The following is a 118,778-nucleotide window of genomic DNA, read 5'->3' as shown; positions in this document are numbered from 1 at the left end:
GTTTTTTTTTTTTTTAATGGCAGCTATGGGACAAACAGGGTGGGGTAAATTGAGCCAGCATTGAAGTTGAGTTAAATCTCTGAAGTATAACCTGTATAATTATTATTTAGTTTTTTTTTTTTCAAGTCTATTTGATGGGAACAATGTACAAGTAGCCAACAGAAAATCGTTCTCTTATACGAACCAGAAGATGCTTCATATATTTTTCCACCTGTAGGACTAGTCTCTAATGGCCAAACATGTTAGACATTTCAGAAAATCTACTAGGTCTAGAACCTTTTGACTAAAATGTTTATTAGTTTCAGTGACATTTATTCATTCATTCATTCTAATTCAGTTTTTATTTAATTTTATCCAACAAGCCAAGCTCTCCGTTTAGTCTGCTTTTGGAAAGGTTACAACTTTGGTGTTCAACATTGTTTCAGAAATGCAAACAATTAAAGATATTGAAATCTCTACTTAATATGGTTGGTTTTATGTTTTTAAGTTAAACAACATATGATTATTTGTAAAGGAAATTTGATTGTTAAATTCGTTTTTTGAAAGAGGTAAATCATCTTTACAATTTCACATGGGTTTGATTTGGATTCAGTTAGATGGTCAGTTTACACCCCAGATGGTGCAACTTACCCACTGACTCGGATCAATTTACCAGGGGTATTTTTTTTTAATAAGAAGCCATGTTTTTAGAATATGTTTTTTTTTGTGTCATAGATGTATTTTGATCATTATATTTATTATTTATTTATATAATATAGGAAAATGGGATGCTCATCAAGTCTGATTAAATCTTGTGCAAGGTAGACATCTAGTGGTCTTCCGTCAGCGTAGGTAAAATGAGGTAGCCTAAGGATTAAAACCACTCTCTGCTCATTTTATATGTAGCCTACTTTAAAATATCTAAATGTTCTTTTTTTTTTTTAAGTATCGTAGATACCATACAAACAGAAGAAAAAAACTGCTTCGCGCAAAACACAACTAGATTCCAGAAATGAAACTGAATTACATAGCCTGGGCTATATTGCCATAATATAAACGCATTCTGGATCAAATGTAGTCTCCTTATAAAGAAAACTGCAGCAGCAGCAGCGTGCTTCACTGCAGTCACAATACTTTTACGTGGAAGTGACATGCCTTCACTTACAGGGTTTTAGGAAAACTGCCCTTCAACTCCCGCAGAACAAACGGCACATTCATAAACAGCAGTCAGTCAGTCAGTCAGCAGTATAATATCTCTGGAGATTTGACTCCTCTTCCTCTCTGAATGTTACATTTGTTCAAACGCGCCTCATACGATGAGGATTATAATCTGGAGCATCGCGAGCGCTTTCCTGTTCAGCATTATTTTTACGCAACGACATCGAAGGTATGTGGAATATATAACCAAATCCATATCTAGATGCCTGTATATGGTCAAAAAAGCATTTAGCTCGAATTGATGAAAAATACACTGAATTCTGTTTGCTGTTTGGTTGGTGACATTAGCTATTAGTTCCCGTGTTATTGCCTTCAAATTTGAATAATTTGTACTAATTAGCTACTAATTAATGAACAAATCATTGCATATTAAGTATGCTGCTGTTAATTAATTTACTTAGTAGCTACTATTAAAGCACATGGTTTTTAAGTCCTTATGAGTTTCAAACTTAACTATGTGCTTTCCCATTTGTCCTCATTGTAGACCAGTTTTTACATGTGGCGGGAACTTCACTGGAGACACAGGACTGATTGGGAGTCAGGGGTATCCTGGTGTCTACCCACCCAACAACAAATGTGTGTGGAGAATTACAGTAAGGACAGATGCGTGGGAGATATCAGTCTTTAAACGTCTTTTCTGTCAAAGAAAATATTTCCCATGCACCATAAATCTCTCACAAAGTGTGGTCTGGTCTGGGTGGTTGCTTACTGTCCCGAGACAAGACAATGATATTTTGGTCCATATTCTGATACTTCATTGTAATTCTGTAGAATTCCTCCCAGTTCCCTGTTTTATAGTTTACCAGGCAAAAATGTAATTATTTTTGCTTAGAAAAGTAACGACACACACTTCACTGGCAGCACACTTCAACAAGCCACACTTGAAGTATGACTCATGTCTATAGCACAAATGTGTTACGAGCACCTCTACTGAATTATGAATGTCTTTTTGAAAATCAGCTGCTACCTAATAGAATTTTTAGAGAGTAATCTAAGGAGTTAAATGTTTTGATTGTGGAAAGATATTCATGCTAAAAAAATTATTTTATTTTATTTCCCAAAAGCACCGATAACCAACTACTTTTCGCCAAGTTTCATCGTTAATAGTGTTTTCCGAAACCACAGTTCCAATGAACATTTGCAAACAGCATTGCAAATTTGTGTGGCTGCCATCTTTTCCCCAGATTAAATGGCACACGAGTACATTTTGGGCGTCCAATACCATGTCGCTGGTTTGTGGTTATGCCCTTCTTGGACCACTGTTGGTAAATTCTCACCACTGCTGACCGGGAGAAACCCACTCTGACCCAGTCGCTTTGCCATAACAATGGCTCTTATCAAAGTCGCCCAGATCTTTGAGTTTTCCGCGTACAGATGCCACCGTTTTTAAAACGATCCTCATTAACTTGTAACCGTGAAAAGGACTTAAAACGCTGTATACTTATACACTGTATAAACGCTGTATAAAACACGAAAAGAGTTTTTGGTTTTTGGTTGAAAACGCTGTTGTGTAAACAGCCCCTAAATATACATTTCATTCTGGATCAAAAATAGCATAATAGTCCTCAGATGCCATCTTCGTTACAGCAGCATTTTGGAGAAATGTAACCGCATATATAGCCTATGGAAGTACAGCAAATACATACTGCATGTAAACATGATAAAAAACTTGGCTTTCTGATGTTTCGTCTAAATCAACTATAATAATCTGACATTAATTGCGATTCTGAATTGATTAATTAGCAGACGCTATTACACCACCACCTGTGTGACATCATTAATGACAGGCCTATATTGTTAAACCAATGTTGTTGAAATGACAGAGGTGCGACCATGTTACTTCGATTACGAGAAACAGCCGCAACTAGCTAGTTAATTTCTCATTGCATTGTACTATGGTAGTTAGGCAATGAGTTACACTTATTGTATGGGGAATTTACTTCTAATCTTGTAAGAAAATGTAACAATTTTACATTTTGTGGAAATGGTGGCAAATTAGATATTGAAAACATGCTTCTTCTTCTTTTTTTAAAAGTAAGCACCCTTAACCCAAACCGGAAACGTAACATTAAGCAAAATGAATGAATGACATTCTCCACCAATTTGCCAAAATGTAAATAGTTACAAATTGCCATGGGACTATGTTGACTCTTCTCAATTAACCGTCTACAGGTCCCTCAGGGGAGGGTCGTCTCCCTCTTATTCCGGGTTCTGGATCTTGAGAGTGATAGTCTTTGCAGATATGACTTTGTTGATGTTTACAATGGCCACATCCAAGGGCAGCGTCTAGGCCGCTTCTGTGGTACTGCCAAACCCGGAGCGCTGGTCACCAATGGAAACAAGATGCAAGTGGTCATGGTGTCAGACGCCAACACAGCTGGGAGTGGTTTCCTTGCTGTATACTCAGCGATTCGCCCAAATGAAAGAGGTAACGAGACTACCAACTTATTACCATCCAAATATAGTAAGTGGCCCTTCCCTGTTATTTCAATTCAGCTCTGTGTTTTGTTTTGCTCATCAGGTTTTTTCTGCAAATGCACTCAAATTTCCAGAAATTATTTCAAAATGCAGCACTACAGACCTCAGTATTTTCAAATAAATCTGCATTGATTCCATGTCATCAGACTAATATCAAATGATTGTCCATGGCAGGTGACCGGTATTGCGGGGGTCTTTTAGACAAGCCTTCTGGGACGATAAAGACTCCTAACTGGCCAGATAAAGACTACCCAGCAGGAGTAACATGTGCCTGGCATATTGTTGCTCCTCAAGACCAGGTTTTAATTTATTATTTCTATCAATAGCAGATCATGTCACAAGTCATGTATCATTGACAGCACATTGACAGGATGAGTATGAATAAATATCTTTTTTTAAATTGCAAAGTAACTTCCCCCCCTCAGATCATTGAGCTGAAGTTTGAGAAGTTTGATGTGGAGAGGGACAGTTCCTGCCGCTATGACCATGTGGCTGCGTTTAATGGTGGAGAAATGAATGAGTCACGGAAGATCGGCAAGTTCTGCGGAGACAGCCCACCCATGTGAGACCCCAAGTCCGTCACACATGCGCCAATACACCATTTACCACTCGTTCACTAAGCAGAGAAACCACCACAGACACTGACCTCAAATTTTAGACTGATATGGATTTTTTCAGTGGTTGATGCTACATTATTGCATGTTTTCCCAGTTCCCACATTTTCATGGAGAAGTTCTTTTTTATTAATATTTTTTTATACAAAATATTTTTTTGTAATAACAAAATATACAAAATAAACACACAACAAAAATGACAGCGGAGAGAAAGCAGCAGTTCAGAAAGCATCTTGTCATAGCGATGTAGATTGTTTGCGATATGTTTGCACCAGCTCTGCAAATCGGCACTTCATTCAAGTCACGTTTATTTATACTGCACTTTATACAATATATTGCTTTAACGCAAACAGCTTCACAGTATTAAACATGAAAAACAGTGTCACTTTCAATTAGAATTACACCAATGGTAGTTTGATGGTGTTTAACAGCCGGAGCAAACTTTTCTGGAAACAAACTCCAAATGAACTTCATTTCAGAACGGATTGTGTTCGAAATGACGGCATAACAGTTTATCCTTTGATTTAAGTATATACTTGAAGTATATTGGGGCCTTAATTCTAAAAGTCTTTGTTTATGCATAGACTCTAATAGGGCAGTATCAAGGTATATAAGTGATGTAAAATTATGTCTTGAGCGAACTTAAACCGTTGGTCGACAAATGTCTTACTACATGTTAAATTAACCTACTTCACCTGAAAAACTATATCGCATCAACTATATTGTGATATATCGTTATGGTGAAATAAAATTTCTCTCACAGTTAGGAGTTTATATCACGCGATTCTGACTTTATAACTTGCAATTGCGATTTTATATCTTGCAATTCTGACTTTATAACTCACAATTACAAGTTTATATCTCGCAATTCTTTGAAAAAAGTTAGAATTGTGAGATAAAAAGTCGCAATTATCTTTTAAATTGTTTTATCACGTGGTGGAAACAACCTTCCAAAAGGCAAACTTTATTGATCAGAAATTGTATTGAAAAGACACAATTGCATGATATAAAGTCACAATTGCATGTTATATAGTCAGAATTGCGAGATATAAACTATAATATAAAATATATAATTCAATTCTGACTTTATAACTCGCAATTCTGAGTTTATATCACACAATTCTGAGAAAAACAGACATAAAAACTTGCAATTGCATTTTTTATTTTTTATTCTGTGGCGGAAACAAGCTTCCATTGTGCCCACATGGTCAATAAATCTTTATTTTAGAAAGGTATTTCAAAGGAATATTTTTTATTTCAAACATTATTTATTAATTTTGTCTCGTAGGCCAATTTATTCGGATGGCAATCATCTCCTCATCATGTTTCTTTCTGACCTGAGTCTAACTGCGGATGGATTCATCGGCCATTACCGCTTTAAATGGAGGAGTCTCAGCACAGCCAGCGCCCCTCTCACCCCCATGAGCACCATACCACCCACCACACGGCCCGCAGGTCAGTCCACAGCCCACTTTCCAGAAGGTTTCATTTCAAATGAAAAATGCAAGTAGCGGCACGGTGTAAAACTGCTGTTTATTATAGGAATAAACGTGTGTAGGTAATGACATTGGAATGTATTGAAGAGTTATTATGTTTGGTTCATATGGAACGCATTAGTTCGGTCACATGGGAAGTCTAATGTGCTTCTATTTTGTTACTAAAGTGCTTTAAGAGAAATACATGTATGTGACTTTTGCTGTGTTTTACACTGTATTTTAGTGTATAAGGACATGGTGTAGTTGGTTATTATTAGAACAAATCTTTTTTTACCCTCTTTTTCAAAAAGCCCTTACATATTCAGAAGGTCTTTGCAAGCAAAAATGCAAAAGGACTGGAACAATTGAAAGCCATTACTGCTCTAGTAACTTTGGTAAGTGGCCGTTGTTTGTTTGATTGAAATGTTTTTGCTTTCTGCAAACCAAAATAATAGGAGGAATTCTGGGAATTTATTTGAAATTCTGACTCCAGGCATTCTGACTCCACATTTTCAGGACATTTACAAAGGCATTAAACAAATTATTCTGATAAAAAATAAAAATAATTGGTAACACTTTACAACAATGTTCATTAGTTAACATGAACTAACAATGAGCTATACATGTGTTACAGTATTTATTAATATTTGTTAATGTTAGTTAAAAAAAACAGCTGTTCATTGTTTGTTCATGTTAGTTCAGAGTGCATTAACCAATGTTAACAAATAAAACCTTTGATTTTAATAATTTATTAGTAAATGTTGAAATTAATATTAACTAAGATTAATAAATGCTGAAGAAGTATTGTTCATTATTAGTTCTTGTCAACTAAGGTAGCTAAATAATAGGGCTGGGTATTGACACAAATTTCACAATTCGATTCGATTTCGATTCACAAGCTTGCAATTCGATTAGATTTCGATTACGATTTGATTCGATTCAATATTGATTATTTTGGATATCAGGTACAATACATGGCAAATTTTCTCAAGGAAAACAAATCTCTTAACCAATGCTGTAAACTATGGGAGTCAGTTGTATCATTAAAATTGTTTCATTAGCCTACTATAGCCTAATATTAAAGGTAAAGATTTACTGATTTGTATACAAACAATTACACTTTTATTTATTTTTCTAATAATTAAGTTATATGAAATATAAATATTTAAATGGTGGCTGTCATAAAAAACTTGCCAGATTTATTCAAACATGCATTAAATATTGAAAAACATAAAATAATTATAAAATAACATAAAATGCATATGTAATATGGTGCATATATTTAGCAAAATGCTCCTCTCTAGAGTTAATTTTTCTAGCTGACTAACGAGTTCATGGTCACTGGATATGGTTTTTCTGAGGTAAATGTGACGTTACATGACATTGTTTACAAGCTGTTTCACTGACGTCTTTCCTCGGTTGAAACACTGATTGAGCGATTCCATGTGACAATAAGGATTTCGATAAGTTATACTCTATCTTTTAACACACTTTCAGATGCTCATTCCTGTTTATTTCACGCTGTAACTGGTAATATTAAGGCGGAAGAGAAGATTATGTGTGCTCGGCGCTGCTGCTTCTCTTGAGCTGCGCCAGAGCGATCTCACGCCACAGCGCCAAAACGGTATTTATGTTTTTGAATTTCGTAAGAAAATGGACGTAATTTGAAATCTGAGACTTTGTTTCATATCAATAGTAACAAAGCACAAAGATTATTGCGTTTATTGGATGGGATGCGCGCTACAATGTTCCATTCATTCATCAACTGAAAACAGGATGACTAATCGATTCTTGGGATTTAAGAATCGATTAAAATCGAGAAATCTATATTTTTTACCCAGCCCTACTAAATAATGTTCCCTATCAGTCGGTCACACTTACTTACGTAGTGACCGACGAATGGGTATCTTGCTAGAGAGGCCAATCTACTCCGAGTGAAACTAAACAAGCCAATGCACATTGGCGTGCAATCATTTGCATCAGCTGTTCAGCCTCGCAGCGCGGGTATATAATGAGCAGCAGGTGTGACTGCACTTCAGTTTTTTGCTGAGGAGCCAAGCCTGATAAGCTGGCCGCCTCCTTCAGGCAAGGAGGGTCACCATATGTAACCGAGGCGTTCCCTATCAGTTGGTCACTCTCACGTACGACGTGACCGACAAATAGGAATCCCTACCAAAGCGCCACAGCTGCTGCACCCCATCCAGCGCCCTGTGTAAGCCTCTACTCCTTCTTTCCTGGAAGGACGATAGGAGGAGGCTTACACAGAGTGTATGAGATTATTGGATAACACTGGGAAAACGTGCCCTTTCTGTTAGGAAGGAGAACGCTGCAGAAGCCACTTTCTTCGAAGGAGTTATGCGGGAAATACATATGGACTAGTCCGAAGGTTGTACTCCAGTACATATGAAATACTGGGTGACTTAGCCCAAGGGAAAGACACAGGCTTCCGTTAGGAGCACCCGTGGAGAAAATATACACATATTGAATCCCCGTAGAGTCACACATATGGGACCCAGCCTAGACCCTGTTAACTAGTTAACGTTCATTAGTTAACGTTGACTAATGAACCATTGTAAAGTGTTACCAAATAATTGTACGTATCTGTACATCGAAATGATATTTGAAGAAAAATATTTGCATCACTTTATAATAACTAAATTAATAATATATAAAAAAGAATTTGTAATTAAACAAATTGCTTAAAAATCATTAGTTAACCCTTATATATATATATAAAAGGAGTATACTTCAATATACAGTCGGTATCTAAATATACGCTTCGTAGTAAGCGAACTGTATACAAAAATTTACTAGTTGTATACTTGAATGTGTCCTATAAACATTCAAATATGAATATATGTATGAAAATAAAATATTTTAGTCAACATTTCAAGAGATGTAACTCCTAAAAGGGATGTAAACCTATTTTAATTAACAGAAATAATTCACTGTTGTTGTTTTTTTAAAAGTTAACTAAAGCTCTCATTCACCGTCTCTGTTTTAATAATGCTTATAAATGGAAAATGTGTTCAGGCCGATACTGAGACTCAGCTCTTTTTTTTAAATATAATTGCAGTGGCAGTAAAGCTGCTGAGCACAGTAAAAATGACAGCACACATAACAGAACTATACATACTTTATACATTACCATGCACATGCAATTGTATGCATTTGTTCAAAGAAGAAACCTATGAATTTAGTCTTTTTTTTCCCTCCCAACAGTGATTACTGCAACCCTTATCTCAGCAGCCATGAGGGACCACAGCGTCCTCGCCACCTTTTCCCTCATACACCTTTATAAGGAAGGAAGTTTAGCCATTCAACAGGCTGGGAAGACCATGAGCACAAAAGTCACGGTCCTCTGTAAAAAATGCCCTCTGGTCAGAAGAGGCGAGTATCTTTACACCGACCATGATCTACAAGAACCCTAACCTTAATCATCTTAATTTAAACCAGCACAGCTAGCACTAGCACCCAGCGAGTCCAGCAGATGTTTATAGTTGATTGAGGTGGATTTGAAAGGTGATAGTTTGCAAATTTCGAGCCCCCCAATCCCCCGAAAGTCCTTTGGCTCCATTTGTGGTGTTGAGATATTTCAGGCAGGATATGCCATTTCGGCGTCACGGTGTGTAACTTAAGCTCGCTCAAGAGAGGGTCTCAGTTGGTTTCCTTGAATCGTGGACAGCTAGAATAATAATTCTCTTCAACCCCATGGATGGTATGTGACTTTATTGGTGCCATGCTTTACCTCAGCTCACTTAGTGTCGAAATAGTAAGCCACTGCTCGGAAACTCTGAAAAGCAACGGTTTTGTTTTGAGGGAAAATTCTAGAAAATGTGCCATGGAAGAATTTGCGTTAAAATATGCAGGAATTGTTTTTGGCAGTTCAGAGGAACAGTTTAACATTAATCATTTGGAGTGGAATTTTTATTGTTGAAATGAAAAGGGAATAAACAGAATATTATTATGTTATTGGCTCACTTTATATTAAAGCAAAGACGTTCTTCAACAGTTAAATGAGTAAGGAGAAGGAGTGTTTTAAACACCCTCTTGAACTTTTTTTACGCCACAGGTTTGGGATGTGCATTTCCTAGTTCAAAAGATGTGGCCAATCCCCTGGTACTAATTAAAAAACATCACATTAGAACTAGCAAAAATAAATTGCCCTTGTGAAAAGGAAGTTAGCCTAGCATAATTGTATTGAATGCACTTCATATCTTAAAAGTATAATATTTTAAGAACTGTACTTGCACATAATGTAATGTTAATGTACTAAAAGGTCAGTCAAGGGTACTAAAAGAGAGTGAACGTTCATGATTGTTTCTTAACACACTTTAAAAAAAGTGCATTTTGTTACGTGGAATTTTTATCAAATTAGTTATTTATTTGACTTTAAAGTACATTTTAAATCATTAAGTTTATAATCATTTGTCAAAAGCAGTACACTTATTTTCATGTGTTGACTAAAATACTAAAGCACATGTTAAGCACTTGATTAAAATTTTAATGGTAGTGTGTTATTTGAGGTAATATTTAGAGTTAATATATTTTAAATGCACTAAATTGCAACAAATTCGTAATTACAAATATATTTAAATACATAACATACAAGTTTAAATAAAATGACATTAAAGTAGGTATATACTTCAGTTTACCATAAATGCTAGTCGGTACATTTGACATCACTTAGAATTAATTATGAAATTATGTTAAGTCCTACTTGGGTCAAAAAACACTTGTAACTGACATGCTATTTACTGCCTGAAAACATTACATTCATTTTGCACTTAAAGGTGCAGTATGTAATATTGAGAGCTAGCGGTTGAAATTCAAAATATTGGAGAGAATTGTTTCCCCGCCCCCTCCTGCCCAAACTCGACGCTCATGTGGGTTTCCTGATTGAGGACAAGCAATAGGAATGAGCACAATTAACAATGGAAGTAAACGAGCCTTACACTGTAAGTTGTTGAGCTGATTTATTCGTGTTTTAATATGCCATAGCGATTTTTAGATGATGCCGAGGCTTTTTAGGTCGCATAGAATCTGCGATCTCTGACCTAGTTTGTTTGCTGGTTTCCATGGCTGCAATACTCTGTGTTTTCCACCATCTGGGAACCTGGTGTGTCGAAAATTCTAATGGGTAAATTGGCTATTTTTGTGCTTTAGTACAGTAAAAAAAAGTACATACAGCACCTTTAATAAGTATATTATTTTAGAGTATGTTATTTCATATTAAGTAAAAAAAAAAAGATTATATTATGTATTTGTTTTGTTTTTTAGGGCTTAACTACATTGTCATGGGACAGACAGATGAACAGGGACAGGGTATTGTTTCCCCTTATAACTTTGTGATGGCCTTCAAAACCAAGAAGCAACGGGATCTGGGAGTGCTGAAGAATATTCGCTGTTAATGTACTGGAGTCTGGATTTCTATAACCTATATTATTCATTTGATGTAAGTGCATTTAATAACATTCATACTTGAAGGACTCTTTCACTATTTAAGACTGTTCCTGACTTTTTCACATTTTTATAGCTCATTTACCCCAATAGAACATTTGCAAAAACTTTCAAAATTGTTTGTTTCAATCTGTCTTTTTTTTTAAGGAACATACTTGACTTTGAAAGACTTAAATATCTTTGACAACATAAATCAACGACGCCCTCAAAATAATTTTAAAAATAACCTCTAAAATAATTATAGTAAAAAGCATTTTCCTTGAAGAGTTGGACTGAAGATCTGAACTGTTGCAGAGCACGGTGGAAAAATGAAGGCACTCACTACAACAAACTGTCATTTGCAGTAGCTGGGGGGTGCTGACATTTGCGAGAGCTGCGGACATGTTGGCCTTTGAATCTGACATTTATCTAATCTATCTAGTGTTGTGATGAGTGGACAAAGATTGAAGATGACAAAATGAAATGTTGTCAAAATGAAGTACACTGTAAATTGCTTTTATGTCAGATGAGTTTACTACTGAAAGTTCCTATGTCCCTCCCCGCGATGCAGTATTTTATTTGAAATACTGTATGCTCTTGTGAAGCTTAGAAACGTATTATAACTTGATTTTTCAAACAATGGGAAAATAAAATGAAAATAGAGTGGAAATGAAAAGCTTAGTGAAGTTTGCTTAGTGTATATGGGGGAGTCAGTTTAATTTTTATTATTTTTAATCAGATTTAGCATAGCATAACTTCTGGCTCCAGTTCACCCCATGTTTACCTAATTGTGATATTAACTACAATTTAGGAAAACTACTATATTTTGTAAATGTAATATACTGTACAGTATACTATTTTATTATTATTCCATGGGGACATGAAAATGTGCTGCTTAGAATAAATTATGTTTATCAGAATACCGAGCTTTGAGATTTTGAGACTTTTTTGACTTCCCTTGAATAAGAAGTGCACTTTAGCAGAATTCTAGATAAAGTTTTTATTATGGAAATAAAAAACTTTAAAAGAATATACTTAAAGTGCGAACTGAATATAATGTTTTCGGACACTTAATTGCATGTTACTTACAGTTAAATGAAAATGTATTATAGTTTAAATTTGAACTTAAGAGTGTTTTTGACCCACTTAAGTAGGTCTTAAGTACATCTTGATATATAATTACATCTTATTGTCTTTGAAATATGGTTAAAGTGTACTGTGTACTACTGACAACATATTTATGGTAAACTAAAATATACTTTAATGCCATTTTTTTTAAACATATACACAGAGGTGGAAAGAGTAATTAAATATTCTACTCAAGTAGAAGTACTACTACTTCAATGAAATTTTACTTAAGTACAATTAAATTACCGGTCTAAAAATCTACTCAAGTAAAAGTAAAAAGTAGCTCATTTAAAATTGACTCAAGTAAAAGTTACTGAGTTACTTTTTTAACAGCGGGGGTGGGTGAACAGTGTGTGGGGTGGGGTGGGGGGACTCTCCCGTGTAGGGTTGTAATGGTATGAGATTTTTACAGTTTGATAACGTCTTCGAAAATATCACTGTTTACAGTATTAATCAATTATTAAATAAACAGTATTATTAAATTATGGTTATTATTATTATCATCAGTTAAAATGACAGTTATATGAAAGAAAACATTTTTTTTGGGGTTGAACGAATGCTTTTATTATAACAAACTTGAAACCATTTGTTTGTTTTGTTTATTAAAATTTCAATAGAACATGTCTAATCAATTAAATTCAATACTTGATAATGAATTAGATTAACAACTAATTTTTAACATTAATAATTTATTATTTTTTTTAAGAATAATATAGTCCTATGAAATGTATTTTATTCAGAAAATTATTATTTCTTTTTATGATTTAATCCAAATATATTATCAAAAACGTGGCAATCAAATGAAAATTTAAACTTGTGTCCTTTTATTTTTTGGGGAAGAGCTGCAAAAAACAGATTTACTAAATTAAACCATGGACAAAAAATATATGCCTTAATTAATGTTTAAATCAATTGTATTATTATTATTGTTGTTATTATTATTATTTTGAGAAGTACGTTCTATTGTATGCCTACAATAGTAATATATTTCTGTCATCATTTCTCCTAGTTAAACCAAACTTTTATTTTGACAGGTTGTAGTGGAGACCTGTATCAAACTGTAACCCTATTTGACAATGGTTTTTCTCAAATAAAATGATGAAAATGCTCATTTGGCGTTCTCTCAGAGCAGCTCTGGAAATGTTCATGTATTCATCATGTACTCAAATTGTTTGTGAGACGCTGAAAACACCACGCGTACTTGAGTATGTAGTAGACAAAATGGAGCAGCTCATTCACACCGATTCACAGAAATGCAGAACAAGCAGGTTATATATTTACATAGCAGTATTTTTGGGCTTAAATATTCACAGACCATGTCATGATTGGATTTATTGCAAATTTCTACTTCCCATGTATTCATCCATCATTTTGCGTGTTTTACGTGACATCTTCTGCGTTATGTAAATTCCATTTTCATGACTGGATTCTGGGATTCCCTCTGCATCAAGTAAAAGTAAAATTACAGATTTTAAAAACTACTTAAAAAAGTAGAAGTACACAAAAAAACGACTCAATTACGTAACGCGAGTAAATGTAATTCGTTACTTTCCACCTCTGCATATACAGTATGTCATATATTTTATTATGTATGTAATTACATAGTACCCAGATTGGGATCACGCTTAGGGAGCCTGCCATCTTCGAGTATTGTAAAAACGAGCCAATGCACATTGTCGTGCGAGAATTGCATCACACACTCCGTCCCACAGCGCGGGTATAAACACGGAAGTGGATGCACGCACCAGTTGTCTTTCGCTTCGGAGCCGATCGGTGTCGATGTCTCTGAGGAGTGTTGTACTATACTGTACAACGAGTGAGTGTGTCGGTGTTCTTCTGGAAGACTTCTTCCAGTGCTGGTGTTTCTACAGCGTGAGTGCAGCGGTAATCGCGAGCTTCTGAGCTCTCAACTGCAGTTTTAACAGCATCAAATTTATGTTTGTGTTTGTTGACGGTTTTTAGAGGGCGAAGAAGTGAGTGTTTCACTGTTTCAGTTCCCTGTTACTGTGTTGCTGCGGTCATTCCCCTGTGTGCTCCGGCACTGGTGATGGGTCCCAATTCCTAAGAGTGCAACACGGGTGCATTTGCGTCTTTTTCAAGATGCCATTACATCCGTGTGTTTCTGGGTCCGGTAGGGCTCTGTCCCCCTCTGACGGTCACAATTGCTGCATCACGTGTTTGGGCTTACAGCACAGTGAAGCAGTTCTTGTGGATGACTCATGTTCTCACTGCTGGAATATGACCATCTCGGTATTGAGATCGAGACTTGCATTTGTTCGCAAAGGTGGAGTTCCCCCTCCCATGCCCCGCTCTAGTGCTTTTTCTGTGCCAACTTCCCAGAAGAACGCTAAAGTGCCATGTGGGGTGGGTGACCTGAGGATCACAGTGAGGGGTAATCCGCCCGGCAAAGCCCTGTGGATCCCTCACTCCTCTTGCAGCTGCTGGAGCTCCTCGACGAGCACGCTGGGTCCCCTGTAGTGGACCGACCAGCCGTTTTGTACGGGGCCCCTCCAGATAACAAGATGTCCATCGCAGGGTGCATCGGAGGGTGAGCTGGGCTCTGGAGATGACGACTCGGCTGCCCTACCTTCCTCTGGGAAAGTAGCGTTGCCCGAGCCTGATCCAGAGATGACAGCTATGCTGAAAAGGGCCGCCGAGGCGGTTGGGCTCGAGTAAAACCCTCCCTGTACCTTTCTTCCCTGAAGTGCATGAGGAGCTTACGAGGGCATTGGCGGCACCTTTCTCTGCCAGAAACCACCTAAGTAGCTCCTCCCCCCTCACTGCACTTGACGGGGGAGCAGCGAAGTGTTATGAGACTATCCCTCCAGTGGAGCGCTCTGTTGCGATGCAATGTGTCCGGCGACCACTACCTTGCAGCTCGCACAAACGGTCTGGTAATGACAGCCTCAGTGTCCCAAGAGCGCCATCTCTGGCTCAACCTGGCATCCACTTCCGTGTTTATACCCGCGCTGTGGGGCGGAGCATGTGATGCAATTCTCAATTCTCGTTTTTACAATACTCGAAGATGACAGGCTCCCTAAGCGTGATCCCAATCAGTCGACACATCGACTACGTCTCCGTTCCCTCCTTCAGGGAACGAGGGTTGCATATGTAACCGAGACGTTTGTTGTGAAGTTGCAATTTAGTACATTTAAACTATATAATAACTTTCAATAAAATATGAAATATAAAACACACTACAGTTAAATTATAATTAAGTATGTACCATGCTTTTTGTATGTTAGTCAACACATCAAAATAAGTCTACAATGCACTTTAAAGCAAAACCTTTAATTCCAGATTATTACAACATGCACTTTTTAAGAGTGTACTTAAAGGGATAGTTCACCCAAATATGAAAAAAATTGTCATCATTTACTCACCCTCAAGTTTTTCCAAACATGTATGAGTTTCTTTCTTCTGTTGAACACAAAATAAGATTTTTTGAAGAATGTTGGTAACCAGCCATTGATTTCCATAGTGTTCTTTTCCTACTATGGAAGTCAATGGGGCCTATCAACTGTCTAGTTACCATCATTCTTTAAAATATCTTCTTTTGTGTTCAGAAGAAAGAATCTCATACAGGGTTTGGACAACATGAGGGTGAGTAAATGATGATAGAATTTTCGTGTTTGTGTGAACTATCCCTTTAAGTCTGTTAAGAAACAGTCATGAAAGCGTACTCTCGTTATAGTCTTTTATTAGTATTATATTATCTGCAAGTACAGTTTTTTAAAAATAATATACTTAATACTATTAATTTTTTTAAAATTATATACCAATAAGATTCAAAGTACACTACAAGTGCACATTCAGTACAGTTAAGCACACTTAGTTTTCACAAGGGTTTAGCATTTGAATTGGCATATTAATGCTGGAACTGGGCAGCAAACTTGTTAATATACTGAGATCTGCTAGTGTTTCTGTACACTAACATAATGCAGTACAGTGAATGAGACACATTGTTAAGTGAATCCACTGAGCCCAGAGGGGGTTGAATGTGAAACCGAGCGCAGCACTACGTGATGGTACAATTGTCAATGGGTAACACTCAGCTCAGCTGAAATTATCCCAGAAACTCAAACACATCTGGAATTTCACAATGACATTGAGAGAAAGTCCCTCTAGAACAGAGCTGGACACGTTAGATGATTATAAATAGGAGGCAGAGCCCAGGAAAGTGTTTGCAATTCTGGCCACTGTTAAATGATGTGGATGCTTGTTCAATAATTTCTTCTGCCAATTGTAGCATTTTTCTGCTTTCGACTCAAATTCACTGTAAAAAAATCCTCCTCTGAATTACAATGCGCTTTCCTGGATGAGCAAATATTTAGACTGACACCCAAAATGTATGATATAGCTGGCCAGCTGCATCTAAGCCTGATTAAAGGGTAACTAAACCCCTGGTCAGAGCCTGACTCCACCCACTGACAATATTTGAAAAATGCTGGAAAAGTGGGAGGAGCCCAGCGGAGGGGGGGCATGCACCTGAGACGCATCTCTCTGTACCACAACTTCCAATAGGAAAATTCAACTGCAGTAGCCACCGTTCAACCTGAAGAGGGCAGCACTCAGACATTTTTACACCATATATTGTAGAATTAAAACACTTTAAAACCAAATGTCAAAAAAAGTAATCAATGAACAGCATTTATGAAGCTCCATTCTTACAGATCATTAACTAAAAGAAGTTGTTTTAGTGTTTAGTTACCCTTTAAATAATAAAACGAATGAATGTGCAGATCTACATGGCTCAAATATTTCTTGCGAGCACCTTTATTTACGTAATGTAAAAATATCCAGCTATTTACAATCTGAAAGAATCAAGAGTTGATAAAGAAATAAAGCATTCACAATTATTAAGAAAATAACATTCGCTTCGAATAATATTGCATCTAGTATCTTAGCTAGTAGAAATTAAACGGTTAGTGACATATTTCGGTGCAATTAACAGGAGGTAAATTCATGAGGAAATATTCATAAAAAATAACAATTGCATTTAAGTGTTGGTGCGTAAGGCAGAAGGGATGTTTGGGGGGCTGGAGTGCAATGTATGGGTTGTGCTTTCTGACAAGGTCAGCCATCGACTTTCTTCAAGCCCCTTCCCATAAGGCATGCAAACACCGTCATCACCATCTTGGGTTTCACCTCCACAAGGTCATCGGGCAGGGCGTACACCTTGACTCCAATTTTTCGCGCCACTGAGATTGCGTATCTGTGAGTGGGAAACAAAGATACGGAGACGGTTGTTGGTGGCGAGACAACAGGCAGTTTGGCGTCAGATGCGTATCAGGGTAATTTATGAGGAACCGCAGGGGGAACTTACTTTGCATTGTTTAGCTTGTCCTCTGGCGTCATTTCCCCGCTCTTCACCATCTCGTATTTAATGACTTTGGGCACGATGGTGTCGATCAGATCAATCACTGGCAGGCTAGTGCTGATTGATTTGTCCTAAAACAATACATCAGATACAATTCAATTTCATTTAAACTTAGACATGTTTGATATTATTTGAATCCCAATATGAAATCATTCACTTTGTGGTACTGTAGGAAAACTGTACTGGTAAAACATTGTGTCGAATGGGATTCACCTTGAAGCTGTTGATATACGAGTCTTTATGGCCTTGTTTCAAGGTGTTGTTCACCCAGGTGATAATAATTTGATCATTGACTATTTCCCCTTCACCGAGGTCAGACAGAACCTTCAAAGTGTATCTGCAAGAGTTATTTGTAAGAAACGAGATGATAAATGTTTCACATTTTTAACAAAAATAGACGTCAAAGCCATAACCATCCTCATATGAGAAGTATTTTTTTGTTTTGGTACAAATGTGCAAAATTTTGAGGTCATTTTTTTAAAAAGAAATATACTTTTATTTCCCCCCCCAAAAGTCACAGTAAAGACTATCAAATAAATGCAGTTCTTTTAAACTTTCTATTCATCAAATAATCCCGAAAAGCAACATGTATCACTGTTTCCATAAAAATATTACGCAGCACAGCTGTTTTCAACATTGATAATAATAAGAAATGTTTCTTGAGCAGCAAATCAGGATATCAGAATAATTTCTGAAGGATCAGGTGACACTGAAGAAGAGTAATGAGGCTGAACATTCAGCTTTGAAAATATATTCAAAAAGAAAAAAGTTATTTAAATTGTAATAATATTCCACAATATTGCTGTATTTTAGATTAAATAATTGCAGCTTTGGTGAGCATAAGAGACTTATTTTTAAAAAAAAAACATTTAAATGGTATCTATTTTTATGATTGGAAATGTGTTTTCCTTCCTCTTGAAGTACCTGTTGTAATATATGTTTACAACACACATTTTGCATATATTTAAAATATGTTTTGGCCAATTTTTTGCCATATGAGTCAAGTCAAATTCTTTCAACCCAATCTCATGAGAACTATTTTACAAGTTTTAAATTTTCATATGAATACATACGATTTGTTTTGTATGAAAATAGGATTTTTTAGAAAAAAAAAAATCTAGCATGAAGGTCCACCTCTAAACGTATCCTTCAGTGGGGTGTAAGCAGATGATACGAAAACATGTGCATTAGATCGCACAAATTTTCGCACAAATCAACAACATGTAAAATAGTTAGAATTGCCATGACAGCATGTTGAAACTTTTATTGTATAGATAAAGTACCTTGTCATTAGTTGCCAGACCAGTGCCAGGGTGTGCATGGGACTTCCCTCATTGATATTCTCACCACCGATTCCTACTAAGGAAAACTTTGCTTCCTTTTTGCCCAGTGCGACTGCATAATTACAATTCTCAAGCTACAAAACAAACACATGTCAGCCAAGTTAAAATGACATGTATAATTTAACCCCGACAACAGCAGTACGCATACATAAATAGAATTTTTGATGAATAAAGTGCATTTTGAATTCTAAACTGAGCTAGCCAGTACCCCGAGGCAGCTGTGGAAAACATTTCAGCAGGGACAAAAATCCAACATCAAACAGTACAGACATATTTAATTTGCTCTCAGAAACAAACGTAGCCTACTGATGTGATATAACTCAAAGCTGATCCGGTTCTTTTATTTCATTTATCAGCTGATTGTACTCTTAACCTATTGAAACTCAAAGCTGAACTTCTGAAAGTACAAACCTTCTTCATGTTGGAGCCCAGTATTGGATAGGGAGGTTTATTGACTCTAGTCCAGTCAACAGGGACCTGGATTCTTTCGTATAACTGAAGAATGGCTTGACCATCATGCAGATCACTGGAGAAGATGTACATGATTAACTTCAGTCTTTTGGTTATAATGTTTTATGTAGTACAGTGAAGCAATGTAAATTGTGTTTAAATGTACAGACCACCTCTGATTTGTCATCAAATTTCTCCAAAGCACAACAACAAAAAAGCAAAAAGCAACATGTCAGAGCTGTGGCCTTGTGGTTGGACATCTATCTATCTATCTATCTATCTATCTATCTATCTATCTATCTATCTATCTATCTATCTATCTATCTATCTATCTATCTATCTATCTTTCTCTATATATAATAATAACTACAATTTTATCTATTACTACCAAATAACACCTCTTTTTAAGCTGGTGTACTAATTTTGTTTATGGTTTTAAATAGTTGCTCATGATTTTCATAAATTGTAAGTCATTTTGAGTAGAAGCATCTGCTAAATTGATTAATTTAAATCTATGCACAAGTTACAGTAAATGCCTAAATGTAATACTTTGGGAAGGAAGTTTAGAACAAACCTAAGTGTTCACATAGTATCATATTATAGTTTTATTTCTATATGTTTTAGTTATTTTCCCATTTTATACATTTACAGTTTTTCTCAGTCGCTTTGGTGCATTTCTCACATCACTATTTGCATTTGCACAACAGTTAGTTCAACCTCCACAACATTTAGTCATTTGTGCACATCATAAAGTATCAGTTTCTCATTCCTTCCAACAAATTGCAAATGCTTTTGGACATGCATCAATTGCTTTCATACAACTCTCTGCTGTTCCCTTTCGAGGGAACTCGGACTGCGTCGAATGACACTTTGGGGGGAACGCCCCTCAGCGTAGCGTCTCTGAAGCATGAATGAAACTAAGCCAATCGCTGATTGGTGTTGCGTCATGACGTAATGAGTGACGGCATACAAGCGGAAGCTATAAAGGACGCCGGCAAACATGAGATGTCAGCTTTCTGTTCTTCAGCAGGCGCTCTCTGTCTGTCACAAGCATTTACAATATATATATATATATATATATATATATATATATATATATATATATATATATTATATCTCATGGCGAGCCAAGCGAGTTTCACGCGGTGTGTGCATCCCTGCCCTCGTTATATTACGGGTGGGGACACACATCGTTTGTGCACTCATTGTTTGGGAGTGCAGCACGCGCGGGCAGCTCTCGAGGGGGCTGCTTGCGAGGATTGTGATAAGCTTCCAATCCGCGTGCTGCGCTCCCGCCTGGCCATTTTCAATGAGGATGGTCAGGCTCGCGAGCCTCGTGGTGTGGGACCCGCGTTTGCTGAGGCAGCGCGGCAACGCTCTTCATGGGGCTCGCAAATGGATCTGACAAGGGATCTCGAGACTGCCGAGGCACATTCTCGGGATTCCTCTGTCAGTTCTGATGTTCTCCCACCTCGCACGGAAGCCCGCCCCGCGGCTTCTTCCGCACGAGTGGAGGACCCGATGTTTGAGCTGTCTGCTTCCGAGGAAGTAGACGTGCTCAGCATCGAGGGCGGAGATTTTGGGGATGACTCGCCACCCCATGTCCCCGCATATGAGGAGCTGGTAGAGGTTGTCTCTCGTGCTGTGGCCCGTCTTAATATCACTTGGCCACATAAAGAGGCAGGAAGTGCTCGTGAAAAGCAAATTAGACGAGCGCTTCCTGCAGCACAGAGAGCAACCTCAACACCGGGGCTTGCCTTTCTTTCCCGATTTACACAACGAGTTGTGTAAATCGTGGAATAAACCACATTCCTCGCGCGTGTCCAACCCCCCTGTCCTTAATTATAGTAATATTTTGGGGGCGCGAGAGAAAGGTTATGGGACGATGCCAAAGGTGGAACAACCATTAGCCACCTATTTATCACCTGAATCGGCATCGTCCATAAAAGCCCCGGTGCTGCCCACTAAGCCGTGTAGGGATACATCTTCCTTGGTGGGCAGGGCTTATATGGCTGCGGGTCGGGCTGGTGCTTGTTTACACACTATGGCAGTGTTACAAGCTTACCAGGCCGACCTTCTTAAAAATATTGATGAGGGCGAGGGACCAACTCCACAAGATGTAGCAGAGTTGAGGAAGGCTGCAGATTTATCTCTCCGAGTCACCAAGGAGACGGCCCGTGTCATCGGCCGCTCCATGGCAGCTATGGTGGTCTCGGAGAGACATTTATGGTTAAATCTGTCGGGGATCAAGGAAAAGGACAGGCCTTTTCTCCTTGATGCCCCGATTTCACCTTCTGGCCTGTTCGGCAACGCCGTAAATACAGTCGTCGACAGGTTTCAGGAGGTGAAAAAGCAATCTGCAGCCTCCAAGCAGTACCTCCCTCGCCGCTCCAAATCTAAGAAGCCTGCCCCCAGTGGGCAGCCGCAGCCAGCTACCAGCTCCTCCGCCTATAGACAGGCGCAGAAAGATAGCGTTGCGTCTAGAGCCCCTCCTCAAGGAGCCTGGGGGCATAGACGACGCTCTCAGGCGAAGCCTCAGCAGCAGCAGGGCGACCTGAGGGCCGTCCTGCAGGCTAAAAAGGCTTCGTCCAAGAGGTCCTAGCCAGCCTAGGCCCTCTGTGGGCAGCCCCACCCGTGGCGGAGCGATCGAGGTCGCCTCCTCCGCGGAGCCCGCAGGAAATCGATGTCGACTTCCCGCCGCCAAGTGCGCTTCAGGACGCATCGGTTTCCAGCGAACGCGCGCTGCACTGTCCGCCCCACAGGCTTGCGGCCAGGCAGCAATCGCGTCCGCCCATCGAGAATCGTTTTCGGTCGAACCCTGCCGGGCATCCACTTCAGGGGGTCGAGAACGAATTTCGATTGGTACCCGAAGCCAGGCTCGAGAGCCTGGTTCGTTTGGTAAAATATTTCGATGCATGGAAAAATCTCACGAATATTTCGCCTTGGGCCATGCGCACCATTCAAAAGGGGTACAGGCTGCAGTTCGGTTTACGCCCACCAAAGTTCAACGGGGTGGTCTGGACTGCAGTCGACCCAGTGCAGGGTCGGGTATTGGAACAGGAAGTAAACTCCCTGCTGGTAAAGGAGGCTATAGAACGTATTCCTCCACCGGACAGGGAGTCCGGGTTTTACAGCCGCTACTTTATAGTTCCCAAAAAGGATGGGGGGCTGCGTCCAATAATAGATCTCAGACACTTGAATCGTTCTCTGAGGAGATTCAGGTTCAAGATGCTCACTATTCCCATCATCGTGAGTCAAGTTCAATCCGAGGATTGGTTTGTCACGATAGATCTAAAGGACGCATACTTCCACATATCCATCCTTCCATCTCACAGGAAGTTCCTGAGGTTCGCTTTCGGGGGCGAAGCGTACCAATATCGGGTTCTACCGTTCGGCCTAGCTCTCTCCCCACGCACATTTACCAAATGTATGGATGCAGCTCTAGCACCGCTGAGGCTCCAGGGCATCATGGTGCTCAATTATATCGACGACTGGCTGATTCTGGCCCAGTCACAAGAGCTGGCGATTCGGCATCGAGATGTCGTCCTCGCCCACATTCAAAGCCTGGGGTTGAGACTCAACACGAAAAAGAGCGTGTTGACACCAGCCCAGAGAACCACATTCCTGGGAGTGGTGTGGGACTCGGTCACGATGCGGGCACGATTGTCTCCTGCACGAATCGAGTCCATTCTGGCCACAGTGTCCAGAATAAAGCTATGCCAAGCCATTACTGTGAAACATTTTGAAAGAGTGTTGGGGCTCATGGCAGCAGCGTCCAACATTATTCCATTTTGGCCTGCTGCACATGAGGGCCCTCCAGTGGTGGTTGAAAACCAAGGGGTTCTCCCCGAGGGGGAACCCGTTCCGCATGATCAGGGTTATGCGCAGATGCCTTCGTTCCCTATCTATGTGGAAAAAAGCTTGGTTTCTGTCCCAAGGTCCAGTGTTGGGAGCGTCATGTCGCCGGAAAACCGTTTCGACAGACGCCTCCCTCACGGGCTGGGGCGCGGTCATTGGCGGCCCCTTTACATCAGGCCTATGGCAGGACCATCATTCCTCCTGGCACATGAACTGCCTGGAGATGTTGGCGGTGCTCCGAGCTCTGAGGAGCTTCCTGCCGGACCTCAAAGGTCGTCATGTCCTTGTGAGGTCAGACAATATGTCGGTTGTGGCCTATATAAACCATCAGGGGGGTCTGAGGTCTCGCCCTCTATGCAGACTGGCGCATCAGATCCTCCTGTGGTCCCAGGGGAAGCTGTTATCTCTAAGAGCAACATACATCCCAGGGAGTCAAAATCAGGGAGCAGACATCCTGTCGAGACAGGGGCTGAGGCCCGGGGAATGGAGACTCCACCCCGAGGTGGTGGAGTCAATATCTCAGAGGTTCGGCCCAGTGGAGGTGGACCTATTCGCGTCTCGAGAGACGACCCACTGTCCACTGTGGTTTTCCCTCACTCATCCAGCCCCATTGGGGTTGGATGCCATGGTGCAGACGTGGCCGAGGCTGCGTCTGTATGCATTTCCCCCGATCGCTCTGCACCCGGGAGTTCTAGAGAGGGTCCGTCGCGACGGGATCAGTCTACTGCTGGTAGCCCCGTTGTGGCCGGCCCGAGTATGGTTCTCAGACATTGTATCACTCCTAGACGGCCCTCCGTGGGAGATTCCCCTCAGGAGGGACCTGCTGACACAGGCAGAGGGCTCAATATTTCACCCTCGGCCCGAGCTATGGAAGCTGTGGGTCTGGCCCCTGAGGGGGCACAGTACCTAGAGGCCGGCCTATCAGCTGGAGTAGTGGAGACCATACTCAGCTCTAGAGCTCCCTCCACGAGGAAATTGTACGGCTTAAAGTGGAATGTCTTCACCAATTGGTGTAGAGGGCGTGAGGTGGATCCAGTTAACTGCCCAGTGGCTTCAGTTCTGGAGTTCCTCCAAGATCGCTTTTCAGCTGGTCTTACCCCGTCCACACACAAGGTGTACGAGGCTGCCATTGCGGTTTTCCACGCTCCTCTGGGTGATGGGCCTCTGGGGAGACAGCAGTTGGTCGTACGTTTCCTCCGTGGGGCTTGGAGGATGAGACCTGCGGCTCGTTCCAGGGTTCCCACATGGGACCTGGCAGTGGTTCTCGAAGGGCTGGCCGAGGCCCCCTTCGAACCATTGGAGTCGGCTGAGGCCAAGAACCTTTCCCTGAAGGTGGTTTTTCTGTTGGCCATTACTTCTCTGAGGAGGGTAGGAGATCTCCAGGCGCTCTCTATATCTAACGGGTGCCTGGAGTTTGCTCCAGGCGACATTAAAGCCATCCTACATCCTAGGCCGGGCTATTTGCCTAAGGTGCCATCTAATGCGGCACGGCCTACGGTTCTGCAGGCTTTTCATCCTCCACCTCACGTGACGGCGGATGAGGAGAGACTTCATCTGCTCTGCCCTGTCAGAGCTCTAAAAATTTACATTCAGAGGTCCTCTTCATGGCGGAAGTCAGACCAGTTGCTGGTGTGTTTTGGGTCACCCAAGAAGGGTCTTCCCGCCTCCAAACAGACCATCAGCAACTGGATTGTCCATGCTATTTCCTTGGCCTACCAGGTGCGCAATCTGCCTTCACCTTTGGCCGTGAGGGCTCATTCAACCAGAGGCATGGCGTCCTCTAGAGCCCTCCTCTCGGGGGCCCCGATCCAGGAGGTCTGCGATGCAGCAGGATGTGCCACCCCCCACACCTTTATTAGGTTTTACAGTCTGGACATCCCATCTACGCCTGGCACTCTCGTGCTCTCGTCCTAAGTGTGCCTGTGAGCAGCTTCACACTAGGACAGGCAGGGCGCGTTGTGGCATAGTGGGTACTCGTTCCCCCAAAGTGTCATTCGACGCAGTCCGAGTTCCCTCGAAAGGGAACGTCCTCGGGTTACGACTGTAACCCTTGTTCCCTGAGAAAGGGAACGAGGACTGCGTCCTTTCGCCACGCCTTCCCCTGCCTGGGAGCGACTTGCTTCATCACAGAACCTGACATCTCATGTGTGCCGGCGTCCTTTATAGCTTCCGCTTGTATGCCGTCACTCATTACGTCATGACGCAACACCAATCAGAGATTGGCTTAGTTTCATTCATGCTTCAGAGACGCTATGCTGAGGGGCGTTCCCCCCAAAGTGTCATTCGACGCAGTCCTCGTTCCCTTTCTCAGGGAACAAGGGTTACAGTCGTATCCCGAGGACGTTTTATAACATTATCAATTGTCATGTTAGTCAAAATTAGCTATACATTTGAATGCTGAATAGTCATCCCATATAAAACTAATAGTCCTCATTTCATTGCTTGAGTCATCACATACAAAAATGTTGAACTAGTTGTCAAAATTTGTCAAGCAAATTTTACAATTTTTTTTTATCTTTTTTTTTCTTCCTGAAAATGTCTCCTAAATTGAACAATTTCTCTCAGGTGAACCTATGTGGCCAGACAGAGAGGAACGTCTGGATGTGTATGAATGATTTACAGTACTATGTATGTTGTATGTTCAGTTCCAATATGAACTGCAATATTGTATACAGTTGTGCACAGCTCTACCCAAAGGGAGTTTTTGTTTGTTGTAAATAAGGGTGTATTTTTTCTTTTGCACAATGCTGTGAACAAATTAGAATTGCAAAGAGCATATGCAGTAAAAATGTGAAACATACATATTCAGTGTATACTCAGTTACCTCACTAAATACAGTAATGTGTAACTTTACTGTAGTTTTCAAATGGCTGTGCAAATAGTATATAGTGCTGTCTTGAGCATTTTCAGGTAGTGTCACCAAGATCTGACTTTGTTTGCATTGGAAAACATTTACAGAGTAAACTGTCATAATGAAAACATGACAAAGCCATTTGACTATTTTTTTCATAAACAATGGTGTCATGACTTTTCATCTTGATGACACTGACACTTTCATTGACATGAATACTTGCTTTTGAGGAATGAGCTATCCATTTTGAGCAAGTGACACACTTTTGCAGGTTATCAACTAGGTTTTGCAGTTTGTACTAATTGTTTTGAGAACTGCATAACACTGTAGTGATGTGAGAAATGCACCAAAGCGACTGAGAAAAACTGTACAAAATAATGGTGTTATACATTCAAAAGTAAACATGTATACATTGTGTTTGTTTGTTTAATTTATTAATCACAACCTCCCTACCGTTCCACCATGAACCCATAGATTCATAGCTTTTGATTTCAGGACCAACATTAGTCCTGATATTTCAACCATCACCGTAGAAAACTATGGCATTACTGTAAGCTAAATAAATGGCTGTGTTACCTGTACAAGTGATTAACATGTGGAGAAACCCCCAGCGAATTCATCCAGTTTCTGAATGTCCTGTCCTCTCTTGTTTCCCCTGTCGAAAGAGAGAGCGATCATTTATTAGTCAAAGTCACACCATGTCTTATGCCTTATTTTGAGTTTCATTATGTACTTTAGATGCAGTCAATTTTAGATTTTTTTTAAAATACTATTTTAATTGGAATTTAATGTTTATATTGACTTCACATTATAAGCCCACCAAAAAACTGTCCACCCTCTGAGAATTAAACTGGTTATTTTTACTGCTGTCCCTTTAGGACTTCTAAATATACACTATATGTAGGCTATTGTCTGTTTACCCATGTAATTTACACTGTTGTTTATCAGGATGGATCAATTTGCTTTGGTCACAACTATGTTCTGTTAGTTTCACTTTCATGGACTTAGGTTGTTTATCGTCAGTTTCCTTTGTTCTAGTTTCCCGCCACTCGTTAGTTTCCATGGACACTCATTCAGTCATCACAGCTGTTCAATATTTTGTCTTATTACACGTCTCTGTGGAATACTTGATTCTGATTGGTCAATTGCGTCATCCAGAGGTATTTTACTCCCCGATAACAACCGCTGAAAACAGATAACACAGGCTCATCTGGGTTGCTGAAGTCAGCAGCGATACACGCTTGCTAGGAACAGTTTTTTCTTTTGGAATTTTTTAGCGTTTGGTGATCTAATAAAATATTAAAACTCAATATTTAATATTTCAAATCAATATTTTGTGTAGGGTTACTTAATTATGTCATCCAGTATTGTGGACTCGCTCTCTCGTTCCATACAAAAGTACCTGCTGCCATTTTGCGACTGTTGTTTTGTACACTGTAATGGATTATAGGATAACAAAAAGGTATGATTTTAAAACCGTTTCATCTCAATTCAATATCTATTATCCCCATAATTATTTATGTGATGAAATGCTCTGTAATAAGTGATGTGACTGTACCGTATCTTTACATGTCTGTATTTTGAACTTACCGCACTAGCAACTGCTCTCTCGGCGGAAGCTTTGCGTTTAAAGACCTAATAAAATATTTAGACTCAGATCAATATTTCGTGTCTAATAATTTACTTATGTGGCAAGTAGTCATGTAATACATCATCACTGTGTATTTAAGTTCTTCCTTGTGCACTCTTCATTTGTACGGTATTGTTTGTGACTTTACACTCTGTACGTGTCACCGGGTGATTGAGTAAATGAGCGGCAGGTGTGGAGGGAGTGGTGATTGGGGCACATGCTCCCAAAGTGGAGTATAAAAAAAGGGCCATTTTGAAGAGAGACATAGAGAGACACATCGAGAAAAGAGTGAACACACAGGGAGAGAGGCACACAGGCACCGGAGGAAAGCCGCGAAAGAAGAGAACTTGTGGTATGTTTATTCCTCACAAAGTCTGGAGAACCCCAAGCCAGCGGCACGAAGGATGCCGGCGGAGATATGAGTGGAGGCTTAATTCACTGGGAGGAGTTGTGGATTGCAGTGTCTAGTGTGGAAACAAGCACGTTTGAAATCTCGAGTGTTTTACTGATTGCAAGAGTGCGGAAAATTCTAAATTCTACTTCCACTCGTAGTCTCAGCTGTTACTGATCCTCTGATGTTCAGAGCTGGAGGAACCATTGAGCCGGCGAGCGAATTAGAAGCTAAAGGCTGTTGCTGATCCTCTGCTGTTCAGTCTCTGTCACCAGGAATGAAGAATCACTGAGCCGGTGAGCGAATGAGAAGCTATGAGCTGCTACTGACCCTCTGATGTTCAGAGCTGGAGGAACCATTGAGCCTGTGAGTGAATGAGAAGCTATGAGCTGTTACTGATCCTCTGTTGTTCAGTCTCTATCACCAGGTGATGAAGAATCACTGAGCCGGTGAGCGAATGAGAAGCTATGAGCTGTTGCTGATCCTCTGTTGTTCAGTCTCTATCATCAGAAATGAAGAATCACTGAGCCGGTGAGCGAATGAGAAGCTATGAGCTGTTACTGACCCTCTGATGTTCAGAGCTGGAGGAACCATTTAGCCGGTGAGCGAATGAGAAGCTAAGAGCTGTTGCTGATCCTCTGTTGTTCAGTCTCTATCACCAGGAATGAAGAATCACTGAGCCGGTGAGCGAATGAGAAGCTATGAGCTGCTACTGACCCTCTGATGTTTAGAGCTGTAGGAACCATTGAGCCTGTGAGCGAATGAGAAGCTATAAGCTGTTACTGACTCTCTGATGTTCAGAGCTGGAGGAACCATTTAGCCGGTGAGCGAATGAGAAGCTATGAGCTGCTACTGACCCTCTGATGTTCAGAGCTGGAGGAACCACTGAGCCGGTGAGCGAATGAGAAGCTATGAGCTGTTACTGACCCTCTGATGTTCAGAGCTGGAGGAACCATTTAGCCGGTGAGCGAATGAGAAGCTAAGAGCTGTTGCTGATCCTCTGTTGTTCAGTCTCTGTCGCCAGGAATGAAGAATCACTGAGCCGGTGAGCGAATGAGAAGCTATGAGCTGTTACTGACCCTCTGATGTTCAGAGCTGGAGGAACCATTTAGCCGGTGAGCGAATGAGAAGCTAAGAGCTGTTGCTGATCCTCTGTTGTTCAGTCTCTGTCGCCAGGAATGAAGAATCACTGAGCCGGTGAGCGAATGAGAAGCTATGAGCTGTTGCTGATCCTCTGTTGTTCAGTCTCTATCACCAGGAATGAAGAATCACTGAGCCGGTGAGCGAATGAGAAGCTATGAGCTGCTACTGACCCTCTGATGTTTAGAGCTGTAGGAACCATTGAGCCTGTGAGCGAATGAGAAGCTATAAGCTGTTACTGACTCTCTGATGTTCAGAGCTGGAGGAACCATTTAGCCGGTGAGCGAATGAGAAGCTATGAGCTGCTACTGACCCTCTGATGTTCAGAGCTGGAGGGACCACTGAGCCGGTGAGCGAATGAGAAGCTATGAGCTGTTACTGACCCTCTGATGTTCAGAGCTGGAGGAACCATTTAGCCGGTGAGCGAATGAGAAGCTAAGAGCTGTTGCTGATCCTCTGTTGTTCAGTCTCTGTCGCCAGGAATGCAAGAACCATTGAGCTGTCTCTGTCGCCAGGAAAGAAGAACTACGGAGTCAACTTTTTAAGACTTTTTATAATCCAATAAAGATACATTGTTATTTATTTTAACTTCTTGTCTGCCTCATGTGTGTCCACGGTCTGCTCCTCGGGCGGTGTTTCAGTTTAGGGGTGGGCGGCCCGCTGGCGCTCACCCCGACCTGTGACATACGTTGCCTACCTCTCGCTATTGGATTACTCAAGTATGTTTTTTTTAATAAATACTTTGTTTTGTAACCTTTTTGAATCATCTTCATCTGGACTAAAACGTGACAGAATACCAGCCCCCAAAATGAGAAGAAGCATTGAAAAAGCTTCCATCAATGTTGCCCCTTTGAGGAAGGAGGGTCAATTTTTTTCCTGGGTGGCAGATGCCTGGAGGAACATGTGGAGGAATTCGTCGGCATCAGCCACTTCGCCCATTGCGAAGACATCCCGCACATGGAGGGGTTTTGGATCAGACTCAACGACAAGATATGGCAGTGGTACCGCGAGGAATCCGTCACCACCCCAGAGCCAGACCCTGCGCCCACTGCGGATTAGGAGCCAGAGCCCACCACAGACCAAGAGACCCAGCTGATTCTTGTCACAGAGAGCAAGCCTGACCCAATGCCTGCCAAGGAGCCAGAGCTGGCAGCCACATCCGTCCCAGAAGAGAAGCCAGAGGTCCCAGCTGACCAGGTGTATGAGCCAGCTATTACATCTGTGCCAGTGGAGGTGTTAGTGGAACTGGAAACAGAGGGATGGCTGATAGACTGGGATGCAGTGCTTCCCACCCTGCCCACCCACAAACCTTCTCTATCACTGGTCCCCTCCTGTATTAATCAGTGTTTATCATCGTATCTGGTCCTGCCCAGCCATGAGTCTTCTGTGTCGTCATTGCCAATGGTCCTGTCCAGCCCTAGTTTGTCGTCACCACCAGTCCACCACTGTATGATCTTCATCACCACCAGCCCTGTCCATCACTGAGCCTGCTTCCTCACCCAGTCTACCTCTTCTGGTGTGAGGTCCCTCCGCCTCGTCCCTCAGAGCCCTCAGTTCCACCTCAGTCCACCGACCAATCGGCTCCGTCATGGCTCCTCGCCCCCTCAGCTGCACCTGGGACCATTGTCCTTTTGGCTCCACCAGGCTACCTCGTCCCACCAGCTTCGCCCTGGTCAGTCGTTGCCCCACCATCTCCACGGACTTCCGGTCTGTCTGCTGCGCTCCATCTCTCCGCCCCTACGGCTCTGTCATGCTCCTCCACCCCTCAGGCTCCACTGGGGTCCTCACTCACACCAACATAACCTTGGTCCTTCGTCCCCTTGGTTCCTCCTCGGCCACTTGTAGCCAGGACTCCGCCTTAGTCTCCCTGTCATTCAGTGTCACCGGGTCTCTAGGTGCCACAGACTTCACTTGGCCTCTTCATCTCCAGGCATTAGTGCTGTTGGTTGGGCTCAAAGAACCCCCTTGGCTCCTCCCTCCATCATTGCCGTCATGGCTCGCCTCCATAATGGTCTTCTCCTGGGTCGCTCTGGAATCTCGTCGGCCGTCCGGTTCTCCCTGGATCGTAATTCTCCTTGGGCCCCTCCACCATCCTGTCCTCCATGGCTACTACCTCCATCGCCACCCTTGTCTCTCCTGCCAGCATGTCTGCCTTCGTCCAGCCTTCATGTACTTCTTGTCTGCTCCACCCCCCCCCCCCACCACTTCATCTATTACGGTGTGAGCTTGCGCTTTCCCACAGGGGGTGTTATGTCACAATTATATTCTGTTAGTTTCACTTTCATGGACTTTTAGTGTGTTCATTGTCAGTTTCCTGTTTCCTTTGTTCTAGATTCCCGCCACATTGTTATTTTGACATCAAAAACATCACAGCTGTTTGTTATTTTGTCATCATCACTGTGTATTTAATACCTCTTTGAGTAGATATTCAGCTGAACTATATTAGTGATCAAAAGTTTGAGGTTGGTGAGATTTCTTTTTTTAATAATTGAAAGAAGTCTCTTATTTTAAATCTCTTCATTTGTCCGGTATTGTTTGTGTCTTTACACACTGTGCGTTGCCTACCTCTCGCTATTGGATTACTTGTGTTAGTTTTATTAATACGTAAATACTTTTTGTCACCTTTTTGAATCATCTTTATCTGGACTAAAACGTGACAGCTGTATACTGAATAGTTTGATAGATTGACAGTGATGTATAAATGTGGGTGTCATATGTTAATTGTGGTATCATAGTCATTACAATTTCCTTAGCAGTTTCGCTGTTAAGTTTTCATAAATTACCTAAGTGGACTAAGGAGGAAGCTTTGTGTTGTGAATGTTACTGTATGCCTATTTGTACAGCGAAAATCAAATCATGTTTTCCATGATATGCTCCTGGTAAATATGTTTTTAATAAAGTCCCTTAAATACGAATGATTAAAGTGCACAAGAATGATTACATGATGATAGTCTGTTTCACAATCCTGAGCTACATATTCTCTTAGTTTGCAATAGACCTTTATCCTTATTAACAATAAAATCAGGCTGCTAGTGTTGTGAATGCAGAAAAGAGCATGATGGTAAAATAATCATCTATCTCCCTCTGCAACGTAAATGGGAAAAAGGCAGTTAAGAGGGTTCTGGCAAATGTAGGTATATTTGGCTGATGACACGCTGTATTTAAGGAGACAGAATGGAGAAGAAAATAGAACAATCAGATAAAGAGGACAAAAGACAGATAAACAGACAGTGAGATAAAACCTAATCACCCCCAATTACACATGTGACCCTCTCTCTCACACACACACACACACACACACACACACACATGCATTATGTATGAAGTAAGCCACAGAGCGCCACCTGCTGCTCGCTGAAAACACTGCAGATGTATGAACTGACACAAAAGCACCAATTTGCCAGTGGTGTTGGTAAAAACCATACTGTATGTCTTTCATGTACATTTCATGCACCCTATTGTCTTGAAACGTTACCTATTACCTAAAGTGACTTCTTTACATAGATGCTGTTTCCTATTTGATATCAGGCGCTATAAAACAACCTTGGGCTAACTAACTAACTAACTAACAATTAATATTATTATTATCATTATTATTCAAACTTTGTGTTTGAAATAATAACAACAACAATAACTAGAAAAAGTTCGTCGAGACAAACTTTAAGTTGGCTTGTGAAAGTTTGGACCAATAAGTTTGAAGAAGTTTAAAGTAGATTGAAGTTTAAAGTAGTTTGAAGTTTAAATTAGTTTGAATTTTAAAGTAATTTGAAGTTTAAAATAGTTTAAAGTTTAAATTAGTTTAAAGTTTAAATTAGTTTGAAGTTTAAATTAGTTTAAAGTTTAAATTAGTTGAAAGTTTAAATTAGTTTGAAGTTTAAATTAGTTTAAAGTTGGAATTAGTTTAAAGTTTTTAATTAGTTTAAAGTTGTTTAAGGTATAGTTTGAAGTAATTTAAAGTTGATAGGGTGTTTCTAGTGGGTTGCTAGGGTGTTCTGGGTGGTTGCTAAGGTATTTTAGGTGGTTGCTAGGGTGTTCTGGGTGGTTGCTAGGTGGTTGCTAGGGTGTTCGGGGTGGTTGCTATGGTGTTGCTAGGGGTTTCTAGGCTATTTTGGGTGGTTGTTATGGAGTTGCTAGGGTCTTTTAAGGTATTTTTGGTGTTTGCTATGGTGTTCTGTGCTGTTGCTAGGGTGTTCTAGGCTATTTTGCGTGGTTGCTATGGTGTTGCTAGGGTGTTTTAAGGTATTTTGGGTGGTTGCTAGGGTGTTCTGGGTGGTTGCTAGGCAGTTGCTAGGGTGTTCTGGGTGGTTGCTATGATGTTGCTAGGGTGTTCTAGGCTTTTTTGGGTGGTTGCTGTTGTGTTGCTAGGATGTTTTAAGGTATTTTGGGTGGTTGCTAGGGTGTTCTAGGTGGTTGCTATGGTGTTGCTAGGGTGTTCTAGTGTATTTTTGGTGGTTGCTATGGTGTTGCTAGGGTGATTTAAGGTGTTTTGGGTGGTTGCTAGGGTGTTCTGGGTGGTTACTAGGCAGTTGCTAGGGTGTTCTAGCGTATTTTGGGTGGTTGCTATGGTGTTTTAATGTATTTTAGGTGGTTACTATGGTGTTGCTAGGGTGTTTTAAGGTATTTTGGGTGGTTGCTAGGGTGTTCTGGGTGGTTGCTATGGTGTTGCTAGGGTGTTCTACGCTATTTAGAATGGCTGCTAGGGTGTTGCTAGGGTGTTTTAAGGTATTTTGGGTGGTTGCTAGGTAGTTGCTAGGGTGTGCTGGGTGGTTGCTATGGTGTTGCTAGGGTGTTATGGGTGGTTGCTAGGCAGTTGCTAGGGTGTGCTGGGTGGTTGCTATGGTGTTGCTATGGTGTTCTAGGCTATTTTGGTTGGTTGCTATGGTGTTGCTAGGGTCTTTTAAGGTATTTTGGGTGGTTGCTAGGCAGTTGCTAGGGTGTTCTGGGTGGTTGCTATGGTGAACTATTTATGATTAAAAGTTCAAAAGTGTTTGAATTCATGAGTTTATAAGTTTATGAGTTTGTGTACGAGTTTATGAGTTTAGAGTTTATAAGTTTAAATGAGTAAGTTCAGAGTTTATTAATTTATTAGTTCATAATTGTGTGAATTCATGAGTTTATAAGTGTACGAGTTTATGAGTTCATAAGTTTAAATGAGTAAGAGTTCAGAGTTTATTCATTCATGAGTTTGAGTTCATAAGTGTATGAATTCATGAGTTAATAAGTGTATGAGTTTGTACGTTTATGAACTCAGGAGTTCATGAGTGTATGAATTCATGAGTTTATAAGTGTACAAGTTTATGAGTTTAGAGTTTATAAGTTTAAATGTGTAAGAGTTCAGAGTTTATTAATATAAGAGTTTGAATTTATGAGTTTATAAGTGTATGAGTTTATAAGTGTACAAGTTTATGAGTTAAGAGTTTATAAGTTTAAATTAGTCTAAGAGTTCAAGTTTATTAATTTATTATGAGTTTAAGAGTTTAAGTGTAGATAGAAAAGTGTCCTGATAGATGAGTTTATTAGTTTAAATGAGTCTCAATGGCTCATTTAGTATATAGAATGGCAGTTTGATTCAGTCTAGGGCTTCAAGGAGTTTAGATTTGAATTTTTGACAGTTGGGGAGTTTGAAAATCTGAACATTCCGCCATGTAAAGTCAATGGGATTTTTTCCGAGTTTGATCTTCATTTTTAGGAAAACCGTAAGTCCGATCAGTTAGAAAAGATATAGCATACCGAGTCAGAACAGTTTGAGTGTCTGAGCCGAGTTTGGAGTATGTGGAGTTAAAGCTCTAGGAGGAGATAGAGTTTTACATTTTTGACAGAATAATAATAATAAGTTTAAATAGGATTTCAGTAAGTTGGCTCTCACAAGCCAACTTAATTATTATTATTGAATTTATTATTTTTATAAAAAGTGTTATTATTATTAGCCTCTATATTATTAGCATTATTATTATCATCAGTAGCAGCATTTTCTTACACACAGAGAAATATCCTAAGAAACAACCCACTACTAAATAAACATATATAATACATACATTCATACATACATACTTATTATTTAATCTTTAATTATATCTGTTAATAAAAATAGAATTGTTCGAAAAATATGGAAAAATATCCATATTTAGAAGTTTATAAACTATAATCACTGGCTTCTGGTAACGGCCGTACACAAGTCTAGTTCCGGCGGAAACAAAATAAAAATAATACAAATTATAATATTTTAAAAATACCATTGTCTTCTATCAAACAATCATAGGTTGTGAGTAAGTCATTAAGAATGTATTGTAAATACTTTCATGGATCTTCCTGTTTGAGTATGTTTCTTGTTTTAATGATGGGAAATGTCTGGTTGGTAATTCAAACAGGATGTGAGCTCAGATGTGAAGCAAAGACAATGCAGGATCATTTATCACAGGCAGTCAAAAACCTCTCCGGAACTGTAAATGGTCCCAGACTGCATAAATAAGACCTTCTTTTCAGCACGCGTTTGGCACATTCACATAAAATAATGCGACTCACCCTCAATTGCATAATCAATGCCATTGCTGGTGGGTCTGTTCAAGGCCGGGTACATGTTGAAAAGATTGGCCACAAAGGCCATGTTGAGCTTATGGTTTCCTGCCACCACATCCCGTGGAGTGACAAACTGTCTGCAATCCAGGCGATCCGCCTGCTTCAGCATCAGCTCTGCTCGCATTTCATCATCGCGCTCCTTAAAGAGAGAGTTATTGAGTCTGAGTAACTATGCTTAAATCTGAAAGCAGATGATCATCTGCCTCAACAAGATTAATGGCTGTTCTGTATAGTGCTAAAAATAGGACAATTTGTAGACGTAACTGTACAAACACAACATTTTACACCCCCAGTTACTTTATTTGGCTTGAAAAATAGACTGCGCTTATATTATTGTACTGCCTTTCTATACAGTATCAAAGGTTTGCACTTCAATTCAGTGTTCTTTTAGTATCATTGACATTTTTTTTATTTATCTATTTTTATGAAAAAACAACAACATTCAAACATAATGATGAGAATAAATGAGAATTAATATAGCACTAATGTGCTTAATTGTCATGAAAATAATTCCATAATGCAAAAAATAGCATTCATACATTTATTTATTTAAGTGAAATGTGACCTTGTTGAAAGTTGTGAAAGTTCTTTTTTGTATTTTGGGATCTCATTCATGTCTATAGCACAAATGATTCATGATGAGTTGCATCAAAGTTTAATTTAGACTTGGGCTTTTGAAAAATAGTATTAATGCTCAAGTAATAGTGAATTTTGCACCACAAATAGTTATAATCTAAAGACATAAGAACCTCCCCAATCCCAATCCACAAAACCAAACTTGCCAAACACTCGTATCCTACCTCCCTTCCTCAGGACTTTGTCTTGTTGTCTTTTGTTCTTATATTTCCCTTCACTTTGTTTTAACAGCAGTCAGTGTTGGGTATCAAAAAGTCTCCCTCTTTCTTATCTGCACTAAATTGTGCCATAAAGTGTGGAGCACAGGAAACTGACCTGACACCGGACACAAATCAGCATGTTGACTTCCTCAGTAAAAAGGTAAAGGCTGTTGACCAAACATTCAGACTGACTTACCTTCAGACCAGACATGTCAATGTCAATCCTCATCTCGTCATCCACATCTCCTTTAGGCGAGATCTGATCAAGCAGGTGGAAGTAAGCCCTGGAGTCCTGAAAGCATTATATAAGTCAATATCAACTGACATGCAAATGACAGCTCAAAGGATTTGATGTCAAACCAGAACAAAGGCTTTAATAGGGTTTTATATAGTTCTTTCATTTCTAGCCCTGTGGTTGATTTACTCAGCACATAAACAATGCAGTATTTCAAAATATACAACAAATGGCCAGATACATATATATGTGCATATATATATATCTATATATATATATATACACACACACTTGCAAAATGTTTTGCGTTCCCCCAAGAAACGGTACATTCACGTTTACATTTTGCAAGTGAACACAAAGTTTCTCAGGGGAATGTGGAAGCTCATATTTTTTCCTCCAGCATCCTGGCTGAATAAAAGTATTAATTCCTTTAAAATAAATAAATACCTAAAATAAATAAATTTAAATAAATAAAATAAAACTTTTGAATGGTAGTGTATTTGAAATATATTTTGGCAAAAAAAAAAAAAAAAAAAAAAAAACCTTGGGTAAACTTGGGTAAAGTATGGTAAACTTGAGTTCAAAGCCCAATTCTAATGGAGTGATGTGAATTATCAGTAACAACTGAATGACTGATGATGACTTCTGTGATGTAGCATAAACTACCTTGATATCTTCACCGAAGTTTCTGATTTGTTGCCAGCCAGCAGCTTTCAGGTGATAGTTAACCCATCGCAGCAAAAGGTCCTCGGGGGACATTGACATCAGGTGGTCCAGCTCTTCTGACTCATCAAGCAATGCAATTAGAGCTACACACAGATAAATACACAGAAACACGTTATTGAAACCTCTAAATAGGCGTAAATCAGTCACTCATGTACATGCATGCTTGTATTCATTTATGGCAGCAATTAGTAACCCTATTGGATGGCACCATGTTACCAAAAATCAATTTAGGCAGAGTAATGACCTTCATTGCGTGAGATCTCAATGTCAGCGAAGAGGCCGATTTTTATGATTTGCCAGAGAAGGCCAAGCACGAGGTGAGGGGTCCCTGCTTTCATGTCCTGAGCATCGATGTTGACCACCGTGCAGCCAATAGCCGAAGCAGAGTTAAGGGCCAACATCAAATTCTCCTGTATTAGTAAAGAGGTAGATAGAACTTTATTTATTGTCAAAATGAATGTCTCTAATCCACACATCTTTTATTTAAAAAAATATTCTGGAATCCCTAAAAACATTGATAGCCAATCATAATCCAAGCTCAAGCTTTTGAAATGACGGGTGACATAACTTCAGCATCTGCTTGTAATAAACAGAATGTTATAATGTGGTGATATATATTGCTAATATTATTGTTTTACTTTGTGTGACCGGGTCTTAAAGATAAGGAAGAAAGATAAAGTGAAATGGACTTGGTCTTGACATAGGGTGACATGTCAAGACCATGTCCGGGTTATATTTGACCCAACATAAAATAATAAAAATAATAAAAATGTGTATTAAATGTATGTATTTATTTTAAATAAATAAAAAATGGAAATACTTTAATGTTCCATTTTTTAGCTTTAGTTTACTACATTAGTTAAAATGAAAATTATTCTACAGCATTTATTAATCTTAGTAAACGTTAATTTCAATGTTTACTAATACATTTTTAAAATCAAAGGTTGTATCTGCTAATATTTGTTATAATGGACCTGAGCCAACACGAACAAACAATGAACAGCTGAATTTGAATAGATGAATAAATTCTGTAACAGATCACTCATTATACAGAAAGAAACAAAAATAAGTGTGTTGTGAATTTTTCCCACAATTAAAGAACATTTTAATAAAGGAATATCTTTATTATAACTGAAATACAGAAAAAAATTATATATATATATATATATATATATATATATATATATATATATATATATTTACATAGTATGTATTGTGATGAAAAAGAGAGTATATCAGGAATTTTTTGTGCTGACTTACATTTTTGTTGATAAATCACCATTGAGAATAATGGTAATGACTACGTTAACACAACAACGATGTACTAAAAACGTCAACATTTTTTCTTTGGGGTTTTTCGCATACAGAAGACAACATTGTCAAAACGATCCCAGTTAACAAGTAATTAAAGTCACATTGTGGCATTAATTGTCAATGCAAAAAGGAAAAAAAAAACAATATTATATTTTGTCAATTTTCTTTTTGATTTTAGGGTCAAATGTAACCTTGACATTTTTTTTTATTAGAATGGGGCTGAGAATCACCCATTATGGGAGAGGTTTTCAAAGATCTTTATTATGATGTCACCTCTTTGTTGGATTTCAAAAGTGAGAGCACTTACAGTCATTGTAAACGGAGTGCATTTCTTTGTGTTGATGACCCGCTCATCAATGGTGTCCGGTTGCGAGAGGTTGATCATTTTGCTGCAAAGAAACGACCAAGAGGTTTTTAAACATGAACTCTTATTTATATTGTATTAAAATGTGCTGAATAATTAAAGGCAATGTATTGAACAGCACAACAAACAAATAACATTACACAGTAAACCAGTTAATCTTATATTACCAAAGCAATATTCCATCTTTTACGGATTTGAATAAACTGTCAGTTTCCGGGTCCATTGGGATCAGATGTTTGCAGTCAGGATCGTTTGCCAAGGCCTTATTGACCCAGTTCACAAAGGCCACTTTTTCTTCATCTGAGAAACGTTTATAAAAACAAAACTTTAGCAAAATGACATTTGGTCCACTTGTGTCAGGGATCATTTGACAAATCAATTGACAAATCTCATTTTCAACCTGTTCAAATATGGTTTGACTCTTCTGAAGCAGTGCTCAAGCACAGCTGGAACTGCTCAGAGGCTTTATGTGTTTCCAAGTGAAACAGGATATTCCATAAGAAAATATGTATAGATTTGGACTGAATTTATTCAACAGCAATTCACTGGATGGTGAAAAGGGTTAGGGACGACATGGCAGAATGGAGGTGGGCAGCTCAAGTCATTTATGATATCAGCCAAAAATGAGGCAAAGCAAGTTGTAACATCTTGATAAATGAAGATTAATGGTCATTGAGAAGATTTTCCTTTTTTTTTACACAACACTTCCCCCCCGCTGATGAGTTCCCTTTCAAGGGAACTCGAGCTGCGTTGAGACGCGGTGGGAACGCTCTGCGTGATTGCGTCGTGAAGCACGTGTATAATCAGTCCAATGGAAGAGCGTGACGTCATAGGCGGGTTACGTCATTGACCAGAAAGCTATAAAACACCCCTGAAAACAGACCGCAACAGCTTCTGTTGCCTTCAGCAAGCGCTCTCTGTATACTATCCTTGTCTATTTACTGTTGTCTGTCACAAGCACATTATATCTATCTATATATATTATGGCGAAATAAGAATTCAAGCGTTGTGTTGTCCCTTGCCCTCGTTTCATCACGGGTGGGGACACACATCAGCTTTGTGTTGCTTGTTTGGGAGTGGAGCATGCCCAGTCAGTTCTCGAGGGAGCTGACTGTGAGCATTGCGAGAAGCTGTCTGTGAGGACGCTCCGCTCTCGCTGGGCGTTCTTTGAGGAGGACGGTTCGGTTCGCGCTCCCCGAGGTGCGGGTCCCGCTGCTGCCGAGGCACAGTGAAGGCTTTCATCTTGGGGTTCGCATATGGATCTAGTAGCCCTTTCTCAACCCTTACCTGCTGGGTCCGGTGCCTCTGCCCAGGAAGGAGCCCGCGCTGCGGCTTCTCCTTCCCAGGTCGGGGCACCATTGCTGAGGCTATCCAGTTCTGAGGATCTGGATGTCGTCAGTATTGATATGGGGGATTTTGAGTCTTCGCCAGCTCATACCACCGGTAATGATGAGGAGCTTATGGAGGTTTTATCTCGTGCTGTAGCTAGATTAATATTGAATGGCCAGCCGATGATTCTCAGAGTGTTACTAAGAAAAGTTTATTAGATGAAAGATTTTTACCATCTAAAACACAGCCTCCACGTCGGGGACTCCCGTTTTTTCCCGATCTCCACAATGAGGTTTCGAGATCGTGGAATAAACCGGCGTCATTCAGAGTGTTTAACCCACAAACTTCCAACTACAGTAATGTTTTGGGTGCATCTGATTATGGTTATTTGACGGTGACTCGGGCTGAAGAGACGCTCGCGAGCTATCTCTCTCCCGAGTCATCGTCATCATTAAAAACCCCGACGTTACCCACCAAGCCATTGAAATCTACATCTTCGCTGGTGGGTAAAGCTTATTCGGCAGCAGGTCAGGCTGCGTCATGTCTGCACACTATGTCTTTACAGCAGGCATACCAGGCTGATCTGCTGAAGGATATCGATGAACGTGAAGAAGTCAGCGCTGATGCAATTCGAGAATTGCGTCGCGCAACAGACCTGTCTCTCCGGGCCACCAAGGAGACGGCCAAATCAGTGGGCCATTCTATGGCAGCCCTGGTGGCCACGGAGTGGCATCTTTGGTTAAATCTGTCTGATATACAAGATAAAGATAGGTCTGCTCTTCTGGACGCACCACTGTCACCTTCAAGTTTGTTCGGCGACGCTATCAATTATGTCGTCGATAGATTTCAAAAATCGAAAAAACAATCTGCTGGTCCCCTTAGTAGAATTTCTGGCAGCATGGAAACTACTGCCAAATATTTCTCAGTGGGTCCTGCATTTAATAGAAAAGGGTTACAGAATTCAGTTTGGTTCTCGTCCGCCCAGATTTCAAGGGGTGCTTCCCACAGTGGTGGACCCAGAGCAGGCTCGGGTCATGGAGCTAGAAGTACTGACGCTTCTGCGAAAGAGGGCTATAGAAAGGGTTTCTCCTCCCAGCAGAGAGTCAGGGTTTTACAGCCATTACTTCATCGTTCCCAAGAAGGATGGGGGGTTGCGTCCTATTCTAGATCTGCGCCAGTTAAACAGCAGAGTTCAGAAACTCAAGTTCAAGATGCTTACACTCAAACAGATTGTATCACAGATTCAGTCCGAGGACTGGTTTGTCACAATAGACTTGAAGGACGCTTACTTTCATGTATCCATTCATCCTCATCACAGGAAGTTCCTGAGGTTTGCTTTCGGGGGCGAAGCATACCAATATCGGGTCCTTCCATTCGGCCTAGGTTTATCACCCCGCACCTTTACGAAATGCGTGGATGCAGCGCTGGCTCCTCTGAGACTCCAGGGCATTCGCATATTAAACTATATCGACGACTGGTTGATCCTGGCTCATTCCGAGCATTTGGCAGTTCGGCATCGAGATGTCATTCTGTCTCACATAAAGAGGTTGGGGTTGCAGCTAAACACAAAGAAGAGTGTGCTCCTCCCAGCCCAGAGGACCACTTTTCTAGGGGTGATGTGGGATTCGACAACTATGCAAGCACGATTGTCTCCAGCACGTATTTCTGCGATTCTCACAGCCGTAAAGAGGATAAAACTAGGCCAGTCACTCACTGTGAAACAGTTCCAGAGACTGGTGGGTCTCATGGCAGCTGCGTCCAACGTAATTACTTTTGAACTTCTGTACATGAGACCCCTGCAGTGGTGGCTCAGGATCAAGGGTTTTACTCCGAGGGGAAATCCGTTTCGCATGATCAAGGTCACGCGGCAATGCCTACGTGCCTTGGTCATGTGGAAAAAACCTTGGTTCCTCGCCCAGGGCCAAGTATTGGGGGCTTATTGTCGACGCGTAATGCTATCGACGGATGCTTTCCTCACAGGCTGGGGGGCGGTCATGAATGGCCGCTCGGCGACAGGTGTCTGGCAGGACCATCAGCTTTCGTGGCATATAAACCGACTAGAGATGATGGCGGTATTTCAGGCTCTCAAATACTTCCTGCCAGACCTGAGAGGCCATCATGTGCTTGTCCGCACAGACAACACATCGGTGGTCTCTTACATCAACAATCAGGGGGGTCTGAGGTCCCGATTATTACGCAAACTGGCTCATCAGATCCTCCTATGGGCCCAGGGGAAATTACTGTCACTCAGGGCAGTTTATATTCCAGGGTGTTTGAATTTGGGAGCAGATATCCTGTCAAGGCAGGGGCTGACGCCCTGGGAGTGGAGACTTCACCCCGAGGTGGTGGAGCTCCTATGGGAGAACTATGGTCAAGCTCAGGTCGATCTTTTCGCATCTTACTATACAACCCACTGTCCGCTTTGGTTGTCCCTCACATATCCAGCTTCTCTCGGACTGGATGCTATGGTGCAGGTGTGGCCGAGGTTGGTACAGTTGCCCGGTTGGTACAGTTCTCGATTTCCTACAAGACCGTTTCTCTGCTGGATTATCTCCCTCCACCTTAAAGGTGTACGTAGCGGCTATATCTGCTTATCGCTCCCCTCTGGATGCTTCTTCTCTTGGGAGAGATCCTCTTATTATTGCCTCCGTGGTACATTGAGGCTGAGGCCTGCACTGCACTCTAGAGCACCGGCTTGGGATTTGGCTATTGTACTTGAGGGTCTGGCCCTGGCTCCCTTCGAGCCTATTGAAGAGGTTTCAGAGAAGTTCCTTACACTAAAAACCCTTTTTCTTCACGCTATTTCTTCTATCAAGAGAATTGGAGATCTGCAAGCCCTGTCAGTGGCTCCTTCATGTTTGGAATTTGCACCTGGTATGGTGAAAGCATTTTTACACCCTAGGCCGGGTTACATTCCTAAGGTTCCGTCTAATGTGGCGGGCCCCATTGTGCTGCAGGCTTTTTGCCCTCCACCTTTCAATACCCAAGATCAGGAAAGTCTCAATCTGTTATGTCCCGTTAGAGCTTTGGATGCCTACGTTCACAGAGCTCTAATGTGGCGTAGATCAGAGCAGTTATTTGTCTGCTTCGGTTCAACCAAGAAAGGTTGCCCTGCATCGAGACAGGTAATGAGCAAGTGGGTAGTTGAGGCTATCTTACTTGCTTATGAAGCGGCCGGACAGCCTTCACCTATGGCTGTCCGCGCCCATTCTACAAGGAGTATGGCTGCCTCCAAGGCTTTAATTTCAGGTGTTTCCTTTCAGGACATTTGTAATGCGGCAGGCTGGTCCTCACCGCATACATTTGTCAGATTTTACGACCTAGACCTCTCCACTCCCGGGGCTAGGCTGCTTGTTTCTTAGTGTGCACAAGGACTCCACACAGAACGGGCATTTCTCATTATGGCGTAGTGGGTATGGGGTTCCCACCGCGTCTCAACGCAGCTCGAGTTCCCTTGAAAGGGAACGTCTCAGGTTACGTATGTAACCCTGGTTCCCTGATAGGGAACGAGACGCTGCATTCTCCTGCCATACTTCCTGCATGCCCTGATCGACTTGCTTCAGGCCTTTTCAGAAGCTGTCGCCGTCTGTTTTCAGGGGTGTTTTATAGCTTCCTGGTCTATGACGTCACCCGCCTATGACGTCTCGCTCTTCCATTGGACTGATTATACACGTGCTTCACGACGCAATCACGCAGAGCGTTCCCACTGCGTCTCAACGCAGCGTCTCGTTCCCTATCAGGGAACCACGGTTACATACGCAACCTGAGACGTTTTTTCCTGCAATCCCTGTTTTTATTGTTATAAGGTGGGCATCCTCTGAAATAATACGGCATCTCCGGATCCAAAAACAAGGGAAGAAGATCTGCATAAACCAGAAGGAGATGATAGAAGCATTGCTTGTGCACAAGTAATCTAACGTGATCATCAAACATTCAACAGAATATAAGTCAAAATGTCTAGGTTACTAATGTAACCCCCGTAACGCCCAGGAGGAGGCAACACTCAGAGTGGAATGAGCCCTCACCCCAATGGGGCACGAGTGGTCTTGGGCCTGATATGCCAAGACTATGGTGTCCATTATCCAGTGGCCAACCTCTGCTGGAGACAGCCTTTCCCTCCTGCTGGCCTCCATAACAGACAAAAGAGCTGTTCTGAGGTCCTGAAGCTCTGCGTTCGGTCCATGTATAGGCGCAAAGCACGAACGGGACAGAGCAGAGCAAGGGCTGGGTCTGCCTCCTCCAGGGACTAAAATAATGATTCCTAAAAGAAGTGGTAGGAACCTTGGGCAAGTATCCAGGCCGGGGTCTCAGGATTACGTGAGAGTCGGCTGGTCCAAATTCCAGGCACGATTCATCAGCCAAAAAATGCCTGTAGGTCCTCCACCCTCTAAACAGAAGCCAGTGCAGTGAGGAGCGTTGTCTAAAGAGACAGGATTTTAAGCCCTACCGACTGCAGTGTTTCAAAGGGTGGCACCTGTAAGGGTACTAAGACCAAGGACAGGTCCCAAGAGGGTACATAGGGTAGGGCGGGGAGGATTTAATCTCCTCACGCCCCTCATGAACCTGATGATCTACCTCAGCTACCTCAGATGCTTCTGACTCAAGAGGAGGAGATCGCGGGTGAGTTGCAACATGAGATGGGAACGTAGACCACCCTGATGGTTGATGTATGCAATGGCCGTCTGGACCAGAACATGCTTGCCCTGTAGCAGCAATTTGAAGCGGCGCAGAGCAAGCCATACTGCTAGCATAGGAGGCAGTTGATGTGCCAGTGCAGTCGAGGCCCTGTTCAGGAGCCAGAGGCTGCACGCCCTTTACACATGGCACCCCAGCTGGTGGTGGAGGCATCTGTTGAGATAACAACATGCCTGGACACGGCATGAATATGATCAAAAATGTGATGGCTTGCAACATTTTTAGCAAATGATGAGGGGGAAAGAGTTAAGAATGAAACTAAGGTACATTTCAATATTGACTGTCTATACTCTAAAAAATAATGTTTTTTTTATTGTCATTGATGGTTCCATTAAGAGCCTTTAACGTCCACGGAACCTTTCTAATGCACAAAGGGTAGTAGTCAAATATAGACAAAACTATACACAAAAATATAGTAGTCTTTCAGGAACTCAAACTGGTTCTATTATGGTATCACTTTATAAATAATTTTGGAACATTTTTTTTAAAGAGTGTAATGGATGTATATGTCACCACCTGAGTAAGAATGCTGCGTTCCTTCACTTGAGATCTTTGATGTTCCTCCAAATGACCGAATCCCATCCCGCCTGGAGATAGACTTGCGGAAAGTTTCTCTCACTTCTTTACCTCTTAGCTCTTGGTATATCTGAAGAATTTAGTGAGATCTAAGCTTTCAAAGTGCAACAGTGACACGAGCAGCTGAGGAATACTTTGACCAATAAAAACGTATAGGATGAAAACTCATAATCAGGCTTACCACAACAAACTCTTCAAAACTGATCTTCTCGTCTTTGTTGGTATCACCGGCAATGAACTTCTCCACAATCTCCCGGACCTTGTATCCGGGAAGGTGAAAGCTGGCCTCTCGAAAGAGCTCTTGAAGTTCAAAATCACTTACATAACCACTGTTATCAATATCTAGAATGAAAGACAGTTTTAATATTATAGTAGTTGAGTTCCTCACAGCAGAAAATCTTTGACACCATATTTCGGTATTCCATAAAAAACTATAAATTATGTGTAGAACCACGTCATACGATGATCAGCCATCAAAACACATTTATGTACAGTTTGACAACTCACAAGCACAAAGTAGATGATTCAAGCTCATTTCACATGTTACAATGCACAATTCACTAAACTATAAAGTGAGATTCAGACAGAGTTTTACTGACCGATTTTGTTGAAAGCCTCTCTCAGCTCCTCCAGATCTTCTCGAGAGATCTGTGTGACGTTATTCTCCATGCTGGTCTCCACACAGCAGTGCTCACCATGCAAAATACCTGCCAAAAAGGTCCACACAGAGAGTTTGTGCGCTATACCCTGTTTGCCCACTGCTGTATCTCTATGATAAGCAAATCCATGATGGACATGACTGGTAGAAATATTTAACAAAATGCAGTTACAGATGGGTCGGCAATGCATACACTACCGTTCAAAAGGCTGATGTTTTTTTTTTTTTTTTTGAATAAAATTCCATTTGCTCACCAAAGCAGCAATTACTTGAACAAGAACACACTGTAAAAAATTATTGTAATTTTAACTGTAAAAAGACACTACAGTTGAAAAAACTTGGTCACACTTTAGATTAGGGTCTAATTTTCATTATTAACTATGACTTTTGCCTCAATAAACTCATAATTACTGCTTATTAATAGTTTGTTTATTGTTAAGTTTAGGAATTGGGTAACATTAAGGGATGTAGAATATGGTTGTGCAGAAGAAGGAATTTGTCATGGATCGCTCATCAATGTCCCGCTCAGGTCATCAAAGATCACCCTCACCTGAATATTGAACTTCATTTCCCATCAGTCCTATTCTCACTCCTAATCACCTGCACAGGTGCAACCACTTCTCATCTCTATATAAACTGCCTTCCCTCAGTGCTCATTGAATAGTCTTGTACCAGCTATGGCCTACATCTCTGAGCTTTTAATAATCTATTGACTTTCCTTGTTTTCTAATCTCTTCATGTTCAGCTGGTCTCTGTGTCATTGTCTGCTGCCTAACTCGACCCCTGCCTGATATCATTGCTGAGTTTGGATCTGCCCTGTTTTTCAGTTTGCCATTATTGAATAATCTCTGCCTGCTTATCATTAATAAAGTTTCTTCAAATGGATTTCGCACGACTCTGTCTCTGCATCACACAATTAATGTGCTTTATAAGTACTGATAAACAGCCAATATCCTAGTAATATTCATGCTAATAAGCAACTAGTTAATATGGAGAACTTTTGTTGCTCATGGGGGAATCGGTTTTGTTGACTTGGGGGGGGGGGGGGTTATAGGTTAATTGTTTTAAACAATTCTGCGCAACTCCAAAAAGGAGGACAAATATTGTGCTGCTTAATATGAATCCAAAAACATTATAAATAGCTTTACAGTCACTTTTGATGATATTAATGCATCCTTGCTTAATAATAGTATTAAGTTCTTCAGCATCAAGCTTTTAGGTTTCACCATCTGTCTTCACTGATTCATTTTAAATGGCACTGAGGTGTGATAAATACATTTTTTAAAAGAACAAATGTTCCATGTAGCCCTTTTAAATAATATGAGACCATAAAAGCTGCAGAAAAAAACAACTAAAAGAATTAGCAAAACGCTAGTTTAGCATCTCACACCGCAGGGCATGTCAACATCCCAGCAGGATGTCATGACATCTACAAGTTACAAGAACAAACTCACTGAATCATCAGTTTTCTATTATCAATCACAGAAATATCACTGAATAATTAGAAAACAAAAGCTACGGGACACATAAAACATCAGTATGTTTTGATGAGATAAGGCAGTAAAATCAAAGCTTGAATGCTGCCATTGTGAAAACGATACCTTTCTCCTAAAAAGTCCCACGACTCAGCTTGAGATTACCCTAGAAAATATGCAGATATTGCAATCGAATCCACTGCAGTCCTCTCCCACTCCGTATGTGGAGCTCATGAAGATAGTGTGAGGTAAGAGACCTTTGGCCTGTAATATCTATTAAAGGCGAGGACTTCGTAGCAGGAGTTAACGTTTAACGCCCAACCCAATCCTGTGTCAGCTGAGGCTGTCATGACATTCGTTTCTTGTACTAACTCTAGCTGTGACATGTGAGCATACTTTTTTACTTTATACCCAAATAACTTTGTGACCTAAAAAGCTCATATAAGCTCATATAACAAGCTTAATTTTCTCACACAAACACAACCATAAACACATAATCTGGAAGGCCTCTTTGATAAAAGATATAAATTATAAAATGAGCCATTTAATTGGTCTCATAACTAGAGTGACTAGATACAAGAGTAGAACGAAAGTACAGCGATGATAAAGGAGACATGCTCTGCCAGAGTAATAAGACCTTATCAGCTGACCTGATGGTTGGAAAGAGGGAATCACCACTCATAAAACAGAGGAATGTGCTGAAAAATAATATTCGATCACATGGGTGTCTCTTTTGTGCTGCTGAACTCTGGAGGCGGAACAAGAAACCTCAGCTGACAGATGTTTGACTGCAGACCTTCATTAAGCATGATTGTCTAGACTCTAGACAATACAGCATTTCCTCAGGTAACTTAATTTCATGATAGAACCACTACAAATAATTAAAGTGTAGATGGAAAAAAATAAGAATAAAAACATAAATATAAAAAACATGAAGTTTACAATTAGATTTACATGTCTGCAATTATGCACAGCAACAGTAATTTTTATGCAATGCAACTTACAGAAGAACAAAGAGCCAACAACTGTTGTAGAACAAAATGCCTGGTTTATCAGACAACTAACCAACTAGAGAAGAGAAGAATTAAGATTGTGTGTGTGTGTGTGTGTGTGTGTATTGCACACACATTGTTTTAAGAGTGTGAGGTCATTAAGGGTAGCGGAGAGCTTAATTGCTTTAAGTTTATTTGCTGTCATAAATTTAAGTGAACTCAAAGTAGTGAAAAAGTCATAATCTGCAATAATAAATTCAATGAACTTTCAAGCCACCTTAAAGTTAAAGAATTAAAATGGAAATGTTGGGTTCTGATTTATAATAAGTATCTTTAAATATAGTGCACTAACATTTAAATTAACCATTGGTAACAGTTTGTTTTACAGTCCTTGTTACATATGTTTATTAAAGTTACTATAAAAATCACTATAAATTATGGATAAGTACACGCAACTAACTCTTAACCAAACCAAACCATAATCCTAACCCTATATAATCCATAATCCTAGCCCTAAGTGCATGTTTATTACTCAGTACTTCAATATATAATTACTCTGTTACAAGGACACATTAAAATAAAGAGGGTTGCACTTTATATTACAGTACATGTACTTACAGTGTACTTACCTAAGAAAATACCAGGTAACATAAGGAAACTACAAGGGTTAATGTTAGGTTCAGGTGTAGGTTAAGGGTAAGTACAGTTATTACCCATTGTAATTACTGTAATAAGTATGTACATGGGGAACAGGACTGTAAAATAAAGTGCTACCATAAAGTGCAACCTAATAATTTGATGCAATGCACTTAATGTGTAAATACATGTTTTTTATAGTTTACTTATATATAAAAAATGGTTTCACTTTATTTTGATGGTCCATTTAACACATTCTGTTGTCTATAAGTAACATTGCACCTTCATGTCTACTTACTCTCATTAGAGTATTAGTAGAGTATTAGTAGACTGGGTTATAACAAGTTGACAAGTGGTTGCAAAGTTACTTATAGTCAGTAGAATGTCTGTTGGAGGGCCATCACAATAAAGAGTTTGCAGATATGAAGCAGACGGACTACTAATACTCTAAAAGAGTTAGTTGACATGTAGTTGCAAAGTTACTTATGGTTAACAGAATGTTCAAAAGGGACCATCAAAATAAAGTGTTACCAAAAAAATACCTGTATGTAATTTGAGCTGTAATTACATCTATAATCACACTGTTGACTTTCCCTTACCCCTTAAATCTAACCATACCACTAAACCTGTCTCTAATCTGACCCGTATTGCACCTCAAAAGCAGCAAAAGTGTTTTACAATATAACATGAAGACCATAAGTACACTGTAAAGCAGTGGTTCTCAATCCTGGTCCTGGGGACCCACAGCTCTGCAAAGTTTGTATCTCTCCCTCATTTAAAACACCAGATTCAGATCATCAGCTCGTTAGGAAAGAGGTCTATGAACTGAACTGGGTGTGTCAGATAAAGGAGACATATAAAATGTGCAGAGCTGTGGGTCCCCAGGACCAGGATTGAGAACCACTGCTGTAAAGAACAATATTTTTATGTAAGTGCATAGTAGTTAAAGACACCTAATATAAAGTGCGACCAAATGTTGTTATACCATTAGAATGAAAACACTCTTTAAAGTGTAATGTAATCAAGCGGTTACTGATTTTGAATGCAAATGACGATGATATAACAGAATGATGGATCATATGCATTAGCATGGAAAAAACTAATGAAAATTTAGAAAAACAACCACAAGAATCATTTCAGGAAATAAAAAGTCTTCATGGTAAAATGCTTACTCAAGCTGATTTAGTGACACAAACTCTTCAAGGATTATCAACTTACCCCTTAAAGCTACTCACTTCCTGTTTTCAAGGGATCCAGGTAACATCTGCCATGCACTAAAAGATCTCTGAGCGGTCCATAATAAAGAAGGATGCTCTCCTTTGTTAAATATGGTCTTTTAAAAAGTATTTTGGATGAACAAACGGGTGGAAAAGCAGCCGTTTCAAGGCCCAAGAATGTTTCACTGACACCTAATACTGAGCTCACTCCTTTAAGAGACTCATCGGCCTCTGTTGCCACCTGCATTATTGATGGCTCTGAAAAGAGGATCAGTTACCACATCTCCAAGGCCCTTGCAGCGGGACATAGGTTAAGTATGCCACCCATATACTTAAACCGCATCCTCTAGTTTAATATAATCTTACTGTAGTGAACAGTGAGGTTATGCATGTAATGGAGGTTCTCTTACGAGAGTATCTCTCGTACTGCGAAATATCTTACGCTATGGGGAAAACCTCTTTTCCACGAGATATTGAAGCCAAAAATTATCCTTAATTTTTAATTAATGTAAAATGCTTTGCGGCAGCATGCAGACATAGGCAAGACGGGTCGCGCGCCTATTGGCCGCTCTGCGGCAACAGCAGCAGCCTATCGAGAGAGGCCCTGCGTGACGTGATACCAAATGGGTCACATTTCGTCACGTCCCGCCAGAATAGGCATGACCTTGGCCTATAAATACGCTCGACAGGCTGATACAAACTGATTTTCATCTCTTCACCGAAGCATTACTGCATCGCTGGATCCGGAGTGAGAAGCCGCGCCGTTGACAGAAAGCCTTCTGCGGGACGAGCCTTCGAGCCTGAAGCCGCTGGCCTTCAACTCGCCGCCTTCAGCCGCCGTACCTGCTACAGTTTCCGGCGTCTATATCCTTTCATTGCTAAGAGTGTGTGTTCGCCGCTGCGACTCACACTCTCACTGTATATCTCTCTCTCTCCTAAAAGAGCTGCGTCTTTTTAAAGATGCAAAGATCCTGCGGCTCGTGCCGAGCCACACTCAGCGACGGGGACCGTCATCCGCGCTTCCTGCCTGGGTGAGGATAACGCGCTCTCGCGCTAGCTGACGGCGAATGCCCTCATTACGAGCTGATGCCCATGGTGACTCTGAGGACTCGCCTGGCATCCTTCTCAGAGCCTGCTCTTCCGCCCGCTGTAGTGCCGCGCCGTAAAAGCGCCGTACTCTGCGGGTCCCCGAGCCTTCTCCAGCCCGTGAAAGCTTCACCAGCTTGACTCGAGTCGCTCGCTGACGGACAACGGCCGCCGCGCGCCGCCGCTTCCGCCGTTAATGACGACGAGATAGCTGCATCTGTAGAGAAGGCCAGCTGCTCTATCCTGGCATCGGACAGTGAGGATTGGGCGTGCTCTGTAGACCCCCCCCCCCTCTGCCCGTGAGTCGTCAGGGAAACGGGCCAGCACCAAAACCGCGGCGCGGCTAGGTTTCTTTACGTTACAAGAAAGTTACCCCGGCCCCCGTGGACATGCGTCAACGGCGAAATGAGGAAAGAGTGTGTTTTGGTCCCGCTGAGCCAGGACCAATCTCCATTTCTCAAACATTTTTCAGCTCCTCGTAGTTTGAGCGGGTGAAAATGTCAATATTGCGGCAATGAGCCTGTTGTATAACACACACGCCTGCAAACAAATGCTGAATCACACAAAACTGTGATGACACTCTCAACCCGTGGGCACGCGTCACCGGGAAATGAGGAAAGAGGGAGTTTTTGTCCCGTCGAGGCCGGACCAATCTCCATTTCTCAAACATTTCTCAGCTTCTCGTAGTCTGAGCGGCTGAAAATGTCAATATTGCAGCAATGAGCCTGTTGTATAACACGCACGCCTGCAAACAAATGCCAACACACACAAAACTGTGATGACGCTCTCTTATCTGCACGAGAGACCCATGTTCGATCCCAGCTCTCGCAGCAGATAAAAAAAAAAAGTCTCGCCGCGGCCAGACTTCCACCGAACTTTCGCTCGTTCAGTTACAGAAAATGCGACTGTTCCAGTGTATTTTGCAGTAAACAAGCCAGTACCATGGCCCGCTTGCCTGCACACAAATGCCGTTTCCACGGCGACCCAGAAAAAATCATATAAGCAGTGTATTTTCTGGTATTCCGGCCACAGCCGATGGTGTTATGAGTGTAATAAAAATGCCAACAGCCCAGTGTTCATTTATACACACAAACACAGCCCGCCACAGTGCAGGGCTCGCACAAATGAGGTTGACTCATGTCAATTGTGCATTTAATGTAGTGAATGTGCCCACATCCCAGTGGCCACAAACACTACACACTGCATGTACCACGGTTTCTGTAAAACGAAACCAACACACATACAGTCAGCTAAGACCGACGGTGTTTAGGTCTCGCCGCCGCCAGACTCCACCGAAACTTCTCGCTCGTTCAGTTCCAAACAATGTGACTGTTCCAGTGTATTTCGCAGTAAACAAGCCGGTACCACAGCCCGCTTGCCTGCACACAAACGCCTTTTTTACGGCGACCCAGATAAATCCCAAAAAAGAGTGCATTTTCCAATATTCCGGCCATGGCCGATGGTGTTATGAGTGTTGTAAGAATGCCCACGTCTCAGTGCCCATTCCCACACACAGACACAGCCCGCCACAGTTCAGGGCTAACACAAATAAAATCGACTCATGTCGATTGTGAAAAAAAAAAATGTAGTGAATGTGCCCACGACACAGTGCCCACAAACACTACACGAAACGTGTCCCTTGGTTTCTGTAAAAACGTAACCGACAGACATTCAGTTGTCAGTGCAGTGAGTGTGCCCGCTGTCCCGCGCCCACATTTCCTCACAGGCACGCTCAACCCAATGGAGTTTGTCCCGCTCGCTCTCTCTCCACAATCTGTCATAGAGAATTCGAGGACGACCAGGCTGCCCGCCGTGATCGGCGCGCCTCCGGCCTCGCACACTGTAAACACAGTGTTTATGTCTCAGCACACCGAAGCTCTGCGGCCGCCGCTAAGTCGCGGCCAGAGCCCGGATTTCATTCTACCTCTAGCTATTCACGCAGAGGCGTGGGCAAATCTTCCTGGGGTATCAGAATGGGTGATGAACACTATAAAAAGAGGCTATTCGCTACAGTTCGCTCGACATCCCCGCCGTTACACGGCGTGAGTCGAAACCATTGTAAACAATGAAGTATTTCATCTACTTCGAACTGAAATAGCGAAACTGCTGAGCAAAGGGGCCATAGAACCTTTATCTCAGGCTCAGAGGGAAGGGTGGCTATACAGCAGATATTTTCTGGTACCAAAAAAAAAACGGGGGTCTCAGACCCATTCTAGATCTGCGACTGCTGAACAGAGTGCTTATGAAGCGCCAGTTCAGAATGCTGACAACCAGGAAAATCCTCGTGCAAGTGCGCCAGGGAGACTGGTATATGTCAAAAGATCTGAAAGACTCCTTTTTCCAAAAACAAATAGCTTCACGTCACAAGCGATTCTTGAAATACGCCTTCGAGGGCCAGGAACATCAATACACAGTCCTACCGTTCGGCCTATCCCTAGCACCCCGTACATTTACGAAGTGCATGGACGCGGCCCTCGCACCCCTGAGACTTCAGGGCATGCGAGTTTTGAACTACTTGGACGATTGGCTGATTCTAGCTCGATCACATTCAGGGCTCATAGAACACAGAACCACATTACTCGAGCATCTCGAGAATCTGGGTCTCACAGTCAATTGGGCGAAGAGTTCGCTGTTTCCCAGCCAGAAAATCTCTTTTCTGGGAACACTGCGGGACTCGCTGTCTATGACAGCACGTCTGTCGCCGGAGCGCGAACTGGACATTCAGCGCGCCGCAAAATCCTTTCGCCGCGGCTCTATAATCCCGCTCAAAAGGTTTCAGAAAATGCTGGGCCTCATGGCCTCGGCATCTTCGGTACTTCAGCTGGGCCTGCTTCGCATACGCCCACTGCAGTTATGGCTGAAAGTGCGAGTTCCACCCCGGGCATGGGCCTCTGGTCTGTTTCGCCTCAGGGTCGACATGAAATGCTTTTCGGCTCTGGAACCTTGGAAAATAGCCGACTGGTGTCAGTCAGGCGTGAGTCTGGGGACTCCCTCGAGTGTGACGGTGGTGTCCACGGACGCCTCCACCTCGGGATGGGGAGCGCTGCTCGAGGGCAGACCGTTCTTTGGCCAGTGGTCAGAACGGGAAAAGCTCCTACACATAAACTGTCTTGAAATGCTGGCAGTCGACAACGCGCTACGGCGTGTTTGTCCCCAGATAAAAGGCCGCCACATCTTTGTCAGGTCGGACAACATGTCAGTGGTGGCATACATAAATCGCCAGGGTGGCGTCAGGTCCCGAAACCTTTACAGGCTGACGGAACGCCTCTTGGTCTGGGCTCAGCACAACCTGCTTCCACTGAAAGCAGCGCATGTGCCTGGTCGCCTGAACCTGGGACCAGACTGTCTGTCCAGAAACAATGTCCCAGCAGGGGAATGGTTTCTGCACCCGCAGACGATCCAACTACTGTGGGAGACATTCGGCATAGCGCAGGTGGACTTGTTCGCGTCCCAAGAAAACGCTCACTGTCCGAACTTTTTCTCCAAGAGCAGGGATGCGCTGGCCCACGTATGGCCCTGCTGCCCCCTCTATGCTTTTCCCCGCTTCTCGCTCCTGCCTCAAGTGCTGGAACGAATCAGGGAAAACGGATGCCCAGTGCTGCTCGTGGCTCCGCTCTTGACTAACCAGAATTGGTTCCCAGTCCTGATGCGGCTGACCAGCACTGCGTGGCCGATACAGATGAGGAGTGACCTCCTCTCTCAGGCAAAGGGCTCGATTTGGCATCTTCGCCCGGATTTATGGTCCCTTCATGCATGGGCCATCAACGGGTACCCGCTATTCTCCCAGAGGGAGTGTTAAACACAATCATGCAGCCTAGAGGCCCGTCTACTAGACGGCTCTATTCCTCAAAGTGGTCGGTGTTCTCTGCCTGGTGTCAAGCTCAGGGCTTTTCACCCGCAGACTGCGGGGTTACGGAAGTGCTCTCCTTCCTTCAGGAGCTGCTGGATAAGGGCAGAACCCCATCCACGCTCAAAGTATACGTGGCGGCCATAGCGGCGTTTGCAAAACCGACGTCTGGCCAGTCACTGGGGAAAAACGACCTGGTCGTGCGATTCCTCAGGGGAGCTCGGAGGCTGAATCCTCCCCAGACCCCCCTCAGTCCCTGTGTGGGACCTTTCTATGGTTTTTGAAGCCATGAAAGGTGCCCCATTCGAGCCAATCCATTTGTCAGACATGAAACATCTGTCTCTCAAAACGGTATTCCTTATGGCTCTCGCTTCAGTGAAGCGTGTAGGGGACTTGCAAGCGCGTCATGCATGGAGTTTGGGTCTAATGACTCAAAAGTAATTCTCAAACCAAGGCATGGGTACGTGCCCAAATCCCTCAACACACCGTTCAGGGCCCAGGTTATTTCCCTGTGCGCCCTCCCGGTTCATGATGAGGAAGAGGATGCGAGTCTCCTCTGTCATGGCACTGAGAGCTTATGTGTCCCGCTCGTCTGTCTTCAGACAGACTGAGCAGCTCTTCGTTTTGTTTGGCGGACGCTCCAAGGGACTGGCCGCATCAAAACAGAGCCTATCCAGATGGATAGTCGATGCCATAGCGCTGGCTTACACTTCTAAGGGCCTGCAGTGTCCTTTCGGTGTCAGAGCGCACTCCACGAGGGGCGTCGTGGTCGTGGGCGTGGTCTAGCGGGATTTCCTTGCAAACTATCTGTATGGCGGCAGGCTAGACCTCGCCGTCTACATTTTATAAGGTTTTGTAACCTAGAGGTTCCCGCCTTACAGGCCAAGCTGCTGTCGGTCTAGAATTCAGTACTATCTACTATCTGGCTGCGCGGGCCATAACAATCAATAGGAGACCATGCCACGAGCAAACAGTGCAAAACATAAATTTATTGTGTATGTAACACAAATATAAACAACGTAAACAACCATGGGATATGAATGTCAGTGTAGGGTAAGTGCTGGGATGTGTGTGTGGGTGCAGTTGTTGGGTGTAAAAATAAAAGACATAAACTCAGATAAACTTAAATGTGCATCTCTGTGAAGTCCTGACGTATCGAGCAAAGTATGGGCCTGGACCAGCCAGCAGAGCAGCGTCGAAGCCTTCAGCCACCCGACCAGGAAAAGAGAGAAACCAATGCAGCAGAGAAGCTCCTATTTAAACACCATCTTCCCAGATGTTAGCAATTAGGCCTGAAAGAGTTTTGCTTGTGCATCGCTCACTGATCGATAGAACAGCTCCATGGGTGTTGAATAACCCGTACTTATACCCAGTTCAGGCTGAACACGTTCACCCTGTCTGCGTGAAACACTGTTAACATAACTAGCTCCTGTGAGATGCTATTTCATGGGGAATGATGCTTGTAGCCTCTCTTCTCCGATTCTCTGTGAGTCTACGGTGATTATGCACTATATGAGCCCCGGGCTACTGCCCTTGGGACTTTGGTGTCGGATCCCAGTACGCACGGCGTGTTGCATTGTGTTCCCCATAGCGTAAGATATTACGCAGTACGAGAGATACTCTCGTAAGAGAACGTACTCGGTTACTAACTTAACCTCGGTTCTCTCTAGAGAGGGAACGAGTACTGCGTATCTTGCTGTGCATACTACCGTGCTGGTTCGCTTCAGTGATGAAAACCAGTTTGTATCAGCCTGTCGAGCGTATTTATAGGCCAAGGCCACGCCTATTCTGGCGGGACGTGACGAAATGGGCGCGAAGCGCCCCCATTGGGTATCACGTCACGCAGGGCCTCTCTCGATAGGCTGCTGCTGTTGCCGCAGGGCAGTCAATAGGCACGCGAGCCGTCTTGCCTATGTCTGCATGCTGCCGCACAGCGTTTTACATTAATTCAAAATTAAGGATAATTTTTGGCTTCAATATCTCGTGGAAAAGAGGTTTTCCCCATAACGCAGTACTCGTTCCCTCTCTAGAGAGAACCGAGGTTACGTTAGTAACCGAGTACGTTTCCTGTATGCTCTCTAACAGAGCTAACAAAGTCTCTGTTGATAACAAAAAACATGACAGAATGAGTCTACATGAATCACCTCAAACAACTGTGTTACATCCACTTAAAAAACCCTCATCCTTCTGACCCCAAATATTTTTTTTGAACATTGATTGTTCATCAGAAGGGTCCAAGACCCTGGGACTTGTTTTTTTCGCACTTGAACCATGAATACACAAAACAAAAATGGATTCGAGGAGTTTTGTGGTTGAAATTTAAAAAAGTCACAAATTCTTTAAAGCATACTAAATAAAAACTGATGTTAGGACCCAGCAGAACTAGCCTGGGAAAACCCAGACGAACTTCCGGCAAATTTAGTTTTGATCTGCAAGTTAGTCTAGCGAAGAGCCCATTCAAGCTCATTTCCAATCTTTCCAAATCAAGGCACCAATCACAAACCTTGAGGCGGGCTTTACAAGATAACGATCGATCTGATTGGTTTTAAGGTCTATGCAATTGCTTACAGAGGCATTTGAGCGACGTCCCTTGGTGACGCCCCTTTGGAAATGAGCCGTCAATGAACCTTCCCCAGACCCTAACTCAGTTACGACTGAGAAGGGTCTGGGGTTTAACAAGGTACAGCAGAACAGCTCATTTGCTCAAAATAGAGCTATAAGGCCATCTAGTGGCTAGAGTCATGCCATTTCATGTTATATAATTTTTTTTTACACAAGAGGTTGGAAAGAAACCCAATGTAAGATATTTTGAGCTGAATAAAAAGAGTTATGCATGCAAAAATAACCCTTTTAATTCAGCTCAAAATATCTTACATTTTGTGAGTTATTTTTAATTGAAGTTGAAAGAAATGTAAGGAATGTATTGATCAAATCTAGTAATTTAAAGGTAAGTAAAATAAAAAGTAACAAAAATCTCCAAAAAACATGCATTAAAAATATTATCAAAATGAAATAAAATAAGTATAATTTTAGGGCTTCTGTTCATTTTGACCCGGGAGGGAAAGATGTGTTACAAAACGCGAGGGAAGGATGAGGGTTAGTTTCACTAACACTTTATTTTACAGTGACCTTATTAATGTTATAACAGTATGTTATGCATAATTACATGCAACTGTTACGTTTTAAAGAGACGACACAGAGAGAGAATCCAAATGCGCACACAGTTTTAATAACAAAAAGGCAAAAAATACCCAGGTACCCCGATGGAGACATAAATACAAACAACGACTCATACCCAACAACTAAAACATAAGAGCTTAAATAGGCAAACTAAAATCCGTAAATGATCAACAGGTGGGAGAAATTAAACCATAATGAGTCCCAGCACAGGATTGTTGGGAATGTAGTCCATAATGGGAGAACAACAAAGTCAGGAGGGGCTGCACTCCAGCTAGGGCCTATACCATGAAGCCAGTTTATGTGACTAGCCATGTTTCAGTTTAGTTTGCGACAACCCTGGGTTTTAGGCACCATGAATGTGGTTTGGCTTTTAGCAGTGTTCATCGCCATAGTAACTAACGCTCCACGGCTAACCTGGTCCGGGGCAGGTTATGTTCCAGGTAAGAGGTTGCAAACCGAACTTGGACCAATCAGCTGTAACCAAAGTGTCACATGTCTGATACGATAGTCACTCCACTTGTTTACTCCAACTTAAAGGTCACTACATAGCAAATGATTTTTAAGAGACAAACGTATCTGGCTTTTACTAATGCTTACTAATGCTTAACATTTTTATGATTTATATAATATTTATGTAATTATTATACCCTTAATCGATCACACGTGTGCAATTTTAGTTGATCAATTATTATTATGCACAGTTTAAATGAATAAATATATAAATGTAATATAAATACGCTTTAGAATCAATAGATAAAGCTATAAAATAACTACATGTTGTTATGATGAGGTGGAAGCAAGGAGGAAGCAGGATCCAATTGCAGCACACTATTTAATAAACTCAAACAACATAAAGACTCTGGCTAGGGCACAAGACTCAGGAACAGAACCACCAACATCAAGGTACAACAACAAGAACTCACAAAGACTGGACTGAAACACAGGGCTTAAATACAAGGCCAAACAAGCTAAACGAGATAACAAGGGGGCGTGGTATACATGAACACAAACGAGGAGCGGGAAAACTGAACAGGACTGAACCAAAAGCACAAAGACCGGGGGAACACAGACAGACATTACAACATAGCCCCCCCTCTATGGGCGGCTCCCGACGCCCATCAAAACTAGAGACATAGTTCGGGAGGGCGGTGGAGCGGAGGCGGTCCCGGGGGAGGGATGGCGGGCCAGGTCCGTGCAGGGAACGGGACCGGGGTCTTGCGATGGCGGACCTGGGCCATGGAACATGGGCGGAGCTGGACGAACAGACTGCCAGGGCGGAGCAGGCTGTGGGCGTGTCCACGACGGAGCAGGCTGAGGGCGAGGCCACGGCGGAGCAGGCTGAGGGCGTGACCAGGGCGGAGCAGGCTGTGGACCCTCGGGCATCCAGGGCGAAGCTGTCGGACCCTCGGGCGTCCAGGGCGGACCTGTCGGACCCTCGGGCGTCCAGGGCGGAGCTGTCGGACCCTCGGGCGTCCAGGGCGGAGCTGTCGGACCCTCGGGCGTCCAGGGCGGAGCTGTCGGACCCTCGGGCGTCCAGGGCGGAGCTGTCGGACCCTCGGGCGTCCAGCGCGGAGCTGTCGGACCCTCGGGCGTCCAGGGCGGAGCTGTCGGACCCTCGGGCATCCAGGGCGGTGAAGACCCCTCGGGCGGCCACGGCGGTGAAGACCCTTCGGGCGGCCACGGCGGTGAAGACCCTTCGGGCGGCCACGGCGGTGAAGACCCTTCGGGCGGCCACGGCGGTGAAGACCCTTCGGGCGGCCATGCTGGAGAGGACCCTTCGGGTGGCCATGGTGGTGGCCTACTGCCCCCCCCCAAAAAATTCTTGGGGGTAGCTACGGGGTCGTAGCCTGGAGAAGGCACCGGCTCAGGAGAAAAAGGCAGAACCAGCGGTGAAGAGGGCTTTAGGCTGGGCAGGACCAGCGGTGAAGGAAACTCTGGGCTGAACAGGACTGGCGCAGGATCAGCGGGCTCTGGTGCAGGATCAGCGGGCTTTGGCGCAGGATCAGCGGGCTCTGGCGCAGGATCAGCGGGCTCTGGCGCAGGATCAGCGGGCTCTGGCGCAGGATCAGCGGGCTCTGGCGCAGGATCAGCGGACACCGGCTCAAGTGTGTGCGTAGCCCACACACACCACATGGCTGTGGCCATAATGGCCAGTGTTGCGGTCACTGAGGGCTCAGGCGGTGCATGCGTGGCGTGATCAGTCTCTGACTGGGAAGACGTGACGAGAACAGTCTCTGGCTGGACGGTCTCTGGCTGGACGGTCTCTGGCTGGACGGTCTCTGGCTGGACAGGCGGGACGTGGATAGGCTCCAGGGATACTGTGAACTGGCAGGGTGCTTCATCAGCCAAGCCCACCGTAGATGCCGAACCCCCCAAGTAAAGGGCCAGGTCAATATATCCCTCTAGGGTCCAACCGGTATAATCATCCGGCATCAGTTGCGCGATATCCGCATCCAGCCCGCTTCAGAACAGGTCCATGAGCTCAATGTCATTAAGCGATCCCAGATGGCAGCAGTTCAAAAAGTCCCTCACATACTTCTCGATCAGCTGGCCATCCTGAAACATAGAGGCTAGAAATCTTCTTAGTACCTGGTTGTGGACAACTGCTGGATCCATAGTTTGGTGAGTTCTTCTGTTATGATGTTGGTGGTTCTGTTCCTGAGTCTTGTGCCCTAGCCAGAGTCTTTATGTAGTTTGAGTTTATTAAATAAAGTGTGCTGCAATTGGATCCTGCTTCCTCCTTGCTTCCACCTCATCATAACACATGTGAGCTTAAATGTCCAATTCTCTCTATACCTTTATCAACTGTATAAACTAACTTCACAACTTTTACTTGCACTGATATAGCAAAACACTTTCTTTTAGTTATCCTCTTTCATTGACAGCTATTTTCTTCTTGCTGTGTAAATGTGTTTAAAGTGACCCGACTGAGTTTTATTTTCTATATCTTTACAATAAATTAATTTAATCATTCAGTATTCCAGGTATTCTTCAATTAACTTGTTTTTGATTATCACAAATCCTTATTTTTCTTTTTCCTTTCTTACTTTTTGAATAAATGTTTTTGTATCGCAACCCTTCTAATGCGCAACATGGGTCTAAAAAGACCTGTATTCATTTCCTATGTTATTTCAGTCATGGCTGAATGTTTCTTTGCTGAATCTTTAAAATATATCTATTTTATCATTTGTTATTCCAGGTATTCATTAAATATCTTGTTTTTGATTTCCAGAAATCATTATGTTTATGTTTCCTTTCTAACTTTATAAACAAACACAGTTTTTGTATTTCTACATCAATTTTGCATACATGTGTCAAAAATAACCCATATGGAAACCTTTGATATTTGCACATTTTTGCAAGTAGTAACATATTTACTGCATAAATACTATACTATTATATACTATATACTATACTATACTATTACTATAGTAATAGTATAATACTAATAATACATAATAATAATATAATACATAATACTATTCACCTACCACGCATTTCACAATTCAACACAGCTGCTTTTGTGTCTTATTTTATTTTAACCACAGAAAATATTTGATATTTTGTAAAAGATAACTGGACATAATATTTGAATATTAGGCTATGGTTACCTTGACAATGAAATCCTAGTGAGAAATTACTTGAGAAACACATCCAATACTATTAGCTAGCTAGCTGTTGATATATTCTATTCTAGCTAGCTAATGTTAGCTATACACTAAAAAAATTGATTTTTAAAGGCGAATTCAGCAACTCTAGCTATGTCTTCGCTAATTTTTACTTTTGTTGTCGCATGTTTTCTCAACGAGCTCCCACTACAGCTGTGGGGCGTATATTTCACAACAATGTTGTTAAAAAAACTCACTTTCGGCACCCTTCTCCCCCTTTCTACCACTGCTCATGTGCATTTATTATTATCGGAGCCGGCCAACTTTATCGTGTGGAGCTATGTCTAACGAGGTGGGTAATACATCATACACATTGAGGGTGGCGTGTGTTTATGTTGAATTGCTGTAAAGCAGTTTGTGTTTATCGCTCGTTCTTGCTTCTCACGAGACTGCCTATTTCCAATTTACCAGGACGTTAATCCTCATGTTGCAAGGTTGTTTTTCTGCCTAGGAACGTTGGGGGGAGCGGGGAAAGTCACCTTTCTCACCAGAACAGGTTATTAAACCATCCAAATGATTTCTAAATTGTTTTATTAAGTTGAAATAGTTGTCGAATGCCCCTTTAAAGCTTATTTAGATGTAATAGGCCTAAAAGTTCTATTAAGAACCGTATCGTCTTGAATAAGCCTTCATATGCTGTAATGGTTCTATGTGTTAAGAGTTTAGGGTCCTTTTTTTCTCATTTTAGACCTGTGTATGTAAAATTGATGTAGAAATACAAGAACTGTGTTTGTTTATAAAGTTAGAAAGGAAACATAAACAATGATTTTTGGAAATCAAAAACAAGATATTTAATGAATACCTGGAATAACAAATGATAAAATAGATATATTTTTAAGATTCAGCAAAGAAACATTCAGCCATGACTGAAATAACTTAGGAAATGAATACGGGTCTTTTTAGACCCATGTTGTGCATTAGAAGGGGTTTGCATAGCTTGTGCATCAAAGGGTTAAATTCTTAATATTTTTCAATCTTGTGATATTCTGCAAAAGAGAGAAGTGAATGGTGCTGCTTCTCTCATGAGAAATTAATCTCACTTTCACTCTTTCTCAGCATGTGATTGGCTGTTCGCTACTGATGTCACACCTAAACTCAGGATCAAAGCCTGAGTTGACAGAGAAAGTTGATGATCAGCATCATGGTACTGACAAAGCCTGACTGGATTGGTTTGGTTTTGTCAACTCGAAACTAATCCTGTAACCCTGAGTTTGTTCAACTACCATCATGGTACAGGCCTCTGGGGCATTTGATCCTGAGTTTAGGAGTTTAAGTGTGACATCAGTTTCGAACAGCCAATCACACGTTGAGAAAGAGTGAAACAGATTAATTTCTCGCTAGAGAAGCAGCACAATTCACTTATTAAATAAAAGTATTAACATAGGAAGAATTTAAACAAATTTACACAGCAAGAAGAAAACAGCTGTCTATGGAAGAGGACAACTAAAAGAAAAAGTCTCGCTACTGTATATCAGTGCAAGTAAAAGTTGTGAAGTTATTTTATACAGCTGATAAAGGTATAGCGAGAATTGAACACTTAAGCTCACATGTAGTCATTTTATAGCTTCATCTATTGATGCTAAAGTGTATTTATATTACCTTTATATATTTATTCATTTAAACTGCGTAATAATAATTGATGAACTAAAATTGTACATCTGTGATTGATTAAGGGTATCATAATTACATAAATAATATCTAAATCATACAAATGTATTATTCTAAATAAGCATCACTAAAAACCAGACGATTTTGTCTTTAAAAATAATTTGCTATGTAGTGACATTTAATTTGGAGTAGAAACAGGTGGAGTGACTTTATTGCATCAGTCATGTGTCACTTTGCTCACAGCTGATTGGTCCAAGTTCGGTTTGCAACCTCTTACCTGGAACATAACCTGCCCCGGACCAGGTTAGCCGTGGAGCGTAAGTTACACATACCACTTTCATGGTCCCTAAAACCCAGGCCCCAGGGGCCTATACCATGAAGCCGGTTTAGGTGCCTAGCCAGCTATGTTTCAGTTTAGTTTGCGTCAACCCTGGGTTTTAGGGACCATGAAAGTGGTTTGGCTTTTAGCAGTGTATATCGCCATAGTAACTTAGGCTCCACGGCTAACCTGGTCCGGGGCAGGTTATGTTCTAGTTAAGAGGTTGCAAACTGAACTTGGACCAATCAGCTGTGAGCAAAGTGACACATGTCGTCTGCGATAAAGTCACTCCACCTGTTTCTACTCCAAATTAAAGGTCACTACATAGCAAATGATTTTTAAAGACAAAATCGTCAGGTTTTTAGTGATGCTTATTTAGAATAATAAATGTGTATGATTTAGATATTATTTATGTAATTATTATACCCTTTATCAATCACACATGTACAATTTTAGTTCATCAATTATTATTACGCAGTTTAAATGAATAAATATGTAAAGGTAATATATATACGCTTTAGCATCAATAGATGAAGCTATAAAATGACTACATGTGAGCTTGAATGTTCAATTCTCTCTATACCTTTATCAGCTGTATAAAATAACTTCACAACTTTTACTTGCACTGATATACAGTAGCGAGACTTTTTCTTTTAGTTGTCCTCTTCCATAGACAGCTGTTTACTTCTTGCTGTGTAAATTTGTTTACATTCTTATTATTTTAATAATTCTATTTAATAAGTGAATTGCGCTGCTTCTCTCGCGAGAAATTAATCTCAGTTTCACTCTTTCTCAACATGTGATTGGCTGTTCACTACTGATGTCACACTTAAACTCCTAAACTCAGGATCAAAGCCTGGGTTGACAGAGAAAGTTGATGATCAGCATCATGGTACCAACAAAGCCTGGTTGGATTGGTTTGGTTTTGTCAACTCGAAACTAATCCTGTAACCCTGAGTTTGTTCAACTACCCTCATGGTACAGGCCTCTGGTCTACTATTATTAATAATAATAATAATAATATAATAATAATTGAATATTTTGAACAGTACAGTTAAGGCATCCCATCATTTAGTCTATTTTTTCCCATCTTAATGAAATGTTTCAACTTATTGTTTAGCACAAACATAAAATAGAAGATTAAACTAGTTTAAACCAGTTTATGCTGCCACTAGCAAGGAAAAGTAATTAGGACACTACACATGATGTGATAATGATGATGATGATGATGATGATTATGATGATCATCATTATTATGCTAACCTATGTAAATATAGCAACAACAATAACAACAATAGTTATTATTATTACAGCTTTTTTTAAAGGTTTGTGTTAAACAGTTGTTTCAAGATTGGACAAAATGTGACTTTTTTGCTAAATGATGTGATGCAATAACAAAGGTAAGGTTCAAACAACAACAACAACAATGATGATGATGATGATAATAATAATAATAACTATTGTTGTTGTTTTTATTACTATATTTACAGTGTAACATCATCACGTGGTTAAAGACTTCAGAAGAAAAAAATAGGCTAGCATTTTATTTGTATTATTATTATTATTATTGTTGTTGTTATTATTAGTAGTATTGTTATTATTAATTTCATGGCATGGTACAGTATGTGAGTTCCAGAAAGTAAAGCAAGTCTGTATTGCCCTGATCAGCAGCTGTAGCTGCACTCAACAATCTATCAGCAAGCAGGCCTGTAGGCTGTGTATGACAGACAATTTTCCTTGCCAGTCGCAGCATCATATCAGATTACAGTACAACTCTAATACCCTATAATAGTATGGCAAGCCGTTTTAACTTTTATTCATTTCCAGGATATGAATTCTTGATATCAACAATTCAATTTTAACTAGTTAAAATTATAGTTATTGATATCAGGAATTAGATTTATACTAGTAACAATGGCAATTTTTGATATCAGAAATTACATTTCCACTAGTAACAATGCTAATTCTTGATATCAACAATCACATTTTTACTAATTAAAATGCTCATTCTAGATATCAAGAATTGTTTTTCAACTAGTAAAAACTATAATTCTTGATATCTGTAATTGTATTTTCACTAGTGAAATGTCACCATAGGCTGCCATTCAAAATCAATTGTTGATATCAATAATTGATTTCTTACTAGTTGCAATTCCAATTTCACATATCAGAAATACAATTCTTACTAGTAAAAACCTTTATTTTTGATATCAAGAATTCAATTGTCACTAGTTGAAATGTCTATTCTTGATATCAACAATTGAATTGCTACTAGTAACAATGTTCATTTTTGATATCAATAATTCCATTTTCACTAGTGAATATGTTAATTTCTGATATCATGAATGTGATTGTTACTAGTAAGAAAGCCATTTTAGATATCTGAAATAATATTGATATCAGAAATACATTTTCAGATATCAAAAATGAAAGTTTTTACTAGTAGCAATTAAATTGTTGATATCAAGAATAGACATTTCAACTAGTGACAATTGAATTATTGATATCAGGAATTCACATTCTTACTAGTAACAATGTAATTATTGATATGAAAAATTATATTTCTACTAGTAAGAAATCAATTGTTGATATCAACAATTAATTTTGAATGGCAGCCTATGGTGACATTTCACTAGTGAAAATACAATTACAGATATCAAGAATTCAATTGTTGATATCAAGAATCTAATTATTGATATCAAGAATCTAATTGTTGATATCAAGAATTAAATTGTTGATATCAATAATTAAATTGTTGATATCAAAAATGTAATTGTTGATATCAAAAATGTAATTGTTGATATCAAAAATTGAATTGTTGATATCAAGAATTCATATCCTAAAAATGAATAAAAGTTAAAACGGCTTGCCATAATAATACACATATGGAAAGGATTTGAAAATGGACTTTAGCCACACAGATTTCAGTAGATGCAGCAGTGAGGGGAAAATATCATTACATAATACATCAAGCACAAACAACAACAAATAAATAAATAATCCATACTGTTCCATCTATAGTCTTAATAAAGTTAATTACAAAGCAAAACAATCTCACCTGTAATTGTGCTATTTGATCTTTTGGTCCACAAAAATATCCTGTGGAGTCCTCTTGTGATTAACGCCATGGTTTTCTTCTTATGCAGGCCTAGATAACCGAAAATATCAGACAACGAGCCACAGATCTGGAAATCGCATAAAGATCACACACTGATCATGGCGAATGGACAACTATAGGCCTACTGATGACAGCGTACGACTCACGAGAGGTGTCTTAAAGAATAAGAGAGAAAGAAAGAGAGGCAAACAAGCATCCAGACAAGAATTCAATCCTTCTGTGCACCAACATTCATTCCCAAACAACGCAACTTTTTGGGTTGAAGCAATAACTTGCTTCGCAATCTGGCAAGAGTCCAGCCTAATGCGCTGGCCTGTCTAGGGGCTACTGTATTATCCTAATCTCCCTTCAGAAACACATGTGATAGAGTGATAGAGGCAATATCGTCACTTTTTCTGCACTATAACTTTATTTTATTCATTTAAATGATTCGTAATATGTTAATGTCTAAAGGTGAGAACGTAGGCTAAAAGTGGAGAGCACAGTGAGCGAGAGAGAGAGAGAGAGAGAGAGAGAGAAACAGAGAGAGAGAGAGAGAGAGAGAGAGAGAGAGAGAGAGAGAGAGAGAGAGAGAGAGAGAGAGAGAAACAAACAGCAGGTGGCGCTAACTGCAAAGGAGAGTTACAAGAACAGGCTCTGTTAGTGTGTTTAACTGTTCCTGTGTCATTTTCTTGAGTTATGTAACAAAAAATATATACTTTCAGTGATTTGAATCCCAAATAATCCTTTCCAGTTTCCAACATTTACAAACCAAGGGAACCCAAACCAAGACCCTCTTCCAGCCCAGCCAAATAATAAATAATGGCTGAACTTGATAATGCATAAAATACTTTCTTTAAAAGAATTAGGTACAGACTTTTGTAAACAACTTCTCTTTGGTCTTTATAAATGACTGGCATTCATGTAGTGATCAAATTTAGCACTCTTATGGAAGTAGGATATTTTTTTGTTTGTTTTGTAATTAGCATTTAAATCTGACTAATTTTCAAATTGTTTGTCATAAATCAACATCTTTTGGGAGACACAAGTGAATAGGGAAATAAGTTATATATCAATATTCCTATGGAATATTATATATTATTTTTAAAGTGTTGCCGATTATTAGGCCTAGTCCCATTATAACACTTCTTTTTTCATTAGCCTACATGTTGCCCCGAGAACACATTAATATGCAAGTTAGATACAGTGTATTGAATGGCAATTTCCATTTATGGGCATTACCCACATTTTGCACAAAGTAAAATGGTGTATCAATTAATTCCGTTATATAATTAATAACATAGTTGAAAATAATCTTTATACAACGTTTAGTTAAAAAAAAAATCAAAAAACATAAAAATGTATTGGTAATTGAATGTTATATACATGTTGTGTCATGCCTTTTTCTTTTTTTAAACAACTGGTGTCCACTGCAGAGGACTTTCCAAATGTTTGTCTTATGCTCTAAACAATTTAAGGACATGAAAACACACAAACTAACCAAAAAATCAATATACGTTTTTTTTTATTCTGGGTCTCAGGAGGATTAGCCTATAATATTATTCATATTATATATAAAATAATTGACAACAAATGTATATTTAAATAATGAAAGATGTAAATACAGAACACAGCATCCACACAATTGGTAACTTTTTAAAATCTTAAAATATACTTCATAAATAGATAGGCTACACTTCATGTTACAGACATAATGTGTGATATTATTGTCTGAACTCTCCAAATGTTATTCTTCGTGATACACAGCGCATCATGTTGCTATGTAGGCTTGTGACCATTGAGATTTGACGGACTAAGACACTAACCAATAGCGTCGTTAGTAAACGCCAAGATGCTCCTGGTTCCACCATTCAACGCTTAAAGAGGGTGGGACTTGTGTTCCTATTCTATCATTTAATTCGTGCAGCACCAATCGGTTAGCGTACTCCGGGGCGGACAATAGCATAGGCTGGGTACCACAATGGCTGGAGATGGCTTTCTTATGATTCCGTGTGTTTAAAAGGAACTTTCTATTTATGGGATTTTCTTTCCTTTGAACGCAAATGCTCGCGCACGCATCTATATCGCCATTTTACCCGAACCCGTGGCCCGGACGAGAAATGTTAACGGGAGGAGACGCCGCCGCTTTTCATCGGTAAGCGAAACGAAATGTGCTCGAGTTCGCTTTGTGAGCCGTTAAATAATACGAACAGCCTCCGTTGTATTGTATCCGAATGAAACCCTGCGCATTGCGGTGCAGTTTGTTTTCGTTTCTCGTATTTTGGAGCGTCGGGCATCCCCTCCTCTCCCACGCATCACCTAATCGATAGCCTAATCGATTACATGGACTTGGGGCAGATGTCATGCTTTCTTCCATGCCATCATCGCTGCATGTAATAAACTGCAGCTCTATTTGAGACACCACTGGCTCTCCTTTGTCATAAATGAAAAACAAACCCTACCCTCTAAAATTCACACCACCATGGGAGAAGAATGCTGGCTTTGGAAGGAAACACAAGTCTTGCACGAGAAGTCACACCAAAATAATAGCCAACCCTGGAATTGTGATGAAAGTGCTACGGCGGAAGAAGATCATCATGTTTCTGGCGTATTTTCTGCTGGTGGCTCTGACCATGCTGAACCTGGCTAATTACAAATGGACCAAAGAGCCTCAGCAATGCAACCAGCCGGTGCAAGGAGTGAACTTCCAAAGCAGATCCGACATCCGTTACCTTTACAAAGCCCCGCAGGTCAAGAAACGCCAGCTGGTGTATGTGCTGACCACTTGGAGGTCTGGCTCGTCTTTTTTCGGGGAGCTCTTCAACCAAAACCCGGATGTGTTTTTCTTATATGAGCCTATGTGGCATATTTGGCAGAAGCTGTACCCGGGGGACGCAGTGTCCCTCCAGGGAGCAGCCCGGGACATGTTGAGCTCTCTTTACAGGTGCGATTTCTCAGTTTTTCAGTTGTACAACAGTCCCGGGGGGAAGAACATAACCTCTCTTGGACTGTTTGGGGCCGCGATCAATAAGGTCATCTGCTCCTACCCCTTCTGCTCGTCCTATAGAAAAGATGTGGTGGGAATGGTGGACGAAAAAGTGTGTAGAAAGTGCCCTCCGCAGAGCCTTCAGATGCTGGAGGAAGAGTGCCTGAAGTACAACACGATAGTGATAAAGGGAGTTCGCATTTTGGATGTTAATGTTCTGGCTCCTCTAATGGAGGACCCCTCTCTGAATCTGAAAGTAATCCACCTGGTTCGAGACCCCAGGGCGGTGGCCAACTCCAGGATTAAATCTAGACATGGACTCATTCGGGAGAATTTGCAAGTCGTGCGCAGCAGGGACCCCAAGCTTCGTCGTGTGCCATTCGCGGACCCCAACCACAAAATGAACAAAAAAGACGGCTCAGATTACCACTCCATCGGAGCCATGGAGGTGATCTGCGAACAGACGTCTAGGACTCTTAAAACTGCTCTTCATCCTCCCAACTGGTTCAAAGGAAAATACATGACGGTACGTTACGAGGACTTGGTGGAGAATCCCGTTAAAACGGTACGGAATGTATATCGCTTCGTTAACCTTTCAGCCAATCACGAAATCGAGGTCTTCGCTATGAACATGACGACGGGACCGAACGCCTCCACCAAACCGTTCATCGTATCGTCCAGGAACGCGACGCAGGCGGTCAGCGCATGGAGAACTGTGCTGAACTACCAGCAGATCAGACAGGTGGAGGAGTACTGTCAGCATGCCATGTCTCTGCTGGGATACCTGCGCGTTCGCACAGCCGGCGAGGCCAAGGATTTGAGCAGACCACTATTGACAGTGCCCAAAATATGAACCACCGCCAAAGACGTTTCGATGTTTTGCATTTTGTGCTGATAACAGCCTCATTCTTATACAAACTGGTATTTATGTTCAATGCTTATTAATGGCTCAGTGGAATGTATCTGTTTGCATCATACTGTGCACAGCCACTTACTGTTTGTTGGGACCAGAATATTGTCTTTTGCATCGCAACCTGTTTGACCAAACGAGAAAAAACATACTTTGTGAATGACGTGTCTTTGATCATTAAAGCTATACACCAAGATATTTATTTAATCGAAAGATTTAGATTTTTTTTGCATTCACTGCTTTCAGCACTGTACAAACTAATAGCAAAAGTCTCACTGTCCTGCGTGTCTCATTCAAATGTGTGGACGAATCATCTGAGATGCGCTCTGGTTCCTCTGGGTTAACACACTTAAAAGCATGTCATTCTGGTTATGCAGCACATTTTAATGTCTCATCATGTCTTCATTTTTATGGATAAAATATTAAACCATTTTTAATTGATTTTCGATCCCAATTACTTTTCACTGTAATATATACATTCTATCATTCTACCTTTCACTTTCCATCCTGTTTTATTTTGTAAAATGACTTTAACTATTAAAAGCCAGTTCCTTAATGTCATACAAGAAGTGACTATTTTGAGCAGAAAACACAACAGTATCACTATTAGCAATGTATTTCATAAATTCTGTGATGTTGGTATATCATTCGGTTTGTTTCGACATTCCATCTTGAGTGATAAAATATTAATATTATTATAATTAAATATGAGGTGCTTGAGCTTGACCTGATAACATTTCTTTAAATCTTCTAAACCCTTTAACAGAAATGCGTACAAGTAACAGAGCTTTAAAGGTACTGCATAACAGAAATGACCCAATCACTGTATTATGTGGTTCATAACACGAGAGCGGTTTGAGAGCAACTCACTCCCACCTACTTTTTCTGTTAGTTCCACTTTTAGCAATATGTCTGTATTTCCCTTTTTTAATGCATTTGTTTTGTTTTATACACAGTTATTGGAGGAATAATACTCTTTGCTGTGCTCTGATTGGATTGTGGCCAGTGGTACTGCATTCTGACACATCCAGCAGGTTTTCATTTAGTTCTCTTCCCGGCATTATGTGACGCTCTGAACATTTCTACGAATGTCTTCTCTAGTGTGGTTTGGCAAGTATATATACATATGACAACATAAAAAAAAAAAATGCAGCCTCCCCTGCAGAGAAAGAGCTCATTCACTTTGAAAGTTTACAAATACGTTTCAACATACTATCTTCATTTCTTTTATTTAATTTACACTAAATATAGATTTATGGCTGTGTTTATTTTCTTGTCCCACATTTGTGTCATACATTTGGCATTTAAATCATTGGGCACATTGACTCAATGGAATTCCATTGTGTCCAATTCCATTTCCATTGATTCAATGGAAAATCTCACTTTCTCACGAAGTGTTGACACACTACGCTTAACGCTCCCTTCACTTCTATTCAAACGCAGGAGAGTGTGAATGCAAACATCTAGAAGTTTTCTTTCACTGTAAAAACTCAAATTTGCTTCAATACAACAAACTTCAAAGTGGCACAATTGCTGAAAATGCAACAGTAACTTTTGTTTGAATTATTAAGTATTATTATCTATTTATTATTGATTATGCCCTTATGATTGTCGCATGATCTAAAGCAATTTTACATGGTTCATAGTGTCATCATACTTTAAAATATTTTTTTATATATTTATATATATATAAACGTTATTTAAATTATAATAATAAATGTGTTAGTATAAACTAGGTTACCGTTACGCAGTGGCGTCTGTATCTGTACCAAAGCAAAAGCTATTTTAAGCGCCAAATGGCAGAAATATAAATGGCATCAGCTCTGTTCCTACATCAGCTACAGTATGTACAGGCATTTAACTGATGGCAAACTGTCAACTGTAGCAGACCACAAATCCCGGACAATCAGTCTGCCTCCCAGGAGTATCCAGTGACTATGAATCCTTGATTCCTTCTCTGAAGTGGTTGCCATCGCAGCCGTGTGTGAGAGCGAGAGAGCAGACTCTGTTTTCCACAGCTGCGGGTGGGGAGGCCCCTGAGGGGTCGGGGCAGGGGGCCGTATGTGGACTGGGTGCTGAATGACTGGGCTTGAAGAACTGTTGGCGCTCAGTTTGGGTCCCGGCAAGTGCCCTGGCCCGTCGCCATGTCTGTGCCCTTATCCTGCTGCTATAAACAGAACATGAGCTGATATAAAAACCAGAAAAACACATTATGGCCTCCTGATGACATTGTTTCATTTCCAGTAATACAGGATGCCTTCGTCAAGTTTATTGTTAATGTACAGCTTCCAGAGAGATGTTTATCATAATTTAAAACAACTTTCAGATTATGGTTGGTTGTAACAATACAAAAAGGTCATTAGTCGATAACCATACCAGTTAAATTCATGATGATCAATACAACCTATATATGCTATTGAAAATGCTCATTGATTTAAAAATCATTTGATTTAAAAGGTGAAATATTTTATAAAACCTAAATGTAATATTAATAAATTGTTTTCATGACAAGTGTTTTAAGGTACTGGTAGTTAATCAAGTAAACAGTCAGTAAAAATTAAACCATGCATGTTGTTCATTAGTATTGCCATTTTGTAATGTAATTGCACTATAATATAAAGATATTATATTACAAACACATAATCATTATTTTGATAAAATTCGTCCCATATGCCAAAGTTTGGGGTCAGTATTATAAAAAAATAATTAAAAAAGCGGTTCTTTTGAACTTTCTATTAAAGAAAAACACATTTTCCACAGAATATTAAGCATCCCAACTGTTTTCAAACATTGATAATAATCAGAAATGTTTTATGAGCAGCAAATCATCATATTAGAATGATTTCTGAAGGATCATGTGACATTGAAGTCTGGAGTAATGATGCTGAAAATTCAGCTTTGCGTCACAGAAATATGTTACATTTTAAAATATATTAAAATAGTAAACAGTAATAATATTTCATAATATTACTGTTATTAATGTATTTTTTAAATCAAATAAATGCAGCCTTGGTGAGCATGAGAGACTTCTTTCAAAAACCCAAAATCATACTCACGCCAAACTTTTGGTGAATTTAAATTTCTCAGAATTTGCACCCAATGTAAATAGTCACTGATGCTAAGCAGAAACTAATATTTGCATTTTAAATTTCACAATACATACAGTGAGAAAAAGAGTAAGGCGGTGAGTGGTGGTTATATAATAAACATTGTGTGTAACATCTTTTGAGATTCACATTGAATAATCATTTAATCAGCGTTTGTTTACTAGGAGCGATAGTGATCACTAACCATAACTTTACTTAAAGAATCTTGTGTGCGCACTGATTTTACCAAATATATAAAATGAAATGTAAGTATATAATTAGACACCTAATATAATTTGTATTGTATTGTATTTTACACAAAGAAAGTGAATGCAAAATTTAAATGTAAATCTAGGACAAATATTCAAAAATTGTTTTGACAATGCTGAGTTTGTCTATACAAAATATAATGCTGAGAGAAGTAAAAAACAAAAAACAAAAAAAAAAAACACTTTAAACAGAGAAGTAAAAATAGCAGGCCAAAACAAATCACATGATCAAGTAATGGCACTGTAAAGACAAAACAAAAAAAAACCTCAAGCATGTGATAAACAAGAGGTTTGGGTGTGATAATTCTTGCAATATCACTGCGTTTGATTGACTGCTCTTGTGAGCAAAAATGCTGTTAACAGTCTCATTGTTAACTACTGCCACACTCATTTCTAAGGCCACAGAGACAGTCCTCTATGCAGTTGTCATGGTTACTTGGTCAGTGATGCCCATCATGCAAATAGAGCAGATGGTGACCATGTAGACGAGGACAGCTGAGAAGATGGAGTGTATTTAGATGGCCTGGGGGAATGAAAGGAAGCAAAAGGAATCTTTCCCTGCTATTTCCCAATGAGCACCATTTACACCAATCCCCTAATTTCTTCTAAAAATAAATTATGAAGCACTTTGCCCATATTATTGGATGTCTTTTCCAAGCAGCTGAGCAATCATTAGCAGCATTGCTTAGGTAAATACATCATGAATCATCCAAGTTTTTACTGCCGTGAACGTATTAGCAGAGCTCCTGTCCTCTCCTATAAGTCCTATTTTAGTGAACGCTGGGGTCTCATCTCAGATGCAGAGATGCATATGCATGGACTCGTCTCTCCATTGACACCAGTGTGAGGTGTAATTAGCATACAGCCTGCTCTGAATATGATCATTTCACTGCTTTGCTTCTACTTACGACCTATCCTGTGATTAAAAATTGATGAGAACCTATTTGATTGGGGACCTTGTGATTTTATATCCATAGCTTATGAAAGCTCAATCATTATTTATGTGTCATTGCGGTTTAAATTATACAAATACTATACTTACAAAGGTTTTATAGAACAATTCTAATCAGGGCTGCAGTAAGCAATTCTTGAGGTACAAAACCTTTATCGCATTTCTGTCATATAATTTGTGTGTGTGCTATCAGGGTTTATTAAATTATATTTTATATAATATGTATATATATATATATATATATATATATATATATATATATGTGTGTGTGTGTGTGTGTGTGTGTATATATATATATATATATATATATATATATATATATATATATATATAGCCTATATATGTATATAGGGGTTTGAAATGAACATTATATAACATTTCCTATTCAAACTAAATGCTGTCATACAGCCATCTCATCCTTTTCTCTTTCATCCTCATCCTTTTCACCAAAAATGTGTTTTAGGTGGACAGATCAATCAATATGTAATATCAAAAAAATTGGCTGTTGGAAAATAACAATGTTATTTCTCTTCTCTGTTAACCAAATGTCTTTTTAATCTTCGCTATTGCTTCAATGCAAATGAACAAGCGTGCTGTCTGTGCAGTAGGCCTACGCTGTATTGACTCACGCCAAGATGACTCACAAGTTGAGTTTTTGCGCTAAATCTGTGCAGATTTAGCGTACACGGACTTCCCCAGCTAAGTGAGTAAACGTAATATGTAACCTGCCAAATTGGCTAGTGATTTGACAGTGTTACCCGCCATTGATTTTTACCCACATTTGGCAGGTTTGCGGTTGTTCATTTCATATGCATAGGCATAGGCTACCCTAGAGTAGGCTATGTGTAAAAACAAAAGTATACTTTGGGTTTTACTGTTTGACTGTGATCAAATGCACACACATCCAACAGTATAGCCTACATTGAAATACATCCTCATTTAGAACGCACTGGCAGAACGTCTTAGCAGTCTCTTTTGTGAAGCCTAAACTCACTTCAATTCAACTCTGTGAAATGTCTATCGAGTGTGAATAGGTCTGGGAAGTAAAGATTACATCGGCCGAGACTTCATTTTAGTTCTGAGCCAGATAGAAAGAGGTGTGAGTAACACGGCATGACATGATCCTTTGAGCCAGTCCACAATAGACAGTGCCAGAGAAGCAGGTGGTTCTGAAGGAGAGAGATAGAGACGGATGGAGTAACTGGAGAAGTGAGAGTGTGTCTCAGGCTGGGACAATGGCATCGTGACCTATATCGGATTCTCTGCGGGGTGCCCGAGAATATATAGCTAGCTAATTTGCTGTGGTTTTCCCACTGGCTTAGAAGAAACAAGGAAATCTTTTCAGAAACTGATGATTGTGGTTTATGTTTATGGAACAAAACGGCTCCATATTACAAATATACGACAAAAATGTGAATTACTTTATAAATGCCACACTGAACAATCAAGCACTCATTCTGTAACAAAAAGCTCACTGAGATGCCTTCCAAAAATAGGGCAGATAGACTGATATACAGTTACTGTATACATACTGTTGTCTATGTTTTGAAATTCTGAGGCCGTTTGGAAAGTAATACTAGATCTCTGCTTGATGAACACTGCACAGTATCTACAGTGGTTCTGATTCACACGCTAAAAATAGTGTGAAAAAAGAGTAGTGTCTTAGTTTTGTATTAAATAGATTGAGATAGGGAAGTTAAAGTAACACTGTTAATCCATGTTATATGTAGGCTAATTCTTAACCTTCTCCTTTCATTATTTCCAAAGGCTTTCCAAATAAATCGAACAACCCGATTTTATGAAATATTTATCGTCCAATTTATACGTGGAAATTTGTTTTAATGCGCATATTTTATTTCACGTCACATACATCAAAATCTAGTGTGACAAATCCATGACCCAGATTTGAATGTATGAAAATGAGATTTTAATCTCTTGATTTTTGATCTGTTGGCTTGCCAGTTTCAGTCTTCATTCATTTTCACAGTATTGGAAAAAAAAGAGCATGTGAACGATCTGGCGAACATTCCTTGTCTTTTGTGTTCTACTGAATGAAGAAAGTCAGACAGGTTTGAAATGACTTATGGTTGAGGAATGAAATAATTGTGTTATTTTTAGAAGAACTTCCTTGAAACACTATTCCCGGAACATCGGTCATATTCTTCATATACTTTGCATGCTATTCTGTCACACTAAGGCAAAAATACAGCCAAGTCTTTTAGGCCCTGTCCACACGGAGACGCGTTTAGCTGTATACGTAGGCCTACAATTGTTTTTATCGGATCGGCGTTTTGTCAAGACGGATCCGGCATTTTGGGAGACTGAAACCGGTATTTTTTGAAACCGGGTCCGAGAGTGGATAAATCTGAAAACGATACCCTTGTGTTTTCGTGTGTACGGCCAATCCGTATATTTTGTGAAACGATGATGTCATCACCCCACGTGTCGACTAGTCAGACACGCTAAATCAGTAACAACAACTGCGACTACTTGCTTGAGTTCATGCTTCAGAAGCTACTGAGCCTCTTTTATTTCTTTATTTATTATTTAGGCCAACTTCAATGTATTTTTATTTTATTTCTTTATTTTACGTCTTCATTTATATTTCTTTCTTTTGCTATGATGCTTGTATTTTGTCTGATTAACACATTTCGTATTTTGTAGGGATGGGCATTTCAGGCAAAAATAATATTCGACGATCGCTGGGAATTATTTTATTATTATTCAAAAAATGCACCTCTGCCCCACATGCTCACCAATGACACGGCGTTCGCTCCGACATTACATTTCTCTGCACTTTAGGCCTACATGTTGTACCCATTAAAGAAAAGTTAGTTTCATATTTATGTTTAAATATTATGTTATTTTTTTTCCATTTCATATATGTTGATTATATGAAAAGTGAACAGCGTGTGTAGCCTAATCATAAGATGCGCAATATCGAGACACATCATTTTGACCACTTTATTAAGTTTTGTTTTACGTATAAAGCCTTTCTTTAAAGTGAATTTTGTTTTTTTATAAATTGTATCTTAATTTTAATCAATGTTTCATCAACCAATTTCCTGGATTTAATAACTAAGAAGCAAATAAAGCAGACAAAAGCCTATAATCAGGACATGGAGGCGCCGACGAGATATAGCTTGCATCGCACGTGAACTGCTTGTCTGATAAATGAACAGAAACTCAGAAATATATCTAAGCTTGAAATGTCCACTTTAAAAAAAAAAATTCAAAACGAAAAGAAACAGACAACTCTAATTATCCGTATGAAGTGCGCATTTCTCTCTATAGGCACCTTCACATTACCTACTGCAAGTCAGCATCGTCACAGAAAACACTAGTTTATTAATAAACAATTAAAATGTCTCCTTGCTATATTTGACACATTCATAATGATTAGGCTATTTGCCGGTTCTTTGTGGCAAGCTTTATGCTTTAGCTAACTAATCGAATATCGTGACTCATCCCTATTTTGTACCAGGCCATTTATGGTTTTTCATACTGTTCAATAAAGTTATTGGTAAAAAATAAAAGAAGCTTGTGCCTAATATTACATACTGTATATTACTGTATTCATAGATGCCACCTACTTCACTAGAAATAGAATGCCGCCATATTGACGACCGATCTCGCCCGGTATGGCCGCCCAAACTGCCCATTTGAATGAGAGAGAAAGACAGAGATACACGGATAAAATTAAAATTTTAGGCTCAGATCCTTATTTGTTACCCCCAGTTTCCTTTTGTCCTTTATTATCTGCCCCAGACTTGCCCCAATTTGCCTTCCATGATATATATATATATATATATATATATATATATATATATATATATATATATATATTATCTTGTGCATAACCCTTCCCCATACAGTGGGGATCGCTTGAAGGCTTTCAAGAATACAGACGCGTATCAATATGCTGTTGTTGGATGGGTAAAAGACGTAAAAGAGCGGCACCTGGCCACCAAGGATTTATATTTAATCATGGGAAATGTTGGTATTATAAAAGAAATTCAAATGTATGATTTTGGTGGTAGTTTGCTCTGACTAGGTAGCTAGTTGTTAGCTAGCTAAGTGGCTCAGCTGGTAGCTTCCCAGCTGTTAGCCACGGCTCACGGCTAGCTGTCATTAATCTGGATTAGGCCTGTCGCGATAGTCAATAAATCAATTAATCGCACGATAAAAAAAATGAGCTTGATAGTTTTTCCGGCCGCGATCATTTCCATTTGCATGCTTTGTTTTCCTCATCTCTCTCTCTCTACCAAAGAGACTGGATGACAACTCTGTTTAAGACATAACCGACATATTTTACGTGAATACTCTCCAAAACGGACATTTAAACATAATGTTGTGTGTATTTGTCCTTTCAGACACGAAACAGAGCTCAATTCATTACTCGCGCGCTGTATAGGGGTCTATGGCTGCACGCTTCGGGTCGGGTGTGTGCGCAGAAGATGAGACATGATACAATATTAGACATTCATACAATACGAGACATTTATTCTATCCTTTTCTTTTGGTATAGAATAAAATACCAGTTCGGGGTTCCTCTTTTGGCTGTTGTTGCAGCTAACTGCACAACATATTGCAGGCGTTACTGAGACCGTCGGTCGTCAAGATGGCGGCGCAAAGCTACGGTGATGTCATGTGAACCGAACGAATAGCCTACAGCGCGAAAGGTTTATGCGCAAGTCTTCTCTGTTTTTAGTGTATCTGTGTCAAAAATACAGCGCCTCATACTGGTCTGGCATGTATACTACATCGGTTTGAGTCGGTTTCAGTGGTTTCGTGTGTACGCAGATATTTCTTGAGACGGCGCCGTGTTTACGGAATTTTTTTTAAAACGAGCAAAAACGTTTGCCCTGAGGACACCACTGAATGACAGTGGTATGTCTTTACAGGGTGTGTTCCACAATACAATGTTGTTTATGTTGTACTGGTCTTTTATTCATCCCGCATGTTATCTTTAAAATATGACAGAGATTTTTTTAAAAACAATATCACATGTGACTGCATGCTGTTGCAACCCAGTGTTATTTTTGTTACTATGTGTGTGGCGAACAGGACGGCCGAGGGACGTGAGAGAACGGCGCGAGGCCGGTGGTGCGATTGCTAATGAGCAACACCTGTGAAGCACACCGGTCTCGCATCTCTCACGGAGGAGCGGAAGCATAAAGGAGGAGCGACGACGTTGATGATCGAGAGAGGAACAGTCCTGATTTTACGTTGTGTTTTGGTTTTTGTATTTTATTTTAGCCAGCAGTCGTCCGCGAGGGGCTGCTGGCAGTTATGTTTATTTTCGGTAGCCAGCAATCTGGGGCTTCTGGCTGCTGGGGCTGCTGGCGGTATTTTGCTTTGTTTGTTTTATTTAAAATAAATTTATTTTGATTGTTTGCCGGTTCCCCCCACCTTCTTCCCTAAATATTGCTACACTGGTGCCGAAACCCGGGAAGAGGGAGGAACGCGTTGTCAGAGAGTCCTCGCGCTGTGGGGAATCCGCGGTGCCATCGAGCATGGTGCGCAAGTTGCCGCCGCTCGCCGTGGGCCGGAGCCTGCTGCCATCCGCCGGGCGGTGGAGGAGCAGGGAGCGGGGGACTCGCGACCATGGTCGCTCGAGGCGGTGCGCTGGAGTGAGTTGCCGGGTGGACAGCCGAGCTCGCTGCCGGCCGCCTGGGAGTTGGAGGGGTGGCTGCCGTCCGGGAGGGAGCAGGGGAGTCGCCGCCGCTCGCCGTGGGCTGGAGCCTGCTGCCGTCCACCACAAAAGGGGAGGAGCAGGGAGCGGGGGACTCCTACCGTCTGCCCTAGAGCCCAAGGAGCCGTCGCCGTCGCCGTCCACCGGGCGGCGGAGGAGCATCGAGCCGTCCACCGAGGGCTACCCAGCGTCACTGCTAGGCACCGCGGAGGAGATCGCCCAGCTGGTGGGGGACCAGATGGCAGCGCGTTGTGGGAACCGGACCAAGGTTATTTTTGTTTTGTTTTTCTCTCTCTCCTCTCTCGATCTGTCGCTCCTCATGCTTTCGTCTCCGTTTCCCTCAGCTTGTCGGTCCATACCCCCAGGGATTGCCGCCGGAGGGGGAGTAGGCAGAGGCTCGTGGGTACCCCCCGGCCTGTGAGGGGCGATGGGGGTATGTGGCGAACAGGACGGCCGAGGGACGTGAGAGAGCGGCGCGAGGCCGGTGGTGCGATTGCTAATGAGCAACACCTGTGAAGCACACCGGTCTCGCATCTCTCACGGAGGAGCGGAAGCATAAAGGAGGAGCGACGACGTTGATGATCAAGAGAGGAACAGGCCTGTGTTTTAGTTGTGTTTGGTTTTTGTATTCAACTCCTGGACAGGACCTAGCGCCCTTAGCATGTCTATTGGCTCAAATTGCTGGCAGTATGCCTTGTTCTGCACCGCTCTTGCGTTGCTCAAGGTCAACGCGTACTAGCCCACTCTGACATTACCACATCAGTAGCGTACATCTACCATCAAGGTGGTCTGCGCTCCCGCCGTATGTCGCAACTCGCCCGCCACCTCCTCTTTTGGAGTCAGAAGCCTCTGAAGTCGCTTCGAGACTATTTTCCTGGAGCCCTGAAATGTGGAGCCTACGAGCTCCCATGGCTTCAGCCCCTCCCTGGAGAATGCTGACTCCATCCCCAGTCGGTTCAGCTGGTTTGGGACCAGTTCGGGGACGCACAGATAGATCTGTTTGCCTCCCACGACTCGACCCATTGGGCTCTGTTTTACTCCCTGTCCGAGGGCACGCAAGGCACGGATGCACTGGCTCACAAGTGGCCGCGGGGCCCTGCAGGTATGCATTTTCCCCAGTGAGCCGTCTAGCACAGACCTCTACGAGATCAGGGAGGACGAGGAGCAGGTTATTCTGGTCGCGCCGCACTGGCCCGCCTGGACCTGGTTCTCAGAACTAGTACTCCTCGCGACAGCACCTCCCTGCCCAAATTCTCTGAGCAAGGACCTCCTTTCTCAGGGACGGCCACCCTCGTCCCGATCTTTGTAACCTCCACGTGTGGCTCCTGGACTGGACGAGGCAGGTTTGAGTACCCTACCACCGGCGGTGGTGGCTACCATCACTTCCGCTAGAGTGTCATCCAAGAGACACGCCTATGCGTTGAAGTGGAACCCCTTCGTCAACTGGTGCTCTTCTCACAGAGAAGACCCCCAGAGATGTTCGATCAGTGTCGTGCTTTCCTTCCTTCAAGAAGGGTTGGAGCGAAGGCTGTCACCCTCCACCCTGAAAGTCTATGTTGCCGCTATTGCCGCACACCATTACCCAGTCGAAGGTAAGTCCTTGGGAAAGCACGACCTGATCGTCAGGTTCCTGAGAGGAGCGAGGTGACTGGATCCTCCTCGCCCTCGTCTCGTTCCCTCTTGGGACCTCTCAGTGGTTCTAACTGCCCTGCAGAGTGCTCCCTTAATGCCTTTGCTATCAGTCGAGCTTAAGTTCCTGTTGGTGAAGACAGCGCTCCTGGTTGCATTGGCCTCCATCAAGAGGGTAGGGGACCTACACGTATTCTCTGTTGACGAAGCGTGCCTGGAATTCGGGTCGTCCTACTCTCACGTGATCCTGAGACCCCGGCCTGGATACGTGCCAAAGGTTTCTACCACTCCCTTTCGGGACCAGGTGGTGAACCTGCAAGCGCTGCCCCTGGAGGAGGCAGACCCAGCCTTGGCACTGCTCTGTCCAGTACGTGCTCTCCGCGCCTATGTAGACAGAACGCAGTGTTTCAGCACCTCAGACCAGCTCTTTGTCTGTTATGGTGGGAAGCTGAAGGGAAAGGCTCTCTCCAAGTAGAGGTTATCTCACTGGATAGTGGACGCCATTGCTTTGGCATACCTGCAGCAAAGACGACCGTGCCCCCTTGGTGTGACCCAGCTAGTACTGGACCCGCTCAGGTGTCTTCGCTTGCTCGCCATTCCACTCCACTGACTGGATTTATGCGATATTCTCCTCAGGTGAGCTTCCCCGAAAGCCCTGAGTTCCTCCAGCACTGCTGACGTCGACGCCAGTGTCTATTGCCTGCGCGTTGGCTAGGTGCCTCCCGTGTGCATGGTCCCTGCTCTTAGCGACCCCCACATGTGTATTTCCACTGTAAGCCTCTCTGAGCATGTGTCTTTCCCTTGGCAAGCCACCTTGCCTCCCCTGGGGTTGAAATATTCCACCTGCAGCTGGAAACCCCAGTGTTCTCTATATACATCTCTCCACGTCATATGTGTATTCTCTGAGTAGGGAATGGAGACGTTACGTCTTCCTGCCACTTTCCGCTGTACCGTGGGGATCGCCTGAGTTCAGTCTCGTCTCCTCAGCGAAGAAACTTCCTCCTTTTATGACCACGGGGTAAGGCGGAGATACGCTATGCAAATTCTGCAGACCCATGGCATTTCTTTGCCATTGGCTCGTTTTGTATACTGGAAGTCGATAGGCTTTCTAAGCGAAACCCCATTCGTCGTCATCCAATGTAACGTCTCAGGGACGTTCCCTACTCGGGGGGTGTATGAATGAGGGTTACATACGTAACCGAGACGTTTTTCATTGAAAAGACTAAGAAAAAAAAAGTACAAAAGAAAACATTACATGAATAATCTGTATGCTGTTTAAATAATCTTTACACAGCATTTTCCCATTCACAACAGTTCATAGCTATCACATCTGTCAAGCTCCAAAAAATTAAATAAAGAAATAAAAATAAAGAAAATTCATTCCAAATCTTGTGATGCTGTAGGATAGCTAGGGCAAAAATCAAATGGAGAATGAGATTTTTTTTAGATTCATTGGAAGAGAAGTATTTCATTGAATGACAACTTTACCTTTGGTCTGGACCAATATTTTTAAATATTTGTTTTAAACTTTTTTCCAGGTGGTCACCATGAACTGTCCTTGTCTGGAAAAGAGCTGCAAGAATATACTTGAAAAATTGTACTTTTGTTTTCAACATTAGTTTGTTTAGGTTGCCCATTCATGATAACTATAACAATAACTACAAACTAGAGAAGCACCAATATATTGGCCTATAATCGGTATAATCGATAAAACTAATTATTTACACACGTCAGGGATGTTCTAGGGTTAAGAGCGTAAACATCTGTTTTAACCCTAGAACGCATCCCGGTCAAAAGGACCCATTGGAATTAATGGTTTTCTTCAAAAAAGGTGTAATTTTAATGCAATAATGTAAATATCTGATGATACACAAGTTTAACATATGAAAAAAATTATTTGTCCACTTTCCTTATATGCATTACCAAATAAAAAATGTATAATTTAAAAAATGCAGTTGTACAAACTACAAACTCTAAACTAGTTCAGGTCTGAGTATATGAGTCAGAACCTTCACTCCCCACATTTCTCACGGACCATTTAAAAAATGATATTTTCATACAGAGACATTTTCACACTTTTCACACAAGATTTGCACCTTTCTAAGCAGATGTTGCACCTCTTCCTTTGTTTGTGCTTTTAGCTGTCCATTCCAGTAGTCTCTCTTTTTCTTATCGACTGCATCTGAAATCACATATGAGTTGGTTCTATGTTTGAGAATGCCATGTCTGTTAAAGTATGCATGTGTACAGTATGAATAAAGTATTGTCAAGAATGATTGTGTGTAGTATGAAAGCAGTCTGAATGTACTACTGTACATCCACTGCCATGTTAGCATTGTCATGTGAGCTATAGAATGAGTTGTGTCGTTTCCCTGCCATTTACGACTTCTCTCGCGTGGTCTATGAACAGTAAAGTGCCTTTTAATATGAACTTCAAAATCATGGCAGAAGTAGTAGGTCACCCAAATACTTTTTTTGCCTACTGTTTTATGAACACTGTGAATTCAGACATACTACTCATATCGCATACTGCTTTTCATCTACTATACATCAGGGAGATATACTGTATGAATATTCAGACACAGAGTTGGTGTCTGAGGCAAATTTTTGGCTCAGAGCAAAGAAGTCTGGACAACATTTTTAAATAATCCATAAAGTTTCAAGAAAATAAACATAATTATTGACAAAAATGTATCCAAAAATACTATGTTGAGTCAAAAATGAATACAGTTCCATTTATCCCCCTTTATGCATTCTTGGAGTAGTGATTAAGTAGTGAAAAATTAAGAAACACGTTTTTTAATAATTCATGGAATATCAAATAAATGTTTTCATTGAAAAAATATGTTAAAAAAAATCACTGCATGCCAAGTCAATTTGACCCCCTTTATGCTTTCCATGGTTAAATGTGACGTGACAGAGCGCTGCCTTAGTTCACTTTTCTTCCACTTTAATACAAGTTATAGTAGCCTACTCAAAATTATGTACGAACATCAAAACGTATGATGAAAAATACAGTACAACTCACTGAAATGTATCATGTGTGTAATCGCTTAATCTGTGATATCAGATATCATTCTGAATCGGCTATCGGTATCGGCAGAGAAATTTAGTATTTTAATATAATAATGACAGAACTTTCTTTTTTTGGATGAACTATTCTTTTACAATGTGATGAGATGATCTTTTCTCATTGCAAAGATCGGGCAGGGAGGCACTTTATCTGAATAAAGAACTAACAGCAACCTACAGTGCAATGTATTATGCAGTTATCCTAGCTCACTGAAGATATTTGTATATTTGCATTAAATTATATCATGAGTTCAAACTGTGAGAGGGAGTATGTGTCTGTTTGTGCTTACTCAGCTGTGTGACCCCAGAATTAAGCTAGCTGAAGTTTAAGCCATGTTTCTCCCTTCTATTTTTTAACTGCATACCAGTCCTCAACAGCAAAATCCACCACGAGGAGGTTTAATTCATATACAATGCATTCTAATAGGCTGAAAAGCCTTTGAAAAATGTCATTTATCACGCGTTTTCATCCATACTGTATCATACCATTGACTTCCTGGACCACCGATAGCCATATGACAGCAAATATTTGTTGAATCCATGATCGGTACTATTGGTTTGATTTTTTCCCGTTTTTTTTTTTTTTAAAGAAATGATCACCAACGCTGCTCTTATTTGATCAGAATTACAATAAAAACAGTAATTTGGTTAAATATAATTATAATTTAACATTTGTCTATATTTTAAAATATAATTTATTCCTTTTGAAAATTTTCAGCATCATTACTCCACCCATCAGTGTCACATGATCCATCAGAAATCATTCTAATATGCTGGTTTGCTGATCATGAAATATTTATTATTACTAATATTAATATTATTAATGTTGAAAATATTTCTGCTTCCTATTTTAGTTTTTTTTTCAGGATTCATTGATAAATGGAAAGTTCAAAAGAACAGCTAAAATGGAAACATTTTGATAATGAAATGGAAATTTGTAACATTATGTCTTTACTGAGTAATCTGAGCAATTTAATGCATCCTTGCTGAACAAAAACATTAATTTTCTTTTAAAAAATCACTCCAAACTTCCAAACAGTATTTATATATACATAACTGTTTTAGGGAATAGTGAATCCCATGACATTGATGTATCTAGATCTGTTAATTACTAAGTTTGCACAAGTTTGCACTAGACATTTTTGAGTCAGTGACATTTTTGAGTAATTGACATAAAATCATTGACTTATGACGTATGTCATGCTCAAATATATTTATTTTACATTGACAGTGAAAAATGCATGGCAAGTCGTTCCCTCTCATTTGGGTACAATGTGCATTTGTATATTGCATATGTATATTACTATGCACATTGAATATTTCAGAGGTTTTCAAACTTCTTTAGACTATAACTTGTAACCATGCACACAAACAATACATAATCATAATACACAACATAGTCATAATGTGCTGTTAAGTCTACAAAAGAGAACTGATTTCTCCTTTGGGAATCTGACATGAATAAGTGTCTAATAACGGGATGGGCTTGGAATGGGATTCAGTTTCAAGACGGCATAGAATACATATCTTGGGATGTGCCCTAGAAATATCCACTTCAGTAAAGAGTGAGTGACTTCTTTTCTAATCCACTGCTTCCTGTCTCCTGTTTCCACCAATGCTCTGTATTGTTTAAAAACATGCAGTAACTTGAATACACAGGGTGATACTCCAAGTGCTTCAGAGGGGCTTTTGTTAGGATGACCCGTGATTGCGGAGGGTGACACAATTGTGCAGCTGATATTTTTTTTTCCAGCAAACAAGACATGAGAAACGTTTCCTCGGTTATTCTGTATATTGCACTGAACGCCACTGTATTTCCTGTTTGATATATATATATATATATATATATATATATATATTGTCACAGGGTAAAGAATCACACGACAAGGAGAGCTCAATTAAAGTGCCCAGAGAGTGGATTTATTTACAAGGTGAAGAAAACAAAAGCAAAGCCGGTGAAGAATTGGGCTGGGTGCTCCGATAAAGTGCGTTCTCTCCTCCTTGTGGTGCAGAGAGTCTGGGCTGTGCACCTGGGAGGCTGATCGGTCAACCGCTGCTTTCTGGAGAAAGATAGAGAACAGGCATTAGAGTTCTGTCTCATGTATACATCTCTCTACCTCTGGCAAAGTCCATGCGGCTTATGTAGCTGTTGCTTGATGGACCGCAGCTGGGGCCGATCAGCCTGTGACGAAGGCATGCAGGTGCTTCTCGTCTGTTTCCAGGATCTGTCCAGCACCCCCATAGCGTCATCTTGGTCCTGTGGACGATCTGAGACAGTCAGGGAGAAAAAGGGGGTGGGTGGGGAGTGACCCCTGACAGACCTGCAAAAGCTCCCCAAATCCGAGAGAGGCCGTCAGCATTGGCATTCGCGGCTCCAGTACGATGGCGCACAATGAAGTGGAAGTCCTGGAGTGCTAGGAACCATGGGGTCACCCTGGCATTGGTGTCATTGGCTCGGACCATCCACTGAAGGGGAGCGTGATCCATGACCAGTGTGAATTTTCGGCCGAGGAGGTAATACCGCAGCTCCAAGACGGTCCACTTGACAGCCAGGGCCTCCTTCTACACCGCGGCGTAGTTTTACTCGGCTGAGGTCAGCTTCCTGCTGATATATAAGACAGGGTGCTCCTCACCTTCCTAGATCTGCGACAGGACGGCTCCCAATCCCGTATCGGACACATCTGTCTGTAGCAGGAAGGGGCAGCTAAAGTCTGGCGCTCGGAGTACCAGTTCCGAGATGAGGGCCGTCCTAATGTTTCGGAACGCTTCCTCCTTTTCTGGCATCCAGTGAACCTTCTCCGTAAGAATGCTCGTACCTGGGTCTTGGGTTTTGGGTCTTGAGGCTGAGCGGATCGCCTCTACCTTTTTTCTTGTGGTCGGATTTGCCCCCTACCGACCTGGAAACCCAGGTACTTTGCCTTTGACGTCATCGAGGTAGGCGGCTGTGTAGGCCTGCTGGGGTCGTAGTAAGATGTCCATCATTCTCTGGAACGTGGCCGGTGCCCCGTGAAGGCCAAAGGGTAGGGTCCGGTACTGCCAGTGGCCGCTATGGGTGGAAAAAGCAGTTTTAGGCCTTGCATTTTCAGAGAGCGTTACCTGCCAGTAGCCCTTGGTGAGATCCAATGTTGAGATGCACCGGGCCCTTCCCAACCGGTCCAGTAGCTCTTCGACCCTAGGCATGGAGTGTCCATCGAATTCAGAAATCTCGTTGAGGCGACTCCCCTGCCTCTCGCTGTAGGGCAGCATCTGCCAGCTCTATTGCCTCGACAAGTTCCAGGGTGGTGCTTGGGTTCCTCATCCCGACCGCCTGTCGGTGCGAACGAGGAAGAGCACGAAGCAGACAGTCGATGACCACACGTTCCGCCACCTGACCATTGGCCATTGGATCCCCCTCCAGAAGCCAGTGCTGCGCGAACCGCATAAGTTCAGCGGCCTGTTCGACGGGGCTTATACTCCCAATCGCAGAAGTATTGAGCAGCGCATACCGGAGACAAACCCAGGCGGGCTTTACTTCGTCATAGCGTTGGCGGTGGCGACAGGGAGAGTAAAGTATGTGCACTGCGCTTCACTGGTCAGGAGAGGGTCCAACACCTGTGCCCAATCCTCACGCTGCCAACCTTCATTGGTGGCTGTGGCTTCAAACATCTGTACCGGGAAGAGAAAAAAACAATAATGATGAGAGGTGAAGGAGCTCATATGTCTGATTTTTCACTCTCTTGCCTGCATTCTCCACCAAATGTCACGGGGTGAAGAATCACACGACAAGGAGAGCTCAAGCAAAGTTTTCTCAATGTTTCGATTTTTCACTGTGGTCACTGTGGCCACAGGTTCCGGCTGTCTCAGGGAACGGCGCTTCTTCCTGCGCGGTCCCACAGAGGGCGGAGTGACTGCTGCGGTGTTGAAGGCCTCGAGTCGAGCCCGCAGGTTCGACAGCGGAAGCTCCTCACAGAGCTAGCAGCCCCCGGACGCGAGGGCGAGCTCTGCGTATTCCAGGCCCAGGCAGAGAGCGCAGATAAGGTGGCGGTCTCCGGCGCTGAGCGGGGCTCTACACGAACCGCAGGAAGTAGGAGGCATCTTTAAAAAGACGCTCGCTGCTCTTTTAGAATATATATAGCAGACAAAAAGGATACGTCGCCAGATAGCGTAGCTCGCACGGATGGCTGAGGGTGGCGAAGACGGCCGGCTTCCTCAGCGCTGTCCTAAGCTGGCTGTTCGCTGTCCGACGGCGGCGGTGGCTTCTCTCAGATCCAGCGATGCGAAGAGCTCGCTGAAGAGACGAAAAATCAGGAAAGTCAGCCTACAGCCCCTACTTTTATACGCAAAGCCATGCCCATTCTGGCGGGCTGTGACGCTATGAAGGCGCGGGCGCCCTTCATTGGGCGTGACGTCACGCCGGGCTCACTGGTAGGCTGCAGCAGTTGCCCGCAGGGTAGCCAATGAGCACGCGAGATGGCCTGCTCTAGGTCTGCTAGCTGCTGCACTGCGTTGACAATGAATACAAAATTAAGGATAATTTTTTGGCTTCAGTATCTCGAGATGATGAATCTTTTCCCGTAGCGTAAGCTAAACTTATGCAATACGAGAGAACCTCGCGTAAGAGAACTGTGTTATGTAAACAGCCCCTTAATCTAATGACTGACAAGAAACACCTGTGAACAATAAAGATGATTAACCAATCATAACATGATCACATGAGAGGGCAAGGAAGTCACATGAAAGGAAACCAGGAAACATGACTGAGAATTCCAAAATAAAAGACATGAAACATAAACGTGAAACAAAACCAAACGTGACAATACAAGAGTTAGTTCCAGTGCTCCTAATTTGATTGGCCAATCAACTTTCCAATAGCACTGATGTGTATTAATTGGTTGAAATCGCTGTGCACTGTAAAAAAAAATATTGTAACAATAAAATTGGTACAATATTGTAAAAATGTTACAGTTGGAAACCTGTTAAATGGTTTATTTGTAAGTTCCTTGCTTAGAGTGGAAAACTGTAATAGATCAAATGGAATATTTCATGTTACAGTAAAATAAGTGTAAAATTAGTGAAAATGAACACGTCATCATATATTAACTTTTTTTCAGTGCTGGCAAAAATGATAACTAAATAGATAACTCTTTTTTATTATGATACAGCTTTTTATGAAAGAATTTTTTTTGTTTTGTTGTCTTAGGAATTAGAGGTTAGGGCAGGACTGAGGTTGCCACCGAAATGGAAATGAGAAAAAGTTGCATAAAATGGGAGATTTGAAGATGCTACTCTCCTTCAAAGAGTCCACTGAGCTTGTCACATGAGACACGGCAACAAAGGCAAAGCAAGAGGCAGGGTTCACATCGTCCTTAAGCTTCACACAACAGCCTGACAGCAAATGAGCTGTCTCTTCCCGCTTTACACTGATTCAGCTCACAGTTATCTGGGACAATGCTGTCCAAACTGAGCCTCTTGCTTTGCACTGAATGTGGCAAAAGGAAAAGAGTGTATTTTGAACAGTATCTCACACAAAATCTTGTATCTTTAAAATCTATATAATATAATATAATATAATATAATATAATATAATATAATATAATATAATATAATATAATATAATATATATTGTCTATAATGTCTGCTTAATATCTGCTAACACTTTATTTTGTTGGTCCCCCAACGGATATTCTACTGACTATAATTAACTTGGCAACTACAAGTCAACTTATTCTACTAAACTGAAACCTAACACCTAACCATAACCTGACAGTCTACTGACAGTCTACTACAGTCTACTAATACTCTAATGACAGTTAGTTGACATGTAGTTGAAAAGTTACTTATAGTCAGTAGAACGTCTAAAGTGGACTATCAAAATAAAGTGTAACCAAAGAGTTGTAGTTGTCCCGCCAATTATAAGACACTGGAAATCTGGCAATTAGTAATTAAAATTATCTACATAAAAAAAATCTTTAGCTCAAACTTGACTTTTGACTACTATTTTAAAGTTACTGTACTCTGCCTTTTTATTGTTAGCAAAAAGTGAGAATTCTTGCCAAGACAAAAGGCAGTAACTTACACATTATCAATATTTGGTTGCTGATCACCATTAACAAAATCATTATAGTAACACCTGTATAAAATCTAGTGAGCATGGCATTTATTTTGTATGATTTACAATTACTTATAGCCATCTACTTATTGCTATTCTGTGCTTTGGTTGAATACTGGTGGCATTATTAATAGCCTACATTAGACATGAAAAAAATCCTCCATAGAGTATCATCAATTGGTAGCCTAGGTACCGAGTGGCATAAGACTTGCTAAGGGCGCGTTCAAAATGATCACGATAAATCAGATCCTTGCGCACATTGGACCCGGGGACTGGTTTATAGCGGTGGATCTGAAAGATCCATATTTCAAATTCAGATAGTTCGAACTCGAAGGTGAGCTACACAGGCTACACCATAATTTCAATTTTTATGGAGAGTAAAACAAAGGCAGAACACGTACAATCTGATGTAGCATTATTTGATAGAACAGTAACTTCATATTGGCGCACAGCTAAACAAAGGCAGAGCTCAATATGAGTGTTCCAAAACAAAGCCAAAGAGCGGTAACTGGTGTTACGGTGTTCTGCCTTGGTTTCTCACGGGCTTTTGGAAGTTATTGTTAAAACAACCCATTATTTTCTCACAAAAACAACGGAATTGACTCGCAAAAACAACGGAATTGACTCAAGATACTAATCCAGATGATAAAAGAGGTCTTGAATGTGCCAAAAATATCAATAACTCATTTTCACCCAAAAACGAAGTTACGGCCTTTTGCCTTTGCACGGCAGAATTAATTAACACGTTAGTCCCTGTGTATTTAAGCCCTGAGGTTTCCTCTGTTTCTTGTCCTGTCTCTTTTAATGTGTTGCTTGTGTTCTCCTGTTCTCCTACGACGTGTTCCTGTTGGGCTATTACTAAAGGATTATTGATTTTTATTTTGTTCGCTAGTTATTATACAACTACCCATTCCACTTATATAGTTCGCCCAAAAATGCAAAATCGATCTAGTTTTAAAATAATTTGTTTAATAAAAAAATTACAGTAAAACTGTTATTGTGTGAAATATTTTTGAATTTTATGTTTGAATAGGAATTAATTCCATCATTACTCTTCAGTGTCACACGATCCTTCAGAAATCATTCTAATATGCTGATTTGATGATTAGTTTGCTAATATGCTGATTTGCTTTTCTTATTATTATCAATGTTTAAAACAGTTGTGCTGCTTAATACTTTTGTGAAAACTATATTCATTTTTCACAATCCTTTGGGAGTTCAAAAGAACCTGTAAGAGAGCAAGCGAGACTATATTATTTATCAAGAATTCATTTGATGAAAAGTTGTCTCTATATGTCAGACCACTAACGTTAAAAAAAGAGAAAAGCTTAGCGATATCATTTGTGCATGGTAAATTTTTATATCACATGAGGCCCCAAATCGCGTACTCATGCACTATTCTACCCAATTTTGCATGATTAGTGCGTTCACACTGACAATTCTAAAAAGAAATTGTGCAGTTTAAACGCACCGTTCAAGTGCTATGGAAAATATGATGCGTTCAAGTGCTTTTGTTGTCGTAATGTGGTAAAAAGATGGAGATCCAGACCTGTTATTTAGCTAAAACTATTTTAGATTGCTTAATTCATCTGCTACAGCAAGAATATGATTTATCAAAGCTCAAACGGTAAATAATCTGCTGTATATTTTCTAGATCGTGAATAGTACATATTTTTACCATTCACGACTCTCGCGTTGCTCTCCGCCATTTTGAAAAGGTCACAGGTTATCTCATCTCGGCAACTCGTGCATCAAAATATTCTACGAGCTGCCCAGTGGAAAATATCACATGAGGGGGTGTTCATGTGCATTTTTCACATCGGCATTTGGTATTTACCATAATTACCATAGCACGTGAACGCACCATAAGTAACCGGATGATGCACTTTTTAACCGAAAAAAAGAAGTATGGAACGTTGGACACTTCATGCACTAAACTGGCGCAGCTTTAATTATGTAGCGGAGGGGTAGGGGCTATCAGACTCCATGTTGAAAGACAAAATAAACATAAAGTTAATTCACTACACGGTTGAGTATATATAGCATAAGTACATAGTGTTTAAGTGCATAGTGCATAGTCCATCATTTGGGACACAACTATGGACTTAATTAGCATGTTAGCATGGTTAGCATTGTTACTACACTAGCTGCTTGAGCAGGTCTTGGCATGGAATATTTGTACGTTTACTGTTGCCAAATACTTTTTATGAGCATATTTTGAAGTGTACTTAAAGCTGCAGTCGGCAAGTCTGGCAGATTGAGTGGACTTAGGCAAAATTTTGAATGTTTACAACTATCATGCCCCTCCCCCACTATCAACGAATACCCTCCCACCGAGTTTGTGCTCGTCAGTGCGTGTGCACCAGATTTTCTGTGAACGCGCCCGTCTCATCAGCATCCATCAACACCATGGAGTATTTGGAGGTATGCTGCCCTGGCTAATCTACCGATAGATTGCAATTGTTAACGTAATTTATACTCTAAATGAGCTTACTTGATTTGTTAGTGTTTTGCGAATTTCAGGCATGCGCATGTGATTGTAACATGCGCGAGGGGTGGCGTGTGCACGACCTGTGATTGACAGTCAGATCTCACACCCCCCCTGCGCTGATTGGACCCGATGATCCGGGAGCGGTGGATTTTTGCAAAACCAATTCCAAGCTCCAGGTGGAGTTAGAAGCTTGGGTTTTTTCTAAAACCAATTTATTTATGTTGTTCTGTCGGATTATAGTGTCGATTTCACTGAATATTATCAAAAAAATGTTGCCGACGGCAGGTTTAATGCTCCTACAGGCCAGGCTGTATTTGCACTTTGGTCGAATGAAGGAAACACACTAGAGGGAAAAACGCTGCTGGTTTAAAGGCTCTTAGTGCTTAAGGCGTAAGTTTAAGAGTCTTAAAGCTGCATCTCAGAATATCCTCTGCCCTAGTCTCTCACACCGTCACATGTGTGCACACACGGCTTCACTCCATGCATCAGCCCACGTCAACAAGCTAAAGTCAAGACATTACGTTGTATTCAAATGCTCTGACCCCAGTAACTTTTGCACAGAATCACGTGGGGTCTTAGACTCAGTGATTAGACCCAGGGCACTTCAACAGCCTTTGTTACCAGCCGTGTTATTGAGCTGCCATTTACTCGCATTCCCTCACTGAGCAGCTAATGAGTCTTCTCTCTGCAGCAGAACTGGTGAAGCTCTGGCAGAATGTTGAATGCTGGGTATATCTGATAATCTGGTAGCCTTAAGGCATTTCCTTAACAAAGCTCTGCTTTGACTTTCTGCTCAGACAGGAAGTGAGACGGTTCTCAGTAGTTCAACATGTGGTAAAGTTAAAGCAAAACTAATGTCGGGTATCATATGTTCACTACAAGCATTCTTCTGCCATGATACTCATCACACACTGCTTAAGAGTCAAGTTGTGTAAATGATTAAGCTTACAATACTGCAAACATGCAAATGAGTATGACCGATTATTGAGCAAAAATCTTAATATTTTAGTAAATCTGCTAAAATACAAATGACTAAGCAAATTTAAGCATCACATTTTCAAATTAGCAACTAGTGACTCACTGTGTAAGTCTAAGTGTATCATCTGTGAATAAAATGGTATTAACCCTGTTTATCAATAGAACAATATTTTAATTCAGAATAAACCCATTAAGTCATTAATTTATTGGAATATGATATTGTGGAAATGCTTAGTCATCAACCACTCAAAGTAAAACACAAATCATATCTTGGAATGAACTGTTGGTGTGTGAAACTGTAAAGTCCATTATGCTGATTATAATGAGGAAAGTATGTCTTTACTGAAAATATATCAGAGCTTTTATTATTTGACCAGCTGATGAACTTGTGAACCAATCGTGCCGAATGGACTGTTCCTTTCCCAGATTAAGGCAGTGCTTACAGCAGGGAATGCAGAGCCAGGGTCAGGTTAAGGACTGTCAGAGTTAAGAGGTCTGGGAAAATCAAAGCAAGGCCATGCAACAGGATTTTTTCATGACAGCAAACTAGCCTTAACACTTTAGCCGAGTGAGAGATGCAATAACACTATAGTAAAGAAAGCCTCTTTACCATTTTCATTTTCATAATTCAACCAAGTAGTGAACTAATTAGGTAACCAATTATTACCAATGTGTCTTGATCAAGGGCAATCAATTGCAAAAGTATTATTTAAATAAATAACATAAATTATTTTTTCGCTTTACCAAAACTTATTGTTTGTGTTTTTCTATTTTATAACTTTAAAGGTAGGGTAGGCAATTTTCAAAGAGGGTAGCAATAGCGAGCTAGCTTTGAAAACGTAAGATCCCATTCTCTCTTCAGAGCGTCTCCAAAAGCCACGCCTCCTTCAAAACACATGAACACGTACAGCAGGGAGCAAACAAAAGCAATGTGAGAGACGGCGTTAAGCTACCTCATGTCTCAAAACACATAACATTACAATAATAATTGTAACTGACCTGTACCACCTGACGGCTGCAGATTAATTTCGCCGTTGATAGTGTTGCTATTGAAACGCATAAATTAGAGTCACAAACCACTTTGAGTATAACGTATAATTTCCATCTCTTCCAAATTACGGTAGTTATGGCGTGAACGCAACATTCGGACCGAATGCAATGATTGGGCAAACATTTTATGGTCCTGAGACTTCCACAGACGATATACTGTATAAATACATATAAATATATTTAGACTTTCAACCAACGAAAAAATTCTGGAACAAATCGCCTACCCTGCCTTTCAATACTAATAAGTACTCTAAGATAAAGTTACACTCACGTTAACAGATACAACTTTTGATTTTAAAAATGTATAAGTAAGTGTTGAGAATAACATTAACTTAAGATTAACACTTTAGAAGTTTTGATAATTTTTACTTCATGTTAACTAGTTATTTACAAATGAAGCCTTATTGTAAAGTTTTAACAACTAAGAATAACCAATTCAGTTTGATAGCAATTTGCCATGTGTAAATCTTTTTAAAAGACTGTCTAAATACCTAGTTTAGTCATGAAACTCTAGAGAGTGCAGGATGATGGGTCCTTTACAAACAATCTGCAAGCAATCACATCATTACTGCATGGCACAAGCCGATTGGCCTCTGCTGATCCTGCAGGCAATGAGATTGGTTGCTCAACATTTAAATAGTCTGGTTCAGTGTTTGCTGTAGGCTAGTCCTGTATCGTGCTGTCAGAGTTCCTCTGAAACCCTCCATCTCCCCCAGCTCCACCTGTCTGGATCTGTTACGGGATTTATGTCTGTCTATTTATGCAGCAGCTGCAGCAGATCTTACATTCTCACAGCAGCGTGTCTGTGTATCTATTATCAGTTGCAAGTCCACACTTGCTCTGCAGACGCAATAATCATCATCAACAGCAGCAGATCTAGTCTGCCAAGACCAACTGCATTTACATTGCCATATCCAATAACATGCTAAAACTATCGGAGAGTTAAGGCAGTAAAGTAAAAACCTCTAAGGGCCCTTTCACACCTACCTTGTTTGGTCCGGATTTTCTGACTTTTCAGTTTGATCCGAATCAAAATTACAGGTGTGAAACCTGTGACGAAATTTGGTCAGACGATAAAGGGTAGTCTCGGTCCGGATCAAACTGAACAAAGGTTTGGTTCATTTCTAGTGTGAAAGTATTTTCTGTATAGTTCGGACTTTCAGACCATTTACAGGAAGTTCCGGTGGTTCTCGCAGGATTGCTTGCAGTCTTCTCCTCCTTTCCTGCAAGCGACAGTAAAATGTTCGCACAACGAGGACTTTTATTTGGCGAATTTGAACTAGCCTCAAGTAGTTGGTGCTGCAGGTGTTAATGCCGTATTAATAACAGTACTGGCAATGATATGCGTCTGTTCATTCATTCTTGTCAAAGTTACCCACCGAATTAACAACACGCTGACGTCAGACGCACGTCTGTTTACAAACCAATCAATGTCAAGATGCAGCCCACATAGATGACGACGACAGGACACAAGTATGTCAAGTTCTTTAGTGCGCTCGCATAATTGCAATGTGAAACCAATCCAAAACTTACCGAATGTATAAAATGTATGAAAACATGAACTTTGGTTCAGACCTTTGTGCAGACTTTCAGGTGTGAAAACGCCCTAAGTTACCTTACCATATGACATGGGGAAAAAAGGTTAATGGTTTAACATAACATTTTATGTTCTACCTAATTATACTCTCTGTCCATACAGAGTACATTAATTATATCAATTTGATCAAATGAAAGGAAAAGGGTGAGGCTGGCAACTTGCACATGATGTGTTTGATCTATTGTCGATGGCCATGTCTCAGTGAAGAGAGCCTCACTACAATATCATTGTTTATGCATATTTCTGCTTATGATCTTTGGTCACATATACTGATGCAGCGCATTTGATACGCATTTGAAATTTTAAAGTACTATGCATGATAAAGAGAAAAAAAATACTTAGACTGTAAAAGTCAAATCATTAAAAAACACAAAAATGGACTCCCATGACGTGATGACCATCAGCAATGATGCAAAGACCAGCAAACAACATCAGCCCTTTGGCACAACAACATCAAAAGGCAAGTCAAAAGCTAGTAGACAGTTTCAAGAAGAAAGAAAGTCCTTTTGAGAAAGGGTTTTCCAACAACTTTGTATTTATGAAGCACACACAAACACATACACACGCTTCAAAAATATAGACAACACAAGAAGCATCCAACACTATATTCCTCTGCACTGCCTCTCATATCATCTTCTGCTTCTGTCGCTGTTCTCCACCCTCTTCATAATGCAGATGTGTTATTATCTGTGCAGTGCCTTTGAATAATGAATATAGGGTTCAGTCTTGCCTCAGAAGTGTACAGCGGACAGGAAGGCAGACAGCAGTCTCTATTGGTGTTTGTGTTCGGATGTAATCTATGTCTGTTAGACACAGTCTGTAGTAAAGATCCGACTTAGGAACGTCTCTCAGCCCAGTTCTGAACGCTCATGGGTGAATATGGAGATGTGGGTGACGTGTCATCAGCGCCTTGTAATTTTGGTATAATATATCACATTTCCAGGTGTGAATTAGTGGGTGGATTGTTTTTATAACTGCAAGTCTGTCATTGTAAGGTTTTAGTGCATTATAATTAAGTCATTATTTACTCACTTTAATATCATTCCAAGCCCTTTTGTCATTCTTTATTCTCTAGAACACAAAACGATATGTTTAATTGTATACTGATTGTTCTTTTCCATGCAATTAAAATGAATAGTGAGTGGAGCTTTCAAGCTTCAAGAGGACCATACAAGTTCTATAACAAGGCAAGGGTAATAAATGGGGCTTTTACATGATACTGTACATGATAACAGCATTTGGGGGCCTGAAAACACAAACTTCTTAAAATGGGTTACAAAGTGCACATTTTTGAAAAAGATGCAGTTATTGTCTCCATGTGAACTACAAAAATGTGAATTTGTGAAAACGGTGAGATCATGTGCATGCGTAGCCTATTATATGTAAAGTCTATAGGCGTGTAGTGTTTCTTTATAAAGTGTCATCGCCAACTACTGGCCTGGCAGCAGAATCGTTTCGGTTACGTATGTAACCCTCGTTCCCTGAGTACAGGGAACGGAGACGTGTCGTCGGGGGAGTTCCCTGACGAATCGGGATCACGCTAGGGAGCCAATTGTCTTCGAGAGAATTAAAAACGAGCCAATGGACATTGGCATGCAAGATACCCGCGCCTACCAGCGCGGGTATAAAAGGCGGAAGTAAACATTGAGCAATGCTTTTCGCGGAGGAGCCGAACAGTGTCCAGTCCTCCGCGAAGGTACAGCAACATGGCGAAGGGACGACACGTCTCCATTCCCTGTACTCAGGGAACGAGGGTTACATACGTAACCGAGACGTTCCCTTTCGTCCTGGGAACTCCGACGTGTCGTCGGGGGAGTTCCCTGACGAATTGGGATCCCTAATAAAACGCCATGGTTCTGGCCCCTTCCAGCGCCCGACTAAGCTACCCTGCAGCAGTTTCTTGAATAAGTTGCGGGAGCTAACACGGGAATCACACTGCGGTTCCACAAGACCCGCACAGTGGATATTGGATAACACTGGGAAAGCGTTCCCAAGGAACGCTGTGGAAGCCCCAGCCTGACTGAGGAAGGCCAGGAATACACATATGTACTAGCCCAGAGGGATAGTGAAACATATGGCAGTGCCTGAGGTAGTCCCAATCCAGGGGAAGTGGGAGCGTACTCAACAGGGACGACGAACGAACTTCAAGGGGAAGACACGGCTGAACTGCACGTGGCATCATGGGTCACAATAGAGACCACTGGAAGCACCCAGTCTACTAGCAACTCCTTACTAGAGGTAGTAGACCTGGTGCCGGGCGGTCCGTAAAACCACTGGCAGTGGGTCGTGTCTGGAGAAGCAAACAGATCTACCTGTGCGACTCCGAAGACACTCCAAATCAGCTGGACCGCCTGGGGATGGAGTCGCCATTCTCCTGGCAGGGGAGGCAACCGCGAGAGCTCGTCTGCCACACGGTTGAGCTCCCCTGGAGTGTGAACGCCACGAAGCGACCTCAGATGTTTCTGACTCCAAAGGAGGAGGTGGGAGGCGAGTCACGACATACGACGGGAGCGTAGATCACCTTGATGGTTGATGTACGCAATGGTCGCAGTGCTGTCCGTACGGACCAGTACGTTCTTGTGTCTGAGAACCCCTTTGAGGCAACGCAAGCCTAAGCGTACTGCTTGCAACTCTAGGCAGTTGATGTGCCAATGCTGTTGAGGCCCCGTCCACAGACCTGAAGCTGCATGCCCGTTGTACGTGGCCTCACCACCCGGTGGCAGAGGCATCTGTGAAAACCACAGCATGCCTGGATACCACAGGGAGAAGGTTTGGCGACAGTGCGGGGTCACTTTGACCTGGAACGTGCCGCTGTGCCACGCCCACTTCGGGACTCGATCGTGAAGCCAGCGCTGAAGCGGTCTCATATGTAACAGGCCGAGCGGCGTTACTGCAGCTGCGGCTGCCATATGCCCCAGGAGCCTCTGAAATTGTTTCAGTGGAACCGCTGTCCTGCCTCGAAAAGACCTGAGGCAGGTGAGCACTGACTGGACGCGTTCCTCCGTGAGGCGTGCAGTCTGGGCGACCGAGTCCAGCTCCATACCGAGATAAGAGATCCTCTGCACGGGGCAAAGTTTGCTCTTGTCCCAGTTGACCTGAAGCCCCAACCGGCTGAGGTGCCGAAGCACCATGTCCCTGTAATTGCACAACACATCTCGCGAGTGAGCTAAAATGAGCCAGTCGTCGAGATAGTTGAGAATGCGAACGCCTTGTTCTCTCATGGCAACAATGGCCGCCTCCGCGACTTTCGTGAAGACACGAGGCGACAGGGCCAGCCCGGAGGGTAGGACTTTGTACTGATACGCTCGACCCTCGAAACCAAACCATATAAATGGTCTGTGTCGAGGAAGAATCGAGGCGTGAAAGTACGCGTCCTTCAGGTCGATCGCTGCAAACCAATCCTGGGGACGGATGCATTCGAAAATGTGCTTCTGCGTGAGCATTTTGAACGGGAGTTTGTGCAGGGCCCGATTCAAAACTCGCAGGTCCAGGATTGTCCGTAACCCACCGCCTTTCTTTGGTACAATGAAGTAGGGGCTGCAAAACCCAGACCTCATCTCGGCAGGAGGGACCGGCTTGATCGCGTCCTTCGCCAGCAGGACATCGATCTCTTTCCGCAAGACAGGGGCGTCCACCGACCGTACACGGGTAAAGTGGACGCCCCTGAACTTGGGAGGCCGGCGTGCAAACTGCATTGCATAGCCGAACCGAATGGTGTGGATGAGCCATCGGGACGGACCCGGAAGCGCTAGCCAGGCTTCCAGATACCGTCCCAGGGGACAGGGACCCGGCTCTGGTGGCATTGTAGCGACCATCTTCCTGAGGGAGAAGTCGACCGCATCTAGAAAAGCAAGTGAAACGACATCCTGAAAAGCCTTTTAGAAGGAAAAAGGAACGCTCTTTTAACGGGCCGAGGCACAAAGGGACCACTGCGGCAGACACGATGGGGAAACTGCAAGCCCATGTGCTGCACTCACCAGTACCAAATACCAGCCGTGAAAACGGCTCTTTTCAAATAGAGAGAGAACGGCCGGCAACGGGGAGCGATGGTCGCTTGAAGCGCCGTCACACCAGCAACAGAGGATTCTTCTTCTTCCAAGAGGACTTGTTTTTTCAAAAATAACTCGGAAAACACAGCAGCTCAAAGAGAGAACACACTGGATGGCTCCGAAGCAAAAAGCATTACGCAATGTTTACTTCCGCCTTTTATACCCGCGCTGGTAGGCGGGTCGCGGAATGCAGATCTTGCATGCCAATGTCCATTGGCTCGTTTTTAATTCTCTCGCAGACAATTGGCTCCCTAGCATGATCCCAATTTGTCAGGGAACTCCCCCGACGACACGTCAGAGTTCCCAGGACGAAAGGGAAACAGTGTTTTTAGTCCTTTTCGCAGATCCGTGTGAATGGGAATTGTTTGGACAACGTTGTCTTCTGTACACTAAACGTTTCATAAATGGAAAAGGAAAAACTTTTACATTTAGTACATCGTTGTTGCAACATAACCTAATATCATCAACAACAACAAAAATGTATTCAGGTGTATATACACAGATGTATTTCATCTGTATACACAGATTTATTTACTGTGTAAGAAAAATATTTGATTACTTTGTGTAACATTTTTAGAGTCATTCTTTTGAATCTTTTCCTGAAAATGGTATGTTTTCACAAACATATGAAGCTGAGACAATTACAATAATTACATTTCTAAGAATTTAACAAATGTGTGTGTGATTTTAGTCTATGACCCAGAAATAGTTCCTGGATAATCTAAAGATGTGTTCATACGGAACATGTCCTATTTGACAAAATCATGGTAAGCATTTGAGTCTGATCCAGTGTATGTGTTTGCACAGGGGCACTTGACAGTGAGATTGCCCTTTTGAATAATAGCCATAGAAACTAAACTGTCTTTGAACTCATAACTCTCAAAGTACCTCTGAGCTTCTGCTGCAACCCCATTTGACTCATGCATTATGTAACGACACACTCTTAGAGTCAAAACACTTTTCACTCGACTATTATAACAGTACAGTGAGTGTCGTCAGACTTAGACATGATGCGTTTAGCTAAGCACAGAACTCAATTAACAGGCAGCTGATTAATGCACTTCAAAAGCGTTTTTAAAAATGTACCATCTGTGTATTTGGAATTGTCTGTCAATCAGGAGTAAGATATGAATAATCTATTCATGAAAAGGTCATAAAACCTTCATGTAGTTTTTTTTCTTATATATCAGGTAGAACATGATAAGTACAATAGCTTGAGAAAAAGGAAAAGAGAAGAGCCCACCAATACAATAGTTTTGTATTAAAACAATAAAATAGTTTTTTTTTAATGATTCAACTGACTCAGATTTGAAGACCAGAACTAAGTAATATTGTATGTTCTGATTGACAAAAGGCATGTGTGTTGTTTTGATATTGTTCTGCTCAATGCAGATTCCACAATAAAGACAACAGAAAAATGGAACAATGAAGGCCTTGGGCACTGGAAGCAATCGTGTACCACAGTAGTTCGTACACCTGAATATTAACCTTGTTTATGAGTTCTGGGAGAACATCATTCTGCACAAATCCAGAGAAAAATTACAGGATTGATAATTCAGCCTCCGTTGCAAAACAGATTTGAGAGATTGATTGCTGTTTTAAAAATAAATGATTGATACCTACAAGTTATGTTTTTTTTTTTAACAAAGATCAATTAGAAAGCATGTTATGTTGACATCAAGCTCTCTTTAAGATCCTCCTCTCTTTATGAACTCATCGGATCTCTAGTCGTGATGTTATTTCCTAATTGTTGTACTGTGACGTTTATATTTATACACCTACTATTTTATAGAAAGAAAAGGATGGGTGGATGGATGGGGTGGTTGGTGTTGTTGTTCTATGGTTACTAAGGTATACTGGGGTGGTTGCTGTGTTGCTATGCAGATGTTATGGCAGAGGTGTCCAATCCTGCTTCTGAAGGGCTACTGTCCTGCATAGTTTAGCTCCAATCCCAATAAAAAACACCTGACCCAGCCAACCAAGGTCTTACAAGGCATACTAGAAACAACAGCTAGATGTGTTAAGGAAAGTTGGAGCTGAACTGTACAGGACAGTCAGGACTGAGTTTGAACACCCCTGTGCTAGGGTATTCTGGGTGGTTGCTAGGGTGTTGCTATGCAGTTTCTAGTGGTTGTTATGTAGATAATAAAGTGATTCTGATGGTTGCTAGGGTGTTGCCATGTTGTTTCTAGGTTGAACTAGGTGGTTTGTATGTTTTGGGTGGTTGTGTAGCCCCTCCAGTTCGAAGCAGCCGCTCCAAGCTGGACTCGAACCCCGGGCCTGTCTGCAAGGGAGGCTGGCGCTCTAACAAGCTAAATACAGGCTAAATAATGTATTCTCTAGAGCACCTCTTGAGGTTTAAACACACAGATCTTACTGGCTTATGTCTGTTACACTCACCCCTGTTACAAAGAAACCTTACTCCCATCCGGGTCACGGCACCACTGTAGCCCCTCCAGTTTGAACCGTCCACTCTAGAGCGCCTCTTGAGATTAGGGGAGTGAGAATTACATGCACAGCTCTCACTGGCCTATGTCTGTTACAGTTGCTTAGTTGCGTTTAAGGAGTTGGTGTTTTGTCTCAGAATAATAATAATAATAAGAAATTCTGAATAACGATATGTTGGCTTTCTCAAAAAATAAAAAAGTTTATTTATATATAAATACTGTTAAATAACTGCCAGTTCACCCAAACAACACTGAGACACAAAACAATATTGGACCCCATTGACTTACCTTATATGGGGAAAAAAATGACATTTTTTCAAGATAAAAGTTTTGTGTGTGCTCCACAGAAGAAAGCATGTTGTTTGAAACGACATGAGGGTAAGTACATGATGGCAGAATTAAATTTTTTAGGTGAACTATCCCTTTAATGCAATGCCAATTGGGCATTAGTAAGTATTGTCACGTTGCACACACGGGAAACAGAGAGATCCAATTTGCAGTATTTATTAGGGTAATCCAAAAACATAAATCCAGTCCAGGCAGGGGTCAAAACCAACGTAGCAATCCAAAAACATAAAACAATAAACAAACTAGCACAAAGCAGAACAGACCTCAAAAGTGACGTGATGAATAACAACGACTCCGTGACAAACACTAAAACAGACAGGGTATATATACACTCAAACTAACAAGGTGATGGGAAACAGCTGAGTGCAATGAACTGATGAGTGACAGACAGAATGCTGGGAAATGAAGTCAAACGTGAAAGACACCGTGAGAACGAGGACCTCTAGTGGCAACCCAGGGAACACAAACCAGACACTGTGACATAACCCCCCCTCTACGGAGCGGCTACCAGACGCTCCAAGACCCACAAAAAACAAACAAAACAAGAGGCCAGGAGGGAGGTGGAACGGTGGAGGATCAGGGGGAGGGATGGGGGGCCAGGTCCATGGAAGGGAACAGAAACAGGGGGTGATGGTTTAGCCGGCGGCCAGGGCGAAGCAGACGGTCCATCGGGCAGCCAGGGCGAAGCAGACAGTCCATCGGGCGGCCAGGGCAAAGCAGACAGTCCATCGGGCGGCCAGGGCGGTGAAGACCCCTCGGGCGACCAGGGCGGTGAAGACCCCTCGGGCGACCAGGGCGGTGAAGACCCCTCGGGCGACCAGGGCGGTGAAGACCCCTCGGGCGGCCAGGGCGGTGAAGACCCCTCGGGCGGCCAGGGCGGTGAAGACCCCTCGGGCGGCCAGGGCGGTGAAGACCCCTCGGGCGGCCAGGGCGGTGAAGACCCCTCGGGCGGCCAGGGCGGTGAAGACCCCTCGGGCGGCCAGGGCGGTGAAGACCCCTCGGGCGGCCAGGGCGGTGAAGACCAGGGCGAGGGCGACCATGGCACAGGAACAGCAACAGACACCGGCTCATGCACTGGAACAGGCACTGGCTTTGGAACAGACATTGGCTCCAGCTCTGGAACAGGCACTGGCTCTGCCTCCGGCTCAGGAACAGGCACTGGCTCTGCCTCCGGCTCTGGAACAGGCACTGGCTCTGCCTCCGGCTCTGGAACAGGCACTGGCTCTGCCTCCGGCTCTGGAACAGGCACTGGCTCTGCCTCCGGCTCTGGAACAGGCATTGGCTCTGCCTCCGGCTCTGGAACAGGCATTGGCTCTGCCTCCGGCTCTGGAACAGGCATTGGCTCTGCCTCCGGCTCTGGAACAGGCATTGGCTCTGCCTCCGGCTCTGGAACAGGCATTGGCTCTGCCTCCGGCTCTGGAACAGGCATTGGCTCTGCCTCCGGCTCAGGAACAGGCATTGGCTCTGCCTCCGGCTCAGGAACAGACACTGGCTCTGGAACAGGCACTGGCTCTGTCTCCGGCTCTGGCTCTGGAACAGGCACTGGCTCTGTCTCCGGCTCTGGAACAGGCACTGGCTCTGTCTCCGGCTCTGGAACAGGCACTGGCTCTGCCTCTGGAGCAACAGCCACCGGCTCAGGAACTGCAAACACCGGCTCAGGAACAGTCACTAGAACAGAAATAACCACAAGGACAGACACAAACACAGAAACAAGCTCCGGCTCAGGAACAGACACTGGCTCCGGCTCAGGAACAGACACTGGCTCCGGCTCAGGAACAGACACTGGCTCCGGCTCAGGAACAGACACTGGCTCCGGCTCAGGAACAGACACTGGCTCCGGCTCAGGAACAGACACTGGCTCCGGCTCAGGAACAGACACTGGCTCCGGCTCAGGAACAGACACTGGCTCCGGCTCTGGAACAGACACTGGCTCCGGCTCTGGAACAGACACTGGCTCCGGCTCTGGAACAGACACTGGCTCCGGCTCTGGAACAGACACTGGCTCCGGCTCTGGAACAGACACTGGCTCCGGCTCTGGAACAGACACTGGCTCCGGCTCTGGAACAGACACTGGCTCCGGCTCTGGAACAGACACTGGCTCCGGCTCTGGAACAGACACTGGCTCCGGCTCTGGAACAGACACTGGCTCCGGCTCTGGAACAGACACTGGCTCCGGCTCTGGAACAGACACTGGCTCCGGCTCTGGAACAGACACTGGCTCCGGCTCTGGAACAGACACTGGCTCCGGCTCTGGAACAGACACTGGCTCCGGCTCTGGAACAGACACTGGCTCCGGCTCTGGAACAGACACTGGCTCCGGCTCTGGAACAGACACTGGCTCCGGCTCTGGAACAGACACTGGCTCCGGCTCAGGAACAACAGACACTGGCTCCGGCTCAGGAACGGCAGACACTGGCTCCGGCTCAGGAACGGCAGACACTGGCTCCGGCTCAGGAACGGCAGACACTGGCTCCGGCTCAGGAACGGCAGACACTAAAGGTCTGAAGGGCGTCTCCAGGATCCGAGCTAGACGCTCTAAATAGCCTATCAGTGCCCCTCCGGCCACGAGAATGGGCATCTCCCGATCTGTCTCCGACTGGGCAGACGTGGCGTGAGCCGTCTCTGTCTGGGCAGATGTGACCTGAATAGTCTCTGACTGGGCGGACGGGACGTGAACAGTCTCTGACTGGGCAGACGGAGCGTGAACAGTCTCTGACTGGGCAGACGGAACGTGAACAGTCTCTGACTGGGCAGACGGAGCGGTCTCTGGCTGGGCAGATGGACTGTGTCTCTTCCTCCTCCTCCGTCCATGAGTGCGAGAGGGCGCTGGGCTGGACGGCGCCAGTGGTGAGAGCTCGAGGCTGGACGGCGCCAGCGGTGAGGGCTCGGGGCTGGACAAAACCAGCGGCGAAGATCCTGTGCTGGGCGGAACCAGCGACGAAGATCTAGTGCTGGGCGGAACCAGCGCCGAGGATCTTGTGCTGGGCAGAACCAGCGGGGAGGATCTTGTGCTGGACGGAGCCCGCAGCGAGGATCCTGTGCTGGGCGGAACCAGCGGCGAGGATCTTATGCTGGGCCAGTCCGGCGGCTCCGGATCAGAAAAATCGCCAGGCGGAGGACGGTGTCGTGGAACTTGTCGACCACCTCCTCCCCTGCAACCTCCCCGAGTTCTGGAGAACTTCGCCAGACGAGTCCCCAGAAACGACTCACCATTTCTGATGGAAGATTTCGCTGAAGCCTTAGCCGCTGCGGCTTCCTCAGTCAGTTGGGTCCATAAGGCAAAACATTGATGAATGTTCATACGGGGGGGAATCTCTTCAACCCGCGAATTCCCCCTCTGCTGCCTCCTCTCCTTCTCGGCATTTGGGGAAGATCCACAAAAGTCCATACTGCTGGATCTATTTGTGACGGAGTCGTTCTGTCACGTTGCACACACGGGAAACAGAGAGATCCAATTTGCAGTATTTATTAGGGTAATCCAAAAACATAAATCCAGTCCAGGCAGGGGTCAAAACCAACGTAGCAATCCAAAAACATAAAACAATAAACAAACTAGCACAAAGCAGAACAGACCTCAAAAGTGACGTGATGAATAACAACGACTCCGTGACAAACACTAAAACAGACAGGGTATATATACACTCAAACTAACAAGGTGATGGGAAACAGCTGAGTGCAATGAACTGATGAGTGACAGACAGAATGCTGGGAAATGAAGTCAAACGTGAAAGACACCGTGAGAACGAGGACCTCTAGTGGCAACCCAGGGAACACAAACCAGACACTGTGACAAGTATAGGTTAAATATCCAAATGCTTTTGAGAGGCATGTGTATTAATAGATGTTTCTTTAGTAACCCTAATAGTAACCCAACTAAAAAATCTCATGTTTTTGTGTGTGTGTGTTCTTCTGTACGTTTTTTTCACAGCCGTGCTGGATGAGAAATCCCAGGAAGGCAAACACAATTTACAGCATCTAAACAACTAGAAGAAATAAAACAGCTTGGCTTGTGCAAATGTCAGAAAGCCAGGGAGCAAAGGTCATCCTCCTCATCCTGATCTATCGACCACTGACGTCTGAGGATTCTTGAAAACCAGAACTTTGAAGATGCAATTTCTACAACCCCTCAAAGCATCAGTGCTATAAAAAAAGAACACACCCAATGAACCGGTCCACCCTGTTTATACAGTCCCACATCTGTCTACTGCCCCTCTGGGTCTGTCTTGTTGTCTTACCCATAAATGGCTGTTTGACGTGGCAGAAGAACACTCCAGTCAACAGAAGTGCATTGTGGATCTCTGGAGAGAGATGTGTTGTAGAGCAACTATTTTTCTCACTCTCTCCCATTGTATCCTTTCTACTATGTGGGCTGTATTCTACTGAGAATAGCTTTGGTGCATGACCCGTTTCATTACATTAAAATGAAGTGCAATAATTATCTGACAAACAGAAAACATCAAGAAAAAAAAAGTTAGCTACAGGGCATACAAAATAATGGTTAGCAATCCCTTATCTCTCATTTCTTTCATGCTGCATAGCCACTTACAATTCAATTAAATGCATTTCAGAGGTTGGTTTACCAGCTGTTGTGCGTGTTAAGACACATTCTGGGTTTTCTTCTCTCTCTTTCTCTCTATTTAGTAGCTCAGGTGGAGCATATCTCTGTATGCAATCTACCTCACAATTTACCTACCTTGCTATCTATCTATCTTCCTGCCTATCTGATCTGTCTTCTATCTATCTTTAAATTTCAAATTGAGTTGTACTTAAAGTATTTTATCTAGTATTATACTGTTTGCAGATGTGCAGTTTACAAGTAAAAAAATCTAAACATGATTTACGAATTAGTAAGTAATAGTGCTCAGTTGAATTATATAGTTAACTAGCCAATCAATACCTACAATTCTTTCATACCTCCTGGAGAAATAACATAAATAGAATAATACTGATTATACATCTTCTTAAACCCCAAAAGTCTCAGTGCTATTAAAAAGAACACATCCAATGAACCGGTCACAGTCCCAGATGCCTGACAGTCAGTGTGCTGTGACCAGACACACACCACAGATGCCAGCAACCCTCAGGTTCTTTCAGCTCACTGCTGTTTGTCCAGATGCTTTGTTATGGACAATATGCTCAGTATTGAGTGCAGCACTGTTTTATGGCTGATGCTCCATGATATTTCACTGGAAATAATGCCCCTTAATGCACCAGTAAAAGTCCTTTCACCTTTCTGCTCGTCATCTGGATATGGTCTAATGGACTTTTTTGTTTCTTTGCAGTCTGTAAAAAAAAAAAAAAAAAACATATTGTGTGGTATATTTACACAGACTACTGTGGGTCAGCACAACTAATGCTCTTTAATGAATAATAATAGCATGTTACAGCTGTTTTAATATGGCTTTTGTGTTGTAGTCAAGATTCATTACTGCATTGCTTTTAAAGGTTTAGTTCTTGTGTAGCAGTGGCTGGTTTCTTGAGTTAATCAGTGTTGTGATTGTTGACTAAAAAAACTAAAAAAAATAATAATATATATATATATATATAAATTGATAAATATGAAGTCACGTATAGTGCAGGGAGAGCATTTTTACTAACCTGCATTCGATTTATCTGTACTTGCTCACAAAGGATGCATTTCTATTTGTTTATGGTGATGAAGGAACCTTAATAATGTCTTTGTTGGATATTGCGCTCTTTTATTACATTATATTATATAAGTACACTGAATCAGGGGTATGTGAGCTGACAGCAGGCCAGCGTGGGCCAAGGGAACGGGTCTTATTGACTGAATTAGAACAAGGATTGATGTGTTCATGCTTTCTTGGTCAGTGCTCAGCAGAAAAGCATCACGATTAAATCCAGAGCTTTCGGTTTTCTCATGCATCTATTATAAAAGTCTGAGTCTGCTGAGCCAAGTCAATACGCTTTGTTTAATGATTTAAAGCTGTGGAATTCCATCGTCGAATCAGAATAGAGCTTTGCATCATTGTGTTGCTTTTAGCATTTTGAAGGTATTTACACTAAGTGGTTCTAAATTTGCATGTCACATTTATGTCACAGGAAATGGCATCAGTTATATCAGAAGGACTGGATGTATTGATTGACATTGTTAACCAAAATGAGAAGAACATCTTTGACAGGTAAAAAGTCTTGTTGATTGGTGATATGACCAAAATCTTATATCACAATATGAGTCATTTTATTTCACGATCATGAGATTTATCACTATATATTTATTTTTTATTATTTTTGCTTTAAATAAGGTTTTTATCAGTCCCGGCGCCAAGACAAACGACTTGGGGGGGCTTTTACAATTCTTAAGGGGGGCTTGCCGGGGGGTGACGGCTCTCCGCACCGCTTCACTAAAGATAGGTGCTAAGTCTATTTTCTAAGTCTAAGTAATACAAAATAAAAGTAAATAAACACTGTACATTTTAAAATAAACACACTGTAAGGACTCCCAATTGTATTGCACACCAATATATCCTTGGTAGAAACCATAGACTGTAAGGTAAAAACCCAAAAATCAAGAAAAAACACATCGGACAGGCAAATCACATGGTCTCGCGCATCCAGTCGCGTTGCTTCTGAAATGCTCCTGGTGTGAGTTGGCACCGTGTGGAGGACGGAATAAAATCTTGTCGGAGCTGTAATGCACTGCAGACGTACAGTGTACAAAAGGGGTAAAGTCGAGAACAGTTCAGACGGTTCTCGCTTATAGTTATCTTATTCATAAGTGTTTAGAAAAACCCTGCACGAACGCTCAGTCACAGTTTTTTGATACCATTACAATTTCATAATACGTGTCACCAATAATCAAGAGCAGTGAGTGACTTTCACTTTGTTTTTGTTTTTTGATTAACATTAATGACACAGACAGCAGCAGGATTATTAGGCTACTGTCACTTTAAGGCATGAATGCACAGATCCAATATACTGATAGACACACACTTTATTTCTCAACTGTTAACATTAATTTTAAACATAAATGATTGTATTTATAAAGATACTCGGATGCTCATTTGTTTTTAAACAGCAATGCTTACTCATGCAAAATAAGTGACAGCGCATGGCAAGGTCGCGTGAGCGTAACCGCGATAGAGATGATAATAGAATATCACTACGGGTTGACAAATTTCTACAGTTAATCGTGTCTACCTCGCCCAAACCCTAGGTCAGAGGCGTTCCAAGAGAAAACTGATATTTGGTAGGCCTAAAACATTTAGGAAGTTTCACTTTGGCATTAATTCAGAGCTCTGTTTGTAATAACTAGACTGTGAGAATTCGTAATGACTATAGCTTATTTAAGCTCTGGAATGACACATTTCTAGTATTTTTAGGAAGCTGGTCTCCAGCTTGTCAAGGTGCGTTCACGCCACGTCCTTACCGTAATGATTCTGAACTGTAAAAAGCCTTCACGTTCTTGTAGAACTTTATTGCCCTGTGTTTCTATATCAGAGTACCACGAGAGCGATTCGAAAGCACACAGAGCTTTGTTTATGGTATTACGACATGGCGTGAACACAGCATTACACCAGCCCCTATTAGCTTCACAACCACCTTGACTTGATCCTACTTGCCACATTCTTGCTGCTTCTCTCCCAGCCCTGGAGGTTTTCTTTGATTTTATCAAACACAAAGAAAAGACACATCATTTTGAAGTTGCTTCACTCCAGTAAATAAGTTATTTAAAATAACAATGGAGCTAAATATGATATTTGATAGGCACATACTTTGTGGTGTTTGATACAATTTTAAATGTGTTAAATGGCTGATAATATTCTATAATTATTGTTATTAAATGAAAAGGAGTCAATTGAATCTTAAGCAGGAATTCAGGCCTGTTCAAATACACAAACGTGCAGTCTTTGAGCAATACCCGGAGTTTTGGCCAAAGTGTTCAAGTGGGCATGAAGTCCACAAGTGTTTTAAGACTTTCATTTACTCAATGGGACAAACTTAACCAGTTTGTGATTGTGGTGCTTCATTTGCAAGCGCTTTATAAATGCATATCTCTGCAGTCTGCAACAATAAAATGTGCAACCTTACATTTAAAAAACAAATTATATGTAACATTCAATTAATGTAACTTACAGAAAGTTTTCCTAGACATGATGCTCTGAAGCAATATTAGCAATATGTGGATTTAGTGTGCGTTAAGTCTTGGCCACTTGAAAGCATATACACATAACAGAAAGTGCGCAAGACTGTCCCAGATCTGAAAAATTCCAAAGTCCTTAGCTACACTTAACACACACTAAATCCACACAATGGCTGTGCCTGAAAACGCATGCTCTTTTGAGTTGGTATTATCTGGAATAAGTAATTGGAGACTGCAAAAAAAGTACATTCTGTATAGTATGAATTTGTTTAGTATGAATGTAATCCAGATGTATATATTTGCGATGTTGTCATTATCGGCATATATATAATTTGGTTTTAAAATGTGTCACATATTTTATTGGTGCAGAGACTGCAGAGGTATATTGTAAAATGTTTGTAAATGAAGCACCATAATCACGCAATGGTAAAGTGTGTCCCTTGAGTAACCGAAAGTCTTTAAACACTTGCATCTTCACACTTAAATACTTGCATCTTCACACTCTAAACACTTGGTCAAGTCTGCACGCCCACTTGACCACTTTGACCAAACTTTGAAAATACTTCATGTAAATAGTCAAGTGGACAAATGCAAAGACCGCAAGTGTGTGTATTTGGACAGGCAGACCCAAGTTCTTTAGCTAGTGTTAGCTTTGCTGTAATTATGTACTTTACTTCACACTGCCATGTACAGTAAATTGCACAAGCTGTGTTTCCATCATCATCTGTTTTTATGCGCATTTTGAGGTATTGCAGAGTGATGGAAGTGCCAAATTTAGAAGAATAAACAATCAACATCAATGTGAATTAATTCACAAAAAAAGTTTTTACACTCGCCTGAGGTGTTTTTTTTTTTACTTTAGTGAACATTAAAACCATGTTACTAATCGTCTGTTTTCGCTGACTGTGTTTTATTTACTGTTGGTTACTAGGTTACAAATACCGCATCATCCACTCTAACAACTGGATACAAATGCATGCACCTAATTTGCATTTGTTTTTTGCAAACTTTGAAAAGATTTGCTTCAAATTTGGATGGAAAGCCAGCTACTCTAAGTAGTTAGTTTTAGATACTGGTCTACTCAATACTTACATATCCAAAAAAACAACAACAAAAAAAGCAGCAACTTATGTGCATCTCTACTCGGGATCTTTCCACCTTGTCTATACCTGTTTACGGATGTGTTTAGTCTTACTGTCTTGTGGCTTCACATGTTTTCAGCTTCTTCAACCATACAGGTAATGATTCCCATTGTCTCCGCTGGTAAACCAGTCTAATATCTGCTCATGTGCTTTGCATAACCAGACACGCTACTAGAGTAACTAGAGGTGGCAACCAATGAGCGTGAGGATTCCCTCTAAAGTTTATTGAATCACCATTGGTCACTTAATTTCAACATGATAGCAAAACACATTGAATGGTTTAAATAGTTATTTTTTTTAAATGGTAGAAATACACATTTTGTTCTCCGAAAAAACCCGTAAAAATCGATTTAATAGCGGTATCTGTATCGGTATCGACATGCGTGATATTGGCCTGATGGTAGCTAGCCTGCTGTATCAGATTGAAAAAAGTAGCCCGTCGTCCATCTTTGGGTTGCTTTGAGTTAACACTTGTCAGTTTGAATCTTTCATTTTTAGTATTTGTTAATATTTGCAAATACTGCTGTTAATAACAATATTGTATATAACACCACAAACCACCGTTGTAGCAATAAAATAATTTAACTTGTCACAGGCACTGTCACATATTTTGGTGCATGGGGCTTTGCTCTTTCTCTCTTGGTTCGTTCAAATCTGCCTCATAATAATACTGCTAATGTTTCGTTTTTTCTTCAGGTGATGGTTTATGAATAGCTTTTCATTTCAATTTACCTGTGTGTGCATACGTACTCCAATGTGCATTACTTTATTTAACTTTTTGGATTTATTTCATAGAGCATTTCCTGTAAACTGTCTAATAAAGAAAAATCGTTGAAGACAGTGCTGTCTTAGATTAAATGTACCACAGAAATAAAATAACGATAAACTAAGCAAAACTTAGAAAGAACAGAGTGCATTTGAAGCCTGTTGCGGGATACAATGGTGGTGAACGCAGAACAAGACATGAACATTGCGAAAGAGTTTAAACAGAGGCTCAACAAAGGGGCACTTAGCAATTAAAATCTCTTGATAATAGACTCAATCTACAGGCAACAAAGCGACTACAGCACATGTTATGCGCTCATTTAAATTATTTGCCATTAAGCTGTCAACAGGGCTCAACTCTTGGCTAATGGGCTTGATCTCTACGTTTTTTCTTCTTTGTCAGCCTTGGTGTATAAACATTGGCTGTACCTGAAAATGTCACATTTTCAATTAAACCGCAATGTCCAAACACTCTTTACTTTTTAGGCCTACTTATAGCCTTTAAAGTGAGCAGATGTCAACTGTCATTAATATCTAAATTTTTCTTCTTCTACAAAACCAATATAGTCTTGGTAGAGGCATGCGTTGTACCTTAGTCTTACAATGAGCAGTTGTGTATTTGAACAAGACATTTAATGCATTGAAATGACTCTGAAACACATCCACCAGTGAATAAAGCGTGTCTCGGGTACAATAAGACGAAGCAAAAGAAAAAAAAAAACGCTGTCTGTGTTCTGTGATCTTAAGCCTTTGAGGTAACAAAGTGACACAGTGCTTTTATTGGTCGGCTCTATTCTTTCATTTCGCTCTCATGCCTGTATCAGCTTACAAATGTTCAAAACTACTTTAAATTGAGTACAAAAAGCAGTACCCTGCTGCACAGATGGAATTGAAACTTTAATTTGGTACAGTTCAAAGCCTTTTTTGAAGCAAAACTGACAATAATTGCTTTAAAAAAGAGCATTTCTGTTTCATCTGTAATTTCAAGAGATTCAAATACTTACACTTCCATAAAGGAGCAAAATAATATTGCGAAAAGATTACTTAAACCAGATGTTCTAAGGATTATGACACAGACATATTTTTAGACAAAGAAACTTATGTCCGGTAATTCTCCATGGAAAATTACAGTCATGCTCGTATCCTGCCAAATCTTTAGGGCTGGAGGCTTGGAGGAGTGATATAGCTGGCCTTTCGAGTCTATTTCTTGTCAGGGTCATTTGAGTTTTATGCTGTCAGCCCTTTCCATCAGCTAGTCCTAGAATAGTTTCTTTTCAATAAGAGGGGATGTTCTTCTGTCTCTCTTTTTCATGAAATGCTCTTTCGACAAGCTTTTGAGGGATATTGAGCATTTGCCTGAAAGAATCTGTAGTTAGAGAAAATCTAAATAAAGCATGCTCTCAGAGTGGTGTCAGCAGTCTCACAGTAAGAGGTCATTGAACTCTGACTGAGTGACTGGGTGCTAGCCTACTGTACCCTTAAATATATCTCTTCCACGTAAGAATTGCCTTTCACTTATTACCGTGACCTCTGCGTATCTGTGTGGCTCTCTAGTCTGCGCAGGGAAAGAATGCAACACAATAGTGGTAAGACTGCAGGCTTTAATTAACTTAGAATGTGGGAGCTGTTCAAATATTCTCGATCCCTCAGGCTTGGGACAGACAGGGGTTCGGGTCACTTTCAGGACAGTTGTGAGCAAACGTAATAAAGAGCAACTATCTAAATTCACAAGATCATATATTTTTGTCACTGTCTTTTCTTTACTAACTCCTGAGTATGCTAGAACTAAACCGCTATTTACAAACAGTCTCAACATTAATGGAGAAAGTCAATCCTAACAAGGATCTCTCCTCTCTGTTTGCCGCCATCTAGTGCACACTGCAAGTATTACCACAAATATGGCAATATTCGAAATCCCATCCTTGTCCCATTTCGGACATTTTTCTGGTCCCCGTGAGTAAACAAAAAATTGCTAGTAGGGGTAAAAAGTGCAGAAGAAGGAAAAAAAAAAAACGTTTTATCGACATGTTTACATCTCTCAACCAGTGTTTCAACTGCGGAAAGATATCAATAAAACAGCTTGAGAATAATATCTCACGTTTACATTTACCTCATTTAGTGTCGACAGGTTAGTTCGCTAGAGAAATAAACGAAGCATTTCGTATATGCACTTTATTCCAGTAGCACCTCAATGCAGTACATTAGATCCACGGGGAGGAGTCGGATCAAGATCCAAGGGGTGGAGATGGGTAGGATTAGGGTTGGGTTTAGGGATTAGGGGTGTGTTTAGGGATCAGGGGGCGGAGTTGGCTAGGTTTAGGTGTATGTAACGTGGGAGGAGTTGGATGTGGATCCGACTCCTCCCCGTGGATTTCATGTTCCGCAGTGAGAACCATCTCCTTTATTAGCCTATTCATTATATTTAATACTGAATAGGCTAGATATACTGTGTCTCATTTTCTTATAGAGATACTCTATTTAATTATTTAAATAGAGTATCTCTAGATTATTTAATTTATGTTTAAAAAATGTTGTCATGAAAACAGGTTATGACAGCCACCACTGTTTAAATGATTATGTTTCAAAAATGAATTGGAGTAGAAAATTAACTTTAACATTAGATTTAGAAGTTGCAAAACCTGCCTTGTGAAACCTGCCAAGTGAAAATGAAGTGCATTAAACATTACATTATGTCAGGGTTTCCCAAACTAGGGTTTACGAAGGAACGGAAGGGGGTTCGTAAATTGAGGAAATGTTAATAATTAATTAATCGTAAAATATTAAATAAAAAGAAATAAGTATATATATATATATATAACAATCAAAATACTAACTAACAAAAATATGAAATATTTAATTTGTTTATGCTGTATGACCTCCCAATTTTCCATGTAATTTTGTCACCTGACCAGTGGCTGTCTGCAATTCCACAAAACAGACTTTGTGAACATAAGCAACAGGCTTTTTTTTTTTTTAGAAAGTAAAATTTAACAGATATAAAATAATAATTATGGAGGATCAATGATTCCTGAATAATGCACTGCCCTTTTTAAAGATTAAGTAATCATGTAATCAATAAAAAGCAATTGCAGTCTGATTACAAGTATTTTAAAATGTAATAATCTTATTAAAACGACTTTCATATAATCAGTTACTACACCCAGTATTGTCCATATGAATGACTTATATGTATGTTTGTATGGTATTAGACTGCTCAGACATGTGTGTGTGTATCCTGCTTGTTCATATGAGGGGTTTGTCTCGTCTGTTGACTAATTATCTCTGTGCGCTGGTGTTGAATGAAATTTGACT

General features: G+C 41.5%; 3 protein-coding genes across 5 annotated transcripts; 2 read left to right on the top strand and 1 right to left on the bottom strand.

Annotated features, from left to right (window-relative positions):
• The first annotated feature begins 1,102 nt into the window (after positions 1-1,102).
• On the top strand, positions 1,103-12,129 carry pcolce2a (procollagen C-endopeptidase enhancer 2a). Of its 2 annotated transcripts, XM_077204175.1 has the most exons (10): positions 1,171-1,366; positions 1,682-1,790; positions 3,370-3,625; positions 3,850-3,974; positions 4,101-4,237; positions 5,578-5,744; positions 6,076-6,159; positions 8,987-9,154; positions 11,045-11,219; positions 11,372-12,129. In XM_077204175.1, the coding sequence occupies exons 1-9, from the start codon at positions 1,296-1,298 to the stop codon at positions 11,173-11,175; spliced, it is 1,248 nt and encodes a 415-aa protein (XP_077060290.1). In that variant the 5' UTR covers positions 1,171-1,295; the 3' UTR covers positions 11,176-11,219; positions 11,372-12,129. The 2 variants fall into 2 exon arrangements, with proteins under 2 accessions (XP_077060206.1, XP_077060290.1); XM_077204091.1 differs by having other exon boundaries at positions 1,103-1,366; positions 11,045-12,129.
• A 3,887-nt stretch (positions 12,130-16,016) lies between these two features.
• pls1 (plastin 1 (I isoform)) lies at positions 16,017-68,090 on the bottom strand. 2 transcript variants are annotated; one of them, XM_077203144.1, is made up of 16 exons: positions 67,770-68,090; positions 46,625-46,732; positions 46,207-46,367; positions 45,966-46,095; positions 39,593-39,725; positions 39,369-39,450; positions 37,992-38,157; positions 37,688-37,830; positions 36,983-37,078; positions 35,897-36,089; positions 26,790-26,868; positions 19,466-19,580; positions 18,995-19,128; positions 17,925-18,048; positions 17,658-17,782; positions 16,017-17,546 (listed from the first exon to the last, which is right to left on the bottom strand). In XM_077203144.1, the coding sequence occupies exons 1-16, from the start codon at positions 67,837-67,839 to the stop codon at positions 17,408-17,410; spliced, it is 1,998 nt and encodes a 665-aa protein (XP_077059259.1). In that variant the 5' UTR covers positions 67,840-68,090; the 3' UTR covers positions 16,017-17,407. The 2 variants fall into 2 exon arrangements, with proteins under 2 accessions (XP_077059259.1, XP_077059357.1); XM_077203242.1 differs by lacking the exon at positions 67,770-68,090 and adding an exon at positions 48,285-48,398.
• A 1,617-nt stretch (positions 68,091-69,707) lies between these two features.
• On the top strand, positions 69,708-71,917 carry chst2a (carbohydrate (N-acetylglucosamine-6-O) sulfotransferase 2a). The gene has a single exon (XM_077203955.1). It carries the CDS (start codon positions 70,253-70,255, stop codon positions 71,645-71,647), a length of 1,395 nt encoding a protein of 464 aa, XP_077060070.1. The 5' UTR covers positions 69,708-70,252; the 3' UTR covers positions 71,648-71,917.
• The last annotated feature ends 46,861 nt before the right edge of the window (positions 71,918-118,778 follow it).

This window comes from Siphateles boraxobius, unplaced genomic scaffold (assembly GCF_051911475.1).
Source record: "Siphateles boraxobius isolate OS27281-9 unplaced genomic scaffold, OSU_SipBor_1 1, whole genome shotgun sequence".
In the NCBI taxonomy this organism is placed as follows: Eukaryota; Metazoa; Chordata; class Actinopteri; order Cypriniformes; family Leuciscidae; genus Siphateles; species Siphateles boraxobius.
This window is presented reverse-complemented; position numbering and strand designations above follow the sequence as displayed.

Excerpts from the sequence above, each read along its gene's own strand:
- pcolce2a (XM_077204091.1), top strand. The coding sequence starts at position 1,296 with ATGAGGATTATAATCTGGAGCATCGCGAGCGCTTTCCTGTTCAGCATT. Across the intron at positions 6,160-8,986 it reads TTACTGCTCTAGTAACTTTG|TGATTACTGCAACCCTTATC; the intron begins GTAAGTGGCCGT and ends CCCTCCCAACAG. Across the intron at positions 9,155-11,044 it reads ATGCCCTCTGGTCAGAAGAG|GGCTTAACTACATTGTCATG; the intron begins GCGAGTATCTTT and ends TTTGTTTTTTAG.
- pls1 (XM_077203144.1), bottom strand. The coding sequence starts at position 67,839 with ATGGCGTTAATCACAAGAGGACTCCACAGGATATTTTTGTGGACCAAA. Across the intron at positions 39,451-39,592 it reads AAAGATGGAATATTGCTTTG|CAAAATGATCAACCTCTCGC; the intron begins GTAATATAAGAT and ends GTTTCTTTGCAG. Across the intron at positions 19,129-19,465 it reads TGGGCTCCAACATGAAGAAG|CTTGAGAATTGTAATTATGC; the intron begins GTTTGTACTTTC and ends TTTGTTTTGTAG.
- chst2a (XM_077203955.1), top strand. The coding sequence starts at position 70,253 with ATGAAAAACAAACCCTACCCTCTAAAATTCACACCACCATGGGAGAAG.